Source organism: Stegodyphus dumicola, chromosome 8, assembly GCF_044657685.1.
Source record: "Stegodyphus dumicola isolate Sdum_Otavi_A_Nest chromosome 8, ASM4465768v1".
Lineage (NCBI taxonomy): Eukaryota > Metazoa > Arthropoda > Arachnida > Araneae > Eresidae > Stegodyphus > Stegodyphus dumicola.
The window spans coordinates 122,127,665-122,251,352 of NC_140775.1; the positions used below are offsets into that span (position 1 = coordinate 122,127,665).

A 123,688-nucleotide genomic window follows, 5' to 3' on the forward strand; every position below is an offset into this window, starting at 1 on the left:
TTAGTACAAACAGTAATAGCCTTATTAGCACTCTCAGACACTCCCCACGTCCCAGAGAAAAACATCGTTACCCTTGTGACATCCTTCCCACATAAGAATCACAACCTTAATTGACTCATTCACTCAAAACTGACTCTGCGGTTTTACCACCTGCGGTTACATCTTATAACTACACTGAACTTGACACCCCCCCTTTTTTCGCCGCCGCTAGTGCGGACCTCACTCTCTTTCATCCACCTCCCACACTCCTTTCACCCTTCTCTTTCTCCCCCCACCCGATCTTTATCAGAAGTCGAGTAAAAAGATGTTTCTACATATTGACACTCGAGAATAAAATAAAATACGATCTGTGTGAGAATAAAATACGATCTGTGTAAATTATTCTTATTAATTAGTGGTTAACACTGCAATCCTAGTTACTACCTATTTCTCCATCTTCGTAACGTAACTTATTTACTGTTGGGGGAGTAATGTAGTGGCCCAAGTACTGCATGAGGAATAATTATTTTTTATTTCTTATTTCTTATATTTTTCATGTGTTTAGTTATTTTATAATTACCCACTCTCCTTTCACCCTACTCTCTCTCCCCCACCCGATCCTTATCAGAAGTCGAGTAAAAAGATGTTTCTACATCTTGACACTCGAGAATAAAATACGATCTGTGTGTGTAAAATTAACTTTAATATTTTGTTAATATTCATATTTATATTTTTTATGCTGAATGGCAACAAGTAGTTTATATTTATATTTACATTTCTTTATGCTGAATTGCAACTAGTTCTGATTCATGATTGCTTGGTTTTGTTTTCCAAACATTGCTGTACTATTATCGTCGCATTTCGATAGCTGGAAAATAAAATGCAATAAACTTAGCTATTTGTTTATAATTCATGCTGTTACTAATCATAAATTAATTTTAAACATTAATAGCCAAGGCTACATATCCAAACATAGGAGCAGAACGATATGACACGGTATACGAATTGCTCGGTGTCACAGTTCGTCTGCCGAAACTCGGGAAATAGGATGAGTTGGTCTAATAAATTGGAAATGCTACTAAAGAATTTTAATCTTCGAAGTAAGATAGGTATAACTTTTTTATAACGAATTGTAGAATTCTGCTTATTTAATTATAATTTATAAAATTTTATAATATCTGTTTTGTTCCAGTTCTGTTAGCCCGTCTGCATAGTAGCAATGAAGGAAAAGTTTTGTAAATTTTTTGGGTTGACTAATTGGAATTATATGATACCGGGAAACTTATATTCCAAAAATTTCTTGTGAATTTCTTTCTGTAATTGTAGTAATAATTCTGAACAGTTTACAGTGGCTTACATTTGTTTTCATACACATGTATTTTTTAAATTTATTTTCATAGATCTTGTACTAAATGTTGAAAGAATTAAATTTTTCCCCTAATATATATATTTTTCAATCTTTACTTGCTGTGTAAAATGAATACCATCAAAATATTCCTTGTAATAAAACAATTTGTTCAAAAGGTGTTAATGAACTCGCGTAATAATTCGGAAGTTCAAATTTTTGTTGAGATGCTTTGGCTGACAGTTTTTGTAGTTATAATTTTTTGTTTTAAATAGAAATACATCACTATAATATTCATTTGTAATTTATTACTTATTTAGCAGAATATAAGTTCTAAATCTGAAGTAAACATGGAAAGAGTCTGCAAATTAACCACCAGTTCTGTTAGAAATTTATGATTCATCTTTTCAAAGATGGTAAAAGTATTTGAAATATCCAAAAAAATCCATTATGTAAAGCGTTTAACTGAATTTATGTTATAAAAGGAAAAAAAATTGTATCGAACTTTTCAAAATACATTAAGTCTGAGCCACATTCCAAGCTAAAACCAAGGAATTGCAGATTTATTGTAAAAAAAAAAAAAAAAAAAAACATGATCTAAAAATTAGTACTCTAAAATATTGAGCAGATTTAGAAGAATGGTTTGGAGTAAAACTTCTTAAAGCTGATAGAGGAGTCATGCAGGATGCATGGCTACAATGGGTTATCAGCAAAAAAGAAATTCTTCATTGGGAAGAAACAAGAAAAATATGTGTGGTGTTTGTAAAATCTATAGTAAGCAAAATTTTATCGTATTTGAACAAAGTTATATTTGCAGAAATGTCGGAATTTAATGTATTTGGGTCTCACAGATGAATTAATATGTGGCGAGAGTCGAATTAAGAATTAAATTTGAAAAACCTATTGACTGCTGTTGTGCGGGGATATAGTGGCATAATTGTTTGGATGTTTTGAATTAAGAAATTTGGTGTTTATAAAAAAAATGTGGGTTAATGTATATAAATAAATATTTATAACGAAATCTTAAAAGCATCTGCTAGAAAACTTCGATTGCAAAATACATTTAAGCTCCATCAGAATTTAACGTTATCAGAATTAAACATACTGCCTGAACGTTTCCTCTTGGTTATTTTACAACTGTCCTGAGGTTATCAAAACTTCTGCATATTTTCCAGACTTAAATCTTAAGGGACATGGATGGAGCGAGTTCGAGAAAAGAATAAAGAAACATAATACTCCTTTGAAAGCTCTATAAAAAGCAATTCTTATGGAGGAATGGAAAATAAAAAGATTTTGCACAAAAAAATTTGTATCCATACCAGAGTGCATTAAAATTGTTTAGATAAAGAATATCCAATGCAATATTGAATGTCCCATTATTTTCATGTTTTTATTAAATATAAACTTTATTCAAAGTGCCCGAATATTTACATGAGTTCATTTTCAGAACTTTTTGGATGAATAAGTTTTTCTACTAAAAAACATTTTGAATAACATTTTTCAAAACTAGCAGGTTTTAAAATAGATGATCAATACTATATGTCAAAGAAAAATAAAGTCATTTGGTTGATCTTTACAATATGGTAACTGGTAGTTTGGCGACATTTTCGAGGCGATAAAGGTTACTACCTGGGACTTTGGTAATAATGTGAGCAGTACTCAGTTCCGATTATGCATTATTTTGTGTGAGGGAAATGAGAGATCATGGGATATGTCATGTGATATTAATGGACGAATTACGGTTCTTTAATCGGAAAAGGGGGGAAATCGGGAAAAAATCTGGAAATTTTGTATTTGGTTTATTCTGTGTTGCGTGAAACAGTGTTCGTGAATTTTTGGATCCCATGGCCGTAACTAAAGAAAAGTTTATCGGACACGTAATCAAGATTCTAAAGAAGATTAGGTAAGTTATTATTTTTATGCATTGTTCTAAATGTAAGGTGGAAGTAAAGGAATTTGCTATTATTGGGAAAATTGTTATTAGCAATGATTTAGTTTAAAGTAATTAGGATTGTAAGGTAATTTTTATTAATTTAATGTATGTGCTCATTTATATTTTAAGTAGTGTTTTTGAATTTAATTATATTTTAATTAAATGATAGTTATTTTGTGAATTTTATGTTTGTAGGAATTTGGTATACGTTTCAGTTGAAGTAAACGTGCATGGAAATAATTTAAATATCTGACACTAAGTATTTGTAATGGTTGCAGTATGAATTCGTTGGTGACGTTTATAATATAATAGATGATTTAGAGGTAAAAGTTTTTGGATATTTTATTTATTTTATATGTGGAAATGTTCATATTTGGAAAGGGTAAATACTTTTTCGCGATCAGGTAATTTCATATATGTTCTTTTTACCGGGTTTAAAGATTGAGAAAATTGTCTTGTATTTTCGTGAAATTTTTCTAATTTATGAGAAAAAAGCACTGTACATGGATATAGTGAAGAGTGTGCGCAATGCCATTTTTGTGCAATTCTGGGATTTTTTTTTAAGTAAAAATAAGTCGACGTGTACATGGTTTAGTGATATTTTAATTAAATGATAGTTATTTTGTGAATTTTATGTTTGTAGGAATTTGGTATACGTTTAAGTTGAAGTAAACGTGCATGGAAATAATTTAAATATTTGATACTAAGTATTTGTAATGCTTGCAGTATGAATTCGTTGGTGACGTGTATAATGTAATAGATGATTTAGAGATAAAAGTTTTTGGATATTTTATTTATTTTATATGTGGAAATGTTCATATTTGGAAAGGGTAAATACTTTTTCATGATCAGGTAATTTCATATATGTTCTTTTTACCGGGTTTAAAGATTGAGAAAATTGTCATGTATTTTAGTGAAATTTTTCTAATTTATGAGAAAAAAGCAGTGTACATGGATATAGTGAAGAGTGTGCGCAATGCCATTTTTGTGCAATTCTGGGATGTTTTTTTAAGTAAAAATAAGTCGGCGTGTACATGGTTTATGTGTATGTGTTATTTTGAAAAACGCGTAAGGAGTATGGTATTGTGCACTTTTTCCCAATTTTGCAGTGAATATTTGTCATGATTAAGCAGTTTTGTTAGATAAAATTTCTAGCATAAGTGTAATTCGGCTAGTAGATTGTTGGAAGAAGTGTTCAGTAGATAAAAAGAAAAGAAACATGTCTTTACTTCGTGAAGACAAAATGGCGGCGGGAAAAAAAAATAGAGGGTTGCTGTAGGAGAGTTGGTCTCCAAATTTTCACCAAAAAAACGCCAAGTTACCATAATGTAAAGATCAACCAGTCATTTTACTAATATTTAGTAATTAATTTATGCATATAAAATTAGAAAACACAACTGCCCATAAATAAATGCGAGCAGTGTATGTGTCTTCCAATTTCACTAATTTTTTTTTACACATATGGTTTTAATAATGCTATAAAGTATTAAGCATCTAATGGTAAAGTGTAAAATTAAAAAATTAAATTTCGTTGCTAAATTATATTTCATTTATAAATGAAACAAATGTTTTAAAAATAATTGTTAACAAGCAAAATGTTTTTTAAGTTTTTGTTCTATAACTGAAAAGTTTTATGTAGTATTTATCCTTTGGACCACATGAAATGAAAATTTCTTTCAAAGTAAAGTGACAAGAATTTTTTATGCCTGTCCAGGACAATATAATTTTGATAATTATTTTTAAAAGGGCATGATATTTTTAATTAATATAATTACTTTTAAAAGGGCATAGTATTATTTTCAATGTTTCACATACACTGAGGTTTTTTCCCCCCTGCTACTTATATTTTATGTATCACAAAATTTACTATGCAGGGTTGGGTTTCTTCCAGAAGAAATCAGGAAAAACCAAAAGAAAATTGAAGAAATAAATAATAATGCACCTGTGGGACTGCTAAAGTAGATGGGGGATTGACAGTGGTTGCATTGATGGGGCTGACTCGTGGGCTGTGGCTGACTTCATGTAAGGATTGGTGTCTAGCTAGTTTTAATTTGTTTAGGTTGCATATTATTTACTGCATATAGAACTAAAACATGTTTATTATAAATCTATACTCTCTTAACAATACGTAATGGAATTGAAGGCATTGAGACAATTATTGTAAGCAAAGTTATTGTCCTGATTGTGTGAAGAACTTGCTAGTGACAAGCATTTCTCTAGCTGAGAGTTAAGGGTATTCTGAGATAGTCTGCACATTGAATTAGTCACACCCTCTTAAAGTTTTTGGTTGTATTTTATGTTCTCTGATTTGTTATAATTGAAACTATATCAGAGAAGCCACAGGATCATTTTTCCATAAGCCTTCCTGAAACTGAGATGTTTTGATGGGATATGCAGTGTAGGTCACTAAAGTCTCTTGACACTGGTCCTGAAGTTATGACTCTTGCAATGTCAGGTGGCGGCATAAGTGAATGAATTATTGCTTTTGCAATATCATACATTTGTCTGACATTTTGCAACAGCTGTAAGACTGCGACATGGGGGGGGGACTGCACACATGAAATTCTTATCTTTTGTGTGTCCACTTCAAGATTACAGTTTAACTCGTAAAGGTTTTAATAATTTTTGCACAAAAATGCAAAGTGATTAAATAATTTTCCATCCAAAATCTAAGGAAATGTGTGGTGGATTTCTTTTTAATGTGTTTACAAGTTTTTAAATCCAATGGCATTAATGAACTGTTTAAGTATTTAACAGTCCTTAAATTTTAAGAATTTTTTTACTTATAAAAACACTTTCCTTTTTAAATTGTTTGTGATATAATTATCTCTTTTCACTTTAAAAAAAAGTTAGGGAATTGTACAAATTCAGGAAAGACAGACAAATTGTGATCCATTAATTTTGATCATCTATGAAGCACAAATTAATCGAATGTGAATTTCTGCATTCTCTACAAGACAAAACGTCATATATCTGAAGAAGTGCAAAGGTTAATCAGCCAGCAAACTCCAAGTCTGCCCCTTATGAGAAAAAAAAAAGTTCTCTCATTACGGCAAAAATAACATTAGCATATCGCAGGATATAATTTGTAAAAAAGCAAAATTGATGCATGTCAACCTTTTCAAAAATAAGGCAGAATCAAGTATAGAAAAGAAGAAAATAAAGTAGTGTCCACTTAGGTGGTGGAGCGTACTAAAACATGCATTTTTTTATAGGAATGTAAGGTCTAAAGTAACGGGTTAAGGCAGGAACGCAAAAAAAAAAAAAAAAAAAAAAAAAAAAAACGACATATGTACAAAATCAACACAAAGTGCTTCTTTGTAGCAATACAGTATTCACAATAAATGTTCAAAATTGCGACCAGCAGCAGTAATAAATGCTTGGTAACATCGCAGAAGGGATTGACGAACATTTTGAAAAATGACAGACGTTTTGCGCCCGCTTGCAGCTGCAATGGATAGTCATGCAAAGAGGTCCCCCAGTGATTCAACAGGAGTTTTGTAAATGATGCTCTTCAGATGGCCCCATAAAAAAATCCAAGCTGGATAAATCTGGCGGATGGGATGGCAATTGAACGGGTCCACCACAGCCAATCCATCAGCCTGGAAATGTCCCATCTAAGTAACTGCGGACCCGCACATGGTTATGGGCTGATGCACCATCATGCTGGAACTACATGCGATCATGAATGACAGCCGGAACATCCTGCAGCAATTGCGGTAGCACCTCTTGCAGAAAAATGTGATAACATAAGCCATTTATACATGCAGGTAAGAGTATGGGCCTATTGAGGTAGTCGTTAACAATATCCGCCCACACATTCACAGACAAGCAGGTTTGGAATGTATGTAGACGTGTGCCATGGGGGTTATGAGTTGCCCACACGTGCATGTTGTGGCTATTGAAGATGCCATCCTGTGAGAAAGTTGCCTCGTCCGTGAATAGCACATCCGATGGGAAATCCGCCTTGCTTTTAGAAAGGCTTAGACTCTCTGCAAATGGTATGGCTGCAAACCATTTTCATGTGATACTCTCCAAAGGTGGAATGACTCAGCTGCAGATGACTTGCAGTAGCTATTGTACTTGTCTGCGGTGATTCATGCACAATGTTCAAGATGGATTCTTCAATGCGAGGTTATCGTGCACTTCTTCCACTCCTAGTGTCAGAGGTGGCTTCAAATGACCCGTTTTCACACAGAGACCGATGCAACCTCTCGAACATTGTGTGCTTCGGCATATGCATGTTCGGAAGCCGTTCCTGGTACAACTGTAGCATTTCTCTGCCGTTCCCATTAGCAGCACCATACATGATATGCATTTCACCTTTTACCCCCTGTGTGTAAACTTCCTCATCACGCTCGACATCTGATCCTCTGATGCATCGGATCGTGATTTGTTTGGCTCACTACCGCCCTCTACCACTGCATTGCCAGCCAGTCACAGCTATAGTTCCTGTTACTGTTAGTGTTCCCTTTTTTGAACATTTATTGTGAATACTGTATTGCTGCAAAGAAGCACTTTGCATTGATTTTGTACATATACACATTTTCTTCTCATGCCGTTTTTTTTGCGTTCCTGCCTTAACCCGTCACTTAAACTCTGCATTCCTATACAAAAAATGCATGTTTTAGTATGCTCCACCACCCCTCCAAGTTTGTTCTATGATCTATGAAACACCCTGTATTTTGAATCTAAGCCTGCTGATGTAAAAATATGTGTAATGGCATTAGCCAAATCTCCATTTTTTTAACACTTCAGATATGAATAATAACAAAACTGTTATTATTCTTTCAAATTCTTTCACATATCTAGTGCAAACACAGGGGGAATTTGAACAAATGGGCAAAACGTCAGGGGGTGATAGAAGGCAGCTATACAAGCAATATTTGTCATAGAATGTATAATCAGAACACAAGTGGTGAAAAGTTACAGGGTAGTTTTCCATTGTCACATTTAAAGAATTAACACAAGAATGAGAGTGGATACTTCAGAAAACATTTTATTAACAGAAATTGCTCAAAAGACGTTCCTCCAGCTGTAATGCAGGCTTCGCACCTGAGGGATAGGAATTGGTGCACATTTGCAAAGACACTAGGCATTTCCCGAATATCACTACATGGCCCGAATGGCAACTAGATTTATATTGGCTTCAGTAGGATGCTTATAGATAAGGTTTTTCACATGGCCTCTCAGGAAGAAATCCAAACATGAGAGATCTGGTGATCTTGGTGGCCAAGCTGTGGGACCACCTTGACCAATTCGTCACCCTAAACATTTCGTGGCTCATATAACGAGCAATCCGCAGTAGAAAATGCCATAGGGTGTGAGGACTGACTCTTTTTGTACCATTTATTTACAATGTCACTTAGCAGCTCGCCGTTTGCGTTCTGACTGTATATAGCATATGTATATTCTATGATGAATATTGCTCATGTAGCTGTTTTCTATCACCCCCTAAAGTTTTCAGATTTACCTTGTACAGTCAAAAGTCTTTAATCCGGACATCCATAATCCGGAATGATCTATAATCCGGACCTTAAAGCTGCAAACTTTCTGCACATGCATTATGCATTATGCATTATAAATGCATTATGCATTTATGCATGCACAAAATATCTTTACGCATGCGCATATGCGTTTGCGCGTGCACATAATATGTTTACGCATGCGCATTTAATGTATAATGGACAGCATAAGCTAAGCTAAAATTATCTATTTCAGTTAATGTTGCAGATTGCATTGTTCCTTAATCTTCAAATTGGATCCGGCTTATTATTTTTTGCAGACTGTTAGAGCAAGTCTGCAAAAAATAATAAGTTAAACTTTCGATTATGTCAAAAAGAGTTTCCAATTCTGGAGCTGCCAAAGGATCTACAAAGCAAAAGCATGTTTCGAAGTCCATTAAACAAAAAGTGGAATTGCTGCAAAAAGTGGATAAAGGCATGAAGAAAGTGACAGAGAGGTGATTTGTTTCTCTAACCATTCCAAAATCTGTTTATCAATTTCACACTGCGCTGTGAGGGGGGGGGAATGTCACGGCACGCAATGAACTGGAAGTTGATCTGTCAGCACTATCCTCATCTTCAGGGCAGATGTTTTTATTTTATTTGGCTTATAATTCCTCACTAAATGTAGTGTTTCATCTCGATGTACTCTGATATAATTTAAATCAATTTCCTCATCATTGTAAATATCACGAATACACATAAAATAGTTTTCTGGTTGCAGTTTTCTAATTTCAGCTATGCATAATGTATGCTTTACTCATGCACATGTTGAAAGAAATGTTTAACAAAGTAAACAAATAAATATTAAGCTTCTTTTTTTTTTTTTTTTTTTTTTTTTTTTTTGTAAATTTTGATACCTAGATCATAATTGCTCTTTATTTCATAAGTTACGGTTTCATATTTTTAATTTTATAATTTCTGCATGCCATCTTACCAGATTTAAACTGATGATCTATAATCCGGAATTGCCGAAGTCCCGGCAAGTCCGGATTAAAGACTTTTTGACTGTATATACTACTTGTTCGTGTGAAGACATATCTATAGTTTCATCAGCAAGCATTTGCTTTTTCAAGGATTTTTTCCAAAATCATTTTATTACAAATATTTATAATTTCAATTTGTATTGTTGGTGAAATAGACTTTGCATTATTGCTGCAGGATTTTAAATGATTTTATAATATGCTATCTCTTGCATACACCTAAAATCTGAAGGGATGATAAAAGTTTTCTTTCTTTATTCTGACGAGATTAAGTGCTGTTATTACTTACATTCATTTGTCCAGAATCATGATGACCTCATAATGAAAATCCATTTCTGCCACAATAGTTAAAACTTTTTATGTAAGGAATAAACTTTTTTTGTCTATCTTGATGAGCACTGGCAACATTAACCATGAATTATTTATAGCCAAGAATGATATTTTATAAATAATCAGCTGATCAATAAGGAATGCTAATACTACTATTTTTTTCTTTTGTGATTATGGAATTTTTCATAGGATTTTTTTCCAACTGTCAAAAGGCTCATTTACTAATTATCCTAAAGTTTGACTGTTTTCATTGGCCTGCATATCCTATAATGAATATTATGCAATATGTACATTGCAGTCCATCTTTAATTTTAGAATAGGTTGACCAGAGGTATTTAACCCTTTCGATCCTAATGGGCACATACGTCCCAGAGATAAGATTTCTTGCGCTATTGGGTAAATAAAACCCACTTTTAAATGGGTTTTTATGTTTCTAGTAATTTTAAGGAATTAAGGAAGAAATGTATGACTAAACTTGGCAATACTTTTAGATTGCAGATGACACACTTATGTTTTTGAGCACACTGATTATTCAAGTTTTAATTAGTCTATTTTTTAAAAATTTTACAGTAAGTACAATTATAAGCACATATAGTACATTAAGGCACATATAGTATGAAATAGTTCTTATTAAGTAGTAACTTAACATTTTTAATGTCAGATTTAAGAAATTTTGAATAAATTCATTTTGTGGAATATATAGTCCAATTCCTACTTACCAATGGATTAATATGTCCTCATCAGTGATCATATTACTACATGTAGATATGTTATGCTTGTGTTTATGAAACATATGTCACAATTTTTGCTATATATGAACTAGTGCATGTGACAGAGTTTATGTTTTGCAATATTCACATTATGTATTACCTCAAATTTTAGTTTTGTTTTCTGAGAAAGGACAATGGGACAAATAGTCCAGTTGAGAATACGATTGGGACATGTTGTCCCAGGAGATTTCCAGGAAACAGTAAAAATTAAAAACTTGAAACTCATATTACACTTCCTTTAGTATATCAGCATTAAATTAAACTACTTTTCTTAGTTAAATTTTAATCATGCAAAAGTCGGGTCGAAAGGGTTAAATGATAATGCATATAAATTTTTTATTTATCTTTTTATTGCCAAATGAAGAACTTAGAAACATTTTTTTGCTGTTAGAATCCGAGTATTTTCAAGAAAATCAAGTTTTTTGAATCATTAAATCTGCAGTTTACAAAATTTAATATGCCTTATTTTTTTAACTTGGAGAAAGATTTTAATTTTAGCTTAATGGTTCGTAAAATTATTGGAAAAAAAAAATTTTTGTAGAAGTAGAACTCTGTAAATAAGTTTCACTTTGTATTTGCTGTTGAGTCTTAGCATTCTTGAGTTGTTGCACAACATCATTTAGCATGTGATACTTCTTTGCTTGCATTCAGCTTTTCTGTTCAGCTTTGTGACAATTTAAAAAATATTTAAAAATCGGGGAATGGGTCTCGTCTCACTCATTTTTAAATTATTGGATCAACTTAGATTTCTTAAACCTATGTTACTCTGTCTGGGCTGTTTGCTTATAAAATTAATAATGATTTATATTGAATTGTGTTATTCTTCATTATCGGTGCAAACTGAGAGTAGCTTGAATTTAAAATCTAAAGGAAAGATGGAGTGAATTTGGCATTTTTTAGGAAACTACTGCCCGCAATTAAAAAATGCTGTAAACCAAATGGCAGGAAAGAAGACTAAAGAAATGGGTTATACTGTTTGATTAAGGAGAATTTAGTGAATTTTCTCTTCAACAGCAGATGGAACGAGAGAAGTGGAAGCGTTGGTGAAACAATGGAGCCTGGTCCTAAAAGAAGCCAAGTGTTTATTTCTAAATTTTTTATTTTCAAAGGCTATTTTGGCCAATGTGATCTGTGGGTCTTGAGTCTGAGGTTAGCAAGTAGATCCTAGCCGAACCTTTATTATGGACCTTCATTTACAACGTTGCTTTTCTATTTTCTGGCTTTCTATTTTTTGCTGTTTCCTATTTTATTTGCATCTGATCTGGATAAAGCTTTTACTGCAGTTTTGTTATTTGCTAGATTAATTTCACTTTCGGTTTCAGTGTTAGGATACCAGATTTGTGTTACTAATTCGTGCGTTACATTAACAGTGCTGAAAGAACAACCTTTTTTAGCGGATGCTTGATTAGGAATTTTGCTTTTAATTTTTCTGCATTCTGATACTTGGTGTCCTTTTCTCTTATATCTATAGCATACTGTAATTGGCTATATTCCTGTGCTCTAAATTGGCAGCTCATAGATTCTTAACTTTTAGTGCGTTTAAGGTGGGCAGTTTATCACAAGATTTTTTTTTTTTTTTTTTTGTAACTCTGAAGCTTTCAAATTCTTCAGTTAAGCTACTTAGGAACAAAATTATTAGGAATCCCTCCAGAATTTCTGATTCTGTTTCTGAAAGTTTATCTACAATTTCAAAGAGAGGAGTTTTTTAAGTATTCGTGCATTTTTTCATTCATATTCATTCTTTTTAATAAAAGTTGCTTCATAAGGCTTACTTTAGTTATAGGACATTTTAGCTGATGAATGCCATGTAATTTTATCCATGCTTCATATGAAGTCTTACACTTTTTAATGTGCACTGCTTCGGATGTTTTATGCTCAGAGGAATAATTGCCAAAGCTTTCTTTCTTTTTGGACCCTTTGTCAAGTTTGGTTTTCAGAAACTTCTGGCTTCATTAACTGCTTATAGTATGTGACTTCTTAAAGATCTACCTGGATGAAATCTATTCACACTTGGAAATGTAAGTAAGCCTTATTTAAGAGTTTTATCCAATTTTTCTATTTGTATATGAGGATTCCGATTTTTTATTTGTATATTAGGATTTATCATTTTCATCAGTTGCTTGAAATTTTAAGAAAGTCCAGAAAAAAGTGTAATTTTCGCTTACCTTGTTTTCTGCCACAAAACACAGGCCTTCCATTTACTGCTTAGATGAACATACCCAATGGACTTTCTGGGCATCTTGGCCTATAACCTACTGTTTTAGTATTAGGGAGTGTTGAGTTCTTTGACATCAAGATCTTCTGTTCACCTGGAGTCATAGGTTTTTAAGTGATAACACGGTTTTTCAAGCAGAGCTGGTTGCATTGAAAAAGGCTTTATGCGTTGCACAAACACAAATATCTAATGTGGATTGTAGGATTTAAATATTTACAGACTTGGCCTGCAGTTTGGAAGTTATATGTGATCTGTCTTTGAGGAACCCTCTTTGAGTTCATGAAATTCAAAAGCTTTTCCTAAGCTTTTCAATGCCTTTTTTTCTCCTAGTCTGGGTTGCTGCATGTAGAGGAATTCTTGGTAATGAGATTGTTGATACCAAATCAAAGGAAACAGCTACAGCACAAAAAAGACATGCCTATCTATCGCACATGCCACTTTTATCATTGAAAAAGCAAACTTGGTGCTTGCTCCTAAAGTGTTGGCGGGGATGCTGGAACATAGAAACTACAGGTTGTTACATATACACTTTTCCACTAAAAATTTCCACAAATCTGCATTCAGTGAATTCATCAATTGCTTGGTTTACAACAGGACATGGACCTTTCATGACATATTTGTTTAGATTTGGACTAAGCCAAACCAACCTTTGTGATGTGGCAAGGTTTTAGATTTTAAACAAAGTTATATAAAACAACAATTGCCATAGAATTGGCCTTCCTGATTTAAGCATCTCTTGCACAACAGCAACTCATGTTATCCTGCAAGGCTTCAAAACTAATTCTATCACAACATTAACATATTAAAGCTCCAGTGTGTGCTTTTCCAGTATTGTAATTTTAACTAGTGAGTTAATTTTAAATATCTTGTATTTTTATTTTTGTAGTGTTTTCAATTTAATGTGTTAATGTGACTCTGTCTTTCAATATAGTTGATCATGATGCACTTTTGATTTAAGCATCAGCAGAATGCTAATGAACAGATTTCCATTTGTGCTAATTCAGTGTGCTGACAATCAACATTATAAGTAGTAACTACTAGCTGTGACTCAGTGTCACTTGTAGGTTCTGGACAAATTAGGGTAGCAGATGAGCATATAAAAGTTATTTTTCAGAGTTTCACAAAGTATATTTTACTTCTATAGTACATATCACATTTGTGCACAGTATCAAAATGCAACACTTCATGTAACTTAATACTGACTATGTTCAATAATGCCGACAGGTCTGCCATCCCTGCCTTGGTTGTGGTTGCTGGTTTTTATTTTCTGAGTGGGATGATATATTGTGCTTGTTGTCTTTTGACATCTCTGGTGTGAAGTCATCTCAGTGGGTTGATTAATAATTACTTTGTAGGATATGTGGTAGCCCACCAAAGGCAAATACTGGATGTAAGTGAATCGGTAGTTTCCTTAAACTTAACAGAATAGATGAATAGGATATGTCAATCTATGATATTTGAAAAAGCATAATATGATAATAATAGATGATAACTTGACAACTTCTCAGTTATATCAGAAATTACAAAATTAAAAATATGAAATCGTGATTTATGAGATAACGAAGCATCAATGATTTAAAGGGTATCAATATATACACTCATATCCTTAAATTAAGGATAATTCGGAGTCACGCGGAAATCGAACTCTAAAATAAATATATCACCTGTAAAATCACTACACACATCTTCAATAATCATATGCAAATTCCAGGAAGTAACCAGATGACACTGATGGTACGTCACAATGACGAGAGTGTAAGAGAGTGATATATAAGGAATACAGGCAAAGAAGTAAAATTGTTCGCGGACACTTTATAAGCATTTCAGTGCAATAACCGAATAGTTATGACACAAAGGACGCATTTGGATGATTTTTTACGTGGTAGAATTATCGGCCGTCTGAAATGTGGGCGTACCCAACTGGAAGTATCAGACGAACTTGGAATTGCCCAGCGTGTCATCTCCTGGCTTTGGCAAAGATTCCAAGCTGATGGTAATGTGAGTAGACGTTACAGCACAGATAGCCCCAGAGTTACAACGCTGAATGAGGACAGGTATTTGGCAGTTACTGCCAAAAGAAACAGGTGGAGCACAGCCTCAGACCTGTCTCGTCAGCTTTATTCAGCCACTGGTACGACAGTTTCAAGGCAGACCGTGTACAGGCGCTTAGGGCAGCTTGGTCTATATTCTCGTAGACCTGTCAGATGCGTTCCACTTACTGCAACTCACTGTCGCTTGCGGCTAGCCTGGAGTAGAGAGCATGCATTGTGGACACCGCAACAGTGGGCTTGTGTGATGTTTTCCGATGAGTCCAGGTTTAGCTTGCAGTCTGATTCTCGCCGGACTTTCATATAGAGGGCTCCAGGTACCCGTTACCACCAAGAAAACATCATTGAATGGCACCGTTACGGTGGTGCAGGAGTGCTCGTTTGGGGTGGAATTATTCTGGGTTCAAGAACTGACCTGCATGTTCAGATTGGAACCATGACAAGCCAAATCTATTGGGACGTCATTCTGGAACAACATGTATGTTTGTTTCGGAGCGCTATGGGCGCACAATTTGTGTTTATGGATGACAACGCCCGTCCTCACTGTGCAAACATCGTAAGCGAATGCCTTCAGTCAAAGGATATCACCTGTATGGACTGGCCAGCATTCTCACCGGACTTGAATCCAGTAGAGCACGTGTGGGATATACTTGACCGACAAGTTTATAGCCCGTCAACCTCCTCCTACATGTCTACCGGAACTTTGGAGAGCTTTGCTTTTTGAGTTGTGTCATATCCCCCAAGATCAGATCGATAATTTGATACTCAGCATGCCTAGGCTTTGTATGGACTGTATTGTATCGTCTGGGAGACATACAATGTATTAACAATTATACCAACCATGAAATATTGTTTTTTTTGTAAATAGGTGTTTTTTGTAATTTGCTCCAGTGAGAAAAAATTGCTAATTTTTTTAATAATATCAAACATATAGCATCGTTTTTTGCTCTTTACCTTTTGTTTAATAAATAAGCTTTACAAATAAGTCAAATTTGTTTTGCTTCTAACTCTCCCTTTGCCTGATTTTGCATTATCCTTAATTTATGGACATGAGTGTATAAAAAGCTTAATATTTATCTGGGAAGCTCTTCCGCAGAGAACCCGGTAAATGTAAACATCGCCAACTTTGGCGATAATAGTTCAAACCTGGTAACCCAGCAGATTTATCCTATTCGCTTGTTCGAAGTTTGTAACCATTCTTCTTTCGTTCATTTTGATGAATTATCACTGTCGTTGTTCGCATTTGCAGATTTATATTATTCTTCTCTTATTTATTATTATTTTTTCTGAATTTTTTAACAACGAATAGATAGAAATATTTTCGTAGATAGATGCCGGTTCTCGGTTCGGGATGAAAGGATGAAAATACGGCAGGAGGGGTGAATGCTAATTTGTAACACGGCTGTTTACGTTGTGTTCTTAATTATTAACAGCTCTAAGAAACATGAGGTTTCCAACCTCTAAAATAATCTGTTTCCGTAGGCCGCAAAAATGTGCATGTGCATTTTAAATAATTAAGTAATGCTTTTATTTTTATTATTGGTTATTGTCATCTAAAATTATGAGAATAAACCAATTTTTATGGTGTAAAATTTTAACAAGGTAATATATTGTTAATGCTTTTCTAACAATAACCTTTCAGGGCAGGTGTGACATAAATAGATGATTAAATTGAAATAAAAAATATTTTTATCTAAGATGACAGAATAGTTTACCATAGTCATCAAAATCAGCAAACCACTGCTGGTGTAAGGAATATATTGTTTTCTGTGTTAAATGGAATTTAAGACAATTTTTTTTCGTTTATCACGTTTAACCGGTAATTTCAGTATATTAATACTAATTTATATTTTTTAAATGAATTTTTATTTCCGTTATAAATGCTTATATAGGGTTCGTAGCGGTCCTTATAAGTGCTTATAAGTCCTTATATTTGAAAATAAAATATAAAGGCCCTTATAGGTGCTTACTTTTTCTTTAAAGCCCTTATTTTTTTTGTTTTTAGTGCTTATTTTTTTGCTTTTAGTGCTTTTTTTTTTTAATGAACGCGCTATTTTTCTCGGTACCAAAGCCGAAACTAAATAAACAACTTTTCTTCCTAATATGGAATGTCAGATGGTGAATCATACTCCCGGAAATAGCTTTTCCCTTTTCTCTGCATTAACATAACCTTTGGTGTGCACGAAGAGTACAGACAGGTGCCCGTCGTTCTATTGGTCAAAGAAATGCGAAAGTAATAAATAAAGGGAAAATAATCGAATAGTCAAAATAATTTTGGTTTTTTGGCCAATACATTATACAGTACGAAGATTGGGAGGTTCTCCCCTTTCTCCGCAAAATCTCGAATATTGAAACTGTTACAGTTCGCTGCAAAACAAGCAACGGACTTTTTTTTTTTTTTTTTTTTTGTCACTTTCCAATCACTGGATTGAATAGGACTAAAAGTTCTGCGGTCTACCAACCCAAGCGAAGAATGATTCTATTCTGAAAATTTAACGCCGTCTGTTGAAAATTAGAATGAAAAACACCCCAGTTATTTAGTTCTTTATTCTCCCAATACCGGCAGCTGTTGATTCCGATTGCGTAATATCACGTAGGGAAGAATTACGGCGCACATATTGCGCAATAACGCTTGCAATATTTTGCAGAGATAATTAATTTTGATGTTCTGTCCGAGATTTGTTTATGAACACTTAAAAGAGTTTTACTGTGCTTGCTAAGCAGAATATTTTTCAGTTCCATTGGTTTATTTTTATATGATGCGCATATCGAAATGTCAAAAGCATTTATTTAACGGAAAAATTTAAAGAGCAGCTACAGTCTACCCCCCCCCCTCCGCTCCTCTTTTTCAAGTTACGCTCGACTGTCTGAATATTCGCCAATTTCCAAGTATGCGGGTTAGTTAAGATTTTACTGTTAAAGGATGACTGCATGAAGCAAATTTCTGTCTTCTGATTTCAGAAATGTTCCTCTTTTTTACTTAAATTACTTTGCTTGCAATATCTGTTAAGAGAAAACTGATATACAATGAAAATTTAGAAAATGTTCAGAATTTAGATTTAAATTATTTAAATATCAATATGAGTGCAAAAATAAAATTGTATTTATTATTAGGTTCCAAGTGAATACAATAAATATGCCTTATTATTATTTATTTTCTCTATTTTGAACTGAAATTTCATCATTAAATCTTGTACTATAGTTTAGTTCTGCATAGTTTTTTTTCCTCTCATTGTAAACTAGTTCTGTAAATTGAACTATTATTTAAAATTAAAAAAAAAAAAAAAAAAAAAAAAAAAAGTAATTATTTTCCATGGTTGAGGTAATGCTTATTCTTTCTTAATAAATACTTCATTTCTCATATTTTAAATTACAAGTCTAATTTTTAAGGTTATGCAGTTGTGTATAATGTAATTAGACAGGTGCTTATTTTTTTCTTAAAATGTTCTTGAAAAGTGCTTATAGGTGCTTATTTTTTTAACTAAAATGTGGCTATGAATCCTGTTATATATTTGTCTTATGCTTAATATATTCTTTTCTCTGCTAACTTGAATTTAATACGAATTTATTTTCGTATATCACGTTTAACCGGTTAGTTTTACATCTACATGCTTATTATCTGTGAATTTTTGCTACCATATGCTTAATATATTGTTTTGTTTGCTAATTTGAATTTACAAGCGCTAAAAATCACGTTTACAGGCTCGGCTCATCGTCGCTGAACCGCGAGCTTGGCGAGTAAAAATGCAAGGGCGCCAACGGGTTCTTTCCCGAAGCGCCAACGGGTTCTCTGCAGATGAAAACCCTTTATCTGTTTACTTTATTAGACATATCTTTGAATGTAAATTGTTTACGTTGCTTCATTTTTTGTGCTTATGCTTTCTCTTCATTTCTTTAGACAGAAATAATTTCTTACTCAGTTACAAAATTCCCCTGTTCAAGTTATGTAATTACTGCATCGAGAATTCCGACTAACTTGCCAATTTAAATTTTTTCATTTTTAATAACCTCTAGTCACTTTCTTCACTATCGTTAATGCTATTTTCTGGATCTAGAACCACACTACAGAATTCACTGTCCGTTGATTGAACTGATCATTGCCATTGCAATGAAAAATTTCTGTTATATCTTAACTTTTTACCGCTTCTCCACATTTCTTTACAAAATCCATTAATTGGAAAAGCAGATACGCAGCTATGGAGCCAAATTATTGGTCACACAAATTTATGTTAAAATGATTGTTTCTTCAATAACAAGGTATTTTATTCAGTAACGAAGTGAAATTAAGAATCGAGCTTCTCCACATGCTTTCTTACGGGGGGGGGGGAAATCAAATATGCATTAAAAAAAAATCCTAAACAAATTTTGTTGGTGGCTTTAAGGTCCGGATTTTAGATCATTCTGGATATTAGATGTCCGGATTTCAGACTTTGTACTGTAACTCTTATTTTTCATTCATGTTTTAGTTTTGTAGTCTTACAGCATTGTGATTGAATTAATATATACAAATTATTTAATTATCCCTCTGAATTACTTTTCTTACAGTTTGCTTTCAAATTTTTTTTAAGGTCCTGATGAAGGTGACTGTAAAGTATTTTTCGTTGGAGAAGAACAAGTTGGAGTGATAAGGGCTGATATATGGAAACATCTTCTTCACTATCCAAGTGTTTTTCAATATGATAAATCTCGTGAAAGGGTAACTTTAAATCCAGAATGGAGAACTTATGATGAAAGAAGTGAAAAATTTGATAATGTTTTGCGAGAATTAAGAACAAAAGAAATTTTTAGTACTCTAGCTGGATGGAGGGATGAGGTATATATTTTCTTTTCTTTTTATAATGATATTATAAATACAGCAACAATAGTAATCATTATTAATATAATTGGGATTTCTTCTGGTATAGGATAACACATACCTAACAAATTTGTGTAAAAGGATACATGCACCAAATTGATATTTCCAATGATAAAAGAGTTTTATCTGTTTATAAAATATAATAAGTATATAAAACTCTGTTTTATCATTATTCCATTTCAGCTATAAAATTTTTCTAAACATAAAAAATATCTCTGTTAGGTTTTGTATTTCAACAAACAGAGGAAGGGAATATAATGGAAATTCTAAAACTCTTTGATTAATAATACTTATTTTGAAACAAGATGATTTTAGAAATAAGAACATTACATTCAACACTAGCTAAGTCAGTGTTGGGGCATATATATTTCTGCAGAAAACTGCTTCATGTGTATTATAACAGAAAAAAATCCATATAATTTATGTGACTGTCAAATAGGATAATTCTTTGCTTTATCAGTGAAATGTTTATTTTGGAACATAAATCATTAAGCATATGAGAGTTCCATTTATTGCCATCATTATTGCTTAAGTCATAATATTAAATTAGATAATTTTAAAATTTTGTATGAAATGTGTAAAAACAGTTGAAGCTTTGCTTTAGTAATGAGTTTGTCACACACAAATTGACAATAACTTTAAAAGCACTTTTTTAGAGAAATCATGACATTCATTGTAGTTTTCTTTATTAATAATAAATTTGCAATTCATTGCAAATGTATGTACACTGTGCAGGGGTGGCGAGGGGAAGGGACATTTCTATATTTCCTGTTCTATTGGGCCAATTGATGAAATTAAAATTGTGTTTTTCGTGTCTTGAAAGCACGTTTTAGGATATACAGTCAAAAGTCGTTAATCCGGACTTCTCGGGACTTCCGTGATTCCGGATTATCGATTTTTCCTGATTATAGATCATCAGTTTAAATCTGGTAAGATGGCATGCAGAAATTATAAAATTAAAAATATGAAAAACAGATATAATTATAAACAGATATAATTTCTTGTTCAGTTACAAAGTTCCACTGTTCAAGTCCTGTGTTGTGTTGAGAATCCAAGTTGCTGTGTTGAGAATACTGACTAATTAGTCAATCAAAATTTTTTCGTTTTCAGTAACCTTTGTCACTTTCTTTGCTATCGGAAGCGAATTATAATGATGAGGAATTTGATTTAAATCATATCAAAGAAGGAGTACATCGAGATGAAATACTACATTTTGTAAGGAATTATAAGCCAAATAAAATAAAAACATCTGCCCTGAAGATAAGAATAGTGCTGACAGATCAACTTCCAATTCATTGCACGCCGAGGAGTTGAAGATAAACAAACGTTAAATTTTAGATAAATAAAGGATATGCCTGTATCCATTTTTTGCAGCAATTCCAGTTTTTGTTTAATGGACTTCGAAACATACTTTCGTTTTGTAGATCCTTTACATATTAGTAAATACATGTTAGTATATATCAGAAATTCTATTTGACATAATCGAAAGTTCAAACTTACTTTTATAAAATTGCTCTAACAGTCTTCAAAAAATAATAAGCCGGATCCAATTAAGATTAAGGAACAACGCAATCTGCAGCATTAACTGAATTAGATAATTTATCTTAGCTTATACCATCCGTTATACATTAAACGCGCATTCGTAAACGTATTTTGCGCACACGAACACGCGTATTCGCAGCCGTAAAGGTCTTACGCGCATGCGTTAACGGGACGCATGCGCAGAAAGTTTGTAGCTTTGAGGTCCGGATTATAGATCATTCCGGATTATGGGTGTCCGAATTAATGACTTTTGACTGTATATTATTAGATTTATATGCAGCATTGTTCTAATATAGGTATTTTGACACAAAATCGAACTTTTTCTGGAATGACTTTTTTCCAATTTTCTGGAATGACAATTTTTCCAATTTTTTCCCATATTTCAATTCTATGACTTAAATTATGCCTAAATATTAAATTTTGTAAAATTTTGGGGGAAATTTATGGGAAAATTCAAAAATTTATTTTGAACTTTTTTTTTTTTTTTTTTCAGATTATGCTAAGAATAATTCACTTGGCGAACTTCTTAATTTATAGCAACCTATTTTCCTTTCCTTTTTTTCATTCCAAATGAGAGCCCACCAGCGGCCGAGCGGTAAAGTCGCTGAACACTGGTAGTTCGGTCCCAGGTTCGAATCCCGCGAACGGGCTGGCTGCATGGGCATTTTCGTAGTTTTCCCCATGTGTAAAGTGTATACGAGCCAGTTTCCCTTAGAAAGTCCTCCACGAAGGCATCCCTTCCCTTAGGCAGATAGCCCTCGAGGCTTTGCCATAATTACACACACACACACACATTCCAAATGAGCAGAAAGAAGTGATCATTCATTATTTAAAATAATTTTAACAAACTGTGTAAACCATATTTTGATTATTATCGCTTATAATAAACATGCGAAATTTCAAAATGCGCCAATATGTAAATTCTTGTATATCCTAGGAAATTTCAAATAAAAAACTCTAATTTTTTGCAGGTATACTTAAAAATACATCTACTTTAAGATGATGGTGAACATTTTATAGGTTGTTATACAAAAATGTTTTCGAAAAATTTATAAAAATGTTTTTCTTTAAATAAATCATGAAAAATAGGCAAATTTTATTTGGAGTGAACCTAAATTTCGAATTCTGGAAGAAGGAATCAAGTAAGTTTAATAAAAAAAAAGAGATGTTAATAAATATATATCAAATTCAATTAGCATTGAGGAGGTCAAATTTTGAGAGCTAATTTTTTAAAAACTACTCGTGCGATTTTTACAAAACTTGCCAGTTTGGCCTAATTTGAATCACAAAACTGAAATATGGGAAAAATTGGCATGTCATTTCAGAAAATGTCCGATTTTTGTGTCAAAATCCCTATATTAGAACAATGCTATATATAAATCTAATACATATCCTAAGCCACGCTTTCGAGACATGAAAAGTGCAGGTTGAATTTCGTCAATCGGCACAGTAAAATGGAAGATATAGAGCTGTCCCATTTTTTTTTCAGTGTACCTGCAATATTACCTTAACGTTACTATTATTATTATTTTTTATTATAAATTTTTAATCACTATGTAATGTAATTTTTGATAGCCAACTGAAATGTAGATTCTTTTATCACATGGAATGCAATGTAAGGAAAGGCAGTACATTTTCAGGCACTCTGTTATTCATTGGTAATTGCGAACAAGCTGTACTACATTAAAAATAACATTTTGAAAGCATAATTAAATGAAATTTACTTATGGCACAGCTTAAAATGCCATTATAATTGTATAATTAAATGAAATCTGTTTTAAAATTGCATTTTTAATAAGAATAAATTTATTTGCAAATTTAATTCAAATCTAATTAGAAGTGCAAACAATTTTTTTTTGCTTAAAGAGTGAAAAAATACTTGCAATTGGGAAATTCCAAGCTGTTCTATAACACCTTAAAAAGCTTATGGTTAAAGTTTTAAATAGTATATACAGTGAAATATTGGTTCATGAATTTAATTCATTCCTGAATCTGGTTTGACAACCAAAATGTTCTGAAATCCAAAATGTTCTGAACCAAAATGTTCTGAATTTTACCATGAGAATTAACATAAAATGGAATTATTCATTCCTAGACCACAGATGACTATTTATTTATATTAATTGTTGTTATCTATTTATATTGTTTTATAACAGTACTTTATATGTAAGTTTGCAACTCCAGAGCAGTAGCAATCATTAACTATAAAACAAAGATAAGCACATAAAATAGACTAAAATTTAATTTAATTTTACTGCACTTGTACAAAGGAGAGTGGATACATAAGTGGAAAATAATGGTGAGAAAGATGTTGTTGTTCAGATGTAAAATTTCCATCTATAAAAACATCAGGTAACGCTTTAGGAGGTATTTATTTTATCTTTTTGTCTTTAGATGCCACTTGACTGTTTGAAATTTACTGGGCCTCTATTCCACTCAAAATTGATCCAATATGATTTGTTGTTATCTGCATTTTAAAATGTTTCTAAATTGGGACATGATATTGTCCTGTCAAATGGTTATACTGCAGCTTGATATTGTTTTATCAGGCTGATATCATTACACGAAAACTTTGCATCTCATCCTGTTTTGCTGATCAGAGAACTAGGATTGTTAGTGAAGTGAGGAATTCATTATTTAAGGTTTTACTGTATAAAGTTGAATTTGTCATTAAGTCTCAAATACAGGTATGTAATAATTTAAAGGAGAAGCTGATACGTGCAAACATGTTAATTTAATACATTTTTATTTATTCTTGAAATATATATATATATATATATATATACATACACACACACACAGCACATGGAGACTTGTACATTCATTTAACAGAGAAAAGACTTAGCTATTTGAGATGTTGCTGTGCAATTATTTCACCAATCTCTTATGCGATTTGCAACAAATATTTTCCTCAAGTCTCAATAAAGTCTATTTTTCCAGATGAGAAATCTGCAAAATAAAAATGATAAACACTTCAAAGTTTCCTTTGAGGTTTTTAATAACAAATTTGTACTCTGGTATTATAAGTTAATGCTTATATGAGAAATGAAATTTCATATGCAGCAAATCAGAAAATATCTCAATAAGCAGGTTTCCTACCTTTGAAGTGGTTAACTATAGTTTTTTAAAATATTAAATTTCAGTAGTGATTGTTAGTGAAATGTACCTTCAGTAATGATTGTTAGTGAAATGTCAGTTTCAGTAATGATTGTTAGTGAAATGCCAGTTTCAGTAATCTTTTAAGCTTAAATGAATATTACTAGCATACAAAGATATATGATCAGAATAAAAAGATATGCATTTACAGGAAAACTTAATGCAATTAATAGATCTGTTTTTGTGTTGAAATAAAGGGAATATTAATTGCAATCCAGTTATTAATTGCAATTAATTGCAAATCATATAACAAAAGTTTGAAATGTTTTGCATACATTGGAGGGTAAAATCTCCAAAGTTATCAATTGCTTAAATAATATTTAAAGATTTAAATGAGCTTTTTTAACATCTTGAAGAGAGATTTATTGCTTTCCATGAATAAATTGCGAGTTCTGGAAAAACTGCCATTAGCAGGAACGTTTGTTGCAACTCTTGTGCATAAACAATCAAAGGAAATGCACGAGGAAAATGCCACACCTTGAAGATTTGCCATAAGATTATGGTTATTTCAAGGAATATCTGACTCCATATGCAAATTTTCTAAAATTTAAGTTGTAATTGGTGAGATGAAAAGGAAGAAAAAGTCAAATGAGCTGTCATTTTCTCTTGCTCATTTCTGTCTACTTTTGAGCTCTTTTCTACTTCCTTGTACAAAGTAAAGAAATTATTGTAATCGTAAAAAAATTCTGGTATCGTATTTCAACCAAACTATCCATTTGATTACTCTCAAATACATTTGAATGATTTTTTATGGCATGACACCTTTATGAATGGACAGAATGAAGGACGTTTTTTCCAAAACAGATTTAAAATGTATTCAGAAGAGATTTTTTTCAGGATGTCTGTACAAACATACATATGTATCTCACATAACTCAAAAACAAGTAGCCATAGGAAATTGAAATTTTGTATATGGAACTGATACAACATTTAATTGTGCACTTTCCTTTTTTCATTGCACTAGGTTGCACCAAATGTGTGCAATATATGTATATTTCCCCACCCTGTTGCTGGCTGACCAGCGGCTTAGCAGTAAAGTCGCTGAACACTAGTATATAGTTCTGGGGTTCGAATCCTGGTGAATGGGCTGGTTGCATGGATGTTTTTGTGGTTTTCAATATATATATCTGCCAGTTTCATTTCCCTTAAAGGTCCTGCATGAAGGCATCCCTTCCCTTAGGCAGATAGCCCCTGAGTTCTTTGTCGTAAGTGAATAAACTAAACCAACCCACCTTGTTACCTGGTTCAGTGAGCTCAGTTTTTTAATTCGTACATGTTGGTAAATCGTGCATTTTATGCTTAAAAAGTTATTAAATTATGCTGTTCTTATGTTCTGGTTAAGGTTTTTATGCTTTAGTCAATCTGCATGCAATATTTGTAGATTATCAACAGTTTCAAACATGTCTCTAGGCCAAATGTGGCAGCTATTTGTTTACATTTGAAGCTTTTAGGCGTATAGTAACTTAAGTCATTTGGTTCACCAACTTCAGTGTCTTTTGCCTAGTGGGGCCAGAAATTAACTACAAATGTTTGTGCACCAAAGATTATCTTTCTACCCATTTGCTGAATTGCTTGTTTTAGTGTAGAAACTCTTAATTGCGAGAATTGTTTTTCTTAAACTTTTTTTAACTGTATGTGGTGTTTTAATTTTTTCTGTATTTTACAATTTTTAATGAAGATTTTTTTTTTTGTTTTTGTTTTTATACATGTCTTTGTATGTATGCTTTTTATGTATTTAATGGATACCTTGCAGCCAAATGAGTACTGAGTTGATTGAATGAGGAATATATCTCCAGTGAAATTCAAGGAAATCAGTTTGAAGTGCAACAAAAATATGTGTATTTTAATAGGCCATATAAGGAAGCTGTGGTGTTCACATCAGATATTTCCTTTCAGAATAAACACTTGGTTAAAGACATGCCTCGGAGATGTTCAAAGAAATTTTCATTAAACTGATAATTTAATAGTTTTCATTTTAAGCTTAAATACTAGTAGTTAGTGTTGTAGCTGAAACACACAAAGATTTGCCTGTTGTGTATAGAATTAGGAGGTAATGTATTGAAGAAGGAAATGTAAGTCATTATAGGGTTCCAGGCATATCTAGATGATACATCAGAATGTTTGGATTAATAAATCTAAAGTTATACAATGGTGTAGTACTATCCATAATTTTTAATATTCTGTAAAATGTACAGCGAGTTTTGGGATGCTCTAATATAAGTAAAGAATATCATTGGAAAAGCATAGAAACAGAATTTATTAGTGTAATAAACAGTCTATGGTAATATTTAGTGATGAAATCTAGTTCTGCCTTGCTAATGATAGTAATCAAGCGAGTCTGAGGTTTATGTGGGAACTAATCAAATCCTGCCATTATTGCTGAATGTTGTACTTCCATCAGCTTGTAAACTGTATTGTAAACTATTATTGTTGATACTTCTATCCTAGCTTAGGGTGCCATCAACACCAATAGTCTGGCCCTTCTAGTTTGTATAGAGGTATAATTATGGCATACTGATATCTGGAAGCACTAATCACTCTGTGTTATCTTTAGAGGTTGCAAAATGCTGTTTTCTCACAAGATAACCCATGATCACTTATAGTGAATGTCAGTGTACAAGCTTTGCAAGGTACTCATATACTGCCTGTGCTTTCACAATTTCCATACTTCTTTTAGAAATTTTCTTTCTTTTTTACCGATTTCAACATTTCCAATTTTCATTTTCTTGTAGTTGAGCTTGAGAGCTAAACAGCCATTGCTTGATTAGCCTACTCCTCCCCATCTCAGTGTCAGAGGATGCAATGTGAAAAATAGTGAACATAATGTGGTCATCCTTATCTCGAAATGCTATCTGACTTCTGAATGTAATTATATCACAGTCTTTTGCATTGCCTTAAAGGTGATTTTATTTCCTACTAACCCTTTCCGGCACGCTACCTTTTAAAGTTTGAGTTTTGATTAAAAAAAAAAAAAAAAGTTAGGTAGTCTAATTAGGCCTAGAGGAGTACACAAGTAAAATTTTCTGAAGATAGCACTTATCATTTAATACTGATTGAATAGAGCTTAAAAAAGAGTGCTGAAATGAGCATTGTTGTCAATGAACTGACTGATGAGATGCGGAGAAACAAAAAATACAGACTCTCAGTTGTTCTAGATTATAGGTGAGCCCAGTCTGGGCACACCTAGGGTTCGCCGTTTGATTTTATGCAAGATTTCAAGGTAAAAATTTAAAACTAATATAGAATAAGGAGATTATCATACAGCCAAAAAATAACATAGAAATTTCTTTTCAAACAATTCCTTTTATACCCTAAAAAAATCTGGAAGATTTCTTTGAAAAATGAGGGTCTTAAAAAACTAAACGTGGCTAAAATATATGGACTGATTTGTGTTGAGCTGCCATCTACTATAAATAAAAAGGTTCAGAATAACCTATAGTAACCTATAAATCCTTTTTCATTCAATTTTTTTTCTGCGTACAGAAGGAAATTTTTAGGTGTGTCCAGATTGCACACTGTGCTGCAAAGGGTTAACCACCCTGTATGCCCTGTTATTGTACTGCATTACATTCTTGGAATGAAAATCATTTACTTAAAAGTGGATTCTCTGTTCTGCCATTTTCATTAAACCTTCTCATAGTGGTCATTTTCTTTACAAGTGTTGCATTTTCTTTATTAGGTAATGTACTAGTTTTTCTTGGGCTGTTTCCAACTGGGGTACTATTTTTGTGAATTAGAATGTTCTGTGAACCACCTTTCTGTTGTCATCTTTGAAAGCAATTTAGACAAGATTTTTTGCTTATTAACTAAACAGTAACCAAAATATTGGCCTTCATTTATATATTTTCATATATTCATTCATTTATATATTAATTTTATTATTTCAAATATTGGCATTTGAGATGAGCTTTGTTTGTTGCTAAGACTAGAGTGGGAAGTCTCTAGGTGGGATAATGAGTAAGAAATTTCATAAAATATGAAATCTTGGGAGAAAAAGTGATAGTGATTGCCGCATGTAATTTCTAACTCTGACATTTTCAGCTATTGGCATGGTATATGCAGTTAATTTGAATTTTACTTTTATCTTTTTAGAAAATCTAGAAGGAGTACTAGGGCAGACTTCGAGGACTATAGTTAGAGAAATGTTGTACTAGGTCATTCATAAAGTTCGCAGAAGTCCAAATATAAAGATGTCTCTAGAGTTGAAAAGCTGTAGTGCTTTTAGAAGAGCATGCTTTTTACAGTCTGTTGATGATTCATTAAAACATTTTTCTCTTTTCCAGCTTGTTGATAGTTACCATTTTCTTTTTTAAGAAAATAGATCAAAATGATATGCATTCAGTTATTAAGCTCTTTATGTTGAACATGTACTATGCCATGTAGTTCAAAAGTGAGCTTGATGGTGTTATGGGTGAAGATTCTCTTACCTACAGCTTGGTTGCCAAGTGGGTCAGCATTTTCACTTTTGGGGAAACTTTGAAAGTGCAACCGGTCTGGCCAACCGATTTGCTGCAACACTGAGGAAATCATAGCTGCTGTTGAGCTCCTTTTGTATGATGTCTGATCAGTTTTCATGCCAGATGCACCAGCCATGTTGGACGTTTCAGAACACAAAAGCTGATATCTTTTGCAAACTTTTGGTATGAGAAAGTATGCATTGAATCCCAAAAACTTTGGCAATTGCTCAACGTGCTGACCAGATAGAATATTGTTGTAAGTTCTTGGCCACCTATTTCATTTCTTTCATTTCATCAGTGATAGTTGGTGAGTCATAGATTCATTATTATCCATTGTTCAAAGTTGAGGCCAAGATTTAGCAGAAACCTGGTGAGAAAACACCTATCCAACTTTGACAGTGTAAGTCTGCTGGCAAAGTGCTGACAACCTGAACAGGGAAGAGATGACATGAACGACTGGCTCTCCAAATGACAAGTTGTTTGAATATGGCAAAGCACATGTGGGGTTATCTGTCTCAGGGAAGGAACAGCTTCTTGAGGAAAAGCTTCTTGAAGTTTTCTAAGGGAAACTGGCTGACATTCACATTGCACATATGCAAAACTGTGAAAACCAATTTTGTAGCCAGGCTGTTCCTTGAGTTTGAACTCAGGTCAGACTATCAGTAATTAGTAGTTTCAACCACTCAAACCACTGGTAAGGTTGGCCAAAGGACATTATCAGTGGTGCTTGATGAGCTGAATTTATCCGTTGACTATGTAAAACCTCTTAAAGAGGAACAGAGAAAACAGGGATGCAAACTGATGCAGGGAATGTGTCTGCTGTCCAATAATGCATCTGTTCACACAACCATCCTGGCCCAAGCAGCCATTCATTGTATTGTATTCAAATTGCTTAATCACCCACTCTGACAGGTCTGACTGCCATCAATTATCATATTTTTTCAAACTTGAAGAAAAATCTATGTGATTGAAGCTTTGCATCAAATGGTGAAGTAATTGCTTGTGTTAAGAAGTGTCTAGATGACAAAATCAGTGGTTGTTTACTGCTAGTATTGATGTTTTACAAGAATTTGGTAATGTGTGATTGACTATCAATAGTACATTGAATGTTGTTCAATTTCAATAGCTGTTTCCTTAATATGGAGGCCCACCAACGGCCGAGCGGTAAAGTCGCTGAACACTGGTAGTTAGGTCCGAGGTTCGAATCCTGTGAACGGGCTGGCTGTATGGGTGTTTTGTGGTTTTCCCCATGTGTAATGTGTATACAAGCCAGTTTGCCTTAGAAAGTCCTTCACTAAGGCATCCCTCCCCTTAGGCAGATAGCTCTCGAGGCTTTGCCGTAATTGAATAACCTAACCTAACCTTCCTTAATATAGAATTCTATGAACTTTTTGGACAATATAGTAAATGCACAAATTTCCAGTGGCCAATCCAATCCAATTATGATGCAATTATAATCCAATTATGGTTCCAATTATGATGCAATAATATTACAGTCAAAAGTCGTTAATTCGGACACCCATAATCCGGAATGATCTATAATCCGAACCTCAAAGCTACAAACTTTCTGCACTTGCGTCGCATTGACGAATGCACGTAAGACCTTTACGGCTGCGAATATGCTTGTGCGCGTGCGCAAAATACGTTTACGAGTGCGCGTTTAATGTACAATGGACGGTATAAGCTAAGCTAAAATTATCTAATTATCTATTTTAGTTAATGTTGCAGATTGCGTTGTTCCTTAATCTTCGAATTGGATCCCGCTTATTATTTTTTGCAGACTGTTAGAGCACTTTTATAAAAGTAAGCTTGAACTTTCGATTATGTCAAATAGAATTTCTGATATATATTTATTAATATGTAAAGGATCTACAAAGCGAAAGTATGTTTCGAAGTTCTTTAAACAAAAAGTGGAATTTCTGCAAAAAATGGATAAAGGCATATCCTTTGTTTATCTAAACTTTAACGTTTGTTTATCTAAACTTTGTTTATCTTTAATGCCACAGCACGCAATGAATTGGAAGTTGATCTGTCAGCACTATCCTTATCTTCAGGGCAGATGTTTTTATTTTATTTGGCTTATAATTCCTTACTAAATGTATTTCATCTCGATGTACTCCATCTATGATATGATTTAAATCAAATTCCTCGTCATTATAATTCGCTTCCGATAGCGAAGAAAGTGACAGAGGTTATTGAAAACGAAAAAATTTCGATTGACAAATTAGTCGGTAGACACAGCAATTATAGGCCTTGAACAGCGGAACTTTGTAACTGAACAAGAAATTATGTCTATTTATAGAATTAAAGAGAATGTATTATCACATAAAAAACGAAGCAATTTAAACAACTTACCTTGAAAGAAATGTTTAATAAAGTAAACAAATAAATATTAAGCTTTTTTTTTGTAAATTTTGATACCCTTTAGATCATAATTGTTCTTTATTTCATAAATTACAGTTTCATATTATTAATTTTGTAATTTCTGCATGCCATCTTACCAGATTTAAACTGATGATCTATAATCCGGAAAATCGATAATCCAGAATCGCCGAAGTCCCGACGAGTCTGGATTAACAACTTTTGAGTGTATAACATATTATGACATCTGTATGTATGGACAGAACAAAATACTCCTTCTTCCAAAACGGATTGTAAAATGGATTCAGAAGAGATTTTTTCATGTTGTCTGTATGCATGTATCATAATACATATGTATCTCGCATACATATGATCTTATGTATCATAATACATATGTATCTCACATAACTTTAAAATGACTAGCCTCAGAACATTTAAATTTTGTATGTGGGATTACTATTATATGTAGTTATGCACGTGCATTTTTAGTTACAATGGGGCTACATCAAATGTATATAAATAAATACACACACATATATAACCACTATGTTACCTGGCTCAGTGAGCTTAGTTTATTTATTCTTATATGTTGGTAAATTGTGCATTTTTTACTTTAAAAGTTATTGAATTGTGTTTTTGTTATGTTCTAGTTAAGGTTTTTATGCCTTTAATCTGCATGCAGTAATTTAGAATTATCAACAATTAAAAAGTTGCTTAAGTGGTACTAAGCCTAGCAAGGCAGCCATTTGTTTACATTTGAAACTTTTAGCAGAATAATAAATTAAGTCATTTTGTGCACCTACTTCAGTGTCTTTTTATTAAGTGGTAAAAAGTAAACTTTCAGTTTCATGCACGAAGAAATCTGTCTTCTTGCCCCATTGGCTAAATTGCTTATTTTTGCATACAAACTCGTAATTTTAATTGTAATTTTTTTTCCTGTGTTTAACCATATTTGGTGTTCTAGGTTTTTCTGTATTTTGCAATTTTTAATGAAGATGTTTTGAGTTTTTCTGTGTTTTTGCCTTCCCATGAAGTGAGAACTGAATTAATTGAATGAGGACTAGTATATCTCAAATGAAATTCAAGAAGTACGTTTAAATGAAATTCAGTAAAAAAAGTTATGTTTAATTTAATAGGCCGTACAAGGATGTCATGTAGTGTTTGTTCACATCAGATTTTGTATGATGGTAAATTTTGCATTGTGTCCTTTAAAAGTGATTGAATTATGTTGTTCTTTTGTTCTGGTTATGGTATTCATGCCTTTGGTTTATTTGCATGCAGTGGTTATAGAATTGTCAACAGTTAAAAGTTGTTTAATGTTTAAATGGTACTAAGCCTAATGAGGCTGCCATTTGAAACTTTTATGAGATAGTGATTTCAGTTAGTTTGTTCGTTTTGCCAAGTAGGACCAAAAGTAAACTTTTGATTTTGTGCACCAAAAAATCTGTCTTCATGCTCACTGGCCGAGTTGCTTGTTTTTGTGTAGAAACTCTAATTTTAATTGAAGAAATTATTTTTTTTAAAAGTTTTTAACCGTATTTTGTGTTTTATGTTTTTCTGTATTTTATAATTTTCAATGAAGGTTTTTTGAGTTTTTATGCATTTTTGTATTGCTGTGAAGTGAGAACTGAATAAATTGAATAAGAAATATATCTCTAATGAAATCTGAGGAAATAAGTTAAAAGAAATACAGCAAAAAATACAGCAAGGAAGTCATGTAGTGTACACATCAGACTTTTTTAGTTCTGAGCAAAAGTAATTTTTTAACCAGTCTTCAAGGAGAATTTTAGTCATCAAACCTTTCTTGTTGGAGCTCCGAATGATGAGCAATTATTTCTTGTTCAGCCTTTAAATGACCTTGGATTTTTGGAAAGATATACTAACAGTGGTTTTAGCTTAAAATTACTTGCAGCTTTATCACCAAGGAACTAAGTTAATCATTCTTATGACACCTTTATATCCAGATACAGACTTTTCACATTTTGATATGTAAATGTTTTCAGGCATTCACTTCCAAAAAAAAAAAAAAAAATTCTGTCTTGTCTATATTAAAAACTTGTTCAGGTCAGTACCCACCTCTTTCAAGAATTCTTTTCAAAATGTTGGGATATTCTTTAGCTATGTCATCAGCTGAACTAGCTCTTTGACCTTTCAATTTTAAATTGTGCAAATAGATTTTTGGAATTTTTTAAACCAGTATTGCCTTTCTTGAAATGTTACATCTTTCACAGCTCATCACTATCCTTCCTGTTTAATTTTTCTTGGATAGTCATTTGTCTCATTGGTATCCTTCATTGATTACTTTCCTTAATCCATCTATCTTCTCGTTAAATCTCGTTAAATCTTCTCGTTAAATTTTAAAGTGTCTCAGTTTTTATCTGGTCACGGTAAATTTGCAAGTTATCTGTTTCGTTTTAATCTATGATCAAACAATTTATGTGAATGTTCAAAAAGAGTTCCTCAGGATGTGGAACATTTGATTTTCTCGTGCCCTACATTTGATGGCCCTAGATTATGCTTACAGAACGATTTGAAAATGTTCGGAGTGACTTGGCCAGTGAACTTATCTGTTTTCGTGAAGTCCAGATTGCTGTTCTCTGCTTTTGTTTGCTTTATTTATGCATGTAATTTTTAATGTTTATTTATACATGTAACCTTTAATGTTCTAGTTAACTTACTTCTGTAAATCCCGTGTTGTACATATGTGGTGCACGGGGAGTCTGTATGTTCTCAAAGGGGGAAAAAAAAAAAAAAAAAAAAAATCCATGTATCTAATAATTTCTCTCTTTTTTTTTTTTTTTTTTCCCCTCCCCATTATGGCGCTTCTTTGGTGAGTTAATTTTGAAACACTTGAATGCACAGCTGATAGCGACTGGTTTTTGAATTTTTGTTTCTATCTTGAATACTTTGAACAATGGAATTTGCAGTCCCATTGTATTACAAATGGTAACCAACTACTTTTTTTTATCAGCTTCTATGTGGCATAAAACTTCTGATTTGGTTTCTAGTGTAACAGACTTTGTTTCTCTTTTTTATGAGTAACTATGTTTGACTTTAGATGTTTCAGTGACATTTTTTCCTGAAAAAAAGAAATTTGAAAGAATTAATGAATTAATTACATATATAATGAAAATAAGTCTTTTTAATTCATATGCACCAAATATGTGTACAACTCAGCAATTAATTAAAAAAATACATTAAGCTACTGAGTCACTGGAAAACACAGATATATAATCACTTTGAGGCAAAAAGGCTTTCAGGTTTTTGATAATTTTATGACACAAAGCCTTTAGTAATTGAGCCACGATGGCTGTGCTGCATCTGTCAGTGTATCCGTAAAGAGAAGTTGTATCTTAGGTTCACAATATTTAATACTGTACCAAGTTAAACCTGTTTAAAAATGTTTTATATATCAACAGACCATCATGCAGAATGCATAATGATTATGCTGGAAATCCAGAGGTATATGTTATGTCTCTTCATTTTTGGAAGGTTTTTAAGGGTGTTAAATTTTAGCTTTGAAAATGCTTTAGTTTTCTTTCAAGAACGTTCCTGAATTTAGTTTTAAGCTGAGCTGCCCGCTTTGAAGTTACACAACATGGATATATTGAATATGACCTGCATACTGATTAACCATGTATATTGCACTGCATATTTTTGTCTTCTTTTTAATTGGTTGTAGTTGTTGTTTTATATGGCTGGATAATAACAAATTCATATATTCATTGGGGATGGCTAATACACAAATTTAGCCATCTCATCACTGAGAATTTGTCAAAAGTGCATCACAAGGGACAATCAATTCTACACTGACAAGAACAAGAATGTTGCATTCCAGTTTAATGGTGGATCCTTTGGATGGATCTGATGTCATCCATCTCCATAACATCTATCCCCAGGACATCAGATCTATCCCCATATCCAATCCCCTGGGAATGGATCTGATGTCTCTTACCCGTGTTTCCTTACCCCAAACCTCTCAAGAGGACTTGGCAGTATAAGAGCCCTCATTTTACATGGACACTATACACCTAGAAACATCCTAACATTCTCTAGGATTTGAAGATGGGAGCCAATGACATAACCAGCAATGCTAATCGCCATACAGTTCAAAGTGACATTATCTTTGTACTATAATATATAATATATAAAAGTTTTAATTATTTTAATTTAACAAACATTTTCTATTCTTAAAAAGCAAATTTAAAGTTAATAAATTTAAATGAAATTTAATGCAAACAAATAAATGATTAATTATTGTGGCAAACTAATATACAATATCATTGAAATTCTGAGAGCATATGTAAATCAATTGCAGGTATCTAAATCCATGAATAAATATAAAATTAAAATTCCAAAAATTATTTAATCCTAAAAAATTTTATTTATAAAAATGCATAAGTGAATAATTGTTGAGCAGGCAAGAGACAGACTTATCAAGGGAAAGTTGCCTCCGAACCTAACTCTTCAATTATTCAATTCGTGTTTCGTCGTCCATGTAGACAAGGGTAAAAGTCAAAACTAAAAGTAATACCAAGTGTGGTGAATTACTAAAAAGAAATTTAAACAAGTAAAATTTTGAGAAATTAGACTAGAATTAAAATTAAAAAATTAATAAATAAGAATAGAATACCAAATTTTTTGAAAACCAAAGTAATTTAATTTAATTTTAACTAATTTCTCAAAACATAATTTGTGTGAACTAATATGGAGAAGCAAAGTTGTTTGTAAATGAAATTATTAAAATAAATTATGTTCTAAAGTAATTTTTATAACTGATATTTTGTATTTCAAGAACCCATTTATTGATGCATAGTTTTTATTTTGTTGTCATTAAGTTAAATACTGCATGGTTACAGAATTGAGTATATATTTGTACTTCCATTTTGTACTTTTTTTAAGTGTCTTTTAGATTTTGTACTTTTTCCTTTAAACAGAAGCAAATTTAAGTAGAATATTTTATGTATGATATTTGTATTTCTAACAACAAATACTTCTGACACATATATTTTAAGTTGTGTAGTTCTTTTTCTTCAGAGATATCAAATTTCTGTCAAATGGTTAATGGTTTTTTTTAATTGTTAAGTTTATTTATAAATACAATTTAAAAAAATTGTAAAGAAATGGCTTTTTTTTTTTTTTCTTTTTAAAGGAAGATACTTACTTAGATAGTTTTTTGGCTTTGCTGTGTCAGCATAATATTTTTGTAAACATTCTTTTCTGTAGACTTCTCCTCCTTTGTAAACAGGGGCGGATTTATTTTGCATGAAAGTCAATTGCCTTTCATCATGGCTAAAATGACATAAATCCTTAAATTTGTGAAATTATCAAATTACAAATCAGTTGTATAAATTGGTATTTCTGATGTACCTGCTGAGGTAGGCATTCTTTCTGAGCAGTGTTAAGATGAGATTAAAATGGATATTTTAATATAACCACATATAATTTGGAATAGAATCCGCCCCTGCTGAAAGATAATTTTAAAAGTAGGTGCTTTCACACACAAAAATTAGCTGCAAATGATTTTCAGCTTTGCTTTGCTCATTTTTCTGAGTGCTTCTGTTTTTTTCAGTGCTATGACGTCAGTTCTAAATTTGGTGATGTTCCTGTAATGAAGATGGAAAGGTCTGCTACATGTATGTGGTCATACTGTAAACCAAATGCGTATTTTTTTTTAAGATTTATTTCTGTGCTCTGCTATATTGGCTCACAGATACTGTTACTAATACTTATTAGTAACAGTATCTGGGAGTATCTGTGTCATAGATACTTATCTGTTAATTGTGGACAAAATTTTGGAAAATATGAATTAAAATATTTTATGAATATGTGGAAACATGCAGTACACATTGATGGTAACCATTATTTCATCTTATATTTTTTAAGTAATTTATGTGAGCCAGTATAGTATTTACTTGCATGACCACAGTGTGTTATTCATTCTATGGTAAAGAGATAATTAGAAAAACATATGAGTAATATACATTTTAATTGTGTAGGTTTATTTGGGATTAAAAGATGTGGTGTTCATGTTAATGGCTATGTTAAAAATATCGATGGAAGTAAATGTTTATGGATACAGAAACGGGCATACACAAAGCCAACATGGCCTGGAAAGTTGGACAATATGGTAAGTTTTTAAAATTTCTTTTGGATGTACATAGTGTTTTATAATCTTTCATATGAAAATTTGTTATAATTAAAAAATACAGGGGTTCTTTTAATGCAGTGACAAACACAGAGGCATGACAGGCAATAGGAGGAAAGAGAAGGCAGCAGTCTATTGATCACTGATTTTATTTGTAGGTTGTTTGATAATTTTTAATATAAACAGCATTACAAATGTATGGGCAGCTAACAACAGCAGCACTTTTGTAGTGAGTAGTCACAGTAGAAACAATTACTTGTCTTGTTCATTCTGGAAATTATATGACTGACTACACAAATGGGTGATATGCAGATGTGCATTTGATTTACAGCAGAACAGATGACAGTGGATACTTAGCACAGCAGATGTACTTTTAGCAGTATTTGAGGACACATTTTCTGGACTACAGCATCATCAAGATCGATCGGCAATTAGTTATTGCTGAGTCATGACCATGCTGGCGCTTCAATCAACACTGATAATTTTTCATTTCAGCAGTATTTGAGGACACATTTTCTGGACTACAGCATCATCAAGATCGATCGGCAATTAGTTATTGCTGAGTCATGACCATGCTGGCGCTTCAATCAACACTGATAATTTTTCATTGTTCTGTTTATAGCTTTGCACTCTGCAGTGACTTTGTTGTATACATGCTGTGCAATAATTGCTTTTGTACTTACTATGATATTTGTACAAATTAAGCTTATAATTTTGTCAAGATTGTTTTGTAATTTCATAATAATCCCCAGGAGTATACAAGAAATTCTTTTTTCATAATGCTATTTCTGTAATATCAAAATCTGCATCGATTTGGTAAATACGAATGCCCGGCAAGTAAAAATTTAATGATCAATGATTTCAATGTTATTTTCTGAGGTCTGGATAACTCTTAACCACACCAAAGCCATTTGTATACTATTTCAGTTTTGCCCAGTGCACATATCACTGTATGCTATAACATAATTTTGAGTCATTGTATTTTGTAAATGTCTCAAGCAGCAAGGTGCTATTTCCTGCTATCCCCTAGAAGCAGTAATTTCGTACCACACATGCATAGAAAATTTACTGTCATGGAAATTATGAAATCCCTTGTTTAAAACATACATACAAGTATTTCGCGTATAATGTGCGATCAAAACACATAATTTTGAATAAGATAAGGGTTTCTGTAAATATAAAGGAAAGGCAAAGTATCTATCTGGATTTTTTTATGCTAAAATTTTATTTTTTTTTGTAAAACTTTTCTTGCTAATTTGGCATTTTTTGGCGAACATCATGTCTTTGTATAAGAGTCGCTTTTTCTTCATCATTGCTAATTGTGTGAATTTTCATATGAAAAAAACTGCATCTTTCACACATGTCTTTGCATGGCTGATGAAAATGTAATTTGAAATCTCTTTTAAAGATTTTCCTGTATGTCCATTCATTAACTGAAGTTACATTGTTTTCCTCACGGTTTTGAAGTATAAATTAAGCATGTTTTTAAAGTTTGATTCAGGGTTCAAATACCTTCATTCTGGATTTTGAGATCAGGTGTAGTGACTCTCAAACACCAGGAAACTTCTTATATCTTCTCTCACAGTATTTATTGCTTGTTCACCAGTTTTCTTCCAAGAGCCAATCATTCTCCCATGCATGTCTTTGGAATATCATTTGCTTTTAAGATATGATCAATATGCCCCCATAAATATATTGTAAGTATTTATAAAAAAATTCTTGTGTACTAAAATGTTTCCACGTGGAGTGCTCAGGTGAAATTTATAAGCACAAGTCCTCAGAGTTTCCGATTAATTTCTTGACCTTGATCTTTTCACAGTACATCGATGAACACTTCCATAGAGAAATAAGTTTTGCTTATCGAAATTCCCCATATTCCAGAATTGATCAGAAATTGTTTTGTGTTCTGTTTCATTAATATGTTCTATGCATTTTTTGAGCAGTAACAATTTTTATTTTCAATTTTTTGGAGGCATAACTTTACCATTTTTTGTGCAATATTCTTATCCAGCATTTCTCATAATTTTACATATTCTTTGGGCATATTTTTCTGTATTTTCTTTTGCAGAATCAAAGTTTTGGCTGTATGAAACATCATCCTCATCTGACATAGATTCTAACAGTATAATTCTTCTTTTTGTTATCTTCATTAAACAGGCATTTTTATTGGTGGAATTATTCACATCAACTGCTTCTGAGATTCTTCTTTTGTTTATATTCATGGGCTTTATTACTGTATGATTATATTTACATTAAAATAAAATAAATATCTTAAGTTTTAGTAAAATAATGATTTATTATTAATTCCTACCTGTATCACTATGTGATGTACACCAGAAAAGGAAATTCATAAAAACATTTCAATGCGAATGAAATCTGTTTTTTCTTTCCAAGCAACTACTGATTCATAAATAATTTGTTTGTTACCAAACGAAGAAACAAAAGCTTTTGACATTTCAGGTTAATACATACGTGTATGACATCATGATTGAAATTTAATATAACATCTTTTTATCACGTTTTACTCTTCTTTTATAAGTGTTTAATTAGTAATTATAAGGAAATGGACTTGCACCACTTTCATAATCAATCATTCCATAATTTCATTTATTCACGAATTTTAAATTGATCAAAGCATATGGATATTTTAAAATACTAATTGTGAACTGTTTATAATTAAAATGTGAATACTAAATTATAAATAAATTATGTGATTTCTAAATTTTTTTAAATGGACTTGCACCACTTTCAAAATAAACAGTCCATATAATTGAAAATGAATTGGAAGGTCACCAGTTATGTTGAATTTGAAAATGATACTAGCTGGGGGATTTTTAATATATGTGACTGCATACTGAAATGAACTGAATATCTGTCTTTAAGGCCATATAAACAGTATTTCATGGAATGCCTGCATTTGAATTGAAGCTACTGCTGTACCTCAGTTAAAGCTACAATGTAAACTGCAACAAATGTGCGACACTAATTAGCATCTTATCTAAAGAGTTCTAAGAAAGGTTATATGATTTCAGAAAATACAAACTACATTTTTATGTACTTGCTACTTTGGTCTGAGTTGATATTGAAATCTTATCTGCAGATTTTCATCTGGAATGTGTATATTTGTAACTAGGTGTGCTGAAAAACAAAATTATTTTAGTAGACCTTAACAGTTTGTATATACCCAAAGAAATGCTTCTGGTGTTTTCCTATTCATAATGATTTTTTTTTTTTTTTTTTTTAAAGCATGGATATTTGAAGGAACTATTTTTTTTTCTCTTTTATAAAGCAGATAGAATGTTAAGTAAGCACAGATATTTCAACAATCTCGGATCTAGGGGGGGGGCAAGCCGGGGTCTGTGCCCCGGGCGGCAACTTTTGAGGGCGGCAAATTCAAGCGTGGTGCTGGATCGTATTTGGAATGTTGTGAAATTTTGATACAACGTTAGTAGTTTTAAACCCAGGTTAAAAACCTCTTTTAAGAACATTTATAATTAATTACTCGGAAACCTTTTAATGGAACAAACAGTTAAAAGTAAGCTAAGTACAGCTGAATACGACTCTAAAGATAAGATCAGAGCGAGGACAATAGAGGGACTCCAGGCGTCACTGACAACATCAGACGACCTTGTCCTTCTGCTAACCCAACATGTAATTTTATTGCAAAGGTACTCTGTAAACTCCTTGGTCTTTTGTCCTTGTAAATGACGTCTGAGTCCCTCTGTTATCCACTTTCTCTAGGCGGGGATATTCAAACGAGAAACAGAACGATATCATAGAGGGTCTTGTTTTCATATCGACACCTCTTGCGAAATAAATGGGGAAGCATTGTAACTCTTTCCTAATACCCAATACAAATTAACCTTGGACCAATGAAATAATTTAAATTAATGTATGTCGAGAATATACAACAGAAATTGAGTAAGGCGGTGTTTTGGTTTTTTGCAGCTAGTCGGCAACATAGGTTTTAAAAATAGATTTATTATTTTTATAATTTTTAAAGTTTTTTTTTTTTTTTTAGTTTGGGTTTTTTTCTGCTTTTTCATTTTCTTTTAATATGCCTGCTTCCAATATTCCTCACCATATTAAGTGAGACGTAACCATTTAGTTAGCGTGCGCATCCGTGACGCGACCATAAGACTGCTGAGTGTAATTACATCGATTTTTAGCTTTTCTTATTAAGGTAGACCAAGGAGTTTATGGAGTACCTTTGCAATAAAATTACATGTTGTATATTATTTAGGGTAAAAGAAATCATGGGAGCGTCTAGAAAGAACTCTCAGGGGCAGAACATAGAAAAAGAGCAAAGAATCAGAGAAAAGAAAGAGAACAGAAAAAACAAATTGCAGCTAAAATGAAAAAAAAAAGGCTTCTCAGAAAAGACGAACCGTCAGACCCTGCCGCAACTTCCGATGAAACCGAGATTCTAAAGGATATTGATATTTCTTGCAATTTGAATGACCAAGATGAATAATCTTCATGTATCATTCTCAGACTACATTTCAGCAACTGAGAGAGTAACCTTCTTCATCGACCTCAAACGAACATCTATAGAGGACATAAAATTAGGAGATAAAGTATTTTCTCATTTAGGTGCGTGTGGGCAGCAGAAAGAAGACTTAAAAAGTTTTGATTTATCGGACCCAGGTAGTTGGCCAGTTACAGAAAAAAAATTTAGCGATCTTTCTTAAGCAGTCAAGCTGCATTATTAGCCAAACATCATCCAGAAAACGTAGACCTTAGGTCCACTGAACGTAGTGGAAGACATCTGATATCTTCATTGTGGCACAGAACATTAACAAATAATGAAAAGATTAACAGATCTTGGTTTATATATTCTAAACTTAAAAATGTAATTTTTGTACACCCTGTGAGATTTGCCAGAAACATGGCACTGCCGCTACATCAGCATTGTGTACTACAGGATTAATTAACTGAAAAAAAGCTTCAGAAAGGTTAATTGAGCACAAAGCATATGAAATCCACAGAGGGTGCATGATTCGACATTCGAAGTGGAAAATTCGATTACAACAAATGAAACAGTGTCAAGGCATCGATCATGACATTTTAGCGACTAATTCACACAGAGAAAGAAAAATGGGGAGAGATCCTACAGGTAGTTATGGCTGTATTGTATCTTTTAACAAACTGTCTTTCCGTGGGTGTGATGAAACCCCTAGCAGTCTGTTCACTAAGTGTCCTCGGCCTAGTCAAGACAATTTTTTGAATTTAATGACTTTGCTAGCCAAACGTAACTCACTTCTTAAGTACCAGTTAGAACACCTAAAAAAGGGACAAGTATCATATTTAACAAAGATAATTCAAAATGAAATTACTGATATAATGGCGAAAACAGTTCGCAATAGCATTTTAAATGACATTAAAGAAGCCAAATATTATAAAATAATGTTCGATTGTATTCCAGAAGTGTCGCATACAGAACAAATGAGCCAGGTGATTCGATACGTAAAAAATATGTGGTGATGTGTGTGAAATAAAGGGGAGCTTCATTGATTTCATAGAAGTTGGTGGAAAGACAGGAGAATGCATTTCTCAACGGATTGTGGGAAAACTGACTCTTGATGGTTGTGATATTGGATAATGTGGTGGTCAATCTGACGATAACGGATCTAATATGGCTGTACTTATAACGGAGTACAAGCCAGGATTGCAGAAATGAATCAGTTGGCCGAATATGTGCAATGTTTGGCTTACTCTTTGAGTCTTGTAGGCGTGCATTCTGCCTCATCTTGCCCCGAAGCCTAAATATTTAGCTTTTTTGTCAGATCCACTATTCGATGGGATATTACAAAAAGATGTACAGAAACCAACTTAAAAGGAAGCAGCCAGACAAGATGGTCGGCAAAATATGTGGCTGTGAGAGCTCTTCTAACAAATTTACCAGAAGTAGTAAAATCCTTGAAAGAAATTAATTATCTTTCTCTTAGTGCAGAATCAAAGTACTAAGCAGGACATCTGCTACATGTTGTAAAAAATTTTGAATTTATTATCAACCTGATAATTTGGGCTAATTAATCAAATAAATATTGAAATTCAAAAGGAAGATACTGTTCTTGCGCGTACCGTCGCATTAATGGAATGTCTGACCAAAACTTTGAAAAAAATGAGGGAAATTCCTATGGCATATTGGATAGAAGAAACTAAAGCAGCAACCGAAAAAATTGAGATTGAACCTATTTTGACAAATAAATTAATTCTAAAGCACAAAAAGCAATTTGATGAGTTGTACGAGGACGAATCATGAACACTTCATCCTGTTCAGCTATTTTCTAATGCAATGAAAATTGTATTTGATCAAATCTTATCAGAAATTAAAACGAGGATAAACAATGCTACTACACTAAATTCAAATTTCGCATTTCTCGTTGGTCGTGAAATATTGAATATGTCAACTGAAGAATTGCAAAAGAATGGAACAGATCTTGCACGAAAATATGAGCGAGATCTAAACGCATTTGAGTTCTGCCAGGAACTTGCAAAGGCTAGAGTTCTTTTATCTCTTGCTACAGATCTACACCTATAATTTTCAGGATGTCTTTTAAAATATTTGTATTGCCCTGCAGATTTACTCTACGCTTCCAACTACATCCGCAAGTGAGCGAAGTTTTAGCAAATTAAAACTTAATAAAAACTATCTGAAATCATCCATGAACCAGGGAGCATTTATCAAGTCACGCAGTTCTGGCAATCGAAAATCAAACAGTACATCAAGTTAATTATGACGATGCCATAGATTTATTTGCAGAACAAAAGGCTCGCAGAGTAAAATTTTAATTCCGTAATATTTTAAGAGCATTAGGTAAGAACTTAAAATTATTAATGAAATAAGAATTATGAAAAGAAGTACAAATACTAACTTTTTCCTTTCAGCAGTAGCTCGTATTGTTGTTAAGTATAGCTAATGAAAGTTAGTAACGTAATTAATCAGCTCATCGATTGTCCCAACTTATGTTATCTATTGTTTGTAACTAAAGATTATTTTTATTACGAGTGCATATTTGATTGAACGTTAGGACTTACTTATTTAAGTATGTTATTGAAAAAAAGGATTTGATTATTCATTGTATTAGTGATTTGTAAATTGTATATATTCATTTAAGCTATTATTAGTAATGTGACATTTCTATTTTTCGTACTATGCTGAACTGCTTTAGTATTTAGTAGTGAATTACTTTCCATTACTATGGCTAGTTATTGCAAACATTGCAAAACTACATATTTCAAAGGAAACACAAATTTGATTATTACAGTGCAAAAATAGTCTTTTGTATGGATATGTAAATATTTATTATGTTATTGGGCTGTGTGAGGCCGATAGTAGAGTTCTTGAGTAGTCTACATAAAGGCGTTACAGGGAAATGGAATTTTAAAGTGCCAGGTTAATGTTGTGATTTTAGAGAATTTGGTGTGTTCATTATTGAATCTATTTCATTCGTGATTTGTAACTTATATATATTTGTTTAAGATATTAATTAGTAATGTGTCAGTTCTATTTTTTTTTACTATGCTGAACTGCTTTAGTATTTAGTACTGAATCATTTTCCATTGGTCTGGCTAGATATTGTTGCAAATATTGAAAAACTGCGTATTTCAGAGAAAATGTAAATTTGATTGATTATTACAGTACAAAAATAGTCTTTTTTGTGAATATGTAAAATTTTATTATGTTATCGGGCTTGTGAGGATGATAGTAGAGTTGAGTAGGCTACATGAAGGCATTATTGTGAAATGAATTTTTAACATGCTGGATTAAAGTTACTGTTAGTATCAAGAAATTGGTATAAAATTATTCAATCCATTGCATTAGTGTTTGTAATTTGCTTAAACAATATTTTTTATTACTTAGTAGTGTGTGATTCCCCTTTTTGTACTGTGCTGAACTATTTTAGTACTGAATCGTTTTCTATTAGTATCATTTATTAGTATGAGTAGGTATTGTTGCAAATATTGATAAAAATCCCTATTTCAGGGAAAATGGAAATTTGATTATTTCAATGCACCGGAGAAGAAACTGGATTAGGAGGGTTTGCGTGGGTTTTTAATTATGTAACTTTTGGTATGTATGTTGGGCCACCAGCGGCTGAGAGGTAAAGCCTGAACACTAGCAATTCGGTCAGGGGTTAGAATCAAGCGAATTAGCGGGCTGTATGGGTGTTTCCGTCGTTTCGCTCATGCAGAACTTGCATATGAGCCAATTATTCTTAGAAAGTCCTCAGCGATTTCTCCTCTTAGGCAGGTGCTTTGTCATAAGTAAAGAAATTAAACCATTTGTTATGTATATTTCTTTTATAGCAAAAATGGCACATAAAGAATTTCTTATTATAAAATGGATTTTACATTTTATCTCAAACCTTACATATTTCTATGTTTATTCAAAGAATTAAAATTTGTTAGAGAAATGTAAAGGAAGATGAGTGAGGGCGGCAGTTTTAAGTTTTTGCTTCACCTAGAAAAAATGCTAAATCTGGCGCTGTATTTCAAATGAATAACTTGAATATTCCTCATAATCATTGCCACGTCTGTCAAACTAGATTTGATTTCATTTACCGTATATGCCCGCGTATAAGTCAACCGCCCCCCAATTCGACATAAAAAATTCGTAGAAAATAAGAAACCCATGTATAAGTCGTATTGTTACAATCACTACTAGAGCCTTCGTCGTCATTTTCACTTTCAAAAACAGCATCATCTTCCTTCCGTCTAGTTCGTTGCTAATACAACATTTTTTAAATGATTTTATAATCATTTCAGAGGGTATTTCATTCCGAGCATCTTTAACCCACTGAGCAATTAATGTAATATCGGGCTTTTTAATGTTGCCTCCCTTTGTAAATGTTGTAAATTTTAACGTGTACGCCTGTTAACAAAAGTATTTCATGAATGAACAATAACTATTATAAAGACTTATACGTACGTAAAAACTATCTGCATTTCTCTTTTCTTGGCGTGTTGGTGAAACTTTTTTATTGCTCGATATTGATCGGTTCTTCAGGGGCCGAAAATTCTTTGGTTTAATCGAAACTTACTCTAGTTAAAGTATGAAACTCTGTGATTAGTTCGTCACATAATTTAAGTCATGAAATTACTTCAAGTAAGTGACTTATTTGATAAGTTGTACAATTTGAGTGCGGGAAGAAAACAACTGCATCATATAAAGATATTTTTGAACTTCCGATTCTTTTAATTTTTTATGGCCCCGCGTATAAGTCGACCCCTCCAATTTAAAGTCTCTTTTTTGTTTAAAATATCTCGACTTATACGCGGGTATATACGGTATTCATTTTAACTTCTTGTTTCAGTCCTTCATGACTGACTGACTGAAACAGAATAGACATTAATTAGGAATTGTGACAATAAACATGCGAGTCTGAAAGCATCAACACGGAATATCTAATTTCTACCATTTGAGATACTATGTGAAAAAAATCTGATGTGGCCAGAATATGATGTCAGTTACATGTTAAGAGATGGAATTGTCAGAATAGCACTGAACTTTATTTAAGTAAACTAATCACTTGTGGTTGATTATTTGTAAATAAAATCTAATTTGTTTATAAACTTTATTTAAACACTATTCATTTTTTATTATTCTGTTTGCCCATAGTGATAGCTATGTGCTTATTATACATCCCTTTCTCATGCTTTTGAAAATATTGCATTGATTGTAGTATATCCACTGGTCATTATAGTGTTTCGGATTCACACTCAATGACTTAACAATCACAAAGTTTTTAAAAGCAGCATATTTTTAGCATTCTCGATAATGTTAAGTGTTCCTATACATTTCTTTTTTAATTTTTCCTCAGTTTATGATGTCAGTGTTCAGTTGTCTTAATAAAATGACCAACTTTTATATTTGTCATTTTAGCTTTATTTATTAAACATCACTTTCTTCATACTTACATTACATAAAACTCAACAAAAGAATTAAAAAGTCCTTAAAATCAGCATAATTTAGAATTCTCAATAGGTGTTAATTTTTGCCATAAGTTTTTCTTTTATGTTTGCTGTATTATTTCTCTAAAACTAATACATAGTGATAAAATTTGGTGGCAGCATTCTTTTATCTGAAAAGTAATTCAACACAAAAGGAAAGCAAACACAAAATTGTGGATTGCAGATAATGCATTTAATTGCTTCATGACAAGAGCTTGTCTTCGTAATGAGCTTATTCACATTGCACTTAGCATGATTCCAAGAACATTTTTAATGCTTCTAAATGTAATATAGTGTTCTCAATATCATACATATTTTAAATGCCCAATTTGAGAGCTTTTGGATTATCTCATAATATTTTTATTTATTTATTTTTACAGAAGTCTATTGGAAGCTTCAAGTAAAGTAGCTCTCCTGATTTAACATTTTCAGTCGAAATCCAATATGTAATAATATAAAAGTTTTAGGATTAAAATTTAAAAGTTTTAGCTTATACATATTTTAATATAGTTTTTAATTAAAAACTGTTATGGGCTTCATGTAAGTTACCACTTTTGTTGTCCAGTTTTACCCCAAATCTAATCAACTCTTGATATGGATAGGATGCCTTTATAACATAGCTGTATCTTTATGCAAGTTGACTGCTGTTCAAAAAGACATAAGTCTTCATAAAGATAATGCAGCATAGGTAAAGATGACATGTACAAACTGAAGATAAGTTTCTGGTTTGGCTCTGATTGTCGTCTCTTTTATGTCAGTCTGGCATTTTTCACAATGATGCATGTCATCTTATACAATTTCGATTTTCATTCCAAATACTGATTAATTAATTAAGCAGGGAATGAAATAAATCTTAGGTACATTTATGAAAAGTGCTGAATTGGTAGTGAAAAAGAGCATAACGTTGCCAAAGATTTTGGCAATTAGAACAGTTTTTCAGGTTGTGTTTCTTAGAAGAGGTCTCTGATATTTCAACAAATTAAACTCTATTTTTACAGAAATAACAGACTACTATACCCATAAGGGGTGAAAAAAAGTATGCTGCGGGGGGGGGGGGAGAGGACATTTCTATATTTGCCGTTCTACTGGGCCGATTGACTAAACTCAAATTGCGTTTTTCATGTCTTGAAAGCGCGGCTTTGGATATATTAGATTTATATATAGCACTGTTCTAACACAGGTATTTTGACACAAAATCGGATTTTTTTCTGAAGTGACATACCAATTGTTTTCCATATTTCGGTTCTACGACTCAAATTATGCGTAGATATTAAATTTTGTAAAATTTGGTGCGAAATTTACGGAGAAATTCAAACATTTACCTTGGCACAAATTTTTCAGTTTTCGCCAAAAATAATTCACTTGGCAAACTTCTTAATATGTGGCAACCAATTTTCCTTTCCCTTCCATTATGCTGGAGTGGGAAAAAAGACACCTTGTACCTACCTTTTTACATTGTGCATGAGCAGGAAAAAAATCCCATCATTTCTACTTCCAAATAAGTTTAGAAAAGTGTCTGAACAACATTTGATGTTTTATTGCTTTCAACAAATATGCCAAATTTCAAAGCACACCAATATATAAATTCACGTATATCTTCGAAAATTTTGAATAAAAAACCGTAATTTTTTGCAGGTATGCTTAGAAATACGTCTACTTTAAGATGATGGTAAAAATTTTATAGATTATAATTCAAAAATTTTTATTAAAAATTTATAAAAATTATTTAAATTATCTGTATTAAAAATGGAGTAGATCATGGAACAATGGTAGCTAATCTTAGATTGGATTTTTAGTGAGAGTGGATTGGCGCCATTGAGTTTTTATTGTATTCATATGTAGTATGAATGAGCCAATTTCTCTTGAAAAATCCTTTATGAATACATTCTAAGCCAAGTAACTCTTGCATATTTTACTGTTATCAATAAACTAACTAATCATAATTGTGTGTAGAATTTTGTGTAGGTAATAAAATAATGATGTACTCTACTGATAATTTATCTACAGTTACTGTAAAGTAGTAAGTGTGTGTATGTATGTATGTATATGTAAAATATAAAATATCGGTACTTTTCGGTAATAAAATAATGATGTAGTCTACTGATAATTTATCTACAGTTACTGTAAAGTAGTAAGTGTGTGTATGTATGTATGTATATGTAAAATATAAAATATCGGTACTTTTCCGTTTTGCTCGCATAGGCAATAAAGTTGCCAGTAATGGTACAGTTGATGCCAAACAGAATATCCTCGCTAGTAACCTTTACGCCTCACTTTCAAAATAAGTCGCAGCCATTTCTTATCAGATTGATTGTTTCTTTCAATACTGGCATACAAATACATAGAATTCTTACCAAATAGTTCAATTTTATGCCCTAAGGCCATTTGCGGTAATTCAGTTAGGATGCAATCGCACCACTCACTCGAAGGCAAAAATATAGAAAAGACAAAGTCAAGTGTTAAATTCATCAGTTTTAATGAGAATGCACTAGCGAAGCAGTTTTACTTAATTTCTGAGTAAGCTATTCATATGAATTGAAATAATTCTTGCATTTAAACTTATATTCCAAATTAAGATTTAACTTGAAATTAATGTAAATAATTAATGAGAGAAATAGATTTTTGTAATGTAGTTTATGTGAGATGAGATCACTTGGGGTCAAGTGTTATGAACTGGTGAATCAGGATGTTGAATCATGAAAGTATAGTAAATTCTTAAATTAACGTCTTTTTACAAATTTATTGTCTTTATTTATTGGCTTTTTACAAAATTTTAAACAATATTAAAATGTTTATGCCTTCAAAATAAAAAATTCTTAGAACTAACATTCATTAACATTTTTTATTTTTGTATATTGTATGTTGTCGCCAATAAAGTCTGCTTGGTGAGATTTGCACCGGCAAAATGAAAAAGTACCAAAATATCTATTTTTCAAATAATAAATTAATAATAGCTTTGTAACTCCTGTCTTCATTCTAAAAATAACAGAGCAATAATTTATCTAACTCCCTGAAATTCTTATCGATGAAACCATAACCCAACATCTGGACATTAATGTGTCATGTGATCTGAAATTGAATTCTGTATAAAAGGTTAACTATATTGCAGCTCTGTTTGTGCACATGAGCACATGGACCACCAAAGAAAAATTGAAAAAAAAATTATTAACAAATTTAATAAAATAATATTAAATACACTTTCAGATTTTTATCAGTTTCCAGGATGATCCCCCTTTTTAAATATGCTAATACATAGCTAACATACTGTATTGTAGGTTAGTATAGCATAGAGCATTTAGTTTTTCCTTGATCACACTTGTGATCAAAGAAGTGCCCTTGAAAAATATTTCATGGGAACAGAAGTGGACAGAGGCGGGAAATGGTGCCGCTGATACCATTCCATTCGCACATCTTCAATGTGCAAAGTTTATATTGTTTACAGTTACCGTGTCCGAATTTTCCCTGTGTTTGCTATATTCAGTTTGTTATTTGTTTTTCCTTTTTATTACTTATTATGTTATCTTTTTTATACGTATTTTTTTATGAACTAGTGTAAACAGCTAAGATGGTACTTAGTAAAATCAGTGTGCCAGAACTAAAGTAATTACGTTTTTCAACATTTTCTTTAGTAAGAAAAATTGAAACGAAATTTCTCAAATCAACTATTTGTGACAAAATATAAGACTGAGATTCTAAAATGAAATTCAAACCCGATCTGTGTGAGAAATGTTCTTGGATTTGTAGATGCAAATTAACTAACAGGCTGTTTTGTTTTCTTTATCTCATCAAAAGAGAATGGTTATTCAAGTTGGGTGAATTATGATGTTGCTAATTAATCCCACCTAACTCATCAAATAATTGGCATGAGTTCTCACATTCGCATTTAAACTTCATCTTAGAATTTAATTTGCTAGGAAAAGTGGATATTTGCTAAGAACTGGACAATGTATTTAGTTCAAATCTTGAAAGAGACAATGAGTAGGTTATAAAAGTCATTATGCTCTAAAAAAAGTAGTGATTATGTTTAGTTTTGCGGTGCATTTGAACTTACACTTTGAGGGCATGATGAATGTGAGAATGCATTAAATCCAGGAGTTTTCAGAGATCTTATCAGCTTCTCAGTCGAACTTGATTTATCTTTTAAAAACCATCTTGCTGGTGGCAAAGTTTTTAAAGGAACATCAAAAGAAATTCAAAATGATTAATTAAAGTGCATGCTCAGTGTTTATAAAAACCACATAAAAAATGAGATCTCAAAAGCAAGTTTTGTTTCAGTAATAATAGATGAAACTACTGATGTTTTATCCACTTTTCAATTGTTTGTCATTTTCGATATGTTTTAAATAATGGACCACCATTGAGAGATTATGGGAATCCATGAATCTGAGCATGAAGTAAAATCTATAGCTGAATGTATCCAAGCAAATTTGAAAAAAGTAGTTGTCAAACCCAAGAAATTAATATCACAGAGCTACAATAGTCAAGCATAATGAGTGGTGATCATGCTGCTGTCATCAACAAGTTTTTATTCAACGTACTTACAAGAATTCACAGTTTGTACATTGCTATATGCATCAGCTCAGTTTCATTGTTGGGGAAGCAACCAGTCAAAATCAGGAAATTCTAGTATTTTTTTCCAACTTGAGTGATATTACTAACTTTCTTAATGACTCTCACAGAGAACTGCTGTTCTATATGAAACTGTTAGAAAAAGTATACTTTATAGTCCAGCTACCAGATGGAATATGAAGAGTCAAACCATCAATATAGTGTGTAAAAATACGGAACACTTGATTGAATGTATAAAAAAAATAGAGTCAACACATAAACAAGCTGTAGTAATAAAGTAAGCAGATGTTATTTGCTGTATGTTAAAAGACTTGGAATTTATGTTTTGGCTTAGTGTTTTACAATATTATGTGACTTGTCGATGTGTTATACATTTAGCTTTAGAAAACACTAACTGGTGTAGCACACACTAGAAAGCAAGCAAACATTTCCCAGTAGTCATTAGAGAAGAAAGAAGAGAATAGATACAGTGATGAAGGAGATATCAGAATCTTAAAACTTAAGAAAATGGAAGAGAGAAAACATTCATATAAATAGAACTGTACTCTGCTAGCTTGCTTCTCTCTTTCTCCCCTCTAAGCTCTAAAATTCCAGAGTACAAGAAAATGTTTCCAACTCAGATCCTTGACCAACAACTGATGTTTATTATGTTACAGAAGGATCATCTGAAAGCTGAACTAGGACTAACTTACAGAAGGTCAGATTTCTGAAATATGATTGGTGCCATTACTCTTCTACAATTTTTTAAAGAAAATAACTTATGAACTTTTTGGAGACCAACAAACTGTTGCTAATTATTGTTACTATTCCAATGACTGCTGAAGCAGTGAGATGCATCTCAACTCTAAAACAAGTTAAGGCATTTTTAAGAATCACTATGAGCGAGGAGAGACTAAGTGCTTTAGCCATGCTCTCAACTGAAAAAAGCATGATAAATGACCTACCTAAATTCAATGAAAGTACTATTGATTTATTTACCTCAAAAGAAGACAGATAAGTGGATTTAATTTACAAAACTTGTACTTGACTATTTTGCTGTCAACATTCAAAGATATATTGTAAGCAATATTATGGTTTTATTACCTTCCATCATAAGAAATAAAATATTACAATTTTGCTTACCTAGGAGAACTTGTTTCCTTTTAGTGGCTTTGTTTTCCTCTAACTTGCAAAAAACACAAATGTATTTTAATTTGTAAATTACAATGTATTTGCATATCTAATTTTCGAAATTTGTTTTGTGAACCTCTATTTAAATAAAGCACAAACCGTCACTGCTTTAGAGCCTGTTAAGAAGGTCGAAACAGCAGTCAATAATTATTGAAGAGTGTGTATCATTTCAGAAGCAAATAGCTTGAATGGCAGCTCTGGAAACTGATAAACCTTTGAAAATGACCAAGTTGAGTCTGTAGTTCTAGCAGGGCTCGGTGGATGGATGCAATTTCACCGTCAAGAGCTGTTGCATGTCAACCAATGGGTATACATACTTCTAAATTAATTATATACATACATACATATATTGCCGTTTGTATTTTTTAAGCAGTATGTTTTCAAAGTAGATTAGATCACTGAACAGTGGTAGTTAGTCTTAGACTGGGTTTCTAGTGAGAATGTGCTGTTTTTTTACGAATAGAGAATGTTTGTTAAATTCATAAGTATGCTTTATACATACATACATACATATATATATATAATATAAATTAAGACATGACCAGAACTATGAAATATGCCTAATAATAATGTTAGGAAATATGTCTAATAGTAATGTTAGTTTTGGAAATCATATTCAGACAACTAAACAAAGCTAGCTTAGGAAATGGTGTTCTCGCAACTAAACAAAACCAGTATAAAGAAACTGTGGGTTAAAAGTGTTAAAATATCTGCAGGAATAATATCTGGTTAAGTGCAAACTAAGCAACATTATTGATCAGAAAGTAAAAAAGCATCAATCATTAATTCTGCATGGAAAAGTCTCCAAACTAATAGCCAAAATACGTACATACTCTTTCTGATGTTTCTAAAGCGCATACATAATGTACTGTTTTTAATGCTTCTTGTTGTTGGTAACAAGGGAGAACCTGCGGATGTAGAAATCAATTGCAAAAATTGAATAAATTTGAATTCACTGGATTAGCAAAGCAGTTTGATTATCTATTCACAGCATTGTAATTACATTTTTGATTAAGTTAATATAAAACAGAAGCAAAACGTACCCAAGTATTAGTAAAAATAACCCTAATGTAAAAATGTTCAGCATAGGGCCACCAGCTATTCCATGTATAGTTAAGGCAGCCTGAAAGCGATTAAATGGGATATTACATATAAAGCATTTAAAAAAAACAGGCTGAGAGTTTTAAATTTCTGTCATCTGAAAAAATTTAGAACGAAATTACTAACTTCAAGTATGCCGCCTAGTTGTTCTGCCATGAACACAAGAGCTGTTGTTATTTCTCATCCCCGTGACCAGCAGAGCTAGATCAGGTCCTTGAGCCCATTCGTACTGAAAAAGTCCAGTACAAAAAAAGGATCATGAACCAAATCCTGTCTGGTAAGCTCCAGACAAGATAAGATGTGATCAGGAGAGGCCTGTGCTGTAGAATACTTAGTGCATATTTCAAAGTGTTTATTACCACTGACAAAAGTTATTGATAACTGGCCACTGAGGAATCTAGTAAGGGCAGTTTGATCTCGTCTATTGCTGCTCTGAACCAAGGAGCCACCAGGGCACTTACTCTGATACCAAGGGTACACTGGTGGGACCATCCAAACGGCCTTATTCTTTGCCTTACCTTTAGAAAATACAGTGAAAAGTCGTTAATCCGGACTCATCGGGACTTCGGCGATTCCGGATTATCGATTTTTCCGGATTATAGATCATCAGTTTAAATCTGGTAAGATGGCATGCAGAAATTATAAAATTAAAAATATGAAACCGTAATTTATGAAATAAAGAACAATTATGATCTAAAATGTATCAAAATTTACAAAAAAAAAAAAAAAAAAAAAAAAGGGGGCCTAATATTTATTTGTTTACTTTATTAAACATTTCTTTCAATGTAAGTTGTTTAATTTGCTCCGTTTTTTATGTGATAATACTTTCTCTTTAATTCTATAAACAGACATAATTTCTTGTTCAGTTACAAAGTTCCGCTATTCAAGTCCTATAATTGCTGTGTCAAGAATACCAACTAATTTGTCAATCGAAATTTTTTCGTTTTCAATAACCTCTGTGTCACTTTCTTCGCTATCGGAAGTGAATTATAATGACGAGGAATTTGATTTGAATCATATCAAAGACAGAGTACATCGAGATGAAATACTACATTTAGTAAGGAATTGTAAGCCAAATAAAATAAAAACATCTGCCCTGAAGATAAGAATAGTGCTGACAGATCAACTTCCAATTCATTGCACGCCGCGGAGTTGAAGATAAACAAATATTAAATTTTAGATAAACAAAGGATATTCCTTTATCCATTTTTTGCAGCAATTCCAATTCGAAGATTAAGGAACAACGCAATCTGCAACATTAACTGAATTAAATAATTTTAGCTTAGCGTATACCGTCTGTTATACATTAAACGCGCATGCGTAAACGTATTTTGGGCTTGCGCACATCACATATTCGCAGCCGTAAAGGTCATACACTCATGCGTAGAAAGTTTGTAGCTTTGTGGTCCGGATTATAGATCATTCCAGATTATGGGTGTCCGAATTAACGACTTTTGACTGTAGTTCCATTTAAGTAAGAGGAGCGGCAGGTGTTGTGGTCTCGCTAGCACCAGCTGTAGCCAAGCTGTCTGCAACTTCATTTACAGCAATGTCGACATGGGACGGAATCCACTGAAAGTGGATCCGATAAGAAAGGGAAAGTTGTTTTAGTTTCCTGAGGATGTCTGAACTTGTACTATCCCTCACATTATGGCAATCAGCTAAATGCTGAACAGTGCTTCTACTATCCGAAAAGATCCAGATATCTTTTAACTGAGGAAGCCACATAATGGAGTCCAGACCCTTCAGAATTGCAATAAGCTTGCTTCGAAATACTGAGCAGAAGTCTGGATTTCTTCTTTGAATCCTTATTTCTTGATCACAAAATCTAATATAAATGCCACTGCCAGAACTGTCATTAACAAGTTTACTGCTGTCTGTATACATGTAAACAGCATCTGTATGGACATTATTATTTCAAGAGCTGTTTCAAGTAGCATGGCAATTCCATCTATTTGCTAACAGAAAGGTTAACATGAAAGTAAATCCCATCAAGACCTTCAGAGGGGTCAATAATCTGAGGTAAGCTGTGATGTTCTATAGAACTGGCGATAAGGTGGTCAGAAACAACCTGTCCAAAGGGACTACCATGTTTGAGCCTCTGGTTATTGCTTCATGACCCTAGAAATTTCGAGGTACGATTCTGATTCTGGAGGCCAAGACTGGAAAGCTTACTGTAGTACTTCACTAAACATGCATATCTCCTAAGACTTAAAGGCTGCAGATTGGCTCTTTATAAAGCACAATATCTTTCGAGCATGAATTGCGAAGGCCAGTAGTAATCCTTGCAGCACTAAGCTGTACACATTCAAGTTTCTGTAGGTTTGAATCAGAGGCACAACAGAAGATAGGAAAGCCGTACTCTAAAATGAGTCGAATAAGGGAAACATAGGTGTTTCTGGAGGGTACTAGCATCGGCACCCCAATCATGGCTTGAGATGTACTTAAGGATATTAATGCGTTTCCTAGCTCTCAAAACAAGATCTTCCAAGTGACTATTACCCCAAATCTCGGGATCCAATATGAAGCCCAAATAACCTTGGGTGTTTCTCTACTTCCAAAGGCTGACTGTTCAACAGGATTCTTGATCGAAAATTATATACTTTTCTATTGGTTGTGAACAAACTCACCGTAGATTTTGAAGGGTTAAAACTTAATTTGGGGTCTACAGCAAAGCTCTAAATGTTAGAGCCAGACTCATACTCTCCCTCACCCTTCTTATATCAGAGCTGGAATTTCAAAGAACAATGTCATCTGCAAATAGTCCAATTTCACAGTTCTATTAGGAATGACTTTTTCAATTCCTGCAATAAAAAGCATAAACAAGCAGGGCTCAAGACTGAGCCTTGAGGAACACCTTGGCTTATTTTAAAACCATTTGAGATTGAACCTCACCCTAATTCGTCTATTTCTCAAAAAATCATAAATCCAAGGCTGTGCTCTACCACATATGCCGAACTTATTATATTATTTGGCAATGAGCCTCTGCATCCAAACTATGTCATAGGCCTTAGAAAGGTCGAGGAAGGCAGCTATAGTGAGATGTGTAGGTTTCTTGTTATGGGCATCTCTGACTATTTGGCTAAAATAAAGCACCTGGTCAATCGTGCTGTGTCCTTCTCTGAAACCATATTGCTCCTGGGAATCTGAATAAAAATCAAGTCTCTTTAAAATCATTTTCTCCATAATTTTACATGAGATAGAAGTCAAAGCAGTGGGTCTAAAACTCTCAGCAACTCATGTCCCTACCAGGTTTTCTAATAGGCACCACAACTGCCTTTTTCCAATCACGAGGAAGACGACCCAGTCTCCAGCAGTCATTCATGATGTCTAAAAGTCTCTGTTTTCCATATGGACCCAAATGAAATATCATTTGACCGTGAATACCATCTGGCCCAGGTGAAGAATTTAATTTCGAACCTGAGATCGCGATATCAAGCTCCTGAACTGAGAAGACTCTACTGAAAATAGCTGGGCCCACATGAGGATTACTACGACAGCCATGAATAACACTACTCACCATGGTCTTCACATACTTGTCGTTGTCAGTGAAATTCAGACTACTCATTAATTGGTAATGCTCCCTTAAAATGTTAGCAGCCTGTTCATCATTCTGAGCCAAGACTCCACTCCTAGAATAAATAGTATTGCACTTTTCAAATTGAGGCCGTTCTTTACTAATGCCCTTCACCAGCTTCCACAATTTACTGTTAGATGATCTTGAATCCAGACCAGCACAAAGTTCATTCCACTTAACTCTCTTGATCTGTGCATACATCTTTTTTAATTGTGCATTCACTCTATTTAGTTTGATTCTGTTAGTGTCACTATGGTCAAAATCCAGATCACTCAGTATTTGTGTTCTCTCCACAATCAGGGGCTGGAGAACAGGCATTTTACTGGTTAAGTAAGGCCTTTTCCTTTTGAATTTGTCCCTAGGAATGGACTGGCCAGCAACACTGTAAATGATCCACTTGAAGGACTGTCAGTCAGTCTCTAGTTTATCAGTAAGGGATTTTGCACACACTAAACTTTTGGTTTGTGTGTGTTAAATTCCATCATTTTAGTTTGATCAGTGAAAGCTTGCCAATCGACACGTTTGAAGTTCCAATGTCTATTACTGAACTTATAAACAGATTGCCTCATATTCAGTTCAAACAGAATTAGAAGATGATCACTTCCTATATTCTCAAGGACTCTCCAATTACAGGTGGGGCTAACTATGGTAACATCCACAGCTTCTTTAGAATTGTAGCTATAGGAGTAATGACCATGTTCAGCAAATCGTTTCCTCTAGAATTAATACCAGAAGAGCTCCACATATGATGTTTGGCATTATAATCGCCCAGACAAACAGTACTTGGTAGGAAAAGATTTTGCAGGTCAGTAGGTATTTTATTGAGATCAGGGTCTGATACATATTAAGTATATTAAGGTATTTACCTCTCTAGTTGATCCTTATAATCTGAATCTCTAGACTAGAATTATCAGTGATATTGTTACTAAAATTTATACTTTGATATTTGATGTCCCTGATGAGGAACGTTAAGCATTTACACAAGAGCTATTGACAGCAATCTATTAGTTAGAGCTGTAGGCAATTAAAAGAACTATTAAGAGATTGAAAATGTTTCATTTGTAAATTTCTCACACTTAATTTTTTAATACTTCTAGATGATACTGTTTTAATTTCGCTCAAAGAACACACAAGCAAAACTGAAGTTGCAGATAGTTCACAGAGCTTAAGATTTTTCACTTTCCTTCCAAATATTAAGCTTAGAATTAATAATCCATTAGAAGAAAGTTCCCCCCTTGGTGCACAGACATCAGTTGCTCTAGTATTAAAGCCGCACTGTTTATTGGTATGAAACAAAGTACATGATTTTAAAACAACATATTTCACATTTTATTTTCAATAAGTAAGATTATTTCCTTCCTTCAAAACTTGACGAATCATTTGTGATATTTCCATTTATTAATGATTTAGTTAGATCTGCTTGGTAATGACTTGAAAAATGATATTTGAGAAAAAAGAAAGGCATACTAGATTCATTAATGGTCTATTGAGCAGAAGGCCTATCATGAAATAGCAGAAATTCAGAGGAATTCAAGCAATATTGAGAAAGAAGAGAGGAATGACAGCCCTTATAGCAGAAGGCCTATTATGAAATAGTTTTAAATATTAAGCATGTATTGTCAAGTGTAGTAATACTTTAAGCAAATAATGTCTATGCAGCTGTAATATGAATCACACAATGTATCTCAATGCCCTTGTTTGGCCCTGTGAAACCATTATTTGTTGTTTCAATAACTACTGGACCCAGGCAGTTGGGTGAGAGTGAATTCCCAGAGGGTGCTTTGGTCTGTGAGACTTCCCTCCTAATGAATCCAGCACTTGGTTGGGCGCTCGGTGCGAGGCATTTGTGTGACACCACGTTCTGGCCAAACTCTAGATATAGGTGGACGTGGCGCTATACCAATTAACCTCAATGGTAGAAGCATGGTGCCCACGTCCTCCATCACATATTGCATATCGCATTATGAAATAGTAGAAACTCATAGGAAACCTAGCAATATTTCCAAGCATTAGTTCAGAAGATTCAGTTTTCAATTTTTGAAGTTAACTGCTGCCAGTTATGGAAATCGTGGTTTCTACTCACTGTGGATATCCCGGATAGTCATTGAAAGTAAAGAAAAGGGAAAATGGCCAGAAAAAAACATCAGCTTTTTAAAACAATTCATGTAAAATTGGAATTTTTCTCAAACAGTAAAAAGAATTGTAAATTTCTGCAGATCAGTCCTCTCAAATAATAATAATAATAAAAAAACTTATGCTTTAAATAGTACATAATAAACATGAATTACATCTTGTAAAGAAAGCAAATCATGCAGAAAGTGATCCGCCTTATATCTGATAAAATATTTTCAATTTAGCTTTTTTCAATCTCTTTTGTTGTGAGTTGTGTCATCCTTCATTTTAAAAACGTAATTATTTTGTTATCTCTTTTTCAGAAATGCAATTGCTCTTCAAAAATAAAATAGTTAAACTATCATTATGTGACTGGACATTATAATAAAAAATTATGTAATTATACATTTTTATTTCTATCTAATGTAACTCTAAGCTCTTCAGTTTTATTTTGAAGTATCAAAGATTAATGTTTACTATGAATAGCATATTATTATAAATTTCTTTTGTAAAATGAAGTTAATTTCTCCCAAGTTTATTCTTTAAAAACCTTGCCATTTTACCTCCTGCCAACCTAAATACACAGGAGAGGAAAGTAATGTTTTTGATCCAAAAATTTGATGTTGTCTTTTCAGTGAATGAGCACAAATTAGGATCCTCACAATATATTTTTACTATTTTAACTATTATGTCTCTCTCTGTCTGTATGTGTGTTACGATTTTTTCATCCATGATAACTCATGTCAAACTTCCAAAAATTTCTATTTTTCATTTTTTAAGTTTTTTGCATTCATATGAAGTGTTGATTAGATTTTGGATAAAATTGGACAAATCGAAGGGGTACCCTTAACAGTTTTAATGAAGAAATGCATTGTACTTTATTTGAAACCCATAGCAGTGTTTACTGAAAAACTATTTTAAAATATAACCCATAAAGTTTCCAGTTTTAATATTTAAGATTCATATCAATGAAACAACATATTAGATTTTGGCTAAAGTTGGTAAACCAGAAGTAATACTTTACTTGAAGCTCTGAACAGATTTTCATTAAAAAAATATATGCTGTAATCCCAAATGGATCACATTTGGCATTTAAAATTCATATATGCATATTAATGCACATAAAATCATGATTGAGAACAACATATTAGATTTTAACAATATATGATCAACCGGAAATGGTACTTTACTTGTAACTTGTAACAGATTTTCCTGGAAAAGTGTAGAATCACTATAATAAGAGTTTAGTCTAATGTATTGCAGCACATATTTAGCCTATTTCAATTATATATATATATATAGGCATGATATTTATTTTTATCAAGCTACAGAACAGAAGGAGTTTTATAATAACATTTTGTTTGCAGAACTTCTAAACCATTATAATGCGCTCTTGCAATGTTACCAAAAAATGCACCTGTTTTTCACTTGCACTGTTCATGATGATGAGATACAAAAATAAACAGTAAATTTGAAAGTGCCTATTACTTTTTTTTTTTTTTAACTGATTTCAGAATGTGCAGCAGTGACTATTCAGCTGTAGTTCCAAAAACTAGTGAACATCAGTTTGGCGGAACAGGTTAAGTAAAGTGACCATATATACCTAAATGTTGTGGGGATATATGTGCAGATCAAAATGAATTAAAATTTTTGATAGTATAGGAGAAATTTAACATAGAAGAAAACTAAATTACGGGATTTATATCGAAGTATTTATTTAAAATTTATTGTAAATTAATTTTCTTTAATTAGAATCCAGTTAAATTATATGTTATTCAACTGCTCATTACAATGGAATTTTTAATAAAAAGTAACAAAGGGAAAATTAAAAACTAGTTAAGTTATATATCATTCAATTGCCCAACCAGCTTTTATACCTGACTAATTACATGTAATAAAACATAGTCTGAAATTTTGTATTACAGACCTTTCTATCTTTTGGAACAGCAAATTAGATTTTGTTTGAAAAAACGATCAACCGCAGGTGATGCTTTACTTAAAGTTCATTGCTCATTTTAAAGTATGTAATTGGCAGAGATCATGTGCTAGCCACATCAGATTTATTTGGGGAGGTTAACTGGATTAGGGCATATTTCCTATATTTATTTATTTCATTTAGTTTACTATAATATATGAAAAAATTAAATTTGATACTTTCCTGATTATCTGCCCTCCACTCCCGAAAAGTCGCCAGTCATTTTTCTGCAGTTAAGACACAACACGAACCATTTTCAAAAATAGTGGCACACAAAAAATTACATAAAGCACACATGACAAAATTAAAAATACAAAAACATTTATAATGAAACATTTACCTTTTTTTTAGTTTGCTGTTCTTCTCATGTACACAGCAATCTTTTTTAGCTGTAAAAAACACCAGAGAATTGCTGAAATGTACAGCTTGACACACACACACACACACACACACACACACACACACTGTTGCTCTCTCCATGTACAGAACAGTCTGTTTTTGGTTAAAAAAATCATAGAATTTCACATTATACATGCTGTTGTTTCTCATGTACATGTCAGTCTGTTTTTACTTATGAAAACATCGAAGAATTGTACAAATTCATCATCTACAAACAAATTTTGATTGTTTATGAAATGCAGCTTCAAATTTTTGCATTCTCTACTGTTAGGAAAAAATGCCATTTTTCTGAAGAAATTCAGTGCTTTCTTTTTCATCAGCTGACAAATTTTACACTTCCATTACGATTTCTTTAAGTGCTGTCCCTGCAACAAAAACAGTTACTAATGCTCATCGTAAGTGCAATAAAAGCAAACACTAGTGACCACCACTCGTGTGCTGTGTACTCATGAATACCTGGGTTGCCATATAAATACATTTTGGCTACATATTGCATTGCTTTGTGAATAATTTTCAGGGGGTGTAGATAATCAGAAATTACCTTAAATCTATGCATTGCTCTTAATATTGCACTGTATTTTGTAATAAATATTAAAATTATTTATTTGCTTAGACATAATTTGATAACTAGGTCATTATGTTTAGTCAGGATAATAGTTTTGTATGATTGAAATCAAGAGTTGGGTTTCTGTCAGAACTGTGAAAAATGGATGCTACATGTATGTATTTATGTAATTCATTTAAGAATATCTTAACCATGGCTGTAAGTGAATGCAGTCTGTTGTTAATATTATTTTTTAAAATTCGACTCCATTTTCTTCATACACAATTTTGTTTTTATCTTATGTCATTTGAAAATGTACCTTTCCTTATTTTTGATTCTGCTCATCATTATTATTTTCCTTATTTTTGAACTGATTCTTTCATATTACATACCAAATACTTGACAAGCATTAAGAATTTCTACCTTCTGTATTGGCATAAAATCTTATTGTCAAGTTCCTTTCCAGTATTTTCATCAGAGAGATAATATATATTTATCATTTCTTCATTTAAGAAATATTTCTTCATTTAAAATGTAAAGAAATAGTGAAAGATTTATAGCCAGCAAAAAATTTGAATCAGGGATGCAAATTATATTTACAGAGTTGAATAAAAACAGTTTCTCAAATAATTGTTTGTGGTGATTGTATTTTAAGAGATTTAATACTTTTTTAAAATTAAAATATCCCCTCCTTTTTTGGTTAAATTATGTTCTTATTTAATTTATGTGATAGGTTAGTGGTGGCTTTGCTGTGGGTATGACTATTCTGGAATGTGTACGTAAAGAAGCTCAAGAAGAAGCATCATTACCAGATGACTTATTAAATGCTATGATCCCTGTGGGAACAGTTTCGTGAGTAATTCTGTTGCTTGGATATATATCTTGAAGATTCATTATGAAAAAATATTAATATTTTGCTTTTAATTGTATCAAAGTTTTGTAGTTTATCTTATTATGTATTTGTTGCTTGTATATGAAAAATTACAGTACAGCTAATTTAAATGCTGTATGAATAACATGTTGTCTGTTATTATTTAGAAGTTCAGAAGTGTTATGTTTGATTTCATTAAACATGAATAGATGAAATCTGTAGTAAGTAATAAATTACTAAATAATATTAAAACTATGGAAATTTTTTAAAAAATTCAAAAATTGATTTTTTAATGTACAAATTTTAAGTACTTTGCATTACGTTTTTTAAAGTTGAACTAACTGAAATTCATATGAAAAGTCATCAGTTCTCAAAATGTAGTCTGTGTAATCTATCTTATATGTTAGGATGTTATTTTTCTTTTTTTCTTTTCTTTTCTATCTTCTTTTTTTTTCTCTTTATTTTATGCTAGAAATCAACAGCTACTTTAATAAAATCAGCAGGAGGGAACAGTTGAAACTGTTGAGATTCAAATCCAAATGAATACTGCCAGTTTATGCTAAAAGAAAAGTAAAGTATCTAAAATAATAAAATTAAATTATCAAAGGGAAGGGGAAAAAATTGACTCATATTTAATTTTCTGCTACTGAGTTAAACTGTATTGCACTTTTATCTGCTGAAATAATGTACTAAACTGAAGTGAAATCCTTAATTTCACTTCAGTTTAGTACTTTATCTTCCTGTGCAGTAAAATACTCTAATATTTGATGGTCAAATTAAGCTGCTGCCATTTTTGTCATTCTAACTCTACTTAAAGTTTATAAATCTGAAGCCAAACATTTCATTATTCTTCAGGTATGTTTACCAGGTCTTATCAGATCTTCAATTTTATAATTATATACTGTGAAGCAAGTACAGACCAGAATTAGGATGGTATTGATTTTGTAGAAAATTCTATCTATTTTTAGGAAGTGGCAGAATAGTTTTGCTTTTAAAAGAATACCTTGCATTAAAATATTGCAGATCTGTTCAAGCATTCCCATTGTATCAAATAGAGTTTCCTAAAAGTACTGTTTCATGACGTGTATGATTTTTATAGATTTTCTGTAACTAGAAAGTACTGATGCTGCTTGCCACTATTATTAATTCTTTAAATTAATGTGGATTTTCTTAAAACTATTTTTTGAAAAATCATTTAAAGTGTATTTTTTTTAGTGGAGCTATTAGAATGCTAAGAAGAAAATCAAGTGCTGCAATCAAACTTCTATTAAAGTTTCCTAGCATTATAATTTAGTATTCCATAATTCGTTGTTTACAATTAGCATTAATGTAAAATTCGTAAAATTTATTAATAAGAAGAATCATTTTGAAATATTTTTTAATAAATTTTTATGCTTTTTATCACCAGTATTAAAAAGTAAGAAAAAATTACAGGTAATCATCTGCTTGGGTTTTTCTCAAATACATTGTTGGCCATTAAAATTGCTACACCATGAAGACAGCATGCAACAAATGTCAAATTACTGGTACTATATGCTGTAACTGTAATGGCCAAATTACAGGTACAATAAAAGGTTATCCATCATTCAACTAACCAGAAAGCTCAAATTAACGGGATATTTAAAGATTTTAGAAAAAAATTTTCCGTAGAAAAATTTAGTACGTGAGAGATTTGTAACAACATTATAGAGCTCGTAATGCTATTAACATGTTTTTGTTGTTTCCAAATAGCGTAATTTTGCACCAATAATGGATAAACACGACATCCCATCACAATCATAAGAAGTTCATGTTGGTTTAAGTGTAAATTGAATTAATACAGTACAAATTCCTTAATCTGGACTCGTCGAGATTTCGGCGATTCCGGATTAGAGGTTTTTCCGGATTATAGATCATCAATTTAAATCTGGTAAGATGGCATGCAGAAATTATACAATTAAAAATAGGAAGCCATCATGTATGAAATAAAGAACAATTATGATCTAAAGTGTATCAAAAAAATTTTTTTAAAAAAGCTTAATCTTTATTTGTTTACTTTATTAAACATTTCTTTCAGTGTAAGTTGTTTAAGTTGCTTCATTTTTTGTGCTAATACTTTCTTTTTAATTCTATAAACATACATAATTTCTTGTTCGGTTACAAAGTTCCACTGTTCAAGTCCTGTAATTGCTGTGTCGAGAATACCGACTAACTTGTCAATCGAAATTTTTTCATTTTCAATAAAATCTCTGTCACTTTCTTCAGTATCGGAAGAAGTATTTTCTGGGTCTAGAACTATACTACAGATTTTGCCGTCCGTTAATTGATTGATGATTGGGGCATTGTCGTCACAATGAAAAACTTCTGTTATATCATCTTCATTTATTACCCCTTCCCACATTTCTTTACAAAATCCAGTAACTGGAAAATTTCACCTTTAGTTTGCAATGTCCGAAAACCTTCAAATCCACGGCTATCATCTTCATCATCCTCACCATGAAATATAGTAGCTGGCCATAAGTTATGCCAAGCATTTTATAACATATCTGGAGACACATCCTCCCACGATCTTGCGATGCTCCACACAGCAGATTTTATGCTAAAAAATTTCAAAATGTTTTGAATAGTCTTGCCATTTCAAAGAAATTTAACATAGATTTAAAAAATGCTACTTTATATTTGCATTTCAGCACGTGCACTATTCCCATATCCATAGGCTGAATGATAGACCTACACTTTGGAGGGAAGAACAATACGGATACATTATCTTTTTACTAAAACTTTTAAGTGAAGTATGTGCCAAACAGTTGTCAACAATTAGGACTATTTTTGAGTCATCAGGTAAACCAACCGAATTCAAATGTTGCCGAGCCTCGGGTATAAAATGATTTTCAAACCAACCATTCATCAACGCTTGTGTCATCCATGCTTTTTTATTTGCGCGATATATAATGGAGAAAATCCTTACTCCTTTAAATGCTCAAGGTCGTGCATGTTTTCCGATTACAAAAAGGTGCACTTGTATGTTCCTGCACCATTTGCGCATGCTAAAATTGTTAGTCTCACTTTGGAATCTTTGACACCAGTTGGAGACTTTTCTGTAGAGGTTGCCAAGGTATTTTGTGGTACATATTGCCAGAAAAGACCAGTTTCTTCAGCATTGTAAATTTGTTCTGGAGATAATTGTTCACTAGTAATGAGTTCAATGAATTCATCTGCAAATTGCTCAGCAGCTTCAGCATCAGCTGAAGTTTTCAACTGAAATTTTTAATTGTCTTATACCATGGTGATTTTTAAATTTGGTTAACCAACCTGTTGAATATGTGCACACAGTGTTTAAGTTCATTTCTTCATGAAATATTTCGGATTGAGCCATTAGCATTGGACCCGTCAATGGCAGTCTCGCTGCGAGTCTGTCTGACCTGTTCAATCATCACTTTGTAATGATTGTCACTTTTAGCACAATAAACCCTTTTTCTGTTATTCATTGCAGGTGGGGTGTCGCAATCAACAAAAAATTCAAAAAGTTCCTTTTTCTTTTTTCTAATGTCATATACAATTGACTTTCCAATGCCATACTGCTCGCATAATTTTGAGACGGATATGCCTTTATCCATTTTTTTCAGCAATTCCACTTTATGTTTGATGGACATCGAAACATGCTTTCACTTTGTAGATCCTTTGACAGCTCCAGAATTGGAAACTCTTTTTGACATAATGGAAAGTTCAAGCTGAATTTTTATAAAATTGCAGTCTGCAAAAAATAATAAGTCGGATCCAATTAGAAGATTAAGGAACAGTGCAATCTGCAACATTAACCGAAATGCCTTAAAATCAGTAAAGATAATTTTAGTCTAGCTTATACCGTCCATTATACATTAAACGTGCATGCGTAAACCATACAAAAAAAAAAAAAAAAAAAAAAAAAAAAAAAAACAGAGTCTGTGGCTTTGAGGTCTGGATTATAGATCATTCCGGATAATGGACATTTGGATTAGGGACTTTGTACAGTACTTAAATATTTATAAATTATTTTAAAATACATTAATTAACCTATGAAAGAGAGCCAAAAACCTTTTGCCTAGCATCATGATCATGTTACAAAAAGAGCATTCAGTTAACAGGCAGTTCTATACATTACATGAAGTTTATGAGCAGGAAATATTTTGTTCAACTTAATTTTTAGACAAGGAAATGTTTTTTGTTTTTAAAATTAGCCTATAGTGCATATGAACCAAAAGGAGAATACCTTATAAATATACATACTGTGGTTTAAAATTTAGTCTAAATATGCTATGCTTAGGTTTTAGAGATATCACAGTGAGAGTTATTGTAATTAAATGCAAGGAGAGGTAGGTACTAAATTAGCAGCATGATCAATAGCACATTCTGCTTTGAAAATAACTAGAATGGAGTAAGATAGCAAAATGTAACATCTTTATTTAATAAAATAATTTAAGTATAAAGAACGTAATATAAATCAAAGGATGCTTAAAAATGCTATACTTAAAATCATAGAAACTAAAATTCATTTTCAGTTTCAAATTAAATTTTCTTAAGGGGGAATTGAGTCTTGTTTAGTCAAGAATATTAGTGAGAAATTATAATAAAATTTTACATCTAAGATCTGTCAGAACTGCCTGCTTAAAAATTTAACTTATGAGGTTAAACAGAATGCAAATTCAAGTAGCCTAATACTGTTTGAATTAATGCAAATTGATGTTCTAGTACCTCACGATGACTGAAACATCCTGGCTCTTTGATTTAAAATAAAAGCTAAAAATAATTTAAATGATTACATTGGCGATGTTTTATGGTTAACATTATCTTAGGTTTACTTTACCTAAGTACTAAAAACATATTTAATACAGGAAGTTTTATGCATTTAAATTATTAGTCATATATATGGCTATTTTACACATTTCAGTAAACCAGAAACCAATACACAATTAAAAGTATTATCCATAATTTCCTCCAGAACCAGAATATGAATCTTTAATTAGGATAACAATGGCATCTCAGTTTACAATATAAAATATTTTATGTCTACATTCATGGGCATTCTTATCAAAATAAGAAAGCCAACAGAAAGATAAATAGCAATAAATTTATAAATAATACTGTAAAAAAGTTTTAAAAAGAAATGCAGAATGATAGCAAGACTAAATTTTTGAAGTCTTCTTTCAAAAATCAATTTAAATTCAAATTTTTTTATTTTCATTTTTTAGCATCTCAAAACAGGGTTACTGTTTTCACTATGTAAATTTCCAGTCCTGGCAAAATAGAAATTGTCATTTCACTAGCAGGAAATATTTGTTGCCAACTTTGTATGCAAATAGTGAAAAAGTTCATTTGGCTTGAATACTTTCTTTATTAAATAAAGGAAAAATTCCCATTTAATATTAATTCATGATCCACTTGACACAGCTGTTCCAAAAAGCTCATTTAAAATATATACTCTGATGTGAAAACCACAGAATGTTTTAGCATATAGATGGTATTTAATATATAATAGGTATTTAATATATAATACCATAATATAGATGGTATTTATCATTAATAAATTTTCTAAAAAATATCCCACAAATTTATGAGTTTAAGTACCCAAAATATAATTCTGCATAACTCTTAATGTATGCATTTCCTTACACATTCTTAAAATGAATTAAATACTAAATAATTTAAATAAAACAAAGTCAGTAAAATTATACACTTTAGCAGCTAATAGCAAATTTTTAATAAATTTTTAATTAACAGGATGATTTTATTGCAAAATATGAACACAATCTATGAAAGGTGGAATAGTTTCATGAAAGTCATATTTTATGAAAAGGTACTCATATTTACATTACATGAGGCAGAAATTGAGAAAACTCCATGCATCTGGATTATTGGTGAGAAATAGAAGTTAGATCAGTATCAGTTGTATTAGTTTTAGGGAGCTTTAGCCATTTGGGTGCAAAGGAGCTTTTCAATTTAAAACAGAATATAAACTAATATTTGAAAATTTTTGAATTCTGGTACAAATGTTAGAAACAGACTTAAATAACAGTAAGTTTCATTATTTACTTGTATCTTTTTCCTCTTCATGTACTTTTCTCTTTAATTTTTTTCAGTGTATGATTTAGAAACTTATGGGTATGATTTAGGAAAAGGGAGATGGAATATGTAAGCAAATATGATAAATCAAATTACAATAATAGTAATAAACACATAACATGTAAAAATGAAAAAAGCAAATTTTATTTGAAATTATTTTTAATTCATGAAAAGACAGACAGTATTTCCAACTCATTAAATCCAATCAGACTCTACTTCTGTCATTTTTAATTAATATTTTGCATTTTTCCTATAATTTTCATAAATTTGCTATTTTAGGAATACAAGAATACATCTGTAACACGATACTATTAGGTTAACTGAGCTAAGGTAAAAGAGAAAATTACCTTGCAAGTATCCAACACAACTTTGTTCCAAAGCATTCTTTGCTTCATTTTCTTGAAAAAAATTTAAATTATTATACTTTGACAAAAAATTCATACTTATTACAGCGAAACATCATTAACTCAGTTTACCAGAATTGAATGTAAATTTAGTTTTACACTATTCTCAAAAACTAGTTTATTATTTTCAATTTAATTTTTAAATAATAAATAAATAAATAACCTTTTATAACTTTATTTTTTTCCCTTGTAAAAATTAACAGTGCAGAGTATTTTTAGAAAATAAAAATTTAGGTATGCATTTCCCACAGACATATTTAGTACAAATATTTCATTCCAGTTCTGTTGCAATACATGAATTTATCCAATTTAAATTAATCTGAATTTATAGGATTACATTAATCAGAAGGTTTATTATAACTCTTAGATGTAGAGAATTTCATTTTCACTATCTGAAAATTCAGTTTCATTATTTTTCTCAAAATTTGAAATCATCCCTTTAAATACTGGCAATCTCATTTATAGTATCCCTCTCCAATGAAACGCCATTTTTTTAAACCTTTTCTATTCTGTGAAAAACCTAATGGCTACATGATACATATATTTTCTAAATGTGAAAATTTCAGGTTGGCTTAGAAACTGCTATCATTCTTAAAAAAAGCTTGATTTATGTAAATGTTACAATAAAATTACTTTCCTGTGCAGAAGTAATATTCTGTTCAACAACATCATCGTACATATCATCAAGATATACTGAGTGAAAATTCCTGAACTATTATATTATTTGGAATCCCATACTGCACTATTAACTGAGTTGACAATGGAAGCTTATAATAATTAATATAAATAAGACTCGTTTTCCTTTTAAATATTTAGTGAAATACTATGAAGAAAATTGTCTGGCTATATTAGTTACATTTAAAATTTAATAGAAAATAAATCATTTCCTAGCTCATTAGAATTTGTCACATTCATAAAGAAACAATATTAATTCAAACATGCCATTATGATTTCAATAACTATGAAACAAAATTTCCAAATCTGTCTTTTTTGTTTTCTGTTAGATTAGATGTCCTGTTTACTAAACCTCAACTGGCCATTGACTCACCAGACTGTCATATTTTAATTTTTTTTTTAATTTAAAAGGGGAAAAACAACAAAAAGATCAGCAATTTCTTGATTTTATATAAGCATTTCTATACATTTACAATTTTCATTTTTTTAAATACCTAGATATATCAAAATACATGATTTAATAAAATATTCAAATAATTTAAGGTGTTTTGTATCAAAATACTAACTTTTAAATAGTTTCAAGCAGTTAATAATCGACATAACCATCAAGTTTTGACATAGAAAATTAGGTATTCTTCTGTTATTGGGACTGGATTCAGAATCTATGTATGCATGCATGCATGTATGTATGGATGTTATATGGGTATATGCATATATATACATATATGCATATATTCATACATACATATATATATACATACATGAACAAATACATCCATTATTTCTGAATCTGTTCCGAAGAACAGTACCAAAAATTATGTGTAGAAAACCTGAAGCCTACAGTAAATAGTAATAAATTTGTTTAAAACTGAAAGGCAAACAAGCATCCTTACTTGAATTTATTTTCTTTCTGGCAGAACAACTACAAAATCAAACAAACTAAACTAACAAAAAAAAAAAAAGGGGGGGGGGAATGCGTTCATGAAGGACTTAAGGAAAACTTACTCAGTAAATGCAACTGCATGAAAATTCAGTATAAAAAATGAACACAAATATGGAGCAAAACTACTTGTGTGTTTTATCACATAAAATTTCATATTTTAATGGCAACAATATCTTTAAGTTAAAGATGCTATTTTTCTGCTTAATTACAGTATGTTTTAAGATAAATATTAAAACTTTTGAGTAAAAAACGATGTAATTATAAAAAAAAGGGAAACACACGAATGGGAGTGACATAAACAGGGAGAAATACATAAGTGCCCAACATGAAGTTTTCAGTTTATTGATCTGGTATTCTATGTCATTAACAAGACTAAATGCCAAAAATGAATCATTCAGCACATTCACAAAGGCTAAACATGATACAAGAAAATCACATTTCCTAGCTTCACTCTATTAATACAATTTTATGTAGGTAAAGGTACGGACATTAAACACTGAAAAAAAAATTCACTTACTTTCCTCAAATAATACTGTAATGTCAGATTCAATACAACAACATCGATGAATTCACTAAAAAAACTGGTGCCATGCTGACTTTCAAATTCTTTGCACAAACATCCCGCCACACTGCGGGAAGTAAAACAGATGTTTCCTGCTTTGTCATTGATCAGTGAAAGAGATTTACTTTGCTTTATTTATAATTAAACATATTAAAAAATCTTCTAAAATAATATACGAAATAAATTTATTTTCAAGTTGTATCAACTTCTATTCAGAGCACCTCTGTAATAAAGTAATTAACCAATTTTTCTTCAAAAAATAGAAATGTCTCTACATGCGCATACTCGGTATATAATCCTAAAAACAGATATTTTGATAAGCTAGCATAAAATTAACCAGTTAAATTTTGCGTTCATTTAATGGGAATGTTATATTTATTCTGAAGATCTCTAGATTAAGAATGTCTTTGACTGTTTCAGGAAAAATAAAAATATAATTACTTATTTACTTTTTATCATATAAAAAATTAGTGAGATCACCATATAATTTTTCCCGTGTATTAAATACCATTAAAAATGTTAGCCTCATATGATTTTTATAATAATGATTAAAGCAATTGAAATTTATGTAAAATATGAGGATTAAGCTTCCAGTTTTGTAAAATTATTATTATTATTAAAAATGTAAAAATAATTCATTTGTGACATTAAAACTCTATTAAAAAACTTTTTTTGCATATTCTACCTTTTTTTTTTTTGTTCGAAGGGAAAAAAGCAACTGTAAAATGAAAATTTTTCAACATATACTCTAAATCGTAGATTTTTTGCAAAGGTTTCTTAGAATTCATATAATATTTGTAACAACAGAAAAGTGCTGTGATATCAGTAGTTTTTACTAGCACATTTCGTTTCGTATAATTTTCATAAAAATAACATGCGACGACAAAGCATCGATAATATGTACAGTTTTTTTTATTTGTATAACTTTCATGAAAATGATGTGAAAAAAAAATACCCCAAAATTATATGTATATTTTTGGAGACGTGCTGCTTGGGTTTGGCATAATTTGAATCATAGAATCAAAATATGGAAAAAAAATTCTATGTTATCTCAGAAAAAGTCCCATTTTGTGTCAAAATACCTATGTGAAATCAATGCTATGTATAAATTGTCCTTTTGAGACATGAAAAATGCAAGTCGAATATCGTCAATCGGCCCAGTAGAACAGGAGATACAGACCTGTCTCTCCTTTTTTTGTGCATTGTACACTGCTTAAAAAAAAAAAAAAAAAAAAAAAAAAAAAAAAAAAAAAAAGGGACAGTTCTATATCTCTTGTTATACTGGGCCGATTGACAAAGTTCATATTGCGTTTTTCATGTCTCGAAAGCGCGACTTACTATATATATTAGATTTATATATAGCACTATTCTAACATAGGTATTTTGACACAAAATAGGACTTATTCTGAAATAACATACCAATTTTTTTACATATTTTGATTCTACAGCTCAAATTACGCCTAAATATGAAATTTTGTAAAATTTGGAGCGAAATTTACGGAGAAATTCACAAATTTGTGTTGGCACTTTTTGTTCAGTTTGCGCCAAGAAACTGAATAAACTTGGCGAACTTCTTAATATATGGCAACCTAGTTTCCTTTCCTGTGAGAGGAAGAAAAGTCACCATCATTCCTTTTTTCCAAATAATATTCTTTATATTATATTTTTTATTATAACTGTTATTATTTTAAGTAATTTTTTCTTTTTCGAATTTCATTTTAATTGTTTAAGTTGCATGTTTTTTTTTCGAATAACTGTTTTAAAAATTTCTATTTACCTATTCGAACTGCATAAATAAAGGTGCAGCGTTTATTTTTTTTCAAATAGTTTTCTTTATATATATTTTTTGTCATAGTTATTATTTTAGGAAATTTTTAAATTTTTATATGTTTATTTTATTTGTTTGTGTTGCATTGTCTCTTCAGATAATTGTTTTAAAATTTTCTATTTATTCCTTTGAACTGAGCATTTTAAATATATTTATTAATATAAATTTTGCAGAATTTGATTTTATTTATTTGAATTGCGTTTCTTTTGGAAGAATACTTTGTAACCCAGACTATGATGCGTTTGAAAACTGCATATATTAAAAGAGAAAATACAGTAAAGCACAGTTTTACACGCCTTTCAATGTTCCGTTCAGAAAAGATGTATATAAATAAGAAAGATGTATAACCGACATTTTAACTTAGGATGACTTGCATACACTGCTTTAAATAGTTTTATCATTGTGCCCATTGCTTTACACAATTTTATCCTACATTTGGTTTCTTAAAATGTTATTCATATTTTAGTCAAATATTTTATTTTTGAAATCGCACGAATCAAATATGATAAGATTAAAAAGTTTTAAATTAAAAAAAAAGTACAAATACTAAATTTTACGCAAAAATTTATTTTTTCTTCTCTTTTTCTTCAGGCATTTATCTTTATTCTTGATCTTTCTCTTTAGGCATTCTGCAAGTATATTAAAAAGCATCCAACTTTTCGAAACATCTTGGTATTTCTGACAATCATTTTAAAGAAAGTTATCGCCTTCCATGTCATAAAGGCCCTCAAACGACCGAGCGGTAAAGTCGCTGAACACTGGTAGTTCACTCCAAGGTTCGAATCCCAGTAAACGGGCTGGTTGCATAGGCGTTTTCATGGATTTTCTCATGTGTAACGTGTATGCCAGCTGGTTTCCCTTAGAAAGTTCTTCATGAAGGCATCCTTTCTTTTAGGCAGATAACCCTGCTTTGCCGTAACTTAATAATCCAATTCAATCCATTTCATCAGTATTTGGTCAAAGCCTTTATCAGTCTTTAGAGGCTAAACATTTTGAAGGTATGACATGAAAGGAAAGACTGGTTTCATCAAGAGGTTTTGGTTTATTAAATTATGACAAAGGATACTAGGGCTATCTGCCTAAGGGGAGGGATGCCTTCATGGAGGACTTTCTAAAGAAAACTGGCTTGTATACACTTTACACACGGGGAGAACCACGAAAATGCCCCTGCAGCCAGCCCGTTCGCGGGATTCAAACTTCAGACCGAACTACCAGTGTTCAGCGACTTTACCGCTCGGCCGCTAGTGGTCCCCATTCAGACAAAGTTTTTTGAAATATTTGCAATTACTTTATAAGAAGGATTTATTAATAACCATGATAATTACTTATTATATTACTGATGATTAGGATTCAGTTCTTGACAATTAAAGTCTAAATTAGAATTAAGGATATAATGAAAATATGCTATGCACAATAATACATTTTAGGATAAAAATGAGTTGATTTTTTATGTTTAAAATCTTTTTAAATTCATTTAATAAACATCTTACCCTCGTTGTAAATTGAATCCAGAATGTTGTGTGTCATTTATATAATTATTCTTACTTGTCCACAGAACCTGATGACTTATCCAGCCATTAAGTAGCTGCAGATCATTTCTACATAACCATTGAACTTCTATTAATTCGGTCTCTAGAGGGTTGTATGTTTATATCATACTTTCATATTCTAAATCTTATGTTTCTATAAAAATATGCTGTGCTTTAAAAATATTTATGATAGTATCAGCTGCTCTTTCAACCACTTCATAAGAAACAGTTTGTTTAGAAATAAATTATGCAGTTAATGTCATAAAATATTTTCATAAAATTCAAATAAACATCAAACGAAAGTTCTCGGTTTTACACAATTCGATTTAAACAAAGTTAAAGTAAAGTAGCAGACGATAAAACGCCGAAGGTAAAAATTTACTCTTATTTTTTTTTAAAAAAAAGGAAGAAAGAGAGAAATTTAAAAAAATAGTTAAAAATTTGAATAATATCATCTGTAATTTAAAAAAAATAGCTTTTCATATAGTATTACTAAATAATTATTACACATCATTGAGGGGAAAAAATTCATATAATTTATTCTTCGTAAAATTTTATTTGAAATTTAAGGTTAAAAATAGCTGGGGCAATTCACTGTAAAAAAAAATCCATGAACCACATTTGGCGTTATTATCGCTCCAAAAAAAGATGCCAAATTTCAAAACGTGAAAATATGTAAATTCGTGTATATCTTAGAACATTTTGAATAAAAAGTCTAATTTTTTGCATATATGTTTAGAGATACACCTACTTTAAGATGATGGTAAAAATTTTATAGGTTATAATTCAAAATCTTTTTCGAAAAAATTATAAATATTATTTAAAAATAGAAATTTAAAAAATAAAACACAAAAGATTGGTAAATTTTATTTGGAATGAACCTTAATTTCAAAATGTGAAAGGAAAAATCAAAAAGGTTTAATAAAAAAAGAGATATTAATAAATATTTGCCAAATTCAATTAACATTGAGGAGCTAAAATTTTGAGAGCTAATATTTTAAAAACTACTCGTACGGTTTTTACGAAACTTGGCATTTTGGCATAATTTGAGTCGTAGAAGCGAAATATGGAAAAAAATTGGTATGTTATTTCAGAAAAAGTCCAATTTTGTGTCAAAATTCCTATGTTAGATAAGTGCTATATATAAATCTAATATATATCCTAAGTTGCGCTTTCGAGACATGAAAAACACAGTTTGAATTTTGTCAATCGGCCCAGTAGAACGAGAGATTTTCCATTGTCCCATTTTTTTTTTGAGCAGTGCACATCAATTTCATATTTGAAAATTGCATTTGAATGTTAGTTCTTTGTGTAAAATTCATGGTATGCCTCGTGTAAATAGGAAAAACTCCAATGTTGGAATGTCCTCCTACATGTTGGAATTCAACTGTGGCAGAATCATAGTTTGTTGGGTTTACAGGCTAATCCTAGCTCCATGATATTGCTGCTTGTTTTGGTCGCAGTTCCATGCCTAATTCATGGGGACAGGAGGGCCATACTGAACACCATGCGGAATCCTTTTAGCCCCAGGTCACTAATGCCTGAGGGGACAGACGCGTTGTGTTCTCGACTTTGTGGTATTGTTATCTACTTCACATACCCCGAGTGAAGAACTTGGTTCAGGTGCAGGATAATAAGTGTCTGCATATAGAATGCAATAATATTTGCACCAGCATGAACTGTCAGTATGGCCATTATTGTAGCTTCCCTGTGTTATATTCATATTAATATTACTTGATCAATAAATGACATTACTACAGGATCACATAGCACATTGTTTATTACAAACCAACATCAACTGGTGATTACTTCATTTCAGTTCAACAAGCAACTAGTGTGTTGCCACATATATGTAACATCTCCCCTCTTTTGCGAGAGTTATAGGAATCACTGCATTACATAATTATCATATTTAGATGGTCAGTATACATTACGACCACTTCTTGTTTTATATACACAATCACGATTAATATTATTGCTATTATCTTGATGGTGAGGATCATTATGCATTTTTGGATGTTCACTACTTATATTTTCCTCATTCTCATTACATAGATCATAATAGTCTAATGTCACTAAATTCTTCTGATTTTTAGTTTTTATTAAATGGAATTTATTCCGTCTAATTACCCTATTATCTTTTGTTCTAATCCAATATGATCTAGGAGTTAAATACTTTTTTAAAACTATAGCAGGCTTCCATTTATTTTCCCATCTCAACATTACCTTTTTCCCAGGAATAAATTCAGGTCTTTCCCTTGCATGCTTATCATAAGAGATTTTAGCCTGTTTCTGCTAAAAACAGCCTGTTTCTGCTGTTTCACCTTTTCTCTATATTGATCTTTTACAGTTGGCTTCAATTCTGTTTGTGTAATTGGTAACTGTGTTCTTAAATTTCTACTTATAGCATTTTACTTGATGATAAATTTATACCTGAAATTGGAGTATTTCTATATTCCAGTAAAGCTTCATTTAATTTCTCCAATCCTGCTTTTCTAAATAAACTCTTAGCTGTATCTACTAACTTTTCTGCAAATCCATTATATTTAGGATATCGAAGACCACTAGTGATTATTTCAAATCCCCAATCCCTTGCGAAACTCTATTTTCCAACTATTAAATGGTACATTATCACAAATTAAAGTTGTGGGTATTCCATGTGTTGCAAATATTGATTCAGTTTACTAGTAACTTCCTCTGCCTTTTTATTTTTTAGAGGAATTTTGTCTACCCATTTAGTTAAGTAACAGCCTATTACTAGAAAACTTTTCCCAGCATACTCAGAGATATCAGTACCAACCTTTTCATAAGGTAAACTGGGAATTTCATGACAAACAAGAGGTTCTTTTACTGTTTGAGGCCTGAACCCATCACAAATTAGGCATTTAGAAATCATATTCTCAATGTCACTGATGATTCCTGGCCAAAATAGTACTTGTCAAGTCCTAGCTTTTGATTTTTCACTCCCACAGTGAGCTTCTGCAATAATGTTAACATACACTTCCTTAATGCAACAGGTACAATTCGATTATTAAAGAAAACTAAATCTTGTTCAACACTCAACTCATTTTTAAATTTAAAATAAGATCTTGCTTCTTTAGAAACTTTATCAGTACTCAAAGGCCATCCCTTTTGCCAATATTCAATGTAGCTTTCTGAAATTTCCTTTTCTTACTCTCAGACATTTGACGTTGTTTTGTTAGTGTCTGAACAATCTCTGTCATATCCTTGTTTTCATTTGCATGTGTTTCAATAAAGGAATGTGACAGTAAATCTGCAATATACCTATATTTCCCAGGCAAATATTTAAGTTTTAAGTTATATTTTAAGAGCTTAATTTTTATCCTTTGCAATCTATTTGACAACACATTAGCAATATTTTTGTTCTTAATTGAAACTAATGGTTTATGATCAGTAAGCACTTTTACCTCTGTACCATAAATGTAATAGTGAAATTTATTAACAGCAAATAAAATACTAAGAATTTCTTTCTCAATCTGAACGTAGTTTTTTCCTGCATTATTCCTAGACAAAAAAGCAATTGGTTGCCCATTCTGCAATAAGCAGCAACCTAATCCATCTTTAGTACTATCTGCATGTATAGTGATAGGTTTACTGCTGCCAAATATTCCTAATACAGGTGCATTGGAAATTAATTTTTTTAATTCCCTGAATACTTTAGAATGTAGCTGTAACCACTGCCATTCTACTTTGTTTTTCAAAAGTTTCCTTAATATGGCTGTTTTCTCTGAAAAATGTGGGACAAATTTCCTCAAATAATTACACATTCCAAAAACACGCTGTAATTCATTCTTATTCTGAGGTTCCTGCAACTCAGTAATGGCTTTAATTTGATCAAGATCAGGTTGCATGCCAGATACATTAAATAAATGATCTAACTATTTAACGTCACTGACCCTACATTGAAGTTTTTGCTTGTTGAATTTAATATTGAGTTTTTAGCTCTGTTGATGACCTCTGTTAAAATTTTATCATGTTCTTGTATGGTGCTAGCAGCAATGAGGATGCCATCAAAATAGATCAATACTCCTGGTATATTACCAAAATTTTCAAGATTGCATTTCTGAAAAATTTCAGGTGCACAGGAAATACCCATTGGAAGCCTTAAGAATTTATAGCATCCAAATTGTGTGCTGAAAGTACAAAAATCACTACTGTCCCCATCTAACGCTATTTGAAAAAAACCCATCCTCTAAGTCCAAAGTAAACTGATTTATTACATAGCTTTGGTAAAATCTCCTCAATTGCTGGAATCAACACATGTTCTCTTTTTATAGCTTTGTTAAGATCTTGAGGTTCAATTCATATTCTTAAGGATACATTAGCTTTTTCAATTACTAGATTGCTAACCCAGTTCAAAGGTTGATCAACTTTTGCAATAATGCCCTGTCTCTCTAATTTGTTTAATTTTAATTCAAGTTTAGGTTTTAAACTAAGTGGTGCTCTACGTGGTGGTCTCACTACAGGAGCTATCTGATCATCTACTCCGATTTTATATAATCCATTAAATTTTCCCATACTATCAAACACTTCTGAATATTAATAATAAATTTATCTTTAGATGGAGGTAAAACAATTGTATATTGATCCAACTTACCTGTATTTGATATTCCAACCTTATTTATAAACTGAATCAAATTAAGTTTAACACATGCATTAAGTCCTAATAATGGATGTATGTGCTTGCTAGAAACAATTAAAAATTCTAGAGGATGATTCTCACCATCTGAGGAACATTGTAACATTAACGACCCATCAGGTTTAACCTTGGACCCCCCCAAATGCTTCTAATACAACATTATACTTGTTTACAATAAGATTAGAGTTCTTAGCACTCAGTGTTTCATAAATTTTCACAGGCAAAATATTCACTTCAAACTCTGTTCCAACTTAAAGGTCACATTTGTCCCTTCAACAATTATTGTTTTAGTCCACTCTTTTGTAGACGATGTTGAGCATACACTTTTAGATTTTTGGACATTTATGGAATTCACGAAGAATTCATCATCAGATTCACTATATACATCTGCGTTATCATGCTGAGAAACATTTTGGATGTGTCTCAGTCTGCACATAGTCGAAAAGTGATTAAGTTTGCCACAATTAAAGCATTTTTTTCCCATATGCCAGACATTGTCCATTAATATAATGTCTGTTGCATTTACACAAAAACATCTCAGTATTTGAAGTGTAATCACACCATCCTCTGTGCTTCCTCACTGCTACGGCTACATTGGCTCCTCCTGCCTGATGGTGCTTCACTTTCCCTCAAGTTATGCTGTCAACATTATGTTCTCTTAACGTTTGAGCACAAGCTTTGCTCAATTCAGCAGCTTTTCCTAAATCAATTGCTTTCTCCAAACTCAGATTATTTTCTCGCAGCATCCTCTCCTGTAAACTGGTATCAGATACTCCAAGGACACATACAACTGCGATCACGTACAACAGTCACTCTGCTCACCAAATTTGCAACATTTTACCAGTTTTTTCAGGTCAGTCATAAAACAATAAAAAATTTCTTCTTGTTTTCTCTTATTGAATAAAAATCTCTTTACCATGACATTTGTTCTAGGCGTCGCGAAAGCTTCAAACTTTCAAGCACTTTTTCATAGTTGCCCTGATCTCCTGTTGAAAGATTGAACACTTCAACTGCTTTCTCACTAGTGGCATTTAAAAATAAAGCAACTTTCACATCTGAATATTTTGAAGCATATCCTGAAGCTTTCATATAAATCTGGAACACCTGCTTGAATCTGCGCCAGTTTTCGGCCACATTGCCATTGAAACTTAGGCCTTGCTGTGGGCGACAAAATTCCATCTTGCATCTGCTGAGAGGAAAAACAACCAAAGGGATTGCTTGGCAATTAGTTGTAATACTACTCCACACAGCTATGCCATGTTATATTCATATTAATATTACTTAATCAATAAATAAGTGACATTACTACAGGATCGCATAACACATTGTTTATTGCAAACCAACATCAACTGGTGATTACTTCACTTCAGCAAAGAATATGTATTGTAGACATTCTTTGACTTCAGTTCAACAAGCAACTAGTGTGTTGCCACATATATGTAACACCCTTGATGCTGCAGCAGAAACAGGTATTTCAGATAGTATGATGAACAATGACACTGAACACAGGAGTGTACACTGCATTGTCTTTTCAGGCAAATCCCAGCTCTGTGTACAGCATCATAATGGGCATGTACGTGTGTGAAAGCATTGAGGAGAACAAATGCTGCCAGCTTGCATTCATCATCATTATATGGGTCCAGCATCTGGCATGCTGGTATGGAGTGCATTTCATTTCAGGCAAACCCCACAAGAGTATAATTTTAAAATCGAATTAAAAAAAATCATGATTTGCTTATAAAATTGATTGGAACAACAAAATATAAACAAATATGGCAATGAAACATGAAATACATTTGTGTTTGTAATATTTGTTTATATTTTTTGTATTTGTATTACTATGAATAAAATAAAATAACAATGCTGCTTGTTAAATTGAAGAATTATTAAACTTTTTGTCAGAATTTGACATATTGTGAAGGTTTTTAGGTTCTTCTTAATAAGACATTTGAGTTAATAAAGGAGTATTATTTCTAAAATTTCTTCACCTCTGTTTTTTATTAAGTTTGACAAATTCCAGTTTAATAAGAGGTTCTAGCTGTGTTATGTTCTACGTTATACATTGCTTCTTCAGTTCTAATGCAGATTAGCTAGAATATACTAAATACAAAATTCTGTGGTGAAGTAATTTCAAAATAAATTATGTGTCTCAAAATAGTCAAAACATTAAACATTCTAAAAAGTTTAGTTTCAGATATATTCTAGACATTTTTGACATATATTCTAGACAGACAAATATTATATAAAATGCCATAGTATTCTGTATAGTACGTGAATTTCTCACAATACTGGTATCTCCTCTCTCCCAATATGTAATGGTGAAAAACTAAATTTACTAATGCACAAAGATGTAAAAATAAATTTAAAAAAAAAATTCTATGACTTTGAACGATATCATAAAAGCATTGCTTGCATGTAAAATAAGTTGTCAGTTTTAGAATTAGTGCTGTGTTACATGTAATTTTTACAGAATATTTGGAATAAAAATATATTGTAGTAAATGAATAGAATTAAAAAAATATTAATTGTTTTAATATGATATTGTGTGAGTATTAAATAAATATGTCCATGCATTCCTTCTTCATGCTGTAAATATTTAACACTCTTTGTAATCTTAAAATGTAAGCAGCTAATATTCATATGCTATTTCTTTCTTAACCATTCTTGATTTTATTATTATTTCTTTCTTCTTAGGTTCATGTTTGAAGATGATAGAGGCATATTTCCAGAAACTTTGTTTGTTTTCGATATTGAACTCCCTGTGGACTTTGTGCCCATCAATAGTGATAATGAAGTTGAAAGCTTTCATTTATATTCTATAGAAGAAGTAAGAAATAACCGGAATTAATGTAAATTTACTGTTTTTTATTACTTTTTCTTAACTATTGAATTATTTTATGTTTCTTATAAACATGTAATAGCCTTCCCTTCTCTTCCTCCTTCATTCAGCTGAAGAAAGTTATTGTCACTGATGATTTTAAACTTACTAGCTCTCTAGTCACTTTGGACTTTTTAGTGAGACATGGTTATTTAAACTGTGATGAAGGTAAGTTTGAGATAAGTTAGCCATTCAGTTGAAGTTTTTTATTCTAATAAATGTGTGTACTTGACTAATAATAATAATAATAAAAGAGAGATGAGACCAAATAAGGTGAACTAAATTTTAAAAAACTTACTAGCATAAAATCTGATTTGTAATTTTTTTTAACGGTGTACTTATGCCCTTATGCATTTGTCTTAACATTTTGCATCATTAGTGAAATGGATCCTGGAGGTCTTTCAATTGAAATATATCTAATGTAGTGTAATTTCCCCAGAAAGACTTTTATAATCTTCATGAATGGGTGTTAGATATATAGTTAGTAGTCTGATCCAAGTAGAAGCAATAAAACTCTGATTTCGTGAAATCCTTAAAATGAGAAAGACTAAGAAAAATGAGTGCAGTAAAAATAATGAAAATATTTTTTTAGGGGTATGTAGAGGGGTTTTGCACTGAAATATTGTCCTCGTTTACTGTTATGCTAGACCAAGGCTTTTTAACTTTTTTCGCTCGTGACCTCGTTTCATCACTGATTTTTTTTGTGACCTCAGGACCCCATAATATTTAAAAAAATTTTGTGGGACACCATAAGCATTGAGAAAATCCAACACATTCATCAGTAAAACTGTCAATTTTTTCACTTGTACTCTAATATACTATTGCAGTTTTAGGTCATTAACTTTTTCAAGACATAGAGCAATGTTTAAATTTTAAATAAGTAACAGATGAAATGACAGCGTCATGTGCAAAGCAAGTAAAAGAATGTTTATATTATAAAAAGAATGCGTTAAAATGTTTTAATTTTTTCCTTTGTCTCTATTATCTTATCTTTATCTATTTTCAGATATTTTGTGTAAAAATATTTGGTAATTGTAAAATTATTATAATAAGTCAAAACAATATCAAAACTGCTAAAATTCTTGGTAACCCACTGCTGCAGATCGTGACCACAGAAACTCTGAGCTAGACATTTGTAAGAGACTCAACATTAGCTCATTTTGCTGAGACTGTCTCATAGCACCATTAGTTATAAGATTGGTCATTGTTCTGTCACTATTGTCTCAGTGTCTTTAAGGATCATACTGTTTGTGGCATAAAAGTCAAAACATCCACAAAGGTGAAAATAATATTTGAACAGCACAGTTCAAAGCATATTTTGGCCTGTGCTGCTGTTATTTGGATCTGTTTCCTGGGAAGAGCATTGACTGATCACTGAATGATTCCACTAATAGCATTTTATATTGTTTTGAGGTGATTGAGAAAAAAATTGTTTCCCACAACAGACTTTAAGTTTTAATTGCTTTAGTAGTCCCCCATTCCTCCTACGTGCCTTAAAATCAGCACCCCAGGATTTTCCCCCTTATAACTTTTTTTATATTATTTATAATATTTCCTTTATCTCTTAAATTAAACTTCCTGACAGAAGGATGTTAAAAAATATGCTTACATTAAAAAAAAAAAAAAAAAAAAAAAAAAAAAAAAAAAAAAAAAATTGTACTACAAAAGAAATGACTGCTATGCTTAATGTGCATTTGTAGAATCCAGTTTTGATATACAGAGAAAACTGCACAAGCAGATTATTTGAATATTTCTAACACTTTATGTTTTGCAAATAAATGCAAAGTTGAGATTACAGTGTTGTCAGGAATATAAAATGTGAAATGTTGATCAAGAAACTAATGTTTTCTGGCAAGTTTATCTTTACTCTGTTCCCTACCTCATGGATTTTGGTATAGAAAACCAGCAGAAACTTACTAGTCAGACTGTCTGTTTCTTGTGCGAAAATATGTTTGTGATTTAGTGACAGTTTGGTACATTGTATTGTGCTTTGGAGACAGTTCAGTTATTACCTTAAAATGAAGAATGAATACAGAGATTATGTAACCATTATTAAGCAGCCGTAGCCCTTAAATTGTACAGACTTCGTCTCTTGGAACATCTTTCAAATTATAATTGCATTTTTGAAAATTACAATACCCCCATTCTCTGATGTCAGGTCAATCAGACATGGTTTAAAGAATATGGAATTACTCATCTACCAAATCCTGCAGATTTACCACACTTAAGTATTACTGAAGCATAATTGTCTGTGTTAGAAAACAGAGTTAGATCTTTTTTTTTCCACTAACATCTCTTGAAAAATTGAAGCAGTTTCTGACAGAAGAAAATTATAAAATGCCAATTACCATTATACAGAATTTGTATGCCTCCACTTCAAGAATTCAAGCATTTTTGGGTTTCGTAGGTGCTTTTATATCATAAAGTCCTTCAATTTAGTTGTTTCAATTATTTTACATAACCTCTGCATAAAACAAGTTCTCAAGCAGAACATTTTAAAGGTGAAACATTATGTAATATATGGTGTACAGGTCGTCTTTGTTTTATTTTGAAATTCTGATTTTTTGTAAAGTCTGAAAATTTAATTCCTTTATACCTTGCATGATGTGTATCTTGATATGAAGCATTCTGCTATAATTTTAGAGATTTAGAACTTTGAATCTGTTGTTCTTTGTCTATTTTATTTTTAGCTTTTTAAGTCATTTTACCATTTTCATCATAACTTAAAAGTATTTTGATGAGAAGTGTGCAGAAATAGATATTTTGGTCATCTGGGACAGGATATTTAAAAAGACATAGCTTTCATCTTTAAGGAAGGGAGGATAAAAATTAACAGAGTTTTTTAGCAATGAAATGTATATAATAATGAATTGAAAGTTTTTGTTTGTTAGTTAATGTATAAACATGCAGTGGAATTATCTTACAATAGCTTTTTAGTGCTTTATTAGTGTTGTTGTGAATGTTTAATTCACAGTGATTAATAAATTGAGGTTAGTTTGCACTAGCATTTTTATAGAATTAATTTTTCTTAAATAGGTGTGATCTTAGCGAAATTAAGATTGATTATGACTAAGATAGTTTTTGAAGCTGTGGTTTCTGAGAATATGACACCTATGTAAAATTTGAAAGTGTTTGAGCTGTAACCTTACAGTTAGCTTTGTGGATTTTAATTTTAAGTGCCAACAAATCCCATCCACAGGTTATAATGATGGGAATGAAATGCCATAGTTCATGCAGACAAAAACACAATAATATTCAGTTTACATTTTAATAAGTCTATACTTCAGATTTTAACACAAAATTGTTGTACAGATAACAGTCTATTTGACTGTGCGTGGGTTTCGGGATAAAATTTAGATATCGAGTCATTCATAATTAATTTTTTTTCTGCACAAGGAACTCTAATTCTTTATTGAATATTAACACATTAAACTTTCAACTGCAACTTATCATTTTAGGCAGTTACTCCATGGAATCATCTGTACTGGCCAGGAGTAACAGCAAAATTCACCAATAGTTAATTCTCTGCAGCTTCATTGTTCTCGGTCACACAGGTGCATCTAAGCACAGATTTCAGACAACAACTACAGTTAAAAATAAAATCTATCTATATTCTACACTTCTCTTGTAAAAGTCTACATAACTTCCTGGAAGGAACGAGCTGCATGACTAAATGACAAGTGATGGTAAAGATGCAAACTAATAACCAGCTTGTTAGTTAAATAGAGTAAATTGTCAAAAGGAGAAACTTAATATTTCTATATCTTATGTGTTAAAAACATTTTGAAAATTTTGCCATGTAATCAGTCTTTTTTGAAAAAATCAAATTGATAATTTTTGCTGAATTATCAATCTTGTATATGACTGCATTTAGTAATTCCTTTGGACTGTTCCTCATGCAGTGGATTTGTCAGAGTTAGTGTTTGTGAGTTAATCATTTGAAGCATTTAACACTTGTTTCCTTCTGAATTTTCTTCTATGGTAAATAAGATTTATCATTATAATTATTCTTAATTATTATAGATGTTTGTAAATCAGGTATGATTGATTTATTTTGCACCATTTACTGATTGAGTTTTTTTAAAACTTTTTTAGCCGGTAAAGGTATAAGTACATTATTTGGTAAAAAGATAGTAGTTTTGATCCTATCATATTGCTTATCCACATATTTATTAAATAAAAATATTATTATTTTATGTTTTAATTAACAATAGCTAAAATGTTTCCAGTGTATCTAATGAAATTCAATCAAATTTCAATCCTCAGCTGTTGTGTTTGATCAAGACCTTAATGGGAGTATCTGGCTTAAGCATATTGGATTTATTGTTGATGCAATTAGCTTTAGATTCACTATGATAATAGTTATATTAACATATAAAGGAAGTATTATGCTTAATTGCATGTAACAGATACTTTATTTTTTTAATCTTTTATGCAAAAATTAAAATTTTTTTTTGATATATGTACTTTTTTTATAAGTACAAAATCTGCCACTAGTTTTCCAGCATTTTATTTCTTGTTACATTTGTATCTGTAATAACTAACGCATCTTTTTTGTTTTAGAACCAAACTACATCAAATTGCTGGAAACGTGCCATAGCCCATTGCACTATCTTCACATTAGATAAATTTTTAGAAAAGACTTTATTTATTTCCTTTTCTCCTATGATACTGGTGACTTCAGTTTATTTTTATATGGTTTTGGAAGCAATGGTTTAGTATCATTCAGTAGATAACTCTTTGTATCATATGTATAATATGCAGCTGAAACTGCCATTTGCTTTATATGAAGTTTAAGAATTACAAGTAAAATATTATATGTATGAAACTAGAAAACTTCCTAAAAGCATATGTTGAGATTTGACCAGTTTGTATTCTTTGTACTATGGGATTACTGTAATGAGAATAAGATCATTTTTAATTGTTTGTTGGTATTGGGTTAAGGGTGTAATAAATTGAACTTGCTATTCAACTTGCATTTTTCAAGTCTTGAAAACATGACTTAAGATATAGCATATTATGTATCTTTACAGAATAGGATTTTCTGAAATAACATGGCATTTTTTTAACATATTTCTGTTTTTATCAATTTCATTAATCATTCATCAATCATTCAAATTCATTTCTGTCATTATCAATTTTTAAATTAAACTTAATTTCTCCTTTCATAATTTGAAATTTAGATTTAATCCAATAACTTTCATACTTTTTTCCTGATTTCTTTTATAAATTTCCACCTTAAAATAATTTTTAAAAGTAAAAAAAAAAAAAAAAAAAAAAAAAAAAAAAATTGAATTATAAACTATAAAAGATATCATTTTCTTAAAGCAGAAATAGATGTATTTCTAAGTTTACTTGCAAGAAATTAGAATTTTTTATTCAAAGTTTCTAAAGATGAATTTATATGTTGATACGTTTTACAATTTATTATATTTATTATAGGTGATTGTATTGCCAAATGTGGTTTATGCACTTTGTTGCAATCTTCAGTGAACTGCAATAGTTATTTTTAACCTTAAATTTCCAAATAAACGTTTGCTGAGGATTATGGTGTATAGAATTTCTTTATTTTTGTTTTTATTTATGATATATAATAATTATGTATTAATTTTATATGTAGAAGTTATTTTTTACATAAAAAGCTGTTTTTTAAATAAATGGATAAAGAATATTAATCAAAAGTTAAAATTTTTTTCCTCTCTTTTTAGCAAAAGTAAATTTTTTATGCGATAGTCTTCACTAAGAAGAGAAAAGTTGAACAGAACCTGCAGTTTTGTGGAACCTCACTGCCCTGGGCTAAGCAAGTCACTTATCTTGGGGTGATTCTCACAAATTCTCTTACATGCTCCCCACATATCCCTCTATTATTCAGAAGTTTCAGATTCGTAAAGCTAAACTTTCAACCCCTTAATTGCCCAATACAGCATTCTGTGTATAGATAATAAGTTACTCATTTGTAAATCTATTTTGCATTCCATCCTCTGTTATGCTTGTGTAGTCTGGGCGTAGTCATGTAAAACTCTACGTAAAAATCTGCAAACTGCCCAGAATGTTGTTTTGCGGCTAATTACAAACACACCGTACTATATTAGAAACAATGCAATTCATGCGGAACTAGGCATAATTCCGCTGAAGTTTTTACTTTCATCTGGCCAGACAGTTTCATGTTCGTTTACATACTATAAGTAACTCTGAAATCAGAATTTATAATTATGATTATAAGAACAATACTAATAAAAAAAGGCCAATGTTCCTTCTCAATACAAATGTAATCATGAAGTCTGAATTTTTGTATTTGCTTTGTCATGTTATTCGGTGAACTGTATTCAGGAGCTGGTTGACTTTGGTTTTAACAACAAAGATTATCATCACAATATATTTATTTTATCATTCATTTATTAACCATTTCGTAGTTATCAAGGCCTCTAAACATTTTAAATTCTCAATCACATTGCTCTAAGCTCTGTTACAGCAATTACACAGGACAAAAAAAGTACTCAATAATGATATGTAGATCGAGAAAAAAAAACTCGCTAGCAGCACTGCCTATCGGCAACTTTTACTCACTACTAAACACATAATATTTTAGTAGTGAATACAGAACGTTTAGTAGATAAATGTTTAGTAGTAAATATTTGTGTGTATTGTATGCATTTGTTCACCACTAAGACCTGTTGATTCAAAATTACCTTGGTAACGTAGATTCAGTTAGATAGCTTTGAGGCTTGAATTTATAGTGCATGAATTTTTTCAAAATTTAAATTTAAAAAATACTATATCTCAAATAAGTTACTTTGTAAAATATTTCAAAACTTTCAATTATGTTGGATTTGGGATAAGACATCAACCTAGGCACCCAGGTGTATCAAAACAGAGAAAGAGTAAATTTTTACCTTTGCCATTTTATGATCAGCAATTTTACTTACCTTCATTTTATGCATGATGAAATTTCTTGTATCACAGACATATTTTATTTCTAAATACTTGAGCAATAGACCAAAAATATTGTAAATGAAACATGCTATTTTTTGCTACAGAAATTATTAACTGTGGCAAAAATTTACTAGAATGTAGTAATTTTTTTTCCTTTTTCTCTGTGATACGTATAAAATATGTACTGTTGTATACTTGTATGTATTTTCCATTGAAAGATGTGTTACCCATGCTTTACAGTAATTTCTCTTTCAATGCAGAATGAAGTTTTCAGGAGCATTGTGACTTAAAACTGGACCAGAAAGAATTCTTTTGAAAGAAATGCTGTTAACATGTGTAAAATCAAATAAAAATTTCATTTATATGAATAAACAAACTTAAAAGTATACAATGCAAATGAATGAATAGAAATTTTTAAAAAGACTATTTGAATCATTATAATTCAACCACGCAACTCTAATTAAAATAAAATTCTTTAAACAGGAAAAAAATCTAAAGATAACATTTTGATTTAAAAATGTAACATAAACATAAAAATATTTCCAAGAAAGAAGAAATGAGAAAATTTTTTCTGCACATACAGGATAAAAGGCAAAGTAGAAAGGTTAACGTAAACTGACAAAAGAGAAACATAGCAAAGTAAAACATACCTTTAGATAATGTAGTAATCTTGTTTCGGGCATAGATTTTAAACAATATTCTGTTGATTTCAAGGGTGATTTCTGTGCCTGTTCACCCTCAAATCAGTAGAGTCTTGGTTAAAATCTATGTGAAACACCAGATTATTGCTTTGCCTACTTGTATGATAAATTGAGAAATTTGCCAAGTGACTTAATCTTGGCAGAAAGGAAAAAAGGGGTGCCAAACTACATTTTGAATTGCTTCGGAAGTTTCTCATACAATATTCAGACATAATTTGAGCCTTTGAATCAAAATATGGAAGAAAAAAAACACATAAGAATGTTATTTCAGAAAAAGTCTGATTTCTGTGTTAAAATTTGCATCTTAAAACAATACTAGTTATAAATCTAATATATATATCTAAGTTGTGCTTTTGAGATTGAGAAATGAAAGTTGAGTTTTGGTAATGGGTCAAGTAAAACAGCCTTTATTCTTTTCTTTTCTTTCTTTCTTCCCCCCCCTTTTTTTTTAAGTTGATGTACATTAAATAGAAGAAGAAAAACTAGTTGTTCTATTTTATTACATAAAGATGTATGCCAGGATCGTAAGTTTACCGTGAACTGAAAGATCAGCAAGTCCATAAAAGTAACAAGCATATATATATATATATATATATATATATAACATTTGACTGCAAATGCAAAATAGACCCTAAAAGCAGAACATAAATAAATAAATCATTTTACAATATTACAACAATGCAGTAAAAATGAATTAAATATTTACAGATATGTATAGCAGTACTGTACATTTATGTTTACATTATGTTTATGTTTGGTTCTAAGTTGTGCTCTATTAACAGAAAAACATATGTAAAATTTGAAAAAGATAACATTGAATAAAACAAATAATTAAATTTTATCTGTAATAATTATTTCTCTTTAGGAGTATAAAATAAATAAGTACAAATTTGAAGTACATTTCATTCATTCATGGCTTGAATGAATATGAATGGTCAAATATTGATGTATGCTTGATTGCTAGTTAAGGAATGAATTCATTTTGTGTTCTTGGGGAAATCTGTTTGTTGTTCACATTTTACTATAATTCTTCTGCTTTAGTTCAAAACTTTTTTTAATTTGTTGCACTTTTTTCCATTAAAAAAACAGTTATGCTAATTTTTATTAAAAGTTGGTAAAATGCATTGTTTCTAATTTTGAATATTTTGTTACTTCTGTGAGAAATCATTGCTTCCTGTACTTTGAAGTTATTACAATCTCCTAGTTAATTATTTTTCGCATTTGTAGTCATCTGTTTTTGAAACTGTTAGAAATTGTTTTATGTATTATTAGTATTATGCTTTAAAATTTTTTACATTCCTCCTTAGCTTTAAAAAGATGCAATTGAAGCCTGTTTCATGTTTATTGATTAATTTCATTGTATATAGTTCCTTTTTTTTAATATAGTACAAATTATATTTTTGTATGCTTGTTTTATTCAAAATTATTATTCTGGGCAGTATTTCACAACCGTTCATAACTTCTGTGATTTTATTTGAATTTCATTTTAAAATTGTGCTGTGCATTTGCAGTTGGAAAATTATATCTGCATTTTTAATGATTTGATTTTCTTCCATTCTTTCTCAATGTGTGTATTTGAAAAGTGCAAAATTCCTGGGTAATAAGATTAGATACTTTTAATGAACAAATTTTATAAAGCTTATATTGAACTGGCTCTAGACTAATAAAGAGAATAGACAAATTTTCATTGTCTTATTTAAGGATTTTATTTTTTGAATATGTAAAAGAAGAGGATATTTTGTTTAGAATAATATTAAAGAAGTACTTAATTTTTTGTTTATTTGTTTTTGTTTTCAATATTTGCATTAGATGTAATTTTAGAACATGTTCAGCTTTTCAGTTTGCTAAAGATCTTCTAATGTTTATTTCAAACTGAATGTTTAAAAGACTTCCCCCTCCTCCATTAGAAAATAATATTTTTAAAGCTAAATAATTCGAGCATTTTAAAATGTTATATTCTGTTATTTGTATTTAATTTTGTTTTTAAATTTCAGTTTGCTATTTTACACTAACAGATAATTTTTCTAAAATGCTTATAAAAGCTATTTATGCAAGTTCCATTGTAAATTGTAATGGAAACGTTTTTTCAAGTTTTACTTATCTTTTGGTATGTTTAAATGTACACATCTTGGTAAATTGTGCATGCATGCTCTTGTTGTAAATAAGAACTGGAGAAGTAAAAATCTGATTTATTGTTGGATATTTTTATATAAGCTCTTATTTATTTTGATAGGATTCCAGTTTTATTGGTTGAGAAGCACTGTTATTTTATGATTTACAAGAAAATTCTGTGATTTTAAAGCAGTATGAGAAGATATGTATTTGAGCTAATACTGGAGCAGTATCCTATGGTTGTCTAATACATATATATTCATGATGCACTTGAATGCCAAACATTCTTAATAACTTTTTTTGATGAAAAGTGATATACATTGTAGTGTGATAGTTTGTAATATGAACTAAACTATAAAATAGTTATAGTTTTCATACATGATATATTTTAACTTTCTTATACATATTCTAACAAATTTCTTGACATTTTTAGGTAATTAAAGTATGCATTTAAACTTTTCATGGTTGTATTTATGGTTCCACTATTTTTTTAATGTTAACTATAACTCAAGTTTATGTTTAAAGCTCATAAACAAAATGAAGAGTACAATATTTATATTTTAATAGCTAACTGAGATATGTATGTTGTGCTATAAACTATGTTAAAGAAATAATTCTTGAAAGAAACTTTCTTTGCATAACATGTAACTTAGCTAGTAGCAAAGGCATAAATCATCTGTGTTTTTAAATTTAAGTGCATTTTGAATGAGAAAAAGAAATTATTTTATTAGTGGTAATGCAAAGTTTGTGTGTGATATTTGGTTTATTTTCTCTTATATTATTCCTTACTTGATTTAGTTTTACCAAAACTATTATTTTCGAAAAAATTATCTGTACTATTTCTAAACTGTGATTATGTTTAGTAGTTTTGCAGTGCAATATATATTTTTTTATTCCCTTAATTCTTAACTGGTAAACTTGTGAACAGGCACATTTTGTAGATTTCTGTGTTAAATAATAAAAAAGATTTAAATGTTTCATAATTCTTTTGCACATGAATAGAATAACTAATAAAATATTATTTATAACCTAAATAATAAGTATAATATGCAGAATTTGCATCTGAATAGTTATAAATACATATAAATCCAGTAAAATGTCTTTTTCTTTATCAGAAAATTAGTGTAAAATATGTAAAAATTGTAGAAGCAGAATATTTTTGGATGTACAGTGTATATAATTCTACTTTACACTTTGCAGTTTATTTCCATAATGCTTGTACAAATAGAGAAAGCCATGAATAATTGTATGCTAGTAAGTATTATCAGTTATATTAAAGCTGTTATAATATTAATTTACAATAAAAATACCTGCATTTAATGAAAAATTTTATTAAAAAAATTCTTCATTGTGAAATTCATTAATTATTTAAAAACTAATAAAATTTAAGCCTAAAATATATGTATCTGTATTATATCGTTTTTGAAAGAATAGTCTGAAGACATTTTATTGTAGTTTAAGCTATGTGTAATATTAAACCTAATTTTAAATGATTAGATTGTAATAGAATGCGTTTGATTTAATACATATTTACAGTTATTTTGACCATAATATATGTTATTTCATAAACCTATAAAATAAAAGAATAGGTTTTTATATTCATATAAGCACACCTTAAGCATTCTGAATGTTTTATTTTTTCTGTGTGTATTTTATTATGTATAACAGTCTCATTTTTGCATGATAAATTAAATTAAGGTATGCAATGAGAGGGAATTTAAATGTTTGAAAACAAAGCATAATGATGGTGAAGTAAGTATAGATTTTTGTTTTTTCTTGCACTCTGTTGATAGTAAAAGACAGTGGGATTCTGTACTCCTTAATTTTCCTTTAGTGTTATAAATTTTATTTTTAAAATTGGGGTGCAGTTTTTTAAGGATGAATATTTTTAAATAAACAACTGAGATTCTTGAAAACCTGAAGAAATATCTTGAATGACTATACATGGTAGCCCTCAAGAAGAATTCATAATACTGTTAACTCTTGAATGATGTAAATATGAACTACATGATTGCATTTTTATGCAAAATGTTTCTTACCACATAATTGTATTAAGAAGGTTTATGAAAGTTTCAAAAAATATTTACATGAATTAAATAACTCAGAAATATTATGAATGCATAAAATATAAAGGTAATAATCCATTTTTATGATTTGCTACTCTAAAATATGTATGCATCTGTTATAAAATTTTATTTTTGATATGTAGTGTTAGAAATACATATTTTGTAGCTAAGAAAATATCAGTACGGGAATAGACAAATGACTCATCTTGCAAACAAAAAACATTTGATGTTAGTAAGTACACCACAGTATTGTTTTTACTCTTCCTTATGATTTCTTAAGAACATTTTCTTTCCTCTAGCTTATTTAATAACAAACAAATAATGTTTATTATATATAATTGGTAGAGTTTGTTTAAATTGACTATTATGGAATTGGCAAGGGTTTTAATTGGAAGGAACAGTTAACAGTTATAATTTTTTTGGGATGTAGAAATATAGAGGATCATTCAGAAAGTTCTGCATTTTTTTGATGATAAATGTAAATGAAGCAGTACTAAAGCATAAAATTTCATTGAGTCACATAAACAATGTTTCATTCTATGATTTTTTTTGTCATCTCTATGTCAGGAAGTCATTAGGTTTTTATGTGTAAAGAAATTACTGAGGTGCTGTTTGACAGTCTGAAAAGAAGTGACACGCAAGCCCTTCAGAGAGAATTTTGAAATGACATGAAAAGAGGAAATCCATGAAGGCAAAGTGTATTGAATATGGAAGTGATACAGAATATCCCAGTCATGCTCAATAAGTTCATCGAAATTTAGAGCCATGGATTGTCATTATGCAAGGCACCTTAACAATTGGTCAGTTCTGGGCATTTTTATCGATTTCTGGTTTTAAAACTGCCATTTGAAGATTTTTTTGAAGAAGTTATTGTGTGACTTGGTAGCACTTATTCATAGTATGCTATTCCTTGTAGTCCCATCATACACAAAGCATTACTTTTTTTGGGTATGCAGCCCTCTTTCGATGCCATTAAAGAAGGTTCTTTTTCTTGTAACATTATTGTATATTATCCACTTCACCAGTAATGAGGTGTTATAAAAAAGGGACTTTTTCATTATCTTTTTTGACTATCTTTCTTGTTTGATTATCTTCCATAATTTTTTTTTTCTATCAGTAGGAAAGAATCACATGCCAAAACTCGAGCAAGCATATTTTGCTCCTATTAAAGTATGGTTACCTATACATTGCAGTGACCTTCATACCCAATCTTCTTCATATGATTAATACTTAACTCAGTCTGTCTGATAGTTTCTTAACTGTATAATGTGGATTTTTACTTGTAGCTTCTTGTAATAAGTCCTTGTTTACAGAGTATAGTCATCCAGTGCATGCATTATCTTTGAGGTTGACACTTCCATGCTTATCGAACCACCTTTGAACTATTTCAAAAACCACACTTTTTTCATATACAGCGCAAATTTTAGGAGAAATCTGACTGATATTTCTTTCTTTTTTTATTATATAAGAGCTTGCAGTGACAAATATAAACTTTTACTTTCTCTATTCCTAGCAATGTACTGAAAAATATTATGCCACAGTATATGCTAAGCAAGCAGAAAAGACTGTATTTAAGAATCCGCTTTGGTAAAGGTCACTTCTTATCAGCAGTAACCAAATAATTAGAAGGAAGTATCTTGTGATTTGGAAAATTGTATGTCTTTCTGGATGATCCAGTCTGTTGCATTTTAAGAATGATAAGAGCTTCGACCCTTATAATGACATCCAAGGTTAACTGTATATATTAAATGCAATGTCTAACATGCTTTGTTAGATAGTTGAACCTTAAATTTCATGTACCTAAATTCATAATTATGTTATATTAGAAAATAGTGGTATAAATTCAGTTTTTGAACAGTTTTAGGGTATGAAGATTTATTTGCTGTGTAAGCTGTAAATGTGACATGTCAAGCAATTTACATATAGTGTTAAATCAAAGAATTTACGTTTCTTAATATTTCTGTGTTATTAAATTTATGTCAACAATGTTGATTAATTAAGTACCATACTAAATCTGTATGGTGAGAGTACATATTTTATTAGCAGTTGATGTATATTTTTGCTGTAACTTTATTGTTTTCAAACATGGTTATTAATATTTAGAACTTCTTGTCTTTTTTATATTAAATTGTGATAATAATGATCATGTATTGATTAGATGATGTGTGAAAAAAACCTGTAAAAAGCATGTACTAAATCAATTCATGCAAAATGTGATTTTTTTCCCACCCTTTTATAATCACTTCCAGAGTGTTTGAATTTATTCTGTGATTAAAATATTATGGAGGAAAACATTTATAATCTTTTCTGCAAAATGATTGAAGTAACTTCTCTAAAATTTTATTTTTCTTGTAATAAAATCCTTCAGATTATTTTTCTTGTAATAATCTGAAGAATATTAAAACTTTGTAAATATATCAGTGCTCTCAAACTCAAATTGCATGTGGGTCGAATGCACAATCTAAAGGTAGCTTGTAGGCCACATTTTTTTTTTTAACAAAATGCGAGTGCATTTATATATGTGTGTGTTTTTATATTGCACCATATACACAACTAATGTATGCATATCACCCTTTTATAGTTTAATCACCCTTTTATAGTACGACAAATATAGTGTATGTTTGTAATATGTTTTGAAATTATATTTTAAAAATTTAATTTACCTCGAGTAGGGCATACCTGAAAATTTATTTCATTGATATTCAGTTCTAGTTTCTAATCCCCCACCCCTCCCATGCTTTTTATTTCTTAGACCTGTAATCTTTTTCTTATCTTCCAGGCTAAAAAAATGAGTTTCTTTCTTTCAGTTAAATTCTTTTTTCCATTTTCTTTAGGTGCGTGTACCCTTACAGATATTTATCTAAACATAAATAATAATTCTAACTGAAAAAAAAAAAATATATATAAATTTTTATTTATTTTCTGTCTAAAATAGGAAACTGGCATTTATTTCAAACACTTCTAATATGCTACATTAACCACTAAACAACTTAAATTAACAAATTTTACAAAAATTTCCAAAATTTACTGGGGAAACATAAGTGTGGCAAAACAGGAGAAAAAACAATAACACCTTTCTTTTATATATTAATTTCCCCCCTTCACATGCAGAAAAAAATGAAAATATTTGTATGTAAAGAATTATAAACTTCTTACAACTTGCTTTTTACTTCGTATTTCTTACTTTGTTTCTTACAACATTTGGACACCTGATGGCAATTTGGTTCTGATAAAATTTGAGTCTGAGAAGATGCACTAGAAACTCTCTTCATCACGGATTCTGGATTTTTAACTATCAGTCATATTCTTTTCTCAGACTTCATTAATTTTTAACTGCATAAAACACTGTTCACATATAAAGTGATTATACTTATTTAAAAATTCGTAAATGAAGGTATTCATAAATGAAGGTAATCATTTTTATTAACAGGGAAGAGTAAAATTACTTAAGCAAGAATTCGTCTATTTTGATGTATCAGATTTAATAAATTGTATCTTTTAACAATTTTATCTTTTAACAAGTATGAATTAAATTAAATCAAATCAAATCTGTATATTTAAATCCTTGAATAAGATTGGTGTCATCCTGGTTAGGTAATTAGCTTCATTTGTAAACTTTGTGTGTTAAAAAACTTTCGTTTAAATTGTAATGCTGGTAATATAAAATTGGATCACAAATGATTGAAATTTTATTATTATTATTATTATTATTTTTCAGATTCTTGTCATAACAGTGTTTCTTGCATATTTTTGGATAGGGCAGGATTTAAGATATAGGAAATATTTTGATTCAAACTGCGTTTCTCATAATTCCGTTTTAACTTTAAAAGGTTTAATACAAGTATCCATGTCAAATGTTAAGTTTATTCTTTCCTTTGCAGTTCTTTATTGAGAAATTTACATGCCTGGTTAAAGCAACATGAAATGCTAGATCTCTTATCCATGTGTCATTACATAACTCATCAGTTATTTTATTTATTCATTTTTGTGACATGAAAATTTTGATTTCATTTAAACATTACTACCTCAGCTGATTACACTAAATAATTTGTCTGTGCTCACTTACTCACTTTCTGTTTCTTCAAGCAATGCAACAAATTTAATGATTCCGAGCTCATTCGCATATAAAATTTGTTGCTTTAATTATTGTTTCAGTAACCTTATCAATCTGCAAACTTTTGGCACAACATTTACAACAAATACAGAACTAAAATGTATTCAGGGGCTGCCAGTTTGAGATCATTGCAATATATGACTCAGTGTCATTAAGTGGAAAGAATATGTTAGTTTTATGTCAATTATTAAAGTATTTCTAAAGCTTTCTTGTAAAACAAGATAACCAAATGTCTTGAAATATCTGCAAATGCTGCTGTGAAACAGGTTGTAGTGTTGATCAGTAACTGTTGCAAAAAATGCAATAAATTTTTTGAGTAAATTTTTTTCTGCATACATTCGTAGATTGGATCTAGCTGTGTATTTAGCTAATGATACTTCAATATATTTAACATATTTAATAACGGGTAGACTTTCTGATGTTTTGATGACTCATAAACATTCAATGACTTACATTGCTTCATCTTTACCATTTCATTTTAATGTTTATTTCATTCCATATCATTGTCATGATAGTAAAAATACATCCAAAAATTATTTAAAATGTATTATTAAAAAATTGAGTAGAAATATGCATTCTTTTTATAATTGTTGAATTTTATTTGAACTGCTTTTGTTGTATTTATTAATATGTATATCTTCATTTACTTGTGGTTGAAATAATTAAAAAATGTGTCTCTGGAAAAATTCAAAATTTATTTATTAAAATTCCATTTATAATGTAATTATGAATTAATTTATATAAGATTAATAATAATTAATTATATGTATAATAATAATTATTAGTTAAATAGTGTGTTTAGTAAGATTTCATTTGTAACTGATGTAATCATTGTTATTAACAGGGAAGAGTAAAATTACTTAAGCAAGAATTCGTCTGTTTTGATGAATCAGATTTAATAAATTGTACAATTGCTAGAAAAAATGGTAATAAAATATTGCGTGACATTTAAATGCAAAAAAAAATTCCTTAAATTGTTTCAAAAGTAAGATCTGAATTTAATGCTGTTAGATAAGTCTTATATTTATAGCCTTCATTAAAAGAATTGAGGATTAGTACATCTGTATATATATATTTTATACTTTTTTATATAATTAATAAATGTGTAAGAAATTTCTGCAAGACATATCTCCCTCTTATCGAGTAGTTACATGGTTCTTTTGTTCAAAGCGCCATTATTTGTATTTTTATTCTCGTATGTGTACCCATGATATCTTACCGTACCCCCACCATCACACACACACACACACACACAAAAAAAAAAAAAAAAAAAAGATTTCTTGCAGCTAAACTGTGTTATGGACTTTTGGCTATTAAGAATTATATTTGAATATATAAAACTTGCATCAACATTCTGATTTGTAATTGTTTAAATAAGGTGTCTTTTTTAAATAGTGAAAACTGGCATATTTTTAAAAGAGTTACCTTTTTTTACTCAGCGAATGCATTAAAAATGCAGATTTGTTTTACGTAAAGGCTAATTAGAGCCCTAGTACATTTTGTTTTATTATTATTATTTCATGTGGTAGAGATATAAGGAACTTTAAAGTATGTCAAAATATGAAATGCTAATATAAATCTAAGCATTTAATTAAACCTTTTAATATTTTATTTTTGTAGGGCATTGTGCTAGAAATAGCGTTTGCTAGTTGCTGTTGGCAATATGCTAATAATTAAAAGTACTGCATCATTTGAGAATATCAGTACTGAGAAAAATTACTTCAAAATTTTTAGCAAATATTTGGAAAAATGACAAAATTTTGCAATTGTATTAACTTTCATATTCTGTTAGCATTTGTATCGCATGATTAGACTGTTATTCATAAACTTATGCATTAAAATTATTTAAAAGTTTGTGTGTTTAATACATATGACCTAATTTTTTTAAAAATTAAATGTAGTAATGAACAGGTCCAGCTCTAGCATTTTCAGCTTTCTAGGAGATCAGTATCGTTGGCTTCCAGCATAAAGTAAATATATCAGTATTTAAAGCAAAATATGCTTAGCTGGCACCTTTCAGAAACTGGAGTGCTGTTGCTTATGTTGCTAGCCAGCCCTAGTGATTAATATATCTGAGATTGAGCATTAAGTCTGAAATCCGTCCGATAAATTTCGAAAGTATTTCTGTCTGTTTGTCTCTCTTTTTTGTTTGTTATTTGCTTGAAGTAACTGTGCAGCATATAGAAATATTTAAAAATTTTTAATTATTGGGAATATATGCATACTGAATTGAATTCTTTTATAAAAACTCTTTACTATATATTTTAATGAACTTGCTATTGGCCCTAAATAGATGTTGTGACAAATGAAGCGATTTTTCGCAGAAATTCAATGTTGATATTTAATATTTATGAATACATTAAAATTTTTAATCAAAATGATTGCACTTGTCAAAACTGCACCAATAAAGTTTTTAATGATTTACATTACCATGATACCATAATTTAAACATTTGAGTGAGCTCTATAGTCATAATTATATATTATTTCATTATTAATGATTGATATTTTTGCCAGTTAATACTAATTTTTATAGATTCATCTTTTTTTTTTATATGCAAGTAAAATATCCTTTTAAATGCTGTATAATGATACAAAGCTATGAAGTAGCTACCATTAATCCTTTGAGGAGCATAACTGCTTTCATCCTCTCGTGAGTTATCATTTATTAAACATTATCTTATTATTTAAATCATTTTTTCCTATTTTCTTTAATAATCTAAATATTATAGAGAACGTGATTTTACGGAAATAAAAGGTTCAGTTAGTAATTGTACAAATATAGCTAATTAATGCTGTTTAAATGCAGTTCTTTGTAAACTAATAAAATATGGTTATTGCTTAGAGGGTTTATTTGTAAAGTGATAGTACTTGAGCATTCTAAAAACTAATTCAGAAGTCAAACAACAAAAATCAGTGTTATATTTACAAAACTTTCACAGGACTAGTTTCGATGGTTTTACCGAACCACCATCCTCAGCTGCAAAACCGCAAATGAACAAGATAGAAAATAATGATTAGATAAGAAAGCCTGGACAAAAATAAGCAAGTGGCGCCATCTGTTGGTGAAACCAGAACTAAAACATAATTTCTTTAAAGGCCGAAGGCAAATTTGGAATGGAATTAGGATCGTTAACCAGAACAGAAAGATTTTTATGAATGTGAAATGCCTCTAGAAAATCCAGTTCTCCAATGGAAGATGTTTTCTGAATAATTTTGGCAGCAGAAAAATTGAAAGTGTGGTTTTCGGACCAACAATGTTGAGCAACAGAAGACTTCTGTGTTTCCTTTTTTCTAACATATGCCTCATGTTCCTTGACGCAAAATTTTAAGGCTCTTTTAGTTTGGCCAATGTAAATTAAACCACACTGGCAAGGTTCCACTACATAGACGATACTTTTACTCTGTTTGAAGGTAATAAAGATGATTTAAATAAAGTTCTTTCAACAATGAATTCTATTGATCCTGCTATTCAGTTCACTTTTGAACTTGAGACTTGCAATTCTCTTCTGATTCTCGACATTCTGGTCACACGTAACACATCCAACTTCAGTACTACGGTTTACCATAAACCTTCATCGGTTTGCCTTCCACCACACTTTAAATCATGTCATCCGACTAAACAAAAGTTAGCTTCATTTTATTCCTATGTTTTCCATGCTCTTCAAGTTTGCTCCTCCGAACTAGCCCTTGATGAAGAACTAAATTATTTAAAAGCAATAGCTATTGCCAGGGGCTTTTCACCCAACATATTAATCAAGCAGTTAGAAAATTCTCATCTCAACACACTAAAAGGCACACTCTTGTTTTAGGAGATTATAAAATTCTGTTGTCATTCCCTTCTTTCCATCAATTAGCTATAAAGTTGCACATATTTTGCAGAAATTTAACTTTCGGGTTGTTTATTCTCTCATCAATAAAATTCCGAGTTCCATACTCAAGGACCCAGTTCTGGATATGAATTCCTGGGGTATTATAGGTTTCCTTGCCAGTGTGGTTTAATTTACATTGGCCAAACTAAAAAAGCCTTAAAATTTCGCATCAAGGAACATGAAGCATATGTTAGAAAAAAGGAAACACAGAAGTTCGGATGTTGGTCCGAAAACCACACTTTCAATTTTTCTGCTGCCAAAATTATTCAAAAAACATCTTCCATTGGAGAACTGGATTTTCTAGAGGCATTTCACATTCATAAAAATCTTTCTGTTCTGGTTAACGATCCTAATTCCAATCCAAATTTGCCTTCGGCCTTTAAAGAAATTATGTTTTAGTTCTGGTTTCACCAACAGATGGCGCCACTTGCTTATTCTTGTCCAGGCTTTCTTATCTTATCTAATCATTATTTCCTATCTTGTTCATTTGTGGTTTTGCAGATGAGGATGGTGGTTCGGTAAAACCATCGAAACTAGTCCTGTGAAAGTTTTGTAAATATAATGTTGATTTTTGTTGTTTGACTTCTGAATTAGTATTTATTCGGCGTGTTATTGTGTCTTAATTCTAAAAACCTTAAAAGTAATTTATGAAAGCGTACCAAATAATACATAAATCTTAAAATAATTTTTACACATCATGAAAGCATGAAAGATATGATGCACAATATATATATAAAGTAGAAATAATGTACGAGCATTAGTACTATAATAAAGAAAATACGGAGTAAGCATAAGGTTAAGAGCTGATAGTAATGAAGGTGATGTATTAAGATCATTTGAAATCATAGTGTATAGAAATATTTGCGACTAAAGAAGAATATCCATTACTAATAATAAAAAGAATATCCATTACTAATTTGAAAACATGTAAACAAATCACACGTTTTTGGTGTCTACCATTCTCACTGTTGAAAGCCAAGATTCTTTCTCTATTGCAGCAGATGTGAAAGCTTGAAATAAGACTGGACGACCTAAAAGATGCTTATTCTTCTATGTTTTTCTATAATACATTTCTTCGTACCACCTAACCTCTTGGTAGAATAATGATGTCTCAGTCTCCTGTCAGTTGTTAACAGTTCTTCATATAACCTCCTAGCAGTTTGCAAATCTGCCTTAGATATATATGCCGTATTAAAATAATGTTAACACTTGGTCATAAAATGTTTATATTCATCAACGTCCTTTAGCTTGGTTGAAAAGGTGCAATCAGATCTTGTTAATTGTTGTTTGTTTAAATCCTTTGAATAGCATAGCTTCAGAACCTAATTTTCTGTAAATGCTGTTTCTCATTGAAACTTTTATCTTATTAAGAGCATATCCAATATTGTTAATATTACATATATGAAATCTTTCCAAGTTATTCATGTTTTGAGTTTTGTCCTAAAAGTAAAATACTTTTTTGAATTTTTTGGTTAATAAAAACAGATACAAATATAGGTCAGACATAAAGTGAAGCAGCATATAGTGAACTTTTTGTAAATTAAGAAGTAACTATTAAATTCTACTTGAAACTACTATCATTGTTTAAATAATCGAAATATTTGTTATTATTTGGAGTAATTATGAAAAGGAAATTTAGCAGCATTCTTTCATTAATTCTGTTCACTTTTCTATTCAAGGAAATGTTTCTTTACAAATTACTGAAATACATATGCAGTTTATTTCTCTTAGAACTGTACTTTTTATGGTAACTAAAACAGCTTTACGCAGAACAAAATTGAAGGACAAAAATTTTAGTTTTGTAAGAATAGTGCAGGAACATATGGAAAATAAACTAATATCAAATATAAAATTAACTAAAATTTCAGTCTTAGATTAGTATTGGTTTATTGAAAAATTTTGTCAGTTTTGAGGGAGACAAGTATGAGGTTCTTTTTAAGCAAATATTTTCACGTGTGCATCAGAAATAGGTTCATTTCATAAGTGAGATGAAATAATTAAGAAAAACATGGAAGTAAACGTAATGCCATTTATTGAGCAAATTAGAAATCGAAAACTATGCTGTGAACCTTCTATTTCACTTGTTTATATGATGTATTGCTTCCCAAAGAAGAAAAACCTATTTTTGCCACTCTAAAAATTCAGTGAGTTTTTCTTATGAAACCACAGTCTGAGATTAAATCTGTTTAATTTCATAATTGTATAGAAGCTAGTAGTAACATGTTAAATGTGTCTAGTTGACTTTTAAAAGTGATTATTTAATACTTTCTATGAAGAGACAAAGTGAAATTATTTAAACATTTAGTTAAATTTTTATTTTATATCTTTAGATTTTTTGGGGGGAATGGTAGAAATAAAATGCATTTAATTTAAATCATAATAAATTTCATGTAAGCAATGTCTAATGACTTTTATTTAAAACAGTTTCTATTATATATGAATCCATTAGTACTTTAAAAGTCTTTAACAGATTAAATATAATGGCTCTTCTATGATGTTCCTATAAAGTTTTATAAGCTTGTTAATAATGGCCTTTTGATCTTTTGCTAATTATTGAATATTGCTGTAGTAATTTTTACATTATTCTATTAACTAAGTTAATTACATAATATTTATTTAATTATTGGTAATGTGTAGAACATATATATGTTTATTAAATTGTTTAAGTTGACCATTTTACTGCTGAATATCAATTATGATGTTTAAGTTTTAACGATTATTTCATCTTTTTAATTGTAGCTATATTATCACTTTGACTTTCATTATCAGATATGTTGGATTGTAAGTTTTGATACTAATGTATGTAAAAACGAAATTATACGCTATTTAGTAATTAATAACTGCTAAAAGTAAGAATGAGGTGAAACTTAAGAGTTTTTTAGGAAATACACTTTTGATTCTTGTGAGATGGAGCATTTGAAATCGATAACCTTAAACAGTTTAATATTTGTGATTGCTTGCTGCACGTTTGTCATTTCTTTGTCATATGAAAATTTTCTTTGTATATCTTGGAAAATTTACCAGGAAAATATGCTATTAAAAACAGTTAAATTTTTGTTACAAGTAGATATTTAAATAATCAGACATCAGTTTCATACTACTTGCTTCATTTGGATGTGCTCTTTTATTTATTAAAACAAATTAATACTATTACATGTTTATTTAAATAAAAAGGCCAACATACAAATAGTAAAAAATTATGTTTAATCCTAAATTAATACATATAAAAACTTAATCTCAAAAGTTGCTCATTTTTTTGCTTTAAACTATTTTCCCCCCTTTTCTTAAATGTTGAGGCATATCCGCAAAAATTAGTTGTCCAAGTTTTTTAGAGGGTGGAGAAATAATACAAAAAAGGGTAAAAAGTTTTGCATATAATTTCAATAATTGTGTAAAAATAGTTTTTAAATGTGTTTAATTTTTAGAAGAGTACTTTTGAGGATATTGCTTGAGGTACAATTTTTGAACTATTTTATTATTACAGTCAAAAGTCGTTAATCCGGACTCGTCGGGACTTCGGCGATTCCGGATTATCGATTTTTCCGGATTATAGATCATCAGTTTAAATCTGGTAAAATGGCATGCAGAAATTATAAAATTAAAAATATGAAACCGTAATTTACGAAATAAAGAACAATTATGATCTAAAGTGTATCAAATTTACAAAAAAAAAAAAAAAAAAAAGCTTAATATTTATTTGTTTACTTTACTAAACATTTCTTTCAATGTAAGTTGTTTAAGTTGCTTCGTTTTTTATGTGATAATACATTCTCTTTAATTCTATAAACAGACATAATTTCTTGTTCAGTTACAAAGTTCCGCTGTTCAAGTCCTATAATTGCTGTGTCGAGAATACGGACTAATTTGTCAATCGAAATTTTTTCGTTTTCAATAACCTCTGTTACTTTCTTCGCTATCGGAAGCGAATTATAATGACGAGGCATTTGATTTAAATCATATCAAAGACGGAATACATCGAAATGAATACTACATTTAGTAAGCAATTATAAGCCAAATAAAATAAAAACATCTGCCCTGAAGATAAGGATAGTGCTGACAGATCAACTTCCAATTAATTGCGCGCGCCGCGGCGTTAAAGATAAACAAAGTTTAGATAAACAAAGGATATGCCTTTATTCATTTTTTTTGCAGCAATTCCACTTTTTGTTTAATGGACTCCGAAACATTCTTTCGCTTTGTAGATCCGTTACATGTTAGTAAATATAAATTGGAAATTCTATTTGACATAATCGAAAGTTCAAGCTTACTTTTATAAAATTCCTCTAACAGTCTGCAAAAAATAATAAGCCGGATCCAATTCGAAGATTAAGGAACAACGCAATCTGCAACATTAACTGAAATAGATAGTTAGATAATTTTAGCTTAGCTTATACCGTCCGTTATACATTAAACGCGCAATCGTAAACGTATTTTGCGCACGCGCACACGCAAATTCGCAGCCGTAAAGGTCTTACGTCAATGCGACGCATGCGCAGAAAGTTTGTAGCTTTGAGGTCCGGATTATAGATCATTCCGTATTATGGGTGTCCGAATTAACGACTTTTGACTGTATATCACGAAAATGGTTTTCATTAATAGTTAATATTTACATAGATTATTATTTGGCTCTTTAAAAAGATCTAGTTGTGTTAAAATATTCCTGATATTTTCTTCTTACACTGAAACAATAATCAGTTTTTCTAATTGTAAACATACTGGAAAAAGTTCTTACTTCAATGAATCTGGTTGATTGAAAACACGGTATTTATTAGTCTGGTAATGCGATTTTGCGTTGTTCCAGTTAAATGTGCTGTTCAAATTTTTCATTCAAGTTTATGCTCATTTGGCAAAATATAAGATATTTCTCTTTTAAATTTAATCTGTCTGCTAAGGATGAACAAACGAAGCTTTCTGAAGAATATTATATTTTTACTTTTGAATCTGATCCAGTTGAATACAAATGCATTGAATTCCATGATGTAGCTAATTCAAAATATTAAATATTTTTATAGAATTACGTTATGTATTTTTCACTTTGCAAATATACAGAAGATATATAGTGTTCCTGCTAAAAGATATTACACAAATAAATCAATTATTCTGAGAATTTCGAATGTTCATATAAAGAAATTTACTATTTCACTTGGTGAACATTATCGAGTACTCCCAATTCAGTAATTAGTATATTCAGTCACTAATACTTTCAAATATAATTTATAATTGCTAGTTCTTTGAGATTTTTAAGTCTTTGGGGGGGAGAGGGGAGGAAGAGGAGTCAGCTGAGTTTTTTTATTGTGACAGTGGTGTAAACCCGTTTGGGGGGGGGAACTGAGAAAATAATAACTTCTGTGACTTTTTATGTTTTACAAAATTTTGAAATGTCCATATGCTTTGTTTGTTGGTAAGAGGAATTGCGTAATCATTTGTTATGAGAGGGGTGAAAGTCCATTTTCCTTATAATGCGTTTTCCGTAGTGAAATTAAACACCAGGGAAGTTAATAAGTAAAATTAGTTCATATATGCACGTATTGAGGAGAAAATTTAAATTTACCGAAAATATATAGAATGAAAGGATTATTCCTTATGGAGGAAGGGAAATTTAAAACTTTAATCCCTTATGGAGGAAGGGGGAATTTAAAACTCCAGATTTATAACAAACCGGCCGAAGTCAAGATAAATATTGCATTTTTAAAAAAGTAAGAATTTCATTTTATCCGAAAAATACAAGCATATGATGCAGTTAGTGCATTTTACATACTTTCTGTGTGTCATGAAACACCTCCTCATATTGAAATGTAATTTCAAACTTATTAGTGCAATGCAGTTCAATTATAAATCAAGTATTTCATTTAAAAATGCTATAATTTAACGATAATAAGTAAGTGTTAAGATAAATATATTTTGTTCTTTGTTCTGATTGAACTGAAACAAAGCCGAACAAAAATATAGTGTAATTGAAGTAAAGTGCAAATGTAAATAATTAAAATTTAAGAATTTATCAAAATGTTTTACGTCTGCTTTATAGCCTTTGTAAACATATATGGATTAATTTTTTAAGAATTTAGAATGAAATTACACGTATTTAATTTGAAAAAACGTGAGCAAATAATGCAAATCTAAACGGTATTGTAGTATTGATTTAAATGCAGATACAAGGGTTGGGAGAATGCACTTATACTATTTCAAAACAAATGGTCCAATTAATGTCGTTTTGAAATAAAAAAATGAAAGTATTTAAAAAAAAAAAAAAAAAACTTGAAGGGAAGTATGAAACTTTTTTGAAGCAAAAGTTGTGGTTTTTAAATCCATAGTTACTGTTTCTTTCCGTTGCTAAAGACTTTTTGGTCGCAGCATCAAAGAAAATCTTTATATGATTCAAGAAAAGAATAAAGTTTAAAGTAAGAAAGAAAAATAACTGATTGTGCAACTAGGAAATAAAATTTCATCTTACTAGTCTTTATATACATATATATATACATATATATTATATATATATATATAAAGAGAGAAACAATTATTTCCTGTAATATTAAAGCTTCTAAATGTGTCAAAGTTCTAATGCATTATGAGAGTTCAAAAAGTAATTTTTTGGTGATGCTTTAGTCAGTAGATTTACTCTGCATGACTTGTTGTACATGTATGAAGCTTCAAAAATTAAGTGATGATAGTATAGTGAATAAAGTTTTAGTTAATTCATTTTTCTATGTGTTTGATTGAAGTTTGCGTTTGAATATTTCATCGGATGTAAATTGAAATGTGCAGAAATTGTAAATATGAAACATATCATTTTAATATTTATGGATCTGTACTTTGTAATGTGAAATCATTTTTATTTATTTATGTTTAAAAATTGTTATTTATTATGTCTCTTTTAAAAGGAATGTTTACATAAATTATTATTTTTATTTATAATTGTCTTTTTTTCTGCAATTGAAAATGTATTTCACAGTTGCCAACTCTCCCGATTTTTTTCAAATTTCTTCCGTTTTTTAACTTTTACCCTTTATCAAGTAAAGTATTTTTGAGCAATAAATAAAATTTATTGAATGAATGAAACTTAAAGTGGGCAAATTTCATTCTAGTGATTTTCAGAATAATTTTTCGTGCTAAGTTATATTTGATATGAATTGTCCTTATCTGTCCCTGACATTTGTAGAACTTAATAGGAAGATTCATCAGTTGCTTAATCATTTAATATTTGTGTTTGTTTTACATGAATATCGGGTGCATTATTAAGTTTATCCGCTCAGTAGTATGTAAATTAATTATTAATTTTTTATAAAGCTAAAAATAGTTTGATAAGCAAATTCCTTCCTTCTCTCTTTAGGATTTTCTCAGTATGAAAGAGTAAGAAACTTGCAAAATTATATTATCTAAAGAACACAAAATTTGGAGTGTATCTAATTAAATATTAATATATTTTATATCATATTATAAGTAGTTGAATGATCTGAATCTTGCATTATAAAATGAATATAAGTCAATTAGAAGTTTTTTTGAGATGGTATCAGAGTAAAAATATTTTCGGAAACCTTTCGGTGTTCCATATTTCAGAGTTGGCAGCTATGGTATCTACATAAGCTTCATAAACGATGTTACACTGTAAGTGCATTTATTCATTTGTGAGACAAAAAATTGTATTGTTAAACAATGAAGGAAAAGGAAGTTGTAAAAAATGTTTCATTAGTGATAAATGCAGTATTCCTTAAAATTTCAATAAAGAATATGGGTTAATATGTTACTTTGTTTCATTCACATTTTCTAACATTGCATTTTATGCCATTTTTATTGTACATTTTAGTTGTAGTACTTTATAATAGAAAATTTCGAAGCGCCCATTAAATCATAATAACGAAATATGTAAAATTTGGATTTCGGAGAATTGTTTAAATATATTTCAGATTAAATTACGATATTCAGTTTTATTTTAAAGCAAACAGCCTGGAATAAATTTTTTGCCTGTTAATAAACGAAGCATAGTTGTAAACAATATGAATTTTTCTCCAATTTACCTTTCCTGCGTGTGTGCAAATCAGAAATTAATTTATTTAAGCTTTGTTCTATTTATTTATTTTTTATTTCGCCTTGCGTCTAACTAGGTCAAGGAAACAGAGTTAGAGATTCATTTCAAATTTGCAAAGCAGATATTTTCTGATTTGTATTTGTATAAATAAATTAAAATAATTTTGGTCATTAATGCAAAATTAATTATATCTTCGATCAAGTTGGATTTTAATAGTTATTCGTAAAACTTTCAAACGTCATTTTACTTTGTGTGCATTTTCTGTGTTTTATCATGTGGGCTTTTGTCTTGAAAACCTTTAAGTGGCCACTAGCTATTCACAGTTCATTTCGCTACAGTCCTTAAAAAGTTTTTTTTTTTTTTTTTTTTAAGTCCAGAAAGGCTGCAAGTCTCGAAACGGTGATGTGATACTGTGATATAATGTATTATGTTGGGTTTCTATTGCCGGAGCAATACTTCCCAGTCATGCAAAGAGTTCCATACCTGGCAAATGAAGAATCCTGAATGAGTTTCCTCTGAGGAGAGAAATTAAAATAGACCGTTGTCTACATGATGCCTGGAAATACATGTCGTGGGACTGTGAGTAGTAATCCATTAACGTTCGTGTATGTCATGCAACACCTGCTTTTTAATCTTCAGATTCAGCAAGTTTAATGAGTGCCATTGCCGCATTAAAACCGGCGAGTAACTTCTCTGCAGTCGTTTTTGCTTTTCTTATTTTTTTCTACCTGCGAAATGATGGTTGTCAAGAAACTGTTGGCTTGTCTGTCTCTTAATCCAGAGCTTCACTTTGCACTTCTGGGGGAGGCTTGAGTTTTCTCTTCAATTTGTCACTGTAGAGGGATGCTTCGACCATTTTCTGCTTTTCTCCTTCTACGTCTTTTATGAATACCAGAAAATCTGCATCTGTTGGTGGCCGAGATTGACTTCTTGGGAGGGGTATTTTTCCTTTCAAATTTTTTACAGTACTTCTTACATCCACGATAATTGGATACATGTTTTTCTTGACAGAAAATACAGGTGGGGGTTTCTTCAGGTTTTAAATCGCACTTCTTACTTCTATGGTTTTTTCCGCATTTACAGCAGCGTTCCGCGTTGTTGCACAAATGCTGTGATTGACCCCACACCTGGCAGCGATAGCACTGAGTGGGGCGTTTCTTCGAAGCAAAATTTTCGATACGAACATTCACGCTGAACATATTGTTCAAACTATGGATAGCATGATCAGCTTTGTTTTTCTTCAATTCTAGTAGGTAGATTCCCAGTTTTTCAAAATTGTTCCTTTTACTTCTTTGAAACTGCTTTACTTTCTCGATAGGGAATTTACGTCTTTCGAGCTCCTTAAAAATTGCTTCTTCCGTAACATGGCTTGGGAGATTTTTCAGCACCACCCGGATGGGTTTCTGACAGTTCAATTGGAAGGTGTGGAAAGGGATACCTCTCTTCTGTAAAATAGACGTGGTGTTTCAGTAGTCCATTGGGACTCCTCTGTGGAATGGTGCTTGCTACGCCAGGCCCCTGTAGAATATTTTTGTAGCTTCGAAGTTTAATTTTAATTTAGCAATTAAGCATTTAATTAGCTCCTAGTATTGTTAATTATATATCATATCATCATAACTTTTTTTTTTGGTAGTCCATTAGATTTTTAACTTTCGCAAATATAGATTTACTTTTCGTATCCGCTTCACAATCTTCCGAACAGGTTGAATGCAAAATTTCTTCGATTTTCAACCAATCAATAGCTGCACTTTGGAATACAAAAGGTGGGGGCGTTTCCATCTGCGTGGCCACTCCCTCTGACTCCTCCTCGCTCTTCCGCTCTAGGTTCTTGATATTGTCTCCACTTTTTTACGTAACCAGACTATCAAAACGGTTTTTCGTTACAATTTCCATCGGCTCCACTTCTTGAGTTACTTTAGCCGTCTTGTTTGGCGAGATCCAAGGACCATCTTTTTCTACATCAACAAGATTCTCTGCGGTCTTCTGGGCTGCCATTCTTTTCTCTTTTTCTAACATCAGCTCGCTGACATATCCTACACCTTTATCTTTGAATAAGCTTAACATTTGCTCTAACTTCTCTTCCTCCTCGCTGACATTTTTCGGTTTCGTTTTTTCAAAGTCCGATTCATTCGCTGTTTTAAGCTTCTTCTTTTTAGGAGACTTTAGGAAATCATCTTTCTTTAGCGGGAATTGCAGCGATCTCGTTGATCTCAGCGATCGGTCAGATTCTAAATTATCATCTGAAGATTCACACGGCGTCCTAAATAAGGACATTTTAATTACCCCAAAGTAATGCGCTGAGCTAATTGTATACAGTAACACCAAAAATTCGCACTAACAAATCAAGACTAACGAATATCTGCTTTGTTCGCCTAACGAGACTGGGACAGAATTCCAAAATCTTGAGCGTAAACACCGCACAACCTACTAGCTCGGAGTCACAGCTCAGAATCTCGAAACGGTAGTTTGCGTCGAATTACATTTCAAACTATAGCCACCAAATATTATCGTCCTATATATGTTTAAAGAAACTAAATAGTAAAGAATTAACATAAATGTATGTATATTTCTCGCACTGTGAAAAATCAATGGTACTTAGAGGCATCAAATTTTGTATAACATAGTCCTCCATCGAACATGAGCACCCGGAAGCCCGAATTTGAAATTTGTTTTATTGTCTATTTCATGTTTTGTAAAATTCTAACGAACTTTTGATTTAAAAAACTCTAACAGTTTCAAAGCAAGCAGTGACAACACTGCAGGGAATAAAACAATTTTATTTCTAGCGTACGAGACTGTCTATTGAAGATATACTGTATTAAACATTTTTAGCATAATGTGGCGTTAGCCGAAATGATCTCGAAACGTGTATGTGTCTGTTGCCCGAAATATAAAATATGAAAATTCTCGTTTAGTTAAAGAACTGAAGAAGAAATCCACCTTCCTCCACGAGTTAAAAGAAATCTCGTTTAATTTCTTTATTCCTCTTCGAAACTCTGTAAAGAAAGTGGATGATTATTGCAGTGGCTTGCCCAATGTCCACCTTCATTCAGTGTTGCAAATCAAGTCATCAAAGTACTTAATACCTTATTCCACTGAAGAGACTGCTATGTATCCACTACATGTTGGCCTTGAAGGCTCAGGTGAGGTGCAAGTTTTGTTAGGCTTCTGGGCTGAAAAGCCTCATCCTGCATATAACCGTAAGGAGTGACATGGCTTCCCTAACATAACATGTGAAAGTTATTAAGTGAGAATAATCTCGTGACAAGCATTGATGAGCCTTGCGCATATACGTATCTTCGAGTCAGTTACTTCCGATGTTTCAAACAATAATGTCATGGCAATAGTCGTAATAACGCATATCTTGGATGTCGCATGTTACCTTTACGGCTGCTGGCTCTCAAATGGACGAAGAAGGATGAAGGTAGAAGTTCTTCGGTGTCTGGGTGGAGCTACTGGATCACATGGTCCAATTGTGTACCTGGAAGTGCTTAATCCTGCTAATCAGGCATTGGTCAGAGGGCGGGGCAAGTGCGAATCTTACGTATCTAAGTAGGTAGATTTAATAGCAAGAATAAAATATTAAAATAAAATATATGCAGCAAAAAGATCTAGGAGTGAAATAATTTGGCAAGCCTAAACAATATTGTAGGGGAATGAGAGTAAAATAAATTTAAGAGTATTACAGCCAGAAGTAGAACCTGCGTAATGCAAACAATTTTTTTTTTATTAAATATGTCAAAACTGGGAAAAGTAAGTAGATTCCGGGGTATAAGAGATCACAATTCAATCTCTTGAATCAAACAATGAATTAATTTAAGTGCCGGAGTACTGCTCCGGGTCTTTATCTATTTCCGTCGTCTGCATAGTCATAATTCATACTTGGAATCGAACTGTTATCAACTTTTTCAATATTTCTAAAAATGTTTTCCGGCAATTTTGGCTATGCATACATTAATGTTCTCTACATTAAGCTCTTTCTCTACCTAAGCACATTATTTCTAATATACCAGGGGCAATTTGTCATTCTCCTAAGCGTAATAATCTGACTCTGATGAAATTTTTTTTTTTTTCATTTTTGAGTCACATACAAAACCGCAGACCGGACAGGCGTATGTAATGATGGGACGTAGCATGGATTGGTATACATGAATTATATTTTGAAGAGATAAAACGGAGTTTCGGGCAATTAAGGGGTTAAGTTATGCTTTAATACCCCGAAACTTATTCAAAATATATGTTAAGTGTAGGGTTCAAGTGAGTCTTTGGTACAAAATGACACAAAGGTATTTTACTTGCTTGGTCCAGGGGATGCTGATATCATACATTTTTAGCATGATGTCTAGGTCGATGTTTTTTCTGACGGTGAAATAGACAGCTTCAGATTTTTCGACGTTGCTCTTAATTTTCCATTTAATCATCCAGGACTCTAGTGCATGGATGTGTTCTTGTAGTGTTTGTACTACTGCGGCCATAGACGCGTTTTGGTGGAGGATCGCAGTATCATCTGCATATAATGCTAGTGTAGTGATGGGGTTGTGTGGGATGTCGTTCGTATAACTTGAAAATAAGGTTGGCGAAAGTAGGCTTCTTTATGGCAAGCCAGCAAGAGTTACTTTTCGTGTAGAGTCGATATTGTTATAACGAATGACAAATGTTCTATCACTGAGATAGGAATTAATGAGGTTTATGATGTAATCTGGGAAACCCAGAGTGATTAGTTTGTATGTGAGTCCCTGTAACCAAACACAGTCAAAAGCTTTCGAAATATCGAGGAAGAGAGCTCCAGTAATGAGTTTATTCTTTAGTCCTTCGGCGATCATCTCCGTCACTCGGTAGAGTTGGTGAGTGGTAGAATGTTTCTGTTTGAAACCATATTGTTCATAGATGAGAATGTTGCTGTCCTGAAGAAAATTTTGAATTCTTTTATAAAAATAATTTTATAAATATTTTATATTTATAAAATTATTTATAAATATTTAAATAAAGAAACACAACTTCAGCAATCTTACTGAGTGCGGAGAGAAGACTTATCGGTCTGTATGACGTGGCGATGGTGGGGTCTTTTCCCGGCTTCAGTATCAGCGAGATGATAGAAGGCTTCCAATTGGCTGGGAAGTACTGGATTCTGATCAGAGCATTGACTGACTGACTGGCAATGCAGTCCTGTGAACTGCGTATCCGGCTCTATCAAACTAGCCACAATGGCTACATCACGATAAGTCAATCGTCACGTAAATTCAGTAAATAGGAAGATGCAAAAAGAGGGGACCGGCATCATTCGGTCAGGAGAGCCAAGGATCATGGACAGAGGTGGAGACGTTGTCATATAATGTAATACAAACTATCTGTGATACTGTTACTTAGACTGGTCTCAGCGTGAACTTCATCGCGCTCTTACCAGCACCTCAAGTGCCCCTTAACAGGGATTCCACGCGTAAGAGACCTTATTTGGATTGCCACTAATGGGTGAACTAGGTGGAGGAGTAAAATATAGGCCCTTACCTGAAATTATTGTGTTGCAAGAACACAGAGATGTAAGGGTGTCATAATATGTCCTATGTATGATGCATGTGTGTGAAATTACTATGTGAAACCAACATTGTCCTTTAGGGTCTTTGTGAATATGAAAAGATGAGAAATAAAATATCGGATATCAAATCAGGAATCGGATATCAAATGTTAGTAGATGGGTGGCATATGGGCGGAGGGTTGAAATTATCTTCTAAGAGTTCATACTTAAAGTTATCGGCAAAATGAACTGTGTCGTTGCTAATCGCTTTGTTGAAAAAGTTATTGTTAATATGTCCGATGTGTGCTTTGATATCTTCGATTTTTAGATCTTTCTGTAAATCCTCATTACGGATGAACCAGGGCGCGCCCGTGATTTTTCGAAGGAAGATATTTTGGAATGTTTGGAGTTTTTGGAAATCAGACTTAGATGCGGTACACCAGGCCGGTGAAGCATACGTGAGCACAGGGCGAAGAATTGATGTATAAATACGCTTTCTCCGTGCAAGATCAAGTTTTGAGGATGCATTGATGACCGGGTTGAGTTTGCGAGCAATACCAGTTGCTTTGCCGACAGCAGTTGATATATGGGGGTTCCAGGTGAGTGTTGTATTAAATCGCACACCTAAATAGGTTGCTTTGCTAACTTTCGGAATTTTATCATTAAATAGTGGTGTGAGTTCAGTGTGTACGTTTTTCCTTCTATGTCGTCCGACAAGAAAAAGCTGTGATTTGGTGGCGTTGATACAGGTTTTCCAGGTACGACACCATTTCTCAATTTCTTGCATGCGGCCCTGTATGCGTTTAATTGCATGGTCGGGGTATAAGGAACAGGACAGAATGGCTGTATCATCAGCATAACATGCTATGATGCAGTTAATGTTATCGTCAAAAAGCGGGAAATCCATTGCATAAATCAGGTACAAGAGACGACCTAAATTTGAGCCCTGGGGTACGCCGGCCTGAATTTGTCTGAGGGGGGAGTACAAACTATCTGCAAATATATACGAAATTTATCAAGTGGGGATGTTTGAGTTACATAGTGGGCCGCGAATGGACGTAGGTCTTCATCCTGCATTAATATGACGTAGTTGAAAGTCTGGAAAATATTCATGTGATCACACTTAAGTGCCTTATCATAAAACTCCCTATTAAGTTTGCGTATGTGCTCCTCAAGTGTATCCAGCCGCAAGTCATGGTGAAAAGTTACTAACATACACATGCGCGTTAGTAATAGTACGAAGCACTCTATTCTGTATTAGTTGCATCCTTTTAATATCATTTTTACGTATCGTTAACCAAGCAGGCGATGCATATATGATGACTGGCCTAATAGTGGTGAGGTAAATTAAACGCTTTGTTCTTAGGTCAAGACTTGAAAATTTCCCTAGAAGGGGCTTTAAGCTATTAAATACATGGAACGCCTTTTTGCGAACATGTGTGATGTGGTCTTTTCAGGTAAGTTGTTCATTAATTACTATACCAAGATAGGTGGCTTTTCGAACTTTTGGGACTACTTCATTAAATAATGTATATTCTCCTGCACAGGCGTCTTGGTGTGTTTTCGTCGCACTATGATCAAGTTAGATTTTTGGGCGTTTATTGGATATTCTTCACTTTGTGCACCAGTTCTCAAAGCTAGGCATGATGTTCTGCAACTTACGAATAGCAAAATTTGCCTTTGCGACTTAACGGCCAAAGCCGTGTCGTCCGCGTCAGAGCATTGAACTTGGGGTGAATTTACATAGCATTTTAGAACCCATTTCCTTTATCATCTTATTACTGACTCTGTCCAATCTGGGACTTTTCCGATTTTTTCTCTCCTCGATATAACTACTAACTTCTGAAGGCATGATTAAGGGTAAGGGTGTGTTGTTTGTGTGTGTTCTTGATTGGAATTGTGTAATGAAGGACATAGTTCTGTTTGAGGGTGTGAAATGTTGTGTGTGCGAAATTGAGAAGCATAGTGATCTGCAACAGACTCAGCTTTCTCAAAATCAGTGTAAGCGATCCTGTTGGGGCCATTAATGTGCGGAATGCTGGTGTAGCGTCTTTCAAATTTAGAAACCGCATTCCAGAGGGATCCGTAGAGAGCGATTCTAAGTGTCTGGCCCAGTCAAGCTGTGCATGTTTACGTAATAGAGCCCTGACTCGTTGATTAAGCTGATTCATTAAAGCTTTATCTAAAGGACATCTCGATCGCTGCTATTGTTTTCGTGTATAATTCCTTTCGCGTACAAGATCACGAATAGCACTATTTTTGTATCTTTCCTCTTTCTTGGCGATTTTGCTATTCTTCATTAGTGCTTCGTGCATTTCTTCGGTGAATTTTTCTGTGAATGCATTTAACTCATTTCTGGACTGTATCGTGTTGGTTGGGTACTGAGTGTTGCTTAGAGCTTTGGCATATCTTGCCCAGTTAGTAATAAGGGCTCTTTTGTGTGGTGTACTGTAGGTATTGGTAGTAATTTCCATCCTAACTGGGTTATGATCAGAGGATAACTCTGTCATACTCGCAACCTGGCTTGGAGAGTTGATATTTTTTAATATGAAAAATCCATAGTAGAGGGTCTACCAATCCTACAGTGTGTTGGTTTAACTGGGAATGCTAGGTTAACATTGGTCGCTTGGGCAAAGTTGTGTATTATGCGTCCGTGTGGATTAATATCCAAGCAATTCCACTCGCGGTGGTGTGCGTTGAAATCTCCACCTATAATGACTCGATTGTTAGTGCATAGGTAGAGTTCTCCGAATTGCTCGAAACAGTGTTTTATCCTTAGATAACAAGTTACTCTTGTATAATTTCGTTCTACGTCCATTACTTTGTTAAGCATGCCCAGTCTGGGCTGATGCCTGTAAATCAAATAGAAAAAGTTTACAAACGGCGCAGAATCGTCTCCTTGGTACTTACGCAATAGCCGCATCCACGAAGAACGTCGCATTACTTAGAACGCACTACTACAAACTTACCAAGCAATTTCATGAAAGCCAAGCTAAAAAAAAACAATGCAGCCATCAAAATCTGTGACTATGATTATAATGAGCTGTCTAATTTAAACAGACCTATGGCTATCCTGAATATTTATAACACGTAATATGGTTTTTATTGGATCTTCTGTATTGAATCAATAGTTATTGTTTATTGTATATTTATGTATATCTTGCATTTTGTTGTAGTACTACTGTGAAGTTTCTTCCATGTGTCAACTTGCTCCTACTGCATCTTAGTTCTTTATTAGCAGCACTAAAACCTTTCGTGCTTGCCAGTGTGTTGACCCCTTTCATTTTAGGCTCTTGCACCTAGCTCGAATGGCACAGAAAAAACTTTAAATATTTAAATCATTATCACTATGCTCTAACACTTATCATAACTTTATTGCCCAGTTAATGCGAAGTATTAATTAGGAAACTTAGAATTCGATTAGGGGTAGGGCCTTGTTTTCCAGGTGCTCAGGTATTACACCGTTTAACAGTTTAGGTAGAGTTACTATGTGTTCTGCACACGCTCATCTGTGCCGATTTTTCTGTCATTTCTATGTACAGGGTGGTTATAATTAAAGTGACTCTATTAAGGCCCATCTAAAACCCGTTCTACTTATTGAATTTCGATGAAATTTTGTATATATGTTATATGGGGAAACGATTTCCGCAATAAAAGTAGTCCAAATTTTGACCACCCGGGGAATTGTGACGCATAAAGAAGGATAAAAAATCTGTCAGAATCAATTAAAATGTAGCGTAAGGGCACATCTCCATGACAGCCAGTAAAAATAGGAGATCTACTAAAGGCTGCCAAACATCACATAACTGAACTGAACTGAAATTAAAATTTATTCAGTTACAGAATGTGCTCAATGTGTGCTCCATTGACATCAATTACGTGTTGAAAACGCATTATAGCGTGTTCAGTGGTAGCGCGAAAAGTGTTGATGACAAGATGACAAGATGGTTGATGACAAGATGACAAGATGGTGTGTAATTGACTTGGCGCCCAATGTAATGTGGGGAGTTGCTCCATCTTGCTTGAAGACAATAGTCTGATAAAACAGTTTTAGCAGTATAGCTCAATCTTTCTTCTGTAAGGGCATGATTAACGATGACAACGGCTCGCAGAACGATTTTCTTTGAAAATTGTCATCTGGTGGTAAAAATTTGAACTATTTTTTTATTGCAGAAACCTTTTCCCCATAGTCTATATAACATATATATATATATACCACGTTTCATCAAAATCCGATAGGCAGAACGGGTTGTACAGGGGTCTAAACGGGGTCACTTTAATTATAACCACCCTGTATATGCACACGTAAATATATGATAATATTTTGTCAGAAAGTGGTACTTCATAATTTAATTTGTCATTCGTACATTTGCATGTAATTGTAGCTATTTTATTGTAGTGGAAGATTTTTAAATTTTACTTCACTTTTACATTTTTTCTTAAAACAAATATTACATATGCTTTCTTACGTAATGCTACATTTATCTAATTTACAATGATATTTTAACTCTTCTATCAATATTTCAGGGTATCATTTTCAGGCCAAAAAGTTTGGTGCACCAGTTAAAAATTAGCAGTCATTCATGAGAGTTAAAAAATGTCGAAACATAGATTTCAAGAGTACAAGAGAATATTCTGTAGTCAATGAACACTGTACTTTTTGCAGAGCGATCAATAATTTTATCCCACTTATGTTTGATAATGTTGAGATAGTTGAATGCACGGTCATGGCAGGACTTCCAAACTCTCTTTCGTGTTCCCTGTAACCAAATTTTTTCGTCCATAAATCTATGTAGCTGTATATTATTTTGTTAGAAAGGCCAAATCCATCAGAATGAATGCAGAGGATGAACAGATGTATAGAAAGGATGCGCATTCTCACTTATCAGAAATATTTATTGAAAGGATTCCACTAAATTTCAGTTAAAATATTTTCATAATCATTTCGTAGCATTCATAATTTTTAGAGTAACCTTCAAAGTTTGGGTTCGATCGAGAGAAGGGCAACATAATTTTCCATGCGGCGCGTAATGCCAGTGTGTCCCGGGAGCGTAATGGCAGACCGCACATTGAGTTGAACACTGTTAAATGAATGTCGCATATTGCGCATGCCCAGAAACAAATTTTGCGTAATTATTATGTTGGCGCGATTTGAAAAGAAGATAAATACGGTATGTGGTAGATGTACCGCCATCTGATTGCAAACACATCCGGCGTTTAAGTCTTCGTAGAGTATACGTGCAGTGTCAAGTAAAATTTCCAACACTTGCATTTGTAAAATTAGATTTTTTTCCTGTATTGCTCCAACAACTGGAAAGTTGAAATTATTGCGAAGTAATGTGAAGCAGTGTTTACATTCAAAATGTAAAATATAATGCTTATGAAATTCTGCACATTCCTTTGGAACTGTACAAATTTTCGTTCAGAAAAAGACTGAAATTTAGGATATATTAGTTGAAAATTTATTCATTATGCTTTTAAGCAATAAAAACAATTCAGGATTTACCATACGTTCCATTAGTACATACATAAAGAAACACTGAGGAATATAACAAGTGCTTGCAAATAACACTGAAGAAATTTTACAATTCTTTAATGCTAGTTATTAAATTCTTTGAAATGAGAAAATAAAAGCGCGAATATACGCTAACAAACTAAGCGAGATAGTCCAGTTTACAATTACTGAATTATAACATGTAAACAAATTACATTTAAATAACGTTTTATAATTATTACGAACATATGTTAACAAATATTAAATGCACTGTTATTGACAAATTAAAATGAAACATATATTAGAAAAATAAGCAAGGGCAATCGGCATGGACGTTAAAATAACTAATAAGCAAAGTTCCACAACATTGCAATTTTTCACTCGAACACACTAGAAAGCCATGGAGATCACGAATAAGCTAACGTAGGGTTGCTTAGTCGCCAATATTTCTCCCCGCGCCAAAGGTACACCAACAAGCATGCGCAGTAAGCGAAATTCGCTTAACACTGTTCAACTCAATGTGCGGTCTGCCATTACGCGTCCCGGGACATTTCCCAGAGCGAAGCGACGGAGTCACGCAGACTCGTTCGTAGCTCCGAAATCAAGCCTAAAGCGAATCTCCAACTGTTTTAAAATATCCTGTTAACATATGGAATTCATGGGAGGTTTTCCACTTAATAAATCTCCTGTGTGTCCGAAACAGCTGGAAACGACAGTGGCGAGACCGAGCTACTTGTTTTTCGTCATTGTGTCTAGGCTCCGAATTGAGCCCAGGGCAGCTACATATTTGTGTACCACACAAGAATGTTGGTAGTCCAGCTTGGTATCGGTTTCTAAAGTCCATGTAATGAAAAGGATGTCCCACAGTTTTCGCAGTAATGTTTATTTTGATTCCGCAGCATTGAATTTGTACGTTATGTGAGAGTTTCGGTTCTATCATGTGAAGAGATTTTCTCCAGCTGTTGATGGTCATGTTCGTCTACAATCTTCTTATGCCACAGTGTTCTCTTAATTTCAAAATTTTGGTAGAGGCGCTTGCAATAATGGTCATATAAAAACCCAATAATTGCTTTTATCTCTGGAATGTTATAACTCGTATCAGAAATTTTAACTTTTAGACTGTATTAAAAATTATTTGAATTAAACTTATGCCGTTATGCATAAAACAGCTCTAAAACTTTCCACAGATGTCTGCCATGTTATATATATATTCGGTGGACGCAATCAGATGACGTATATGTAATAGTGAAATGCATTCTGCAAAGGCTTATCTGTAGATATATTTTTGGCACATCACTATATTATAATAAAGTTTCTTAGTTTTAGAATGGCTTTAGACTATTTTGTACGTTTTAATGTTTAGATTGTGTAATTTCAATTCTTACGACTTCTCTTTTTGTACTG

The 123,688-nt window shown here is 31.5% G+C and overlaps 1 protein-coding gene across 3 annotated transcripts; it reads left to right on the top strand.

The window, feature by feature from the left end:
- The first annotated feature begins 262 nt into the window (after positions 1 to 262).
- LOC118201042 (uncharacterized) lies at positions 263 to 100,627 on the top strand. Of its 3 annotated transcripts, none has more exons than XM_035373061.2 (8): positions 263 to 1,079; positions 19,676 to 19,920; positions 37,051 to 37,114; positions 37,478 to 37,608; positions 63,764 to 63,882; positions 83,275 to 83,407; positions 83,530 to 83,626; positions 88,022 to 100,627. In XM_035373061.2, the coding sequence occupies exons 1-8, from the start codon at positions 968 to 970 to the stop codon at positions 88,084 to 88,086; spliced, it is 966 nt and encodes a 321-aa protein (XP_035228952.1). In that variant the 5' UTR covers positions 263 to 967; the 3' UTR covers positions 88,087 to 100,627. The 3 variants fall into 3 exon arrangements, 2 of the variants coding, with proteins under 2 accessions (XP_035228952.1, XP_035228951.1); XR_004760187.2 differs by having other exon boundaries at positions 264 to 1,088; positions 83,275 to 83,429; positions 88,022 to 88,054; XM_035373060.2 differs by having other exon boundaries at positions 264 to 1,088.
- Positions 100,628 to 123,688: the final 23,061 nt, after the last annotated feature.

Coding starts and splice junctions, on each gene's coding strand:
- LOC118201042 (XM_035373060.2), top strand. CDS start 968: ATGACACGGTATACGAATTGCTCGGTGTCACAGTTCGTCTGCCGAAAC. Junction 37,115..37,477: donor GATGGAAAGGTCTGCTACAT/GTATGTGGTCAT, acceptor TTAATTGTGTAG/GTTTATTTGGGATTAAAAGA. Junction 83,627..88,021: donor TTATTTAAACTGTGATGAAG/GTAAGTTTGAGA, acceptor TTTTTGTTTTAG/AACCAAACTACATCAAATTG.